The sequence below is a fragment of the Aulonocara stuartgranti genome, assembly GCF_965226115.1.
Source record: "Aulonocara stuartgranti genome assembly, chromosome: 2".
NCBI classification, from domain to species: domain Eukaryota; kingdom Metazoa; phylum Chordata; class Actinopteri; order Cichliformes; family Cichlidae; genus Aulonocara; species Aulonocara stuartgranti.
The window spans coordinates 15,986,668-16,130,846 of NC_138940.1; the positions used below are offsets into that span (position 1 = coordinate 15,986,668).

Below are 144,179 nucleotides of genomic sequence, written 5' to 3' on the forward strand. Positions count from 1 at the left end.
GACAGATGAATATTAAAAAGCCACTTTTCTTTTTTATCCTCTTAAGCCCTTGGTTCATTTCCCCTGCCTCTGCTTCATTAAAATGAAGTGGTTAATGAAGTTTTTGTGGCCTTGTGCCACTTGAGAGCAGGTGGTTAGGGGGTGCTGAGCAACTTCACACTGGGTCAAGGACACAGGCCCCATGATTTAAATTGGAACCAGGAGGCGAAATGCCATAAGGTGCCAGGAAACCAAGCCATCGCTTGGCAATGTAATGTAAATCAATAATAGCATTGGTGTAAGAAACAGGGGGAATCGTGAAAACACACTCAGCTATATTATTCCAATAGCCAAAAAACAGATTTTCCACAACTGTTCTTCCACTACACTTATCTTTGTGTATATATTAAAAAATGGAAGGTGCTGGAAACAGCATGGAACTGTGAAATGAGCAATATATATATATATATATATATATATATATATATATATATATATATCTGCACAAAGGAGCTGTGATGCAAACACTATGAAGAGAAAGGCTTACATAACTCAAGCTACAGGGTGCCTTTCTGTTTTCCCAAAGAAAATTACTGTTTAACATGATGGAGAATGGCTGTACTTACTCTTGTTTACTTATTGCATTCTAACCAGCAAAATCAAAATCAGCATGTAGGGCATCAGCCAAAAGGTTTTTAGTCATTGTCATAGTCACCCTAAGAAAACACTATGGTTAAAGACCACAGCGTGACCAAAATGATTGAAACCGTGCACAGTGAACTTGTGATCTACTTTCCTTTAAAAATTGTTGCTTCAAAGAGGCAGATTTACAGCTACTTGCAATCAGTTGTCATCTTAAAAGTGGATTTGGTGCATAACGATGGTAATAAAAAAAGCTATTAGACGGAGTCAGTCTGCCAACTTGATCCCTTTGAATTGCAACCTGATAGCAGTCATATGCAATCTGTTTGCAAACACATGCAATAACCACAGGAATGTCAACCAGCTGATCAAGAAGAATTCAAGTTTAAAGCATTTTAGCATTGGCTTCATTTGTAGTCGGTACTCATCATCTCATCTGTATTAGCTAGTGCTGACTAGTCTACAGTTGTTGGGAGGTTTTTTTTTGCCAGGCATGCCCTTGGACAATATACAGTGTAATTGGAGTGCAGCTTACTTATATTTCAGCACACTAGCATACATACATGCTTTCACTCCTCATTCCACACAATAAAATAGCAAATATAAAAGTAAAATACACATAAAATACAGTAAAATACAGTTCTACTAAAAGGAATAAAGGGAAATTCAATTTGTCGGTAGATAACGGCAGTCATAGTGTGAGAAATATTGAATATCATACCAAGTTATGCTAGTGTTTTGTAGTATGAAGTAATGCTACATTTGACAGCATTGTGGGAACATTGTAGTGAATATTACACAGGAATTGTTGGGTGTGTGTGTGTGTCTTGGTCAAATAGTCCTTACACAGCCTGGAGGTGTGTTTGGGGTCATTGTCCTGTTGAAAAATAAATGATGGGCCAACTAACCGAGCAAACTGGATGAGATTACATGTCGCTGCAGGATGCTGTGGTAGCCATGCTGATTCAGTGTGCCTTCAATTTTGAATAAATCCCACCAGCAAAGCTCCCCCACACCATCACACCTTCTCCTCCATGCTTCATGGTGGGAGCCATCCATGCAGAAACCGTCCGTTCACCTTTTCTTCATCACACAAAGACACGGCGGCTGGAACCAAAGATCTCATAGTTGGACTCATCAGACCAAAGCACAGATTTCCACTGGTCTAATGTCCATCCCTAGTGTTTCTTGGCGCAAACAAATCTCTTCTGTTTGTTGTTTTCCTTAGTCGTGGTTTCTTAGCAGCTATTTGACCATAAAGGCCTGATTCACGCAGTCTCCTCTGAACAGTTGATGTAGAGATGTGTCTGCAACTTGAACTCTGTGTTGCATTAATCTGGGCTCTAACCCGAGGTGCTGTTAACTTGTGATTTCTGAGGCTGGTGACTCGGATGAATTTATCTTCAGCAGCAGAGGTGACTCTTGGTATTCCTTTCCTGGGGTGGTCCTCATGTGAGACAGTTTTGTCGTAGCTCTTGACAGGGCTGGACTGGGACAAAAAATCGGCCCGGGCATTTTGACTAGAGACCGGCCCACCAAAAATGTGACGTCATTCAGGGGTAAAACCGCAAAGGATTCTGGGAACTTGTGGAAAGAGGTATTAGCGCATGCAGGCTTTCAATTGAACTCAGTTACACAGCGATAAAAAGAAACACAAAAAATGGCAAGAAGCTGTTGTATTATTAACTGCAATAGCCGGTGTTGTGCCAAAAACTGATTTCCGGTATTTGCCAAAAACTGATTGCTCGTATTTAAATTGCTATAAGTAACTCGTTGGGCTATAATATGTGAAACATATGTCAAATGCATCCCTCATGGATGACATAAAGTCATCTCTCCATCTTCATCTCTCTCTGCTGCTCTTCTGTCTCCTCTGTCACAGACTTCTCCACTTTTGATGATAAATCAGCCTGGTGCAACATGTAAGGATTGGCACAATTTGTTAAGATTTTGAGGAGTTTGAGAAACTAACCTTAAGCATAAAATAAAATTTACTATCAGTAACTTCATAGCACCCGCCCAGCAGTATATAAACTCCGTCATGCTAGCTAGTACGCAGTACCAGTTATTCTAAGCGACTGTAAAAAGTCAACACAACGAAAACAAACTACAACTAAACTTGGTTTATATCTGACACAGATAGACAGCAGGTCATAACTTCTTACCTGAAGTTCAGTTCCTCTGCCACTATGACCGGCGGCCGCCTCGGGTCTCTCCTCCTCTTGCCTCCCCTTTCCCTTATCCACCTGCTGGCCTCCACCACTTGCTGATGTTGCTAAATCTGTGGAAGCTATGCCATAGCTACCGCCAAACAATTCAGTTATTTTTACACATTTGGCAGCGTCTGCCTGAAGGGCTTGTTTCTTTTTGGCCCTAAATTTTTCTGCACCTCCTTTCCTTTTTTTGTTCTCCATTTTCTTTAGTTCATCTATAAGATTGCTAAACAAGGGGGAAGGTGCATCCGACCTCCTCGGCTGTAATTGGTCCAGCCCAGAGTCGATCATGACCAATTGGCCAATCCAACACCTTTCATTATTTATAGCCTTCCAAAAAAAATTTTTTAAAAAATGATCGGCCCATAAAAACAAAAAATCACCAGCGGCCCACCCGATGACCATTCCAGCTATGGCTCTTGATGGTTTTTGAGACTGCACTTGAGAACACATTCAACGTTTTAGTGATTTTCTGGACTGACTGACCTTCAGTTCTTAAAGTAATGATGGGTTTTGGTTTCTCTTTACTTAGCTGAATAGTTTTTGCCTTAATATGAATTCTAAACAAATAGGGCTCCTGCTGTGTACCAACCTGACTTCTTTCACATTTTGCCCCATTAAGAAGGCAAGAATATCCACAAATGAACCCTGACAAGGCACACCTGTCAAGGGAAAACCACTGACGACATCATGAGGCTCACTGAGAGAAAGCCAAGGGTTTGCAGCACTGTCAACAAAGCCAAGGGTGTTTACTTTGCGGAATCTAAATTATAAAATATATTTAGATTTCTTATTCAATTTTTTCTTTGCTACATAATCATCTTCCATTTAGCTTCATATATTTGATGTCTTGAGTATGTATCTACAATGTTTAACAATGAAAAGATGTGTCCAAACATTTGACTGATTTTCTGTGTGTGTGTGTGTGTGTGTGTGTGTGTGTGTGTGTGTGTGTGTATGATTATATCCTACATCAATTGTTTCTGCAAGTTAAGATACAATCAAATGAATCAAACAAATGTTTGCAATAAATTTAATTTATACCTGGAAAATTACTGAAACGTTGAAAACTCTGTCTTATTTTGCACCTGATATGTGTGTGATAGTCACTGATATTTATGTTTATTTGTTTGGAATGCGCAGGGGAAATGTTATCAGAAGAGTGCACAATCATCATGGCTGGATGACTCAAAGCTGTAAGTGCATTGTCAAAAAATTTGGCTCTGTTCCTGTAACTCCTTATTCAGTGCTTCTGCTTAACCCAACACCTTTCTGCTCTGCAGTAAATCTGGGATTTTAATATTTTAGAGACCAGGGAGAATCTTTTTTTTTATTATTTCAGGTTTCACAACCCCCAGTTCTGAAGAAAAACATCTGTTTTCACACTGTCTCAGGTCTTATTTTATCTAACACAAAAAACCCCAGAATGATCTAATATATTAAAGTAAAAGTAAAAGCTACCTTCTATAAACAATGGTATTAATAAAAACTTAGAAGAGAAACATAAAAGCTCATTGCAAACGAATATGGTTGCAAATGCAATATCTTATATTCACATTTTTGTGTTTTAACTACAAGTCATACCTTAACAACATATTCATACAGCACTTTGTTCTATGCACAAGTACTTTAATTACCTCATATCTTGAATAGAATTGAAGATGATGGTGCATACGGTTGTATGCAGCAGCACAGTGCTCAGTGCACCTTTTTGTGTTCTTTATGCCTTTTCTTTGCATCTTCATGCAACACGTTCATCGATTTCACTTGTCAGGAACTGACAGACATTGGCCTGAACCTGGACTTTACTTGGGAGTGGACTGAAACTATCCCACCTGAGAGACTATGGGCCTTCCATGGGTTATTGTCGGAAACAGTAGGCAATTCAGACGGTGCAGGGAGAGGAAGCAAAAGCGGGAATGCAGAGCTGGGTATCGCGTCCAAGTGCGAAAACATCCATCTTCTTCAACAATTCCAGATCCCCCACAAACAACACAGAGGAGCTAAAATCTGGGATTTACTACAACCAGGAGTGTTATCTAGTGATTGTAACTGAATCCTGGCTCCAGCCAAACATCCCTGATCCTCAGTGGAGTTACCAAGCCGGACATTTCACCGTCAGGACTGCAATAAAGACTCTGGATGCTGGACCATGTGTACAGTAACATCAGAGGGCTTTCTCACCAACAACAACCCCCACCAGGTGTGGAGAGGCAGAACCCTTCAAGCCCCAATAGCAGCGTTTAACTCACAGAGGAGCTCAACACCTTCTTTGCTCGGTTTGAGGCCGCCCCTCCCCCCATACCACCTGTGCCCAGCTGGCAGGCTCGGTAGGCTGTTACCCTCTGTCTAAGGCTTCCTGGATCATTCCCATTCCCTACAAAACTGGTATAGGCAGCCTCAACAGACATGAGGGCTATAGGTCTGTAGTCCTGAAGTTTTCCAAGTGGCTAGTGTCTCAGCACATCAGAGAATTTCTACCAAAACTCTCTTGAGCCCCACCAGTTTGTTATAGAGCAAATTGGTCCACGTAGGATGCCATCACCATCACCCTTTGCAGAGTGCAGGAAGAGCGACCTGAGAATGCTCTTTGTTTACTACAGCTCAGCATTCAACATCATAACCCCACACATCTTCACCAACAAACTAGATCACCTACAGATCCCCAGTGACACCTGCTCCTAATCAAAGACTTCCTAACCAACCGGCCTCAATCAGTTCGACTCATCCTCAACTCCCCCCCTACAGTCACTCAGCACCGGATCTCCGTAGGGATGTAATTCTCTGTACACCTATGACTCCACAATAACCCACCTAACCAACATCATCGTCAAGTATGCTGATGACACCACTATGGTTGGGCTCATCTCTGATGAAGATAAGAAAGCATACAGGGTGGAGGTAGAGAACTTGTACCTTAAAACAAAAGAATTCATAATGGACTTCAGGAGGCACAGACAGGTCCACTCCTCTCTCATTATAAATGGACAACTGTTGAAATTTGTCTCCACCTTCAGGTTTCTGGGCACCCACATCTCCACTGATCTCACCTGGACCCACAACACAAACACCCTGGTAAAGATGGCGGCTGCACTTCCTCCATGTCCAGAGGAAGAAAAACCTGGACCGGAAGGTGCTGCTGGCTTTCTACCATTCCTCAGTGGAGAGGGTGCTCTCATACTGCCTGGGTGTTTGGTAAGCAGGGTCCACTATTGAGAACAGGAAGGCTGCACAGAGGGTAATTAACACTGCCCAAAAAAATCATTCACTGCCCTCTGCCACCCCTGGAGGCCATCACCAGGAAATCCCTTGTACCCCTCCCGCCACCTGTTTGACCTGCTGCCCTCTGGTTAGCACCTCAGGTCAATCAGATCCCACACCTCCAACAAAGGTGAAACAATATCCCCCCACACTCCACCCCTACCCACTCTCTTCACTAACCTGAGCCATGGTCTCAGTACTGACATATGGACTCTATACTCAGAACAAGTCCTTTGGCGCTGCTTCCAAACACTTGGTTCGCCAATATGTGCCTTTCTCTTGTTTTGTATATATTCCTCTAGTTTGTATATATTTCTGTTGATTGTATATATTTCTCCTGTTTTTTCATTCCTGCTGTCTTACTATTTCTATTTTATTCCTGCATAGTTGGTGTGGGGCACCCATAATTTCAATGTATATGTACAGGGTGGGCCATTTATATGGATACACCGTAATAAAATGGGAATGGTTGGTGATATTAAAGTCCTGTTTGTGGCACATTAGTATATGTGAGGGGGCAAACTCCTCAAGATGGGTTGTGACCATGGTGGCCATTTAGAAGTCAGCCAACTTGGATACAACTTTTGTTTTTTCAAAAGGAAGAGGGCCATGTGACACATCAAACTTATTGGTAATGTCACAAGAAACACAATAGTGTGCTTGGTTTCAACGTAACTTTATTCTTTCATGAGTTTCTCTTTGTTCACAGCCATTGACATGTTCGAAGAGGTTAACACGTGAGGAGCGGATCGAAATTGTGTTGATATCTGGTGAACGCAGTAACCGGGTCATTGCAGCAGATTTCAATGCAAGACACCCTACGAGACCACCCATCTCCCATGCTACAGTTAGCAAACTGCTTGCTAAGTTTAGTGAAACTGGTTCAGTGTTGGATTTGCCAAATTGTGGATGCAAGAAAACTGTCACTAATGAAGAAACATCAGTGGCTGTCCTAGCTTCATTCAGCAAGAGCCCACAGCGTAGCACTCGCCGCATGTCACTGGAGAATGGCATTAGTCAAACATCCCCATATGGAAAAGAAATAGTAAAAACTTATATGTGATTACTCATGAAAGTGGCCACTTTCATGAGTAAATCATATAAGGCTTACATGTCAAAGGAGCTTGCAAAGAAAAGCGTCTGGACTTCTTTAAGTTACTTGAAGATGTTTCACCTCTCATCCGAGAAGCTTCTTCAGTTCTGAGGTCAAATGGTGGAGAGTCCCAGATATAAACCTAGTGGGAGGTTTATATCTGGGACTCTCCACCATTTGAAATTCAAACTCTGAACCTGCAGCTATTTTCCACTGAAAATCATCTAAATGACATCAGTGGTAACTACAGATAACAGAGAGATGGTCTACCAGATAGCAGAGATTCTGAAGCTATCATAGGCTCTATAACAGATCAGGAAACTGGGCATGCACTGGAGTTTTCTGGCGCAATGGATCTGAAACAGATTTAAACCAGATCAGGCTCTAAATCAGATACAGTCATTTCCCAGGTCATCCCATCTGGATCATAGTCTGTGCTGGATCTATCTATCTGATGTCTTCTAAGATGACTCTTTCACTGTCTCTTAACCTGGAAAGCTAATCTGGCAGTCATTTGCTCTTTGGTTGATTGCTTCACTTCTTTGTTATGTGTTGAACAAGCTGTGCTGTGCTTATTTAAAAACACTGTTAGAATAAAAATACAACAAAAACCTGTAGTTTCAGCTGTTCAAAGCAAACAGACATACATAGAAATGTGTGTCTTGGATGTGGTAATATTCTGGAGCCATATCTAATTAACACTTGAAGAAAAATTCAGCCGCTGGTAATCCAACAGTTGGCAGTGCAGACGATCACATGACCAGAATGAATTATGATCTCAAAGACTCGGTTTCCTCTGGTGTTTGTATATGGTATGAAGCTCATTCTGCCTGACATCAACACTGTTTTTGAAGTGTCAAGTATAGTGTGGATGTTTGTGGGATGATATTGTGGGCAGTGTCCACGTGACAGTAGATAAGTAGCTGAGGGATTAACAGATTAATATGGATAATATGACTAAGGGACAATATTTACTGTGTGCTGGAACATCCATCTCAAACACTGCTGGGTTATCTCTTTATATTTAGTGAGTAAACAGTTAAAAGCCTGTGTCTCTCTCCTCTAACACACACTCACTGAAATGACTGTGTTCATATTGTGTTAGCCTGGGCTTTACATTAATGGTCCTACATTACATTGACCCACACAAACCATATTTCTTCTTTAACATTCCATCCATTCCATTCGCTTCTGCTTATCCTTTTCAGGGTCGTGGGGGGCGCTGGAGCCTATCCCAGCTGTCATAGGGCACCCTGGACAGGTCGCCAGTCTGTCGCAGGGCTAACACATAGGGACAGACAACCATTCACACTCACTCGCACATTCACACCTAGTGGCAATTTGGATTATCCAATTAACCTATCCCCACAAGCTGCATGTTTTTGGATGGTGGGAGGAAGCCGGAGTACCCGGAGAGAACCCACGCAAACACGGGGAGAACATGCAAACTCCACACAGAAAGACCCCAGCCTGATGGTGGAATTGAACTCAGGACCTTCTTGCTGTGAGGCAACAGTGCTAACCACCGTGCCACCGTGCTGCCCTATAACATCTTTAACATTTAGAGGCTCTTAATTTATTTAAAGTCTTACATACTTTCTAAACTTTAGCTTAGAGAAACCTGATAGGAGCAGTTCACAGACTTCTGTGAAGTGGATTTTGAGGATCTTCCAGGAAAAAATGGGATAAACTGCCAAAATTAAAGTTTGCAAAGTCTGTAGAGACCTAACACATGTCCTTTGGCAAAGGCTTTTTTCAATATTGTGATACCTCCAGATGACACATAGTGTATACTTATAAAGCAACTGTATAAACTTCTTTACTGTAGTTCAGTACTTGTAGAATGTGCACAAGTAAATTAAGTACAACATAATGTTTGGTGAATGTAGTGATTGATCCATTAGCTTCAGCACTTAACAAATTAAGGGTTACAGAGGAAGTGGCGCACGTCCAGATTTGAGTTTAGTGTCGTGTTTTACTCAAAAGTTATACCAACTCTTCCCTGAAGCAAAAACTAAGTGCACTATTATTTCTCAATGCAAAATAGCAGGGTAACTAGCACTCAAATCAAATCAAATTCAGCTAATTGATCATCTGCAAGTGTAATCACCTTTATAAAATCAAACGTTTTGGGTAGTTTGCTGCTCTTTAGCATTCAGGTTTCTGTTTTACACAATGCCACAATCCCTCCAGCGGTGGATGCCTCAGCAAATTCACCCCAAGGTCAGATTGTGCAATATTCTAAGTAACAAAACGGGAAAAAAACTAAAACTAAGAGCTACATCTCAGACTTTATGGGTCTCAGGTAGCTTGTTATATGTTAAAGTTCATGATTGCAAAATAATGAACAAGTGTGGCTTGCCAGAAGAAACCTGAGTTTGTCTTCAAAGAATATAGCAGAACATCTCAGTTTTACAAAGCTGCAAACCACAAGACTTCTGATACAATGTACTTTGGACAGACGATGCCAACTTATACCAAAAGTTGAATCAAAAACAATAATTTCCACCCATTGGTGCTTAAGGTAGTTCTACAAGCTACTGAGTCATTGGACATGCTTAGGTTTTCACAGGACTGCATACTGGCATGTCAAAACATTGTGTTTCCCATAAATGTAAGTAATATGCTAATAAACTATTGTGAGATCTGCTGAGCTTTCACACACAAGAATTGGAGCAAAAACCTGATATCTTTACTTGTTCAGGTAAATTAAATCAACGGAACAAGTAAAACTGTATTATATCAACGTGGTTTTGTTGTTGTTTGTTCATTTGTTTTCTAATATTGAAGTTCTTTATTTTAAAAAAAATCTGGTAAACATCAGCTAGAGTATTGGGCCAACAAGGAACATTAGCTGGCTTAATGGCAGCAGAAAAAAAGCACTGGTGCATAGGCTCATCTGACCAACATTCTTGAAATACACTGACAAAAGCCATTGACAATATAAAGACATAACTAGATGTACCCTCTGGTTCTGAAGAGCATACTCAACATATTAGTGCTTTAAACTTATATACTTTTAAAGGCCTTCCAGGAGCTCTTTAAGCTTTGAGTTTATTTAGTAGATTTTTCCCTTTCTAAGTGTTAGAATTATCCACCTTTCCTACTACCTTGTCAAGACAGTAGCCTTTAAGCATACCCTGCAGAATCCTGCACGCACTATTTCACAGTGACAGATCTGTTTCATAATGCCAAGATGGCGGCAGTGAAAGTGCTCTCCACAAGGCTTCAGGACTTCACAAATGAGTGGGTGATGTCATGGTAGCTATGTCCATGTTTCACGCTTTGTAGTTGTTTTGTTTTATTTTTAATTTCTGGATCAGTCTTGTTGACAATGGTACAGGCACATGCCAGTCTATAGCTCATTCTAACTGAACTAATAACCATGTAACCATTCACAGCTCACTTTCTATGGTATCATTGTTATACTATTTGTCAGTTGTTTGAAAGAAAATCTGTGATCCGTCATCAGAGTGCCATAACGGAGAAACATAAGAGGAGAGAAAGGCAGATGTGATCCACTCCTTCGACTTGTCTCAGATGTCAGAGTCTTCTGAATTCAATAAGTACAGCTTAGCAGCTGTTCTCATTCTAGGGTAACAAAAATACCTCTTGTAAAGCTCTCCTTGACGTGCATTCGTACCTCTTCGTTGATAAAACAGCGAAGCTATGCTGCGACAAAATTTAATCTGAGCTGAAGACAGGGGTGTGTGGTGACTGGTTTTGTTATTCACCAAGAAAAAAAAAACGAAAAAAAACATTAACACAGTAACATGAGCCTTCTTTGGTCTATGGCAGAACGAGACAGATATTACCAGTTTCTGTGACACAGAGACAAAGGGTGGAGTATAAAGAGACCCAGGGAGATAAAACAATCAGGATAAACCAAAGGACTGAGCCAAAGAGCTGACAGCAGGCTCTTGTCCACAGAATATCCCAAAACAGCCCGGGGAAACTGCTAACTTTGCATCTGCACTGTGTGTGTGTGTGTGTGTGTGTGTGTGTGTGTGTGTGTGTGTGTGCGTGTGTGTGTGTGTGTGTGCGCACATTTTTGTATCTGTACTCCTGTTTGAGCATTGTGACAGTTCCCTGTTACATTTGGGATCTTGTTTAACAATGTGATTACTGTCTGTGTATGTATCACACACACACACACACACACACACACACACACACACACTCTGTACTTTTGATAGAAACTAATGCTAACACCGGCCCTCTCTCTCAGCACATCCTTTTAAATCGTAACCACCACTAATTCACTGGTGTCATGATATCCCAGTATTGATCATAATCAAGATATGTGAAAATTACTTTTTAAAAAATCACATCTGTGTAAAATTTGCATACGATAATACTGTAAATAATCCAGGGCCAGCACAGTTAAGGCTGCAGGTTTCCCTCTCTCCTTTACTGCATTCTTGGGTTATCTACACAGCAGCTTTTTCATTTTAAACAACAACCACAACAGGTCAGACTGAGTGAATTATAACTGAGAGACTTCAGGAAATGATTCTTCATTTAATCAGCGTTTTGTTGTCTTCTCCTGCTGTTGCTCCTTCCCTCTTCTCTTCTCTGTGAGCCGAGGCTAGCTCCTCAGTGAGCTCCACTCCTGTGTCCTGAGCTTTGGCTCACAGGTGTTTCTTTATTTCCATCACTTGATTCTGCTACTATATGTATCGGTGACATTTATTCATATTGCATCCATCCGTCTATCTGGGACTGGGTTGTGGGGGCACCAGCCTAATCAGAGAAACCCACACCTATCTTTTTCGAGCCACCTCCTCCAGCACATCCAGGGGAACACCTAGGCACTCCAAAACCATCTGAGAAACATAATTCCTCCGGAGCCTACCCTGAGGCCTCCTGCTGGTTGGAGATCGCTGGAAAACTTTGCCCAGAAGGCATACTAATCAGATGCTCGAACCACCTCTGCTAAACAGAAGTCTAAATCATGCCTGAGAGCAGATGTGTGGAGGGGAGTAGGGAGGGGAGCACGGTTGTTCTTGGGTATGTTTTGTGAGTGAGGACAGACGGGAGGTAGTTCATTTTAGTAATTTATATATATATTTGTTTATATTTAAACCACTTACGGTACTATTACTATTCTGTTTATTATGTCAATAAAAAGTAGTTGTATTGAAATATAACTAACTAACTAACTAACTAACTAACTAACTTTCTAACTGGGAGGAGTATTATCTTTGATGCAAGCAGGAAATAATAAAGCCATCAGTGACTTTATGTGCACACTATGTGTGGCTGTGCAAAGAACAACAAACATTTGTTGTCCTGTGTTGTACCAAACACAGTGTCCAATTATAGGAGTGAAAGAACATGTCAACCAGTGTGGCTCATGGATTGTTCTTTTTATTTCTCACTTTTTACTATTTTTAGACAACAGTGGAGCTGAAGGGAAACAAAAACATTATTTGTTTTTAAATATTACTAACAATAAAACCCATGGAGAAACAAACAGCGTTTAAAGAGCAATGGTCTTTGGTCTTTTTGGTCTTTTCAGTGCTTTTCTCTGCCCTGCGTCATTATGTTATTGAAGTTGTTATAGAATTCTGGAAAATCAAATCAAATCAATCGAAGTCCGTTTTTCTATACTCTCCTACATGTAGTGTTAAAATTGTCTTTAGGTAGAATAGTGAATAATTAAAAAGGTGGGCTTGTATAGGAAAGGAGTGACAGAGGACCTCATCCCAAAGGTGAAGAAGGCTGAAAAAATCAAATATTACAAAAAAAAAGTAGCATGAGAATCAAAGTCAATACTTTCCATTGTCTTTAACGCTCCTGTTCACTTCACTGGAAAGAAGCTTTTTCTATTCTGGCTTTGTTATTCACCACAGGGCCAGGCTAAAGGACCAGGAACAGCATAAACAAACTATTTCTGTATTTATTGTGCTATCATCTTTTCTCTCATCTTTGGGTACAGTGAAATCCACTTCTTGAACAGTTGTTCTTGTGGTGTATCCAGTGATGGTACACAGCTAAAACATGTGGACGGAGGAAAGCAAAGATCTGTGCAGGCTTTGCATCGGTTCAACACGCAACCATGCCACTCACTGAAGACCATGGGCTAGTGAAGCTGAAATGAGGGAAGATGGTGGAAGAGAAAGAAACTGAGTTCAGAAGGTGAAAGCAGTTGATGAAATGCCAACTGATACAGCAATTAAGACAAACGGCTGTAAACAGCCACGGCGAGACAGATCGTGACACCACTTGCACAACTGATCAAAACTAATCTGTCTCACCTTCTGACAATCACATTACATTAATCACACATTCAGCCAATCAGAACAGATAATGGCACGTCTCCATCATCTAAACTATACTGAAATGACCAAGATGGCCCTGCTGTGTGTTGACTCAAGAGTCTGTCTGAGTACCTGTATCCTTTAGGAAGACTTTAGGAAGACTTAATAAATATTAACTAACTAATATGACTAATATTTATTTTATTTTTGCTATCTGCTTATATATTTGGGTTATTTTCATATAAAGCCAATAGTTCTATAAAAAGGACAATGTTTATCTCAGTGTTGAAAGCTATCAGGATAAAAATAGCATCAAACTAACAAAAAGCATCCAAAAAGAGCTATTTATGGGTTTTTTAAAAGGTTTTTAATGAACAAAAGGGACATTTTGACCAGAAGCTTGCATGAAATTGTTGTAAAATTAAGTTAAAGCAAGAAAAAGCTGCTTAGATATGTAAAAATATCAACTAAATATTGGATTTTCAATAACCTGAGACTAAAAGATGTTGAGTTGAAGTTCTGTGTTTCATACTGCCGCAGTCAACCTGTGGATTTACAGCTAGGTCCTTAAGTACTTTGCCTCTAGTATTTTTTCTGTACACCACCAACATGGATTTTAATCAAATAATCAAGATGTGATTAAAGTACAGACTTACAGTTTAAAACTTTCTAAATTCAGAAAAAGTATTACATTAACCATAGGAATTGCCATAACCATAGCTATTTTTATACATTTTTAAGAGGCTCAAAATTAACTGGACGATAGACTGACAGGTCGTTGCGTATCTGGCAAAACCTGTTCACTCATTATTGCATGACAGGTTAAGCAGATAAAAAATCTGCAGTTGATCCCATGTGCTGACATTTAGATTCCACGTGTTGGCATTACTAAGTTACCAAGAATCTTAGTAATTTTATCTCTGTGAATCCTCAACCATGAAACAATTGCTAGAAACTTTGTTAAACTGGAGTGTTTATTGAACCTTCTGGAAAACATTTAAAATAAAAAAAACATATTATGAATTTGCATACATGAGTTTTTAATTTTCATAATATTTGCCACATGAAGACTTTTTGTACGATCTATTGCTTAAAAATGAATTTATTTAGAGGTTTAGGAGAAAAAAAGGTCTTAACAACTCACAAAAATGAGGCAAAATTTAAATTGCTTTCATACATTAATATCACACATAATAATAATAATAATAATAATAATAATAATAATAATAATAATAATAAACATAAATCATTTTACTAAAATTATATGAGACTAAGCTGTATAAACTAGAAGCTAATAAAACACTGCTTAGTGCTTTGTAGTGTAGAACGATTTATACAGTTTTGTAATAAATCAGAGTAATATGTGAGAAAATTAACACAAAGCCCATTTCAAACATTGGATACCAAACATGCTGGATTCATCAGTTTGTTAAGTCGACACAAGCTCTCAGGTTATTATTTAGGAGGGTTCATGCTACCGTATGTGACACAGTGAATGAGGTCGGATTTTCTGAGAGTTTTATATAACTTGCTAGTTATCTTTTAATAGGTTCTTTAATAATGCCACATCCTACATGTTGATGATGAGAAGCCATCAATACAAAATGGAAATTAACTGAACAGATTAACTCTCATTATAGCTGGCAGATGCTCCAAGTATGTAATAAAGAGAAATAAAATTGTTTCTCTTAATGTTTTGTCAAAGCTATTACTCTCTAATAGATGTCAAACTGTAGACCAAACTGAATAAAAACAAACAAACTATTAGACAAACTAAACATTTGCATTAAATTAGTTGGGTGGTTTTCAGCAGAAACCTGTGATGAAAGGAAACCTCAACTGTCTCCTTTTGAGCCATTTGAGGTGGTTCGGGCATATAGGATGCCTTCTGGGCAGATCCTGAGAGAGGTGTTCCGGGCATGTCCCACCGGGAGGAGGCCCTGGGGCAGACCCACAACACGTTGGAGAGATTACATCTCTTAGCTGGCCTGGGAACACCTCGGGGTTCCCCTGGATAAGCTGGAGGAGGTAGCTGTGGAGTGGGAGGTCTGTGCTTCTCTGTTTAGGCTGCTGCCCCCTCTACCCAGCCCTGGATAAGCAGAAAAACATGGATGGATGGATGACACTGGAGATATAACAACTGTTAATGTACCAGGTCATCAATCTCATGTTGTGTTGAAATAACAATGTCATGTTAATAAGCTCTGAACAAGTAACAATACCATGACTTTTCATAGGAAAGCGACGAGTGCGGTATTTGTATACCTGTGCTGTCAGATTTACAGTAGAATAGAATAGAATAGAATTCAACTTTATTGTCATTGCACATGCACAGGTACAGGGCAACGAAATGCAGTTTGCATCCATCCAGAAGTGCTTTAGTATGTAGATATATTACAATATCTATTAGCAATAATATAGATATGTAAGTATATTACAGAAATGGGTCTATTATGGTATGTTATAATGTACACGGTATGAAGTATGTTGTGAATATTCTATAACTATAAGTATGTACAGGCTGTAGTGAGTACAAGCTATGTACAGGATATGAACAGGATATAAATATGAAAAACTATACAGAATATGAAATAAAAAACTTTACAGAAATCTGAGATATACAGCTATACAGAAATGGGAACTATGCAAGTTGTAAACAGTTGTAGGGTTAAAAATTATCGTATGTACAGAATGATTATTTTCAGAGAACTATACAGTAGTGCAGTTAAGATAAGTGAGATATGTGGATAATTTCTACAGAGACTATATAAAGTGCTAGTGGTTGTGAGTGGTGGTTCAGTCCATGTTATTATTGTGTGTTTGAGGGTACAGTTGTCCAAAGATTACATATCTGTATATACTTTATGTTAAAGTAAAAGGGAAGTTTTCCTTAAACCTTTCATTGTCTTTCATTACGAGTGGTTGAAAAACATATTCTTCATGGATCTTTGTGTAAAGTCATGATGGGTTAGATGAAAATCAATTTCACGCTTTGTCCTCTAAAAACGTTGCTTGTTGGGACAAATCACGCCACTGAAATGTAGTTCCCTCATTGATTCTAAAACAACAATGTGCCCCGAGTGCACATGAAATCAAAGAGATGATAATGACTACATTGTTAAGATTAAAGTCCAGTGGTTGCACTCCTACTGTTCAATTATACCCCTCTAAAAAACATCCTGAGAGTCCCTGCTGCTTCTGTCCACATGAAAACACACTGTCCTTTCTACAGTATAAGCTCTGTTCTTGAATCAAAAAATAGCATTTATTTCACTTAACTGTGATACAGAAATTAACTGGTGGTATGAAATAAGTCATCAAAAACCTAGTTCTATAAACTTTTTTTGACTTTGGACTATGTGAGGAAACCAAAGTAACCAATGAGAACATTCAAGCTCCACACAGAAAGGCCCCAACAAAGCAGGAGAACCTTTTCCTTGTGCACCACTATGCCACAATAACAACTCCACTGTCTTTTCTTGCAACCCAATTTAGATGAAGAGGTACGATCACAATATTCTGGTATTCAAAATACAAAACATTTCCTTATTTAAACCAACTGATTACCATCAAGGTTGTCTTCTCATCAGGCACTTCCAGTGCTGCTACAATTTCCCCACCAGGAAGTTACATTATGGCCACTGAAGCAGTGAGACGTACCATCTTCATTAAAAAAAATTTTTTTAAAAGTATTGTCACTGTCATCTTTGATCTAGCTCTGTATCCATATTATTTCAAAACACTGAGTATGTAACATTAATAGCAGTAACATAATTTAAAAATATCCAGGATCATGCATTTAGTTGCATATTTTCTTTAATTTTTTTTATGGCTTTATTTTTGATAGGGACAGTGAAGACTGACAGGAAAGTGGAGGAAAGTGAGAGTAGAAGACATGCGGCAAAGGGCCAAACTTTAACCCTGGCCGGCCGGCCGCTCGCAGCCGTGCAGCACATCTGCTCATTCCAGTGAGCTTAACCAGCATCCCTATTTTCCTTAATTTTTGTGGGTTTATTACAGTGTCACCCTTCAGTTTAGAAAATAACAAGCAGATGGTGACGATTAGAAAAACAGCAAAAATAATGAGGATAGCTTCTAACGTAAATAATTGATAAAAATTTATCTTTAAATTAAAACAATCACTTTATGAACTTTGTGCTGTCTATGTCAGCCAACTAACACAAATGTGAGCTAATAACATATAAAATCAGTAATAACTTTTCCTGCACTTATTTTATTTTCTATCATCGGCACACTCACACAACACTACCTGTTGGCTGGTTCTCGTGCTGGATTTAAAAGTATCACTCTCTGTCAGGCAGTTCTAAGTATACGTGCAGGAAATAAATTTTAAATATCGATTGCTTCCATGTACTCTCAAATTTATTACAGGTGTGAGCTTGACTCCAAGTATTGACTCTTTCCCAGCAGCAACCTTCTGAAATTACTGCAGGGCCAGCGTTCAGTCTAGCTGGAACAATAGTGCAAATATCAGACAGTATGGCAGACTATGCAGTAGAACTGACATGGTGGAAAAATAAAATCACAATTAGATTCACCAACACTGGATGTGCATGCAAAAAAAAGGTTACATCAATGCAATATTGATCTAAAGTAATTCTAAAGGCATCTTGGACTTACTGTAGGCTATACATCATTTATAGTCATCATTTTATAAAGCTTTATTTTTGAAACATCCATGCTTAATAACAGCATGCAAAATGCAGAGTGACAGGAATGATGGAAGAGCCTGATGTGGCCCTTAAGAGTCAGAGGTTATTTGTCCATAACTCAACAGAACATTTTTAAATGGCACCTGCTATATTACTTCCTGGAAATCATTACTCGTGTGTCTCTCAAAGGAGATACAGACTGTATAATCAAAAAGTGAAAAAATTAAATACATAAAAATATAAGAAAAGGAATGCCACTGTTACAAAGAGTGTAATCATTCTGAAACTGGTTTTGTGTCTGTTCTGATATAAATTCTGACCACCATCTTATCCAAAACCAAGCTTCAATAGATGTTGAGCTGTGTCATATAAGTTGGCAATTTAGTACATGAGAGGAAACAACATGAGAGAACTGCCATGACAAAATAAATGCCAAGCTGTGTGGTGATATATTCAGTTGAACTGAGCATTTGTTAAACTAATTTCTCACTTTTTCTAAGATCACACTGTAAGTTGAGTTATACAGCATGTTTGTAAAACTTGAGTTAATAATAGCTGAGAGCTTAGAAACAGCAACATTTATTATTGAAATTTTGAAATGCTGATTTACCATGCACCATGGTTTCATTTGCTATTTAGTCATGTAGAGCTCATAAATCTGGCTAAAGTGTTCTACTCTGGTGAAGACTGTAATATTTATCCAAGTAAAAAGTAAACTGGAAATATATAAGAAGAGTGGCAAAAAAATTCAGTATTCAATTCAATTCAATTCAATTTTATTTATATAGCACCAAAATTACAACATAAGTCGCCTCAAGGCGCTTCATAGAGATACAGAGAAAAACCCAACAATCATATGACCCCCTATGAGCAAGCACTTTGGCAACAGTGGGAAGGAAAAACTCCCTTTTAACAGGAAGAAACCTCTGGCAGAACCAGGCTCAGGGAGGGGCGGCCATCTGCTGCCACCGGTTGGGGTGAGAGAACGAAGACAGGATAAAAGACATGTATCTTTAGTGGTCAGGGACACTAGCAAAATAGCCCTTTATGGGAGAAAAATAAAGTTATCTCTTAATGGCCCAGGCTTCAGTAGTATCCAGAAATCAATGACGAGTTGGCAGCCAACCACCTTTATGGTCTTTTGGCACCACCAAAAAGAAAAAACCTTCTCCAGTTCTACCAAAAGTAACTGAAAACAAGTCAGAGTTTTACTCTGATTATCTTGTTTTCGTGACCAATTAAAGTCAGAATTATAATAGAAATTAAAATTTGAACCTAACAGTAAAATTTAGGTTGGAGGACATTAGCACCACATAAGGGCTTGTTGGTCTAGTAGAATGGTCTTGCTATAGTGTTAGAAATACTGGGTTCCATTCCCAGACAAGTCTGCGTGGTGCCTGTGTGCTATGGTGTTGGCTTTTGTGCAGACATTTCCACATTTTTTACAGAGCCTCTTTAACCCCTGCTGAATTGTGACCGTGACTGTGCTACATTACTTTCCTTTCAGAGGATCACATTTTGTTTTCATTATAAGAACACTGTCTCAAATGTAAACCTCAAACCTGCGTTACAGCAGCTGCTGTGATGGATCTTCATGAGGGAAAAGCTTTTTGTAAGTGCTGTGCAAAACCTCTACAAAGGGGTTATGATTTATGACATCAAAAAGTATTACAGTACAAAAATTTCAAACATGAGGCAGTTTGTCGACACATGCAGTGTTTTAACCTAGTTTAACCCTCATAATTAGTTTTTCTGGTTCAAATCTATGAACTTAAATTCTTCAGTGTTACTCTAACCAGGCAAGGGCTCCTTTTTATGAAATATTGAAAAAATAATAAATAAAAATATTGAAAGTGGAACTTTGTGGGCCTAAATAATGTTTGCTCCTTTAAGGCTGTTATAAACAACACATACCAAAGGAGCTTGCTCCAAACAGGCACATGAGATTACTTCTCTTCTATCTTTCAGAATAGAAACACTGCGGAATAAACTAATGAATCACATTTTACTATATTTTATAAAACGTATTTATTTTTGTTTGAAAATAATCCATTTGTCAAATTATGATTAAAATGCTTCAACAGCAACACCTGCAAGTCAGAAAACACGACAAAGTGGTGAAGGAGAGGAGACAAGGATTGCTGTGCTGCTGGACCTACAGAAAGGCCACCACAGTGATATGTGGCAACCTGACATTCTGCTGCACTCATTCAAAAGGGACTGGATTCAGGTGTGGTTAACAGGTTGCTGTCTAAAATTTAGATTGTTGTGATTTGTTTTGTTGTCTTTCTTTTCTTTTTTATATACCTCTTTTAGGACAGGACCCCTGGAGTCTAGACACTGGTGGTTGTGAAGAAAGGGAGAGTGGCAGAAAACACGGACTTAAACCATGCAAAGCAGAAGCTGATTGGCTCAAAACTTGTGGGTAAGAAGATGATTGGACTAGACCAATGATGTCAAGTATCGAGAATGACAGCGTGGGAAAGTGGTAGACATGTAAACTGAAAAGCAGCCTAAGACCCAGAAAAGTAGGTATGATTACAGATCTTCCTTATTGAACTTATGTCTAAGCTTCATTTCAGATGGTTGTGTTGTACCATTGCCGTTTGTCAGTGAGCATGCATAGTCCCATTTTCAAATCACTTCTGATGCTTATAATTCAGTATTGTGCTTTTTCTCCCTCGGATGACAAAGGCATAACCTGCCCTCCCCTGAGGAGAAACAATCCTTTCTGTCTTCTGTGTCTCTGGTTCGCATAGAAGTATTTATGTACTGCTAATGTTCTACAAATCAGTTTACTGAAGCACACCAACAGGTTACATAAATGGAAGAAACGATATTAACTGATATTATATTTGACTCATGATTAGCATCTACTAATAGCCAGTCCTATACCTGAGTGTCGTAGGGCACAGCTTCAATTAGAGTCATCGGTGATTAAAAATGTAGATGTCAGCGACTGAATGTTTGACCATGTACCTTGCCATTATTCAGTATATTCTTTGACAGTGTTCTAATGAGATGACCTCCACAATAATATGGCAAAGACCAGGCATAAGCTACCATGTTTGCAGAGTCTCAGAAGCTAAATTGGTTTTGGAATAATGCTATGTTAAACAGATTATGATTTTAATTTTAGATTTTTTTTCTTTATAAGCTATGGTTTTTAAAAATGTATTGTCACTGCAACCCCCCCCCCCCGGCTTCTGCTCCGTGACCCCTCATCTGGGACTCTCCTCAGCTCTTTCTGGGATAGTGGTGCGGCTGCCCTGGTCTCTTGTGCTCTGAGGGCCTCTGGATGTCTGGAATTTTGATCTCCTCCATGCCTGCTTCATGCCCTGGAGGACGGGGCTGTGGCTCCCTGTAGCAGATCATTACATGAAGGAACCTTTTAAATACAAGCGCACTCATGCTCATAGGTGTACACACGGGTGCTCACACACACAAATGACACCCTTTTTGGCTCCTACCTCAAAGCACACTGTGCGCTGTCGATCTTACGTGCTGCACAATAATGTTTAATATTTAGTATTTACTGTCATATTCCCATAGATCATCATTGTCGTGCTGACCTAGTAGGTGTGGCTGTTATTCCTCTTTTCCTCCTCCTGCCCTCTACCTGTTCGGTGCTGCTGCTTACCCATGGCCGCTGATTAGACCTTGGGTGCAATCAACAACTAAGCACGGCCTGGTGTGCGCCGCCCTGCCAGGTGAGCCACATTAGAGCAATCAAGGGTGGGCGTGCCTAGTAGACCTTAAAATGCATGCAGCAGTCATTTGACCCGTGTGCAACATACTGAGAGGACGGCAAACAAAGCACTTTTCCACTGTGAGGAAGACTTTGAACAAGACGGGCTATCGGTAAGCTCTTGAGCTCACATTTGCTGCACATATATTTGGAACTATGGAAGCTCAGTTGTGCAAATGTTTACGCTTAGGGAAATAGTTGCTGCATTTAAGTTTAATTATATTGACAAAAATGAATGTTTAAGTTTGGATAAATTGTTTGTGCAGTTAGTGTTCCCACATATTTATGTTAATTAATATTAAAAATAGTTACCCCAAATCCTTGGGTGGATCGTAAAACTAGTGAATAAATGTTTGGTTTTGATTTAAAGAAAATAATTCTTTGTAAAGAAAATCCTTAGTTAAAGTCTATTAAAATGTTTGTGAACTCTAAAATGTATACTTTAAAATACAATTGTTTATAAAAAAGTGTTAAATGCAAAGAAGACACATTGTGTATATTTTATTTAAGAACCACAGTTAAATTAACACAGTTAACCACATGGTAAATGGCTTTACTGAAGTGTATTTTGTTATTTCATCTGTCTTCTGTGTAATTTATCTGAATGGTTAATGAAATGTTCTTTATTTTTGTGTTGAAAGGTTTTTTACCTGCTGCTACCTACCAGCTATCAAACTAGTGGGTCTAAATAAAGTTGAGTGAAATTCAAAGTCTGGTCTTTTTCAAGTGTGGACACCTCACAGTCAGAGGAACACTTGACAGTAAAAAACCGGCCTGGCCAGTAGAGAAACCGGCCTTGACCAGTGAAGACTCCACAAAAGCTCACCACAAAGACGGAGAAGACTCCACCTGGGGGCCTGGAGGAAATTGCACACCGTTTGCCTGTCCAATCAACAACCGAGAAAACAGAATGGCTGAGTCCAAGTCACTCGAAGAGCTGAAAATAGAGCGAACCACTGCAAAGAGACTGTTTTCCAGACTCACCAACCATATAATAAGGACCCACATGGATATGTCTGTAGAGGAGCTGCAGGATTCCTTCAAGAGACTCACAGTAGAGGGCTCCAAAGTGATTGACGCGAACGAGGAGCTTGAGGCCGCCTACATCACGCAGTGTGAAGCAGAGGGCACACCGGAGCTGATGGGCCAACAGAGCGCAGACGTCGAAAAAACGGAGAAAGAATGTGAGCAGAAGTTGAAGAAGGTGAAGCACCTGATCAGAGAGACACTGTGGACATCATATGGTGAAAAAGAACTGACCCTTGCTCTAAAATCAGCAGAAATGGCGTGTGAGAACGTCACATCCACTCAGCCTGATACACCCCTGGAGGCATATGATTTTATGCTCCGCCATCTAGAAGAACTGGTGAAGAAAGCTAAGCAGGCACACCAGACATGGAACCGCTGGGCTCCACCTGCTGAGAGGCGAGATTGTGATCGTCGACTGATGGAGCTCCAAACCTGCCTTCCAAAGCTGGTGTCAGGGAAGGCAGTCCTGATCAAAGCAGAGAGGATTAAAAGAGATGCCGACCAAGCAGTTGTCACAGTCCGCAACGCAGCCTCGGTCGCAGCCATAAAATTGAAAGCCACAGCTTTACCAAAGTTCACCGGCAGCCAGCGTGAGTTCTACAGATGGCGGAAGGAATGGGAGGCTCTGCAAAAGCAAGGTGAACCAACCGGGTCCGTGGAAGTAAAGAAATTCCAACTTCTTGATAGCCTCGATGATAAAGTGGCCAAAGATCTGCGCCTGTCCACATACACCTCAGCCGATGAGATCTTCAGAGTCCTCGAGAACCGCTATGGAAATCAAGCCACCATCGCCATTGAAATCATTGAGGAGCTTCAAGCTATCCCTCCTGTCCGTAGCAACCAGCCTAGAAGAATTATAGAGCTTATCCACGCAGTTGAAAAGGCCCTCTATGATTTGAGTGAGCTGGATGAAGCAAATGCCATAAAGAACCTCTTGGTAATAAAGTCTATTGAAAGCAAGCTGCCTGAGTCCCTAAAGAAAGACTGGCTTACCCACGCTGCTGATCCAAAGAATGCTGTGACTCATCAGAACCGGTTTGACAAGCTGCTCGCATACCTCCAATCTCAAGAGTCCATCTACGAGCAGTTAGACCAGCTGAGAGACATCGACCCTGCCAAGGAGAGAATAAAGTTCCCAGTAAAGTACGCCCGTACCAAGTCAGTTAAATCCAGTACTGATCCAGCAGGCTGCATCATCTGTGGGGACCCAAAGCACAAGAGAAAGCTCTACATCTGCAGACGGTTTCGAACCAACACAAAGTTACAGGAGAAAGAGGATGCAGTGCAGCAACTTGGAGCCTGCAAGAGATGCCTCGAGATCCACGATGAACCCTGCAGAAAGACTACTTACCTGTGTGGAAAACCAGAGTGCAAAGACCAGCATCATTACCTTCTTTGTCCCTTGCCACGACCCTTATCACAAAGGCCCAAGTCTGGTCCGGCGAGAGCTGAGGGGAGGAGGTATACAGAGGTTCAAGAAGAGTTCATCTCTAAACTATCGCCAGAGCTAGCGCAGGAGTGTCGGAAAGCTTTCTGCAACGTCTCATCACGAGCCTTCAACTCCATGGCAGCAGAGAGAGGTCTACTGGAGGAGACTGGTCTAAAAGAGTACCCTGTGATCCTGATGCTCCTTGACGTCATCGCCAATGATGGGCAGAGAATTGGGACACTAATTGATCTAGCATCTGACACAAACTACATAACCCATAAAGCCGCAAGTAAGCTCAACCTTCGCAGTGAAGACGTCATGCTTGTCATCCAGGGTATCGGAGGTATGAAGGTGTCTGTGGCAACCAAGCGCTACCTTCTCAAGATCCGTGTCAACACCTCAAAAGGAACTTTAAAGCCTCACCAGTTAGTCTGCTATGGTCTTGACAAGATTGCTGAAGTGGAAAGACATGTTCCACCTCAGAAGCTACAAAAGATCTTCCCTGACATCCCTCTCCAAGACCTCATCAGACCCAGAGAGATCCAGCTTCTAATCAGCCATAAAGAAGGCCAGCTGGTGCCCCAAAAGATCCGTTCCATCGGTGACCTGGTTCTCTGGGACGGTCCACTTGGCAAGACAATTGGGGGCGCGCATCCAGACCTCTTTGAGGAAGTCACTTTGATGGCCCACACCTCCAAAACTCACTTCGCAAGATCAATGAGAGCTGCTGCACTCAAGTACCAAGAGTTCACTAAAGACCTAGCTTCCTGTCAGCACCCTGATCACCCTGAGACTCTATCCACCACAGCTACCAGCAGCAGAGACTTTCTGAAGTGGTGGAGGTGGGAAAGCATCGGAGCCGCTTGCCAGCCGAGATGTGGAGGGTGTCGTTGTGGGAGCTGCCAGCCAGGGGGTAAAGAAATGACGCTTGCAGAAGAGAGGGAGATGGAGATCGTGAGGAATGGCCTGACTTACTCAACTGGAGATGCCCACAACAGTGAACCGCATTGGCATGCTAAATACCCATGGGTAGAAGATCCAGCAACCTTGCCAAATAACAGGAAAGCAGTAGAAGCAATATTCATCAGAACCGAGATGAAGCTATCTAAAGAACCTGAATGGAAGAAGGCCTATGCTGCACAAGTTCATGAGATGGTAAACCGCAGAGCTGCAGTGAAGCTGTCCAAAGAAGTCCTGCAGAGTTGGACTGGGCCAGTATGGTATATAAGCCACCTCATCGCGCCAAATCCACACTCTGTCTCTACCCCAGTGAGGTTGGTGTGGAACAGCAGCCAGAAGTACAGAGGCCTCAGCCTGAATGACATCCTCATCAAAGGTCCTGATGTCCTGAACCCGATAAGAGCTGTCCTGCTGAGGTTCCGAGCTGGTGTCTACGCCGCCCTTGGTGACGTCCGCAAGATGTACAACTCCGTCTGGCTGGAAGATCGAGAAGTCCACTTGCACAGATTCTTGTGGCGTGACACAGAAGATGCAGACATAGCAGACTATGCCATAACAAGAGTCAACATTGGAGACAAACCTGCTGGTTGCATAGCCCAAGTCGCCATGAGAGAAACTGCAAACCTACCTTCATTCAGTCACTTCACAGAAGAGAAATGTGTGCTGGAAGAAGATGTTTATGTCGATGACATCCTGACATCACACAATGACCTCGACCATCTGAGACTCCTAACAACCAACATCGAGCACATCCTGAGAGCTGGAGGATTCTACATGAAGCCTTGGGTCTACTCCAGTCAAAGTGGGAGGGAGGAGTCAAAGAAAGAGTTGCCCCGATCAGAGCCAAAGACTATGATCCTGCCAAACCAGCTGATGGAAGATGACAACAAAGCCCTTGGCCTTGGCTACACCATCAATGATGACAAGCTTCATGTCATGGTCGCAGTGAACTTCTCAAAGAAAAGGAGGAAAATGCGCCTTGGTCAAGACCTGCTCAGAGAAGAAGTCAGAGCGCAAACACCTGATCCACTCACCAGGCGAGAACTGCTAAGCCAAGTCTCCGGTGCAATCCAGCGTGAGAGCTACGGTTTCCAGACCTTCTTCGCAAACCGCGTTGGTGAAATCCAGAGTAGCACTGATGTCCAGGATTGGTGGTGGATTCCTGGGTCAGCAAACATTGCAGACATTCTCACCAGAGGGGCCAGTCCAGATGCCCTAACCGAGGACTCCGAGTGGCAGTCGGGTCCAAAGTTTCTCCAACTTCCTGAAGATGAGTGGCTGAAGAAATCCGCCGGAGAAGTCGCTGCCCAAGCTCGAGAAAAGGTCACAAAGCTACAGAAAAAGACTTTTGTTGCGGTCCTTACCGGAGTCCACATCAAGGCAGCTCAGGACTCAGCACACGTAGAGTCGAGAAGGCCACTGGCAGGAGTAGCATCCCAACAGCTAATCGATGAAAGGCGATTCAGCAACCTGAGAAGGCTGATTGGGACCGTGGCGTGGGTCTGGAGGGTTGCCAAAAAGTTCATGAGATCAAAGACCAGAGACCAAGAAAAGTGGGAGGTAGTACCATCTTCGGGTGTCCTCACAGTCAGCGAAAGACGAGATGCTTTTCGAGACCTTTGCCTAGCAGCACAAGAGGGCGTCACCTTCCCAAGCACCACAACAGACAGACTAGTCGTTTACAGAGACCAAACAAGTGGACTTCTAGTTTGTGGTGGCAGAATCCAAACCTTCAAAAAAGACCGCAAAGCCGTTCCCCTTCTACCATTCCAAGCCTGGCTATCCACCCTCCTTGCCAGAGAAGCACACAGCGAGGGACATGGCGGAGTGGCAGAAACCTTACTGCGGATGAGAATGAAGGCTTGGGTTGTCAGAGGAAGAATTATTGCCCAAAAGGTCGTTGACCAGTGCATCATCTGCAAGAAGGCAAAGGCAAGAACCTGCAAGCAAGTAATGGGGGACTTACCTGAAGAGAGGTCAAATCCTGCTGCACCATTCGAATTTACATCTGTTGACCTGTTTGGACCCTATCATGTGAGGGATGATGTCAAGAGAAGAGTGACCATGAAAGTTTGGGGAGTTGTGTTTTGCTGTATGGCAAGCCGAGCCATTCATGTCGAACTAGCGAGCACACTATCAACAGAGAGCTTCCTGCTTGCCTACCAGAGGTTCACTTCTGTCCGAGGCCATCCCCGGAAAATCTGGTCAGATCCTGGCACAAACTTTGTCGGCGCCAAACCTGTCTTGGAAGAAATGTATGCTTACCTGAGACGACAAAACAAGGAGTCGCTTGAAGAATACTCTGCCAAAAATGAGACCATCTGGGCATGGAAGATTCTTCCCGCTGACTCACCTCACCGAAATGGGGCCGCCGAAGCTGCTGTCAGAGTTACCAAGAGAGCCCTCCATACTCTCGGCAATACAGAGGCTCTTACCTTTAGTGAGTTTCTGACAGCACTCCAGCTAGCCGCCAACCTTGCAAATGAGAGACCCATTGATGCCAGATTTCAGAGCCGAGAAGATCGCATTGACTACATCACGCCGAATAATCTGTTGCTTGGTCGAGCCACACAAAGTGGGGACTTCAAAACTGTTGACTTCACAAATTATCCTTTCAAAAGGCTGAAGGAAATACAAACCATAGTCAACAACTTCTGGAGGTCCTGGAGCCAACTCGCTGGACCAAACCTGTTCATCCGCAGTAAATGGCATACTGCAGAGAGAAACATTGCTGTTGGAGACATAGTTTGGCTCTGCGACCAAAATGCCCTTAGAGGGCAGTTCAGACTCGCAAAAGTCATCAGCGTGAATCCTGATTCTAAAGGGATCGTTCGAGATGTGCATGTGAGGGTCACTCCAAGTTCCAGCATTGCGATCAAGAGTCCAAAACCCGCTACCACAAGTCCTGAGCTGGGCACCACCTTACATCGGGACATCCGGCGTCTTGTGGTCCTTTTACCGGTGGAAGATCAAGCGAGGGACCAGCCCACCTGAGTGCGATCTTTCCAGACAGTGCTGAGCAAAGATCGAGTGGGAGGTGTCGTGCTGACCTAGTAGGTGTGGCTGTTATTCCTCTTTTCCTCCTCCTGCCCTCTACCTGTTCGGTGCTGCTGCTTACCCATGGCCGCTGATTAGACCTTGGGTGCAATCAACAACTAAGCACGGCCTGGTGTGCGCCGCCCTGCCAGGTGAGCCACATTAGAGCAATCAAGGGTGGGCGTGCCTAGTAGACCTTGCAGCAGTCATTTGACCCGTGTGCAACATACTGAGAGGACGGCAAACAAAGCACTTTTCCACTGTGAGGAAGACTTTGAACAAGACGGGCTATCGGTAAGCTCTTGAGCTCACATTTGCTGCACATATATTTGGAACTATGGAAGCTCAGTTGTGCAAATGTTTACGCTTAGGGAAATAGTTGCTGCATTTAAGTTTAATTATATTGACAAAAATGAATGTTTAAGTTTGGATAAATTGTTTGTGCAGTTAGTGTTCCCACATATTTATGTTAATTAATATTAAAAATAGTTACCCCAAATCCTTGGGTGGATCGTAAAACTAGTGAATAAATGTTTGGTTTTGATTTAAAGAAAATAATTCTTTGTAAAGAAAATCCTTAGTTAAAGTCTATTAAAATGTTTGTGAACTCTAAAATGTATACTTTAAAATACAATTGTTTATAAAAAAGTGTTAAATGCAAAGAAGACACATTGTGTATATTTTATTTAAGAACCACAGTTAAATTAACACAGTTAACCACATGGTAAATGGCTTTACTGAAGTGTATTTTGTTATTTCATCTGTCTTCTGTGTAATTTATCTGAATGGTTAATGAAATGTTCTTTATTTTTGTGTTGAAAGGTTTTTTACCTGCTGCTACCTACCAGCTATCAAACTAGTTGGTCTAAATAAAGTTGAGTGAAATTCAAAGTCTGGTCTTTTTCAAGTGTGGACACCTCACAGTCAGAGGAACACTTGACAATCATGATGTTGTTTATTATATTGCTCTCTTTTCTTCTGCTTGTTTTCTCTTTTTTCTTTCTCAACAGGTGATCCAGGTGATTGATATATGTATTTTTTGTCTGCTTATTTTGTTGGTTTTTGTTTTTTGCCCTTTATACCCGTCCCTCTTCCCCGCTGTTTTTCTTTCTCCCGTTTCTTTTCCCCATTCAAGTCTGTCCCACATTTAGCAAGTGAAAATAAAATAAAATAAACAATAAAAGGTAAATCAAATAGACCATTACGGCAAGACTGGGATGGTCCATTTGGTGAAGTAAATCCGTAAAAAAAAAAAAAAAAAGTATTGTTATCTTTTACCAACATCTGCAGTGAATATTTGCCCCACACGTGCCTCAGTTTTGCTAAGGTTGGTAAGGTAAAGTGCCAAAACATGAGTAGACAGTCATGTTTTGGCGCTTTACCTTACCAACCCTGAAAACATTCATGCATTAGGACCGGTAATATTTGTGCTCCTCTACAGCCAAACAGTAGAATTTAAGCAACAATGTACAAATAATAGAGCCCCAGGCAGTGCGAAAGAAAATATGTAAGAGTAGTCTTACATATCATTCTTGATCTTGTACTCAATGAGCCAGCTTGGGAAAACATTTGTGGTCTAAACTGGTAAGTGTCATGAACTGGCTGTGTGGAGGCAGATGAGAACACAAACGCAAAACTCACGGAGACAGGAGCTGAACTCATAATCACTGCTTTATTGCAGGCCTTACAAAGAAACAGAACTAAACTGGCAAAACTAAACTAAGAACCGAGGGAACACAAAAAGGCACACAGGTTCAGGGAGGAGACATTGACGACGCAAGACTGAACTGAGGGAGATGCAGTGTTGGGTAAGTTACTTTAAAATAGTAACGTAGTTACATTACTAGTTACTTCTCTCAAAAGTAACTCAGTTACTTCAAGTTACCCGTTACTTTCAAAGTAACTAGTTACTAGGGAAAGTAACTTTGGTTTTACTCTTTTCTCTTGTTAATGTGTTGCTTCCATAACTTTGTCAGTCTTCTAGCTTGCTTACTTGCCACAAGTGCGCTGTGCCACCTACCAATAGAAAGGAAAAGATAATGTGCATATTTCCATGAGAGAAATCCCACGCCTGGACCGTCATTGACTGCTGCCATGATTCTAGCCTACGTCACAGCGTCATGTGCGCGTTTTACATCCAACACAAAAACTGCAGTCGTGGTGCTTTCAATTGTACTCAGAACTCGGAAATTCTGCCTTCTGAATAGGAAGATGTAGGTAACACCAGACTGCAGATGAGCTGCATACAGGGCTGGACTGGGACAGAAAATTGGCCCGGGCATTTTTACTAGAGACCGGCCCACCATTATAGGAAAAATCATAAAGCCTTTGAATGAAAATAAACACTGTTGTGACAGTGATGTACACTGTTTTGATGGTATATATGTATCAATCTATCAATCGTTTGTTGTAAGATTCAGATAATTATTTTTTAAAAGCTAGACATTTTAAATGAGAATAAGAAAGAAAAGTATTTCTTTGTGCCCCCCTCTCCCTGTTAATGCCCTACATGCCCCCCTGGCAACACTTTGCTAGACCCGCCCCTGCACAGTTACCAGCTGTCAGCTACATAAAAAAGGATCCAGGTGTTATTTGTCTCTCAGAAACAGTTCATAGCTTCCCTTCAACTCATTCATGTCACCTAAAAGGTAAACCTGTTTCTCCATCACCTGTTCAGCTCTGGTGATCCAGTAAGGACATCTCCTGGTTTCATCTTCATGTTTCCCTCTCACCAGATAACCAAACCATATCATGACCAGCAGCTTTTTTGCAGCTGTGGCTCCAGCAAACATCAGCTGATACTAGAAATTAATATTAAATAAATTCTAACAATAGCTGATCAAGCTTAAACGTGCTGCTGTTGTTTAGCGCAACATCCGCTGGTTTCCTCTTTCGGCGCAAAGTGAGCGATAAACAAACAAGAGAAAAAAGCCGATCAGCTGATCATTGATCAGTTTTCATGATTGAAGTAGAAACGGGAGAGGGAGGGGGAGAGAATGAAAGAAGAAGAGGCAGCTGTGCAGCAAAGACACAGAATAACTCCAGCTTTGTGTCTTTTTCATTGTAGCTGAATTACGGGGCAAACTGTTCCTTTTCACCTCAATAATAAACGCGTAATATTTTCTCTGAATACCAGACGGGACAGTTGGCAACTCTAATAACTTGTGAAAATAAAGTTCAACATCATTAACTTCATAGCACCCACCCAGCTGTATAGAAACTCTGTCACGCTAGCTAGCACGCAGTACGGAAAAAGTCAGAATAACGAAAATAAACTCCACCTAAACTTGGTTTATATCTGACCCAGATAGACTGCAGGTCATAACTTCTTACCTGAAGTTCAGTTCACACTTGGACCAGCGGCCGCCTCGGGTCTCTTTTCCTTCTGCGTCCCTTTTCCTTCATCCACCTGCTGCCGTCCACCACTTGCTAATGTTACTGAATCTGTGGAAGCTCCGCGATAGCCACCACACGAAGTAACGAGTAACGAGCCTATCTAAATCCCAGTAACGACTAACGCGTTCCTGATTTTGGCATAATAACTAGTTACCACAATAATAACGTAGTTACTGTAACGCGTTACTTAATAACGCGTTAGTCCCAACACTGGGGAGACGTGGACATAAATACACAGAAGGAAGTGGGAGCACACGGGGAACACAGCTGACAGCAAACAGAACAAGACTCATATTGACGGGAGACTGTCAAAGTAAAACAGGAAGTACACAGAGGTGCAGACAGGAGAGCGAAAGCACGGGGAGAGCACAGACATAACGGGCTGGGGAAAACATGGAATAAAACACAAGTAGGGGAGACGAGGGCTCACCGATACACAGAGGGGCACACGGGGTAAAGTGACATGGGGAAATCAAATGAGGAACATTTTAACAGAACCCCCTAGGAACGAAGGCATAAATAAAGAACAAAATACAAAACACGAAAACTACGAATGCTGGGCCAACATGGCCCAAGTGTACACATCTTCAGTCAGTATTGAATATCAGCATTTCCATGTTCATTTGTGGACATGAACTTTGCCTGAACTTCAAGCTGTAATATAAAAACACTTCAAGTATGTCTTTTATCCTGTCTTCCTTCTCTCACCCCAACCAGTCGCAGCAGATGGCCGCCCCTCCCTGAGCCTAGTTCAGCTGGAGGTTTCTTCCTGTTAAAAGGGAGTTTTTCCTTCCCACTGTCGCCAAAGTGCTTGCTCATAGTGGGTCATATGATTGTTGGGTTTTTCTCTATGAAGCACCTTGAGGCGACTTTGGTTGTGATTTGGCGCTATATAAATAAAATTGAATTGAATTCATGTACCATTTTATTAAATCTACTATAGTAGTCAAAAGGCACAGGAAGTCTCAAGATGAAACTCATCTACAAACAACATGTGACAGAAGCTATCTGACATGTGAAGATCAGCTGAAACAAGCAAGCTGCATTATAAATACCGAAAGAAAGAAAATAGAGCTTTTGTAGATTTTCTTGAACTCCTCTTTGTATCCTGTCCCAAGGCACACTGACATGAGAGAGGTTCATCTGGCGAGAAGGAGTGGCTTCATGTCTCCCTTTAGGTTTCAGTTGACAGGGCTTTCAACAGACTGCTGGGATTACATAGTGACAGTAGAAGGAGACAGCAGTAATTCAAGTGGAATCAAGAATATCCTGTAAACGTGTGCGCTCACTGTCAACAATCAGTCTGCCAATACAGATTTGTTGTGTGTGTTCAATGATGGACATTAAAATGAGAAAACCAGCTCTGAATTGTTGCTATCTGAATTAGCTGTGTTGTCCAGCTTTGTATCCCTACCCCCATCCTACCTCTAAAACACAGAAACGCAGATACATATACACATTTCCCTTTCTCCTCCTCACACTTCTCTCTTCTCTAATTTACAGGGACTGTGAGCAGCATACAAATACAGCTCCTGACAAAGCATCTTGTTTTCTTGTTTCCGCTTCTTTTGCCCTGTCAGGTTCTTCTCGTGCTGTTTCCTCTTTTCATTCCTCTGCTTTAATCTGCATTGTCGCAGTGATGACTTGTGCCGTGTTGCATCAATCTTTGCTGCTCTCCCTCTTTCCTGCTCCTCTGTCTCCTCTCCTCAAACTGCTAGTGCCACCCTGTGGTGAGGAAAAGATGAGAGAGTTCAGGATCAAATCAAAGGTGTTTTGGGATTGACTTTTACATTAATACAGAGAAAAATTAAAAGCAAATTGTCAAGTCACACAGTTTAGATACATTTTTTTCTGGTTTGTCAAAAAACACTTGTCTATGTTCTCTGTCTAAAAAAAGAGAAAGAAATCTTAAGCAGTCTAGCCCTTTAAATCGTTCCACTGATGGCCGGCTTGGTCATGTTGGTGCTTTCAGGAAATGTCTGCTCAGGTGATCAGACACTGAATTCACATTATATGAGAGACGCTAAAGATGGGAATTAGCATGTAATTCTAGCTAGTGAAATGTTACTTCAGCATGTGACATAACAGGTTTCACTGAATTAGCAAAAAAGAAAAAAAAACTGTGCTGAATCTGTTGTCTGCAGTTTGCTGTAAGACAGATTCCTTTCTTTGACTTTAATAAATACCTACAGCGTCCTATGCACCTTTGAACAAAATAAAGAGAATAAAGAGTAGGTCCAGTGCTCCTTGTCAGGAACAAAAACTGTACTGGTTCTCTTAAATCCTGGACTGCTCTACCTTGGCACAGATCTTCCAGTGGAGGCTGAGAATTGTGATCTCTGAAACTGTAACACACTCTCTGGCCCCCCCCTTCTTTAAAAAGCAGAACCACTGCCTTGAACAGCTACCTCAGTGACCTCACCCCCGTTTATGGCCAAGACACCTCTCATGCCCAGACCCTTCTTCCTCTATTGAAGGCACATCAATTGAATTACAAAATCCTCAAAACATTTTTTCCCACTACCTGACTAAACCTCGGTCAGAAGCACTGGTTTTTATAATATCAATATTTTTGAAATCAAGTAACACGCTTCAGCTCCATCCGTCTTATTTAAATTGCTAAATATTACTAAAATGCCATCTGCTGTATTTTCACTTTGTAGTGTAGTGTACAGTTATCATAGTATCCTTACCTGGTATAAAAGGCCTATGGTATTCTAATGAGATTCAAGTTTTGATGTCACAGACTGTGTGGCAGCTGTATTGAGTTTAATTAAAACAGCACTGCTAGCAGGCAGTTAATTTACATTCAAGAAGACAGGAAACATGTCAGTCACAAAAGGTCAGGACTTCAATATTAGCTTTTTTTTTTTTCAAAGAGCAAAAGTGATTTCAATCTAGCCTTCCGATTCCTTCTGTTGATGACACTTGGTCATTTTAGTGCTTCCAGTCCATGTCTTCTCCGTTGACAGGACACTATTCCACGAAAGATCACTTGGGAATTGACAAGCAGTTCAAGCTAGTTTTAAATCAATTTAAATTCTCTTTTCCATTTGTTACGGCTCTTGCAAGGCCTCCTCCTGAAGGTGCCTGTGTGGGCGTGTCCTTCAATCTCTTCTGTCTGAGGTACCGCCTTTTTCTTTGACACAGCTGACTCACATCAGTAATTAAAGGGATTTAAGCCCAGGGACAGGTGAGCTGTTTAATCAAATTATTCAGTGAGCCTGAATTCTCTTTGGATGGCATCTTGGAAGACATGACTCCTATCAGGGGTTTCATCATAGGAAAAAGGTGATGACTCTGAAGAACTTTGTATTGATCTATGGTGACCCTTTGCTCTTAAGGGACAAGTGGAACTAAAATATCTCAGCAAAATGCAACCACAGTACAACAGAGACAGATCTCCTTGGTGTAAGGGTTAAGGTTTTTTCCTTTAATTTATCATCCATCCATTTTGGCTTATACTGCTCCTTGAAGCAAACCATAGTGACCAGGGTTTCCTTCCTGTGTTATGTATGTAGGCATATTATGACAGGTCCATTCATAATTAATACAGTTACAACTCACTTCATTGTCTGAGTTTCCAAGTTTCTGCTTTATTACACATGTCATTTGGGTTAATTGGTCAAGGCTTGATAAATATTAGTTTAACAAATGATTTTTCTTCACCTGACAATTAACTCAACTTTGCCAGTGGCAAGCTCATTAATATTGAACATATGATGTTTTAAAAAAAATAGTTATTTTTGCTAGCTTAGTAATGGATTGTGAGGCAGTCCTCCTTTATCCTTTTTCAACAGCAATATCTTTTACAATAACTAATTAAGAGCAAAATTATTTACATACCAGTAACTAACTGCTTCTATGCACCATCTTTGTGTACCCTTTCCCGCCCAGGCTTCTAGACTTCTGATTGGCCAACATTTCTACCCAGTTAGGATTACATCGCCACCTGTTGCTTTGGCATGTTCTTGACAGCGTTTGACTTTGTTTTTTGCGATTACGTGTGGACGAGATTCTTTTTAACAAAACGGAAAATCTGTTTACAAACATACCCGCGTACGTGTGGTCACAGCCTAATTGCCAGTTTTAGGTCAAACTCTGCTTACACTGTTTCACAACTCTCCCTCCCATACAGTTTCTAATGGCAGACATCAGGTTAGCAAAAGTCCAAGGCATCACAAAGGGGCTTCACTAACCAATGGGTGATGCCACTGTGGCTGCATCCATCTTTTATACTTCGTATGGAGGTGATAAAAGTTGTTCCCTTTGAATTTAATATTTTTGCTTCCTCCTCTCTACCTCTATGTCGCGAGTAAAAGCCACCAAGTAACCGCTAAGGGCCTCTATACTACTCTTACAAACTTTCAGGCCCAAAGCTCTTACAGGAATAAGCCCAGAATAAACGGAACAAGAGGGTCAATATCAGTCAGATAGGTTAAAATTTATTATTTTAAAGGAAAACAAAGGGCTTGCAAAAGGCCTCAAACATCAAAATGGAAAAGGTCACTAACGACCACAATATAGTCTTATTGGTCCAACCTGTCAGCAATGCAACTATCACCTGAGGGCTTGCTCTCCCTCGGCGGTCCCAGATGCTCGTTGCTTTAAGAGAAACAAATCCACCCCAAATAAATACAAGCCCAACAGAACACATATCGCATGCACTAAGTGTTCAAGTTCAAGCAATAATTGGTGGCACTAAAAATCACTCTTAAAACGTATTCACCGCAAATCCACACGGAGCACCTCTAAAAGACCTAATTCCCGTAACGTAAGTGCCCAGCTCAGGGATTGCACATTGTCTGACTAATATTGCACCAGCCCATTGGAAATAAAAACAAACCCAGCATAAAAAAAAAAAACAAACAGTTTTAACTACTCTAAAACCAACTTGGGAGAAAATCGCAACAAAAAAGAGAAAAAACAGTGACAAATTCACGTGTGCAGCCTGTCCTGTAGGAGGCAATACAATATAAATTAGATTGTAGTGCATAAATATACTTTTTTATAATGTCAAATATATTATGTTAACATACCTCTAGCAGACAACTGTGTTTGCTGCACGCATGGCTTGTCTTCTAAAAAACACTACTAGAAACATAAAATACAATAACCATCAAATACATTTCAACAAATTTACAAAAGCACTAAAAAAAAAACAGCCTGTACCTCAAACCTCTGCTGTAGAGGTTTAAAACAACCGTTTGTGTAGAAGACAAAACTTCTCAGGCGCTTCACCTACTCACACAACCATTGTTCACAGCCAAATGAGAGAAGAAGAGCACCTGCTGCTACTTCCTCTTTTATACCCTCCCTTGGGTCCCTTGGGTCCCCTGGGTCCTAAAGCCTTCCCTATTACATCTATTTTTATGCACACTGCCAGATTTTGGGGAGCCTGTTAACATTCTGACAATCCTTTAATCTCTATAATGTAACAGAAATCCATAACTTTGATCTTCCCTCTAGCCCTATTCTCTTATTAAGAGATTTTGAACTGACCTGAATACAGAAAATAATTAAATTTAAAGAGTACAAAACGAAAGGCAGACTTCACCATTTCTGAGTAGTCAGTGGCTTGAAAGACTAAAAAAACAAAAACAAACTGGACACGCTGAACACATTGGACATTATGATGGAGTATCACAAAGGATATCATGTAGTTTGACCACAAACTGCAACACAAATATTTTCTGATTACTCAAACAGGGATCCGCACCAGCTGTTGAATTAAAGGATTATGGGAGCATAAACAGACAGTCCAGAACATGCTGTTGTGAATCACGTACACAAAAAAGCACAAAGATGCTCTCTGTACTTTTATACCGGTTTGAGATCAAAACTTCATGGTGTGAAGTTCCCTGTAAAGTTGGCTGAATGTGGTAATTCTACTAATAATGACCTATTTTGAATTTTACAACAATCATTCTATATAGAGCAGAAAAGGGAAAGGATAACGTTCTCCTGAATATGTATGTGAAACATCTTTCTTATCATTAGGGAGCGGTTTTAATATGAGTCGAGAGAGGAGACCTTAAAACTACTTTTAAATTTGGTGTTGAAAAATTGGCTACTTCACTGTAATGACTGCTTAAACAAGAGGACAAGATAAACAAAAAAGCTTTCTATGATTATGGGCTAAACAAAGAGGGAGGGAGAAAGCAAATATAGTGTATAATGGATGGTCGGATGTCTGTGAGCTCTTTGGATGAAGCATTTAAAAAGAAGAAATTCAGTGCGTGCTCTCTCTTCATGTGAGACAGAGTAAATAAGATAAATCCCTCAGCTGCTCTTTTCTGGATAAAAGCAGAATATTAAAAACTAAAACATGCAGCTAAAAGTGTCTGATGGCATTATGAGGAAACTTGGTGGTGGAATGAGGAAGTACAGGGAAGCATTCAACGGAAGAGGGTGGCAAACAGGAGCACTGGGAGACAGTGATAGTTTTAACATTCAGTTCAACTCAGTTCAGTTTTATTTATACACATAAATAAATTCACAGCAACAGTTGCCTCAAGGCACTTTATATAGTAAAGTAGACCCTACAATAATACATACACAGAGAAACCCAGTAATCATATGACACCCCTATGAGCAAGCACTTTGGCAAAAGCGTGAAGGAAAAACTCCCGCAGAACCAGGTTCGGGGAGGGGCGGCCATTTGTCATGAAGGCTTGAGGTGAGGGGAGGAAGACGGGACAAAAGACATGCTGTGGAAGAGAGACAGGGATTAATAACAAGTGTAATTCAATGCAGCGAGGTCTATAAACATATAGTGACGAGAAAGGTGACTGAAGAAGAACTACTCAATGCATCATCCATTCAGGGCGACCTGATGCAGCCCTATATGTTTTAGCAAAAAGGAAAGTTTTAAGCCTAATCTTAAAAGTAGCGATAGCGTCTGTCTCCCGAATCCAAACTGGAAGCTGGTTCCACAGAAGAGGGGCCTGAAAACTGAAGGCTCTCCCTCCCATTCTACTTTCAAATACTCTAGGAACAATAAGTAGGCCTGCAGTGCAAGAGCGAAGTGCTCTAATAGGGTGATATGGTACTACAAGGTCATTAAGACAAGATGGGGCCTGATTATTTAAGACCTTGTATGCGAGGAGCAGGTTTTTGAATTCAATTCTGGATTTAACAGGAAGCCAATGAAGGGAAGCCAAAACAGGAGAAATATGCTCTCTCTTTCTAGTCCCTGTCAGGACTCTTGCTGCAGCATTTTGGATTAGCTGAAGGCTTTTCAGCGAGTTTTTAGGACTTCCTGATAATAATGAATTACAGTAGTCCAGCCTGGAAGTAATAAATGCATGAACTAGTTTTTCAGCGTCACTCTGAGACAGGATATTTTTATTTTTAGAGATGTTGCGCAAATGGAAGAAAGCTTACATATTTGTTTAATATGTGCATTGAAGGACATCCTATTCAAGGTTCCTCACAGCGTTACTGGAGGCCAAGGTAATGCCATCCAGAGTAAGAATATAGTTAGTTACCATATTTCTAAGATTTTGAGGGCCGAGTACAATAACCTCAGTTTCACCTGAATTTAGAAGCAGAAAGTTAGAACTACCTGTGTTACTTGGCTTCATGGATAGATAGTGCTGGGTGTCATCTGCATAGCAGTGAAAATGTAAACTATGTCTTCTGATGATGCTGCCTAAGGGAAGCATGTATAATGTAAACAGAATTGGTCCTAGCACTGAACCCTGTGGAACTCCATAATTAACCTCAGTGTGTGAAGAGGACTCTCCATTTACATGGACAACTTGGAGTCTATTAGATAGATATGATACAAACCACTGCAGTGCAGTACCTGTAATACCTACAGCATGTTCTAATTGCTCTAATGGAATAGTATGGTTGACAGTATCGAACGCTGCACTGAGGTCTAGCAGGACAAGCACATGAGTCCACTGTCAGAGGCCATAAGAAGATCATTTGTAACCTTCACTAAAGCTGTTTCTGTGCTGTGATGAGCTCTGAAACCTGACTGAAACTCTTCAAATAAGCCATTCCTCTGCAGATGATCTGTTAGCTGTTTGACAACTACTCTTTCAAGGATTTTTCAAGATCAAACTTTGATTTAGTTTTAATAATAGACTTTTGACTAAAACGTCATTTTGTTTTAGTCAAAATTTAGGCATCTAAATTCCCTTAGCTTTAGTCAACAAAATATCATAGGATCATAGTGGATTAAATCTAAAGGTGATTCAGTTGACTAAAACATGAAGTATAAAAGGTAATACATTTTTCAAAGTTTTTTCATATTTGAAACAAAAAATCTTTATTTATCTGGTCTTTCTTTTTTAGGCATTAACATCTCAAAAAACAAAAATAACATAACACTGACTTGCTTTCATTATGTAAGATACACATTGTTCATAAAGTGCACGTGGCATTCTTCATAAACCTAAATACCGTGAAAGCTGTTGTGCCATTAGTCCAAGCAAACCCAGAAATAAAAAACAAATGGACTATCAATAAATAACTATTTATTGTTGATTATTTAAAAAGCTGAAACTCTCAAAAATATTCAAATAAGAAGTGTCTGGTTAATGCCATCAGACCTGCTCTTGCTACATAATTGGTGAAGCTTTTATGTAGTATAAAAATTTAAAAACTGTATTCTCTGTAATTCACTGTTCACTATTTCAAATGAAAGACTTAATGCCATTTTTAAACTAATATCAAGAAAAACTTTTGAGTAGTAGATGGAGCTGAAAACACTCCAACCAAAAGCCCTGTTCCTGTGTCACAAGTGATGGGCTGTAAATGCTCTTCCTTATACTTTCTGAGTTGCTGTGTCACGCTGCTTGTAGAGGCCCTCTGTTTGGGCTATCTGGTTCCTCTAGTTCTTTTGTATTGTTCTCTCCAATATCTTCAGACTGATCTTCCTGTTGTAAGTGTGACTGACTCGACTGGACACACATTCTTCTGTCTGTTTCTGCAGTTCTTGATTACTGTCATCAGACACATCAGCAAGTGTTTCACACGCTTCGGGGTTGACGAATAAGGCAGCTGCTACAAGTGGTGAGAACTTTTCATCAAATACAAATAAATAACTAATCAAGTGACTTCAGCTCTGGAAACTCACTAGGGAGCAAGCTCTCCCATTCCATGTTGTTTGAGATTTGGGAGGTTAAGTGTTTTACTTTGAAGTGTCGTGCAATTATGCAAAATGTGTTTGACCAGCCTGTAGGCCAGTTGATTTTAACAGCAAGGCTATATTGTGTTGCACCAGAGGACTTCTGAAAGAGCTTCACCGCTGACCTATCTCTGTCATAGACTCTATCAAGACCTGCCTTCTGTATCATGTGGATGATGAGCTGTAAGGTGCCCAACATATATGGTGTCCATTCAATATATATGTCAATATGATGGTACCCCAAAAAATGAACCCAGATAAATAACCGTGAGTAAGAAAATCTTAATTTTAGAAATAAATTTATACCTTTTAAAATTTTTGAATTGCTGCTTGAGTCATTTTCTGGATTGTATTGCTTTTATTTTATCTTGTTTATATCCTGTTTTACATTGATGCTTTTGAACTGATGTTTTGAATCATTCCTGTAATGTTACAAATTTTTCCCTGTTGTGAGATTAATAGTTCATTAACAATATATTTTTTCTTTTTTTTTAAACTATCACCTTATCTTAGAGGATTAGGAGGAAGGACACAGTCCCTAACTTCATTCTTATCTATGCAATCACTATGTGTCATGTAAAAAAAAAAATTTTCATAGCTCATTGCAGGTCATCAGTTTCAGGGTCACTTTCCATCCTGGGGGAGTCTTTTGAACACCACCTCAGAGTTGGTTTATTCTCCTTCTGGTTTGGTGTGTTTAAAAGTTGCCACCAAAGTACTTTCATTATCTGTTGTTGTGATGATCTTCTCATTTGCTTTCCTCCAGTATTACATACATATATCTGCAGATGGTTGATTGACTGTGCACTGTGGGGGTTGAGCTACTTGTTCAAGTACCAACAATATATGTTCTGGTTTTGTGTTTAAACACTATTAACACTGACATGGTCCACATGTCAGTGTTAATAGATACTCTCCAGGCTGAAGCTAATATCTTTCTGATTTTTTCTCGTTCGCCATCAGAATGTTTGTCTATCAGCTTATTTTAGTTTTCAGCTTCCTGTCTACCGTCCCCATTATAAGACCAAAGTCCTCATCTTCAACAGTAGTGATTGGCTATCCTGTACACTCAATCCATTTTACTAGAGCCTCCCCCTTGGTCTGTAGTTCACTAGGTCACTTTTATATTTTCCTGTTATGTTATCTATGTATATGTTATCTGTATGCAACACTGGCACTGACATTGATTTCACTGATATTCTCCTGGTTCAACAAAAATGAAACTGCAATAAATGTTAGAGACATTTTTTGGAAATTTAGAAAACAAATTCAGCAGTGGGTCTAATAATAATTCTCCCTCATCAGTAACCTGTTATCTTATTAAATGTTTTGGTGTGCTTGGGAAAATAAAGGCTTTACCCTGAGATATCTTGGGGTTACTTTACACCTAATATTGCATAACATAGTGCTGATTACATCTTGTGAACATCTGCTCTGAAAGTCAATGGTGCAAATTGGGTTGTACACCCGACCCAACAAGGACAAATTAAACACAGAGGGGACAGTGTCAGATTCCAGCTTGTCCAGTGCACTGGAAACAAAAAGTGTCTCTTCCACACAGCTATAATGTTGGGGTTTGAAGAGCACTTTATAAATGAGGACTAACAGGTGGATTCTCCCATTTCAGTGCAGCGAGCCTACAGTGAAGAACTATACTGCTTAAGAGGAAGAGTAAAAGTGGACAGTAGATGCTCAGTGGTGGAGAGTACCTCTCTGCCGCAATGCATATAGTGTTTCATGTTCACCTTGATAAACAGGGGTTGATAGAGGAGTGTCAGAAATCCTTCCTGAATTTCCTCCATATTTATAAAAGAGAGCTGTATTCTTCCCTTGATAAATTGAGAGCCTGTAGAGTGTCTACAGGCTTGTCTCAGCTTCCAGTGGTCATAGCTTTCAAGGTTTTTTTTTTTTTTAATTCCAAGCTCCTGCAGTGCAAATAGTGTAGTTTGTTACAGAGCTAGTCCCTCCTTGTCTGTATGTGTTTCTTCATTTTGATATTAGCAGGTTTTTTGTCACAGACCCTCCTGCTGGGAATTTAAGTGGAAGCAAAATGTTAATGGTGAGAGAAATTTTGTGTCAGCCTGCTATTTAAAAAAAAAAGCAGGGATTGTAATGTAATCATTAGCATTAACATTTAGAGTGGAAACAAAGCAGACCCCTGTCACTTCAGGTGACATTCTCAAACTTTTGATGGCTCACTCACTTTCTAACAATCATTACTACTCAGCAGCAGTAATCACTGAATATTGTTTACTTTCTTCCCGAGTTGTTTTTGACAACAGGTTCAATACGGGGACACACGTGTCCAGTGTTCTCAATCTATTTACATACATGCAGGTGTCCCTGCAGTGGATTTTAACAGCAAATTGATTTAGCCTGTCTTTTTCAATCACAGTAATCTAAACTCTCTCTGCGCAAAGAAAACAATTAAAACAAATGAGATCACAATTAAGACAATTACAACTAACGATTACCAGTAATGATTGCTAACGGAGAGCGTCAGAGTGGAGTTAGTACTACAGCAGATGTAGGCGATGAGGATGAAGGGAATGAAATACCACTGGAAGACAGGAAGCCATTAGAATGTATGAAGTATAATAATGTCACCGCAGTTTATCTTATCTGTACTGCATCAGGTGGCATAATTCACCATTAAAAAAACTATACCTGTGACACTGTACAGCTGAGAGTATAACACTGGGGTGGTTTGGCAATTAGCTGATATAATTTCTTCTTTCTGAATAGCCAAAACCATAAATCCCAAGTTTTAACTGAATTCATTACATTCTTTGCCTATTGTGTGTTACAGCCACACAGCAACAGATGCATGCAATGCATTAAAACCTGCAAGTTATATTACATGAAAACATCATATTACAGTTTAGGAAATGTACTTTAAGCTAAATCATTCATCATTGTACAGGCATAAGAGGCATAACAATATGAAAAGTCACAGGTGACGTGAATAATGGATTATCTGGCACCCACTAACAGGTGCCACCTATCTTGGCACCTGTTAGTGGGTGAGATATATTATGGAGCAACATTCTGTCCTCAAAGTTGATATTAGAAACAGGAAAAAGGTCAGAACATCTCCCAAACGTGTGAACCAACGACAGGGTCATTGTCAGCCGAGGCTCACTGATGCGTGTAGGCTGGTGTGGAGGCTGCCCCGTGTGGTTCGATCCAATAGACGAGCTACTGTAGCTCAAACTGCCCCCAAATTGAATGATGGATCTGAAAGAAAGATGTTAGAATACACTGCAATATGTTGCATATGGGACAGCATAGTCACAGATTAGTCAGGGTGCCCATGCTGACCCCTGTCCACTGATGAAAGCACCAACACTGGGCATGTGAGCATTAGAACTAGACCACAGTGAAATGGAAGAAGCTGTCCCTGTCAAATGAATCATGTTTTCTTTTACATCACATGGATGAACAGGTATGTGTACATCACTTACTTGGGGAACTTCAATCTCCATATTAAACACATATGTAGGACTGCTTTCTTCCATTTGCACAATAGAGTTAGTATAATTAGTTAATGCATTTATTAATTCTAGGCTGGACTACTGTAATTTGTGATTATCACAAAGTCCTCAAGACTCCCTGAAAAGCCTTCAATTGATGCACTATTTCTTCTTCAGTCACCTTTCTCACTCACTATGTGTTTATACACCTCTCTGCATTTAACCATTACTTATTATTAATCTCTGACTCTCATCCTCAGTGTGTCTTACTCCCTGTACCTCAACTGGTCGTAGCAGATGGCTGCCCTTCCCTGAGCCTGGTTCTGGTGGCGGTTTCTTCCTTTTAAAAGGGAGTTTTTCCTTCCCGCTGTCGCCAAACAGCTTGCTCATGGGGATCATCTGATTGTTGGGATTTTTGTAGAGTCTAACAATATCCAATATATGCTTTGGTGCCATCAAAATTCCAAATTCCCCAGATCTCAATCCAATTGAGCATCTGTGGGAAGAATGTATGTTTGTCTGTGTTCAGATACTCTTTCTTATCCTGCACAGAAGTGTTGAGAGCTACAACTATTCAAAAGCTTCCATATAATTTGATATAGTAGGTGGACACCACTCCATTAATCAAGCACTACATTAAATTGAAGACTTATGCAGTAGCTGCAGTAATGTGGTCTTTGTACAGAAGTGTGATTACACATTCTTAGTCAAATACCTACACAAACATACAAAATCAGGGTACCACAAAACAAACACAAGAGGTTGAGGGTTTCACAGATGACAGTTATTCACAAAGCAAAATCTGCTTTGTGTTAGAAAGCATTCACCTCATGACATCAACATGATGGCCGGTAACCTTTCATAGAAGATGTTTTCAAGTTTTGAAGGAATGGGTTTGTAAATATAGTTTGTTTGACTCTCTACCACAGTGCCTCTGAGACAGAATACTGAATCTGTTCAAACAGAAAATCTTGGTGTGTAACATAAAACTACATTTTTGCAGTTTGAGGATGTGTCTGAGTCAGGGACCGTTGTTTTAGAGATAAAGGTAACAGAATTTTTTCTAGTTATTGAGGTTACAAATAGGATCAAATAGATCAAGTAGAGAATGTTTTGGTTGCGAACTGTAATGTACAACACAAACTAACTGTCATGATCCTGGGTCCTTTTGACCCAGCGTTTTGTGTTTTCTCTTCGCGATTTTGGTTCTGTTCTTCCTCTGGTTAGTGTTTACTCTGTTCTGCCCGTGTGTTCCTGTATCTAGTCTGCGTTTCTTAGTTTGTGTCCTTTCATGTGTAAGTTCCTGTTTTATTGTGAAGGTCGGTGTCTTATGTGAGTGTTTTCTGTTTGCCTCCCTAGTCTCGTCATGTTAATTACTCCCAGCTGTGTTCCCACCTGTATGTAATCCCCCTGTGTTCTCTGAGTGTATTTAAGTTGTGTCTTCTGTCATAGTAGTTGCTGGTTCGTCTGTGATGTTTCCACTCGGTCTCCCTGTATGTATTTCCCCGGACCTCCCTGCACCGTCATTCCTGGTTTGTGTTGTTAGTTTACCCAGTTTAGGTTTCGGTTTCATGTTCACACCCCGTTGCTGTTTGTACCCACTGCTGTAAATAAACACTCACCTGCACCAGAGCTGCCGCCTTTTGGGTCCTTACTACAAATCCACACGGCTTGCCCCGCAGACCGTGACAGAACGAACCAGCCCCCATGGACCCAGCGGCAGTCAATCCATCCGAGGAGCTCCAGGATGACATCGGCTACAATGTGGAGATCCTCCTCGGGCTGTGGCTGGAGAATCCTCCGTACGAGCTTCACCGCGCCGTGGAAGGTCGGCTACAACGTCTCTTTTCCGGCCTGCCATGGCTACTGAATTCACTTCCTCCGACCATACAAGCTTTTCTCCGGCACACACCTCACCTTCTCTCAGCCACTCCTGCCTCGCTGCCCGACTCGCCGGATGTGATCTTGCCCGGCCCGTCGGAGCCATCTGCGGGGAGGAAACGCCGATCGCGCCGCAAGCGCGCCACCCCACAGCCGGACGTTCGGGCTTCTAAATCGCCGGCTGTGGTGAGTGAGGACTCTTTTTTTTCATTTTCAGACTGCATGACTGTTCATTCAGGGGCTGCGTTTTGTGTGGCGGATGTCAACGCGAGCTGCTTATTGCCTGTGCAGCTACCGGCAGCTCAGTTAGCTCCCCTGCAGCCATTTTCAGCTCAGTCTCCTGTGCCTCCTTCAGCTCAGTCTCCTGTGCCTCCTTCAGCTCAGTCTCCTGTGCCTCCTTCAGCTCAGTCTCCTGTGCCCCCTTCAGCTCAGTCTCCTGTGCCCCCTTCAGCTCAGTCTCCAGTGCCCCCTTCAGTTCAGTCTCCAGTGCCCCCTTCAGTTCAGTCTCCAGTGCCGCCTGTAGCGCAGGCCCCAGTAGCTCCAGTGCCGCCTGTAGCGCAGGCCCCAGTAGCTCCAGTGCCGCCTGTAGCGCAGGCCCCAGTAGCTCCAGTGCCCCCGCTACCCGTAGCTCTGGCTCCAGCAGTACCGGTTCCACTCATTCACTCCATGCAGGGAGAAAATTTAAGGTCCAGTCAGGGAGTTTCTCGCGCTTTAGCTGCTTCAGGCACCGTTCTGCACTCCAGGGCTTCCCCAGAGGCTAGGTCTCAGTCCCCAGCTGATTCTGGACCCCTGAAGATTAAGCAGCCCTCAGAGAACAACTCCGTGTCAGTGCTGTCTGAGCAGGGCCAGTGCTCAGCACAGCACCCATTGCCTTCATGTCTGCCAGAGGACTCCATGTCTGCAGGCTTTGTGATGGCTTCTGCTGGAGGGTCCAAGGGGCCCGTCCAGCCTTCGTCTCGTGTCTCTGCTGGAGGGTCCGAGGGACCGCTCCGGCCTTTGTTTCCTGTTTCCGCTGGAGAGTCCGAGGGACCGCTCCGGCCGTTGTCTCCAGTCTCCGCTGGGGGGCCCGAGGAGCCCGTTCAGCCACCTGTCTCAGCTGGAGGGCCCGAGGAGCCCGTCCAGCCACCTGCTGCAGCTTCATCATCATCCTCGCCGGCTGCAGCATCATCATCAGCCTCGTCTGGTCCAGCCTCAGAGCCATCAGCCTCGTCTGGTCCAGCCTCAGAGCCTTCAGCCTCGTCTGGTCCAGCCTCATCCGAGCCTTCATCCTCGCCTGGTCCAGCCTCATCCGAGCCTTCATCCTTGCCTGGTCCAGCCTCATCCGAGTCTTCATCCTTGCCTGGTCCAGCCTCATCCGAGTCTGCAGCCTTGCCTGGTCCGGATCACCATCGCCTGAGTGGCCGCCGTTGCCTTCCGCACGGCCGGCCCCCGGACCGCCATCGCCTGAGTGGCCGCCGTTGCCTTCCGCACGGCCGGCCCCCGAACTGTGTCCACGTCGCCTGAGTGGCCGCCGTTGCCGTCTGCACGGCCGGCCCCCGAACTGTGTCCACGTCGCCTGAGTGGCCGCCGTTGCCGTCCGCACGGCCGGCAACTGTGTCCACGTCGCCTGAGTGGCCGCCGTTGCCGTCCGCACGGCCGGCAACTGTGTCCACGTCGCCACCGTTGCCGTCCGCACGGCCGGCCCCCCGAACTGTGTCCACGTCGCCGCCGTTGCCGTCCGCACGGTCGGCCCCCTGAACTGTTTTGGACTCCTGTGCTGTCGGCCCCCTGAACTCTTCTGTTTTGGACTCTGTTTTTTCCTGTGTTCTGGTGTGCTTCGTTTCTTTTGGTTTTGGGCTCGTTTTTTGTTTTTCTCTTTTGGCCTTCTGGGCCCTGTTTCAGGAAGCCGGTTTAGAAAACTCAGAGTGAAAAACGATACGCAGGGTTGAGTAATCCCGAACTGTCCAACTCGGAATATTCGGTTTCAGAAAGGCTGATAACAATTAGTTCAGTCAACGCGGAGTTGCTTTAACCCCAAGTGAAGCGCGCGGACGAGGATACATAAAGCCCTGATAAGCGGAGCACAGATTAAGCGAGTCACCATGGAGACGGAGGGAAAGAAGGCGTGATCAATGTATTTCACAGCGCTTGAGGCCGAAATTCTGATGGCAGCATATGCCGATAACACGCAAATTCCGCGGAAAAAAGTAACACAGCCACAGCTGCGAAAGACAGGGAGCATGCATGGCAAAACATAGCCGACAGAGTCAATGCGTGAGTGTTAATATAAACATTGATCTAGGGATTTCCACCCATTTAACACGTTATTTTATCATATGTTATTTTATTTGTTATTTTATACATTTTATTTTGTGATGTGATGTGAGCGCAGGTGCAACCCAACAGGCCCCAAACGTTCCTGGCAGCAAGTAAAAATGAAATATAAAAATATAGTCCAAACAGGTAAGGTGTAATTGTATTATGAGCCATAGTGCTTGGTCTGTTTGTCCGATGTAAATCAATTGCAGTTAGAGGCTACATTAATTTTCTTTCTGTAAGCACTTATTGAAATTATCTGAGCACATTACAAGTACATATTTGCTTACTCTGTATGCTCAAATGTGGCCCGTTATAGCCAACAGAAAAAAAGCGGAGGCCCGAAAAACAGGTGGGGGTCCTCCACCACCACCACTCACAGAGGCTGAGCAGTTGGCCCTCAGCCAAAACAGTGGGCGCCCTGTGGCCGAAGGCATCTCTGCGGGGACATCCTCTGAGTCAATAACCCCGCAAGACACAAGTGCCTACATAGGGGGTAAATTCAAAATAATACATGATGTGCATACATCCTTTCTTCACAGTCACCTTTGCAGTGCGACACATTCATTTGATAAACTCTTTACCATAATGGATTATTTTGTAGTGAAGTTATTTTCCTACTGATTTTGCCTTCCCTCAGCCTTGGTTGTCTTTGAGAGCATAATGACAATGAAGTGTAAGGTGCTTGGTATGTTTGTTAATTGCCATTTGGTCCCTTGTAAGTTATAAGTGACCTGTATAAACCTCATATTCTATCAGTTGATGGTGGTGGTGTACTGCATCTGGTGCAGCCTCCTGTTGAGCCAGACCAACATGCAGTTGTGAGTAATACTCCACAGATTATATGAGTGTACAGTAGAACAGCAATGTTGTTTATTTCTTTACTACAGGAAAATAATGAAGAAACATTGACAGCTGTTACAGAGGAAGCAACAGAGACACTTTATGAGGTGTACATCTTTTAATACTTTGTGTACAGGAAACACAGGCGACCAATAAAGCCAGTTGAACAAAAAATCTGTTTATTCTTCTTTCAACATGTTGAGGTGATGGGTCAAAAGAAATGATTGTGACATATGGTGTCTCTGACTGCGCTTCCATCTTGTATGTCCGTGGGAGGGTCAGGATGTTCATGGTTTGGATCACTGCTGATGTTTGGTTCAGAAGGACAGTGTTCTCCTCTAATTGTGGCAATGTTGTGAAGAATCACACATGCCACAATAATGTCACATGCCCTTTCTGGGGTGACCCTGAGTCTTTGCAGGCACTGGAACCGGGCCTTAAGCATTCCGATAGTCATTTCAATTCTGGCTCTTGTCCTGCAATTAGCCAGATTATATCGCTGCTGTGGGCCCGGTTCAGGGTCAGGGTAAGGGGTAAGCAAATAGGGTAAACATGGATACCCCCTATCACCAAGCAAGTAGCCAGTGAACTCTCCTAAGACAGAAGGATACACTTCAGTTCAAATGTCCCTGAAGCAATTGGTCTTTATATATTTTAAAGTATTCTCAACTCACCATGTCCAAATTTTGTGCTCAGTGTACATTCACGGAATATTTGTGAGTCATGGACAGAGCCTGGCCACTTGGCTTCCACATTTGTGATAATGTTGGCAGCATCATATATGATCTTCACAGTGCAGAGAACACAAATTAGCATCCATTACTATGATAAAATAATTTGTTAGTTTGAAATGCTACAGGGAACTATGTACCTGTACATTAATGCTGTGGAAAGACTTCCTGTTCACATAGTCTCCTTCATTTACTAAAGGAGCAATGACTGGAATGTGAGTGCCATCTATACACGCCTGGGAATCCTGAAAATAAATGTAAAATTTAAGTAGTAGTCCAAGTATCACCACATCATAAATTAAGTTTTGGTCATCCTGATACCTGCAATTTTGTGGCATCCCTCTTTGATAAATCTTGTGGGTCTATGACCGGGGAACACCACAGACGAGTACAGGAGACGTTTCAGTGCAACTGTAACATTCCTGACTGCCCGACAGACGGTAGCCTTGGAAACGTGCTCAGCGTCACCAATATTATACAGAAAGCTCCCGTTTGCAAAAAAACGAAGTGCAATACAAATAATATGTACAGAACTGAGAGCATGTCCGCGATGTGTCACATGCGTAATATATGGCCTGAGGATGTTATTCAAATAACTTATAGATTGTGCTGAGAAACGGTAACGTTCGCACAGAAAATCATCAGGAAATGATCAAATGTCCAAACGCGCTCTAATCACTCTCTCCCGGCGGAGAGCTCTGCGGAGAATTTGGGCTTCACGATCTACTGGCTCTTCAAGGAAGGAGCACGCCATGTCCGACACTTCCTACTGTCAGGTTTCCGACAAAGGGGCGGAGACAGTCAGGGTTAGTTGTAGTAAACCTGCTAGGGGGCAGGTTAGCTTCACGGCGTGTGTCGTCATAGTGACTCACTCAGGCTTCAGCTGAACTCGCTTTGTGAAACCGAAAACCCAGAGTTTTCGTTAACTCAGGGTATACTTACTCAGTTTTTCCACTAAACCGGCTTCCTGAAACAGGGCCCTGGTGCTCCGGTTTTGTTTTGCTTCGTGCCCTCCTTCCTGGGCCCCCGCCGCCCGCCCTGGTCGGGTTGTTTTCTGTTTTTTCTGGCTGTTTTGTTTCTTGTTGGGCTGTCTGGGGCCAGCCTTTGAGGGGGGGGGGGGGGGGGGGTACTGTCATGATCCTGGTCCTTTTGACCCAGCGTTTTGTGTTTTCTCTTCGCGATTTTGGTTCTGTTCTTCCTCTGGTTAGTGTTTACTCTGTTCTGCCCGTGTGTTCCTGTATCTAGTCTGCGTTTCTTAGTTTGTGTCCTTTCATGTGTAAGTTCCTGTTTTATTGTGAAGGTCGGTGTCTTATGTGAGTGTTTTCAGTTTGCCTCCCTAGTCTCGTCATGTTAATTACTCCCAGTTGTGTTCCCACCTGTATGTAATCCCCCTGTGTTCTCTGAGTGTATTTAAGTTGTGTCTTCTGTCATAGTAGTTGCTGGTTCGTCTGTGTTGTTTCCCCTCGGTCTCCCTGTATGTATTTCCCCGGACCTCCCTGCACCGTCATTCCTGGTTTGTGTTGTTAGTTTACCCAGTTTCGGTTTCATGTTCACACCCCGTTGCTGTTTGTACCCACTGCTGTAAATAAACACTCACCTGCACCAGAGCTGCCGCCTTTTGGGTCCTTACTACAAATCCACACGGCTTGCCCCGCAGACCGTGACACTAACTTGAAGAAGCACTGTGTCAGGATAAAAGAGAATTTTTGATCTTCCTGAACAGTACTTTTTTCATAATAGGAACAGAAAAGTAGGCAGCAATCCATTTGGACCCCACAAAGTAGTAATCACACACACAAATCTCTCTTTGTCAAACACATACACACAATGAAGGACTTTTTTTTTTTGCCCCCTCCCTTTGTTTTCGTAAAGTCTGCTAAAGCTTTCCAAGCATCGCTGTTTCTTTGAAACTACTTCAAGGCTTTCAACATAATCAGGGTCTTGCTTTCTCTGAGGAAGCCTTAAATGTGCGCGTAGAAATCTGAACCCTACCTACAACCTACATCTTGTTAAGTGTTTGCTCCACTGAACAGTTTATCGTGTGCATTTGGGGTATGCTATGACTTTTTTTGGTTAAGATTATTTTGGCTTTTTTGTTTCTTGTCTCTTACAATTTACTTTGTTTTTAACCAATCAAAGGCACACCTCCACAAATGGCACTTCCATCCACCCACACATTTACTCTTCTCTTCATTTAAACATTTTCTTTTATTCTTTTTTCATTGTTTCTAATTTTTTTTAAAAGTATTCTTTTGACTTAAAAGCAACTTTGATGTCGCAATTACTATTATTATGTGGCTTTTACTCAAGCTAGTGAGTGCCTGTTAAGGCACTATTCTGACTGACTAGACATTAATATTAATGATTAACAATATTACATTATTAATAGCTAGACTGTTTATTCAGTCTAATAAAATAATGCCAAATAAGCAACTCTTAAAATACAAGTCTGACATTTTTGTTTCTCTTTTAATTGAGGTACATTTTACCCCTTCACTTTGTTATTCTTAAGTATTTCTGTGTTGACATGTTAAATTTCTTACATTTCAAAATTCTCACTAGTGGGTTGCTACAGTCTTCATTACTTAGTCTCTAACTAAATATTACTTTAGTTTTACACTCTCTGCAAACTACTTGCCAAGCGGCAGTGAAACCAAACAATGTCTGTGCTTGCTTTCAAAGTAAAAGTTGCCCCTTTTGAAATGTGTTGTTTGAGGCAAAAAGACAACTTTTATTTTGAAGGTTAACATTATCTGTTTTTGGTTTGCATGACAGTTTTTCAAATTCCACAACAGTTCAGAGAGTAAATGGCAAGTGTTTCCAGTCAAGTCGGTGTACAAGCGGCTACAGAAATTTTCTAGCAAAGCAATCACAAGGTTTTTGGTGCAGCATTCTGTGGGCAGCCGATTTTACCTAGTGACTGCCTGCAACCTCGAGCAACCACTCAGTTGGGAAATGCACATTTTTTCTTAGCAGCCACTGACTGCCAGATCGTCAGTGCCCAGTATCTTAGGGCCATGTGACTAAGGCCTAAGCTTGCTGAATGCTAATGTCTAAAGTAATGAAAATGAGTAAACAGTTGTGCTGAGTGTAAATGACTATTTTAACTATAAGGAGAATTTGTCTGTGGGTGGGTTTGTGTGTGTACTGTTATATTTGCATGTGTAATACTCTGTGTAATGAGTCCCATTACTTCGTTTAAGTGGAGGCTGTTTAGAGACAACTGTCGGTAATGATGTGTGGTTTACACTGGACAGAAGAATTTAAAACTAAAGTAACAAGTATTGGATATTAATCTTCCATCCACTGGTGTGACTTTGTGTTGTTTCTTGTTTTGTTTGTTTGTTTTTGTGTAGTGGGGTGTCAGCATCAATCAAAGAGATGCAGTAAAAAAATGTCAGTAAACTGAAACTCTTTGCATTTGTTGTGGATCCACAATGGATAATATTATTCAGCCACTTCTTTCCTCAGCCATTATCGCTATTACCACTGCACTTTACGCCACCATTACAGTCATTGGAATTGTTACATAGTGGGCTACGATGAGAATTTTATAGTTCACTTTCTGTCTGATTGCCATTAGAGTGTCAAGGCTAATTTCGGAAGGCCCTCCCATCATTAATCAAACAGGTATTTGTCTGCTTTTAGTATCTAAGTGTAATACTAATGACTACAAAGAAAAAAAAAATTGAAAACCCAACATGGTTGTCAGGAAAATGCTGTGATGCCGTTTGGTAGGGGGATCATGGACAGGTCTGGGCTGAGCATTTAAAGACAATCAACATATGTTGATGCATTATGTTGCCATTTGGCAAGGAATAATTCCACCATCAGTAGGTGTTCTCTTTAATTTTGACAGTGCATTTTTCCCAGTTTTATTTCACTTTCCTATCCTTCAAACTTTAAATTATGCAGATAAATGTCTTCAGCACACGATCCAAGTCAATGTTTCCCCTTAAAGGGTCACAGTCTGTCATGCAAAATTTAAGTGTCTAGCTCAATATAGTATCATAGAATTGAGTTTATATAGTACTCCACTTCAGGCACACCTTCCTTAACGTGTTGTTGTGTGTTACGATGTTTCACTCAATTTAGATTTCACAGGTGAATAGTAAATGTTGTTTATTGGGATTGCATGCAGAAAGACACTCGAAAAAAAAAACTGATACAAGATACTATGCTAAACTACTTCCCAACCACGATCGTAACCTTCCCTCTCTTGTACAAAAATGTGCTTGAGTGAAAAGCTGCTGTAATCCTCAGGCATTAGCACACTTTTCATTCAAACTGAGTACAACTAATTCCCCATGTAAAGGACTAGAGATAAATGTGTGCCTGTAATTCATATTCAGGGCATGTACAAAGATTATGAGTCACGCTATCATTTAAAATAGCTGAGGGGGCATACAGATCCGCACATCACTCGTCAGCCTCTGCAACCACACACACACACACACACACACACACACACGCTATCACAGAGGAGAGATAACACTGTTTAACAAGTGTAGTATTGGGGAGTGAGGCATGCTTTAACTTTCATTATTCCAGGAAAAAGCTTGTCACATTAAATGGCAGCATAATGGGAGACATGGAGAGAGGGGAGTGGCAGGCAAACAAGAGCAGCGACTGAATTAAACTGTAACTGAAAAAAATGAGAAGTTGGGTTTAACGGAAGGCGTGATGTGAAGGGGTGAGGGGAAGTGAAGGATGAAGAAAGGAAGACAGTAGTATAGAAGACATGAGGGATCAATTTTCCAGTTTTCCAACACTTAATACTATACACTGTCAGATACACTGAAAACTGCAGTAACAGTACCACAGCTTTCAGTAAGCAGTAAAATGTTGTTTCCTGTGTAAGTTCAGTTTTCTGACTGCACAAGATGAACTTCCAGAAATTGTCAATGTGGAATTAGAATGTTTGGAAATTTTACATGACTGGCAGTTCATCTCAAGCTCTGGCAACTCAGCTCCTAGGTCTGGAACTAGGTCTGGCTTTGACAAATGTGCTACTAATAGAGTGTATGTGCTTGTCTTGTCTTGTAACAGATCTATCTTAGGTAAGTCTGTGAAGATTTATAACCTTATTTGCGACTAACAACGGCCCACATTTTCTGTCTAAAAACACGAAAATGTATATCATCAGGGTTTGTATAGGTTTTTTAGTATATCATTAATGCATTTGTGTACACAGCATTAACAGTTGTCTCTTTGTGTATAAATGTTACTGTGTATATCTATAAGATAATGTGATGTGATCCAGAATTGTAATGATTAAAATTCCCTCAGATTAGTGTTGTGATTTACTGTTGTAGACATTTTGCAGACATTTTTTTCTGCGCTTGTTTCTAATTGTTCTGAAATGTGCTATAGTTGTTCCCATTCCGGTTCAAGCCAACTTTTCAAAAAATTAGCTTTCATCTGAAATTGCAGATAACATGCCAATGGATTTTAAGAGAACTAGATACAATTGAGTTGTTCTTCTCTCTTTTTAGCCATGGAACTAAACAAATGGTCATGAGCATATGGCCATAAATCTAGCTTCACATCCGTCTAGCCCATCTAGCAGAACTCCAGATTTAGAAGTCAGTTGGAGGCGCATTGACTTGTTCTCAAGTGTTCCAAATCTCAAAGAAGTGAAATTGCAAAATCAAAGGAACAGTTGTTGGGCCTTGAGACTTGGGGCTCAGCCAGGCACAGAAACAAAAGAGCAAAATCATAGAACCACTGCCATGCACATCCATCACACTCAAGGACAAGCGCATGTTTTTGGTACTAAGCTTGGTGGTAGCCTAAATAAATGCAGAAAACATATCCCATGTATCTGTTACAGTAACTCTTAAAACTTCCATAAGGGATGAAGACTCAGCTGTTTTGAGTTTGAAAACTGGAGTAATCACATTAATTAGGAAACTCAGTCCTAATTAACGTGTCTAATTAGAGTCTCAGTCATAGTATCATACAACATTATGACAGTATGACAATTTTCTCTTGGTGGTTAATTTCATAATTAGAGATGCTATAACCTATCTATTACTACACACATTTTTATTTTGTTTGGGGCGGGGGGGCAGCAGTGAGGAGAGTGAGAAATGTGCGGCAATAACTGCAGACCTACCTTTGGGAATAAAGAGAATTCTAAATTAATTTGAATGTGAACCAATAAAGGTAATCAGCTGGTTTGCAGAGCTCTAACATAAATCTTGGTGTTGATAAGTAGTTGTAGTTCCTAATTAAATCTCACTTAATTATCTCCTCCTAAGACAGTCTTGTTTTCTGTTAATTTCCTATTTCTTTTTTTTTTCTCACTGGCTCTTCTCAACTTCTTTTGAGTTTTCTCTTTTTTATCTTTTAGTGTAGCTTTTCCCTTTTACTCCATCTTAACTGTCTTCTCATGCCTCTATTTTATGAGTGCATTTATATATCTTCTTCATGTGTCTGCATCACTGAAAGAGTCCATTAGGTGAAAACAATTTGGCAATGACAGCAATTTGATTAATTAGCCAACACTGTGAGGAGTGAGGAGAAACCACACAGTGAAACCATCACCTGAAGAGGATTCAGACGATTGCAGTAAAGGTTGTATAGTTGAAATGATGATGGCGTTGTTAATGCATTCATGTGGGCCGCCTGCCTTGTTGTTTCCACCTACTATGTACCTGCTCTGCTGAGCATGTTTTCCTTTGCACAGACTTCAACATAATATCATCACTTCGAGCTGATGTCACTGAGTGCAGCTGTTCTCCCCCCACTCCTCAGTAGCTGGCCGTGACTTTACATCAACTCCTGACAACTTAAGTTCCGCCCTTTGTCTTGCCAGAAATTTAAATTTAAATTGACTTAGCTCAGTGCCTCCAAAGCACACTGAGAGGCCTCCGGAGATTTGTTTCTCTCTGCTGTCCAAGTTATTTATTGTGACAGAGATGTTGCTGTTCGTCTGACTTCTAGGAGGACATTGTAAATTAATGACTGGTGTTGTAAGTGTGCCACACCAAATGAAGAAGTACATACAGTATATATATACAGATTATATATATATATATATATATATATATATATATATATATATATATATGTATATATATATATATATATATATATATGTATATAGGGGTGCAACGATACACAAAATTCTCGGTTCGATATTTTTTCGATACAAAAAAAAGTTCATGCTTTTTTAATTTGTCATTTATTAAAATTATAAATATATATATTAACTCAAAAGTACAGTTTTTACATTTAATGTTGCTGAAACAACAAAGTAATAAAAAAAAATCTATCTGATCGAGAAATCACTCATCTTTGGAAAAGAGAGTTTATTACATAGAAATGGCTCTTTCCAAAATAAAAGCTATACTATACGCTTCTTCTGGGGTATATTCTCAGCAGCATATTAAACATATCAGGGCCCCATGAGGAGAATCATGTGCTAACGGCTGTCTAAATGACTCAGGTAAAGTTTGTAGCATGCGTGCTTGTTGTTTTTTGTCTGCTTCCACTTGTCTTTGCACTAGGATGATGTCGGCGTAAATGTGCAGTCACTTTCGTTGTGTTCCCACTAGTGCTGTCAGCGTTAATCTCGTTGAAATGACGTTAACGCCACAACACGGCAAATCTCCGTTAACGAGCTACCGCGGATCGCCCCGTGCGTGGTGCTGGACGGTTCAATATTGATACGGGTATCGTTGCACCCCTAATACATACATATATATATATATATAGTGGCTTGCAAAAGTATTTGGCCCCCATAAACTTTCCCACATTTTGTCACATTACAGCCACAAACATGAATCAATTTTATATATTGGAATTCCACGTGAAAGACCAATACAAAGTGGTGTACACTTGAGAAGTGGAACGAAAATCATACATGATTCCAAACATTTTTTACAAATAAATAACTGCAAATGGAAGGAGTATGGCACAACTGTAAACCTACCAAGACAAGGCCGTCCACCTAAACTCACATGCCGAACAAGGAGAGCACTGCTCAGAAATGTAGCAAAGAGGCCCATGGTGACTCTGGATGAGCTGCAGAGATCTACAGCTCAGGTGGGGGAATCTGTGCATAGGACAACTATGAGTCGCACACTGCACAAAGTTGGCCTTTATGGAAGAGTGGCAAGAAGAAAGCCATTGTTAACAGAAAACCATAAGAAGTCCCGTTTGCAGTTTGCCACAAGCCATGTGGGGGACACAGCAAACATGTGTCCAAAATGAAACCTTTTGGACAAAATGCAAAAAGCTATGTGTGGCGGAAAACTAACACTGCACATCACTCTGAACACACCATCCCCAGTGTCGAAAAAGTGCAAATATGGTTGTCTAATGTATCTAGAATGAATTACTATTGAAATCGGTGTCAAAATTAATAATTCTTGTATTAGAATCTATCGCTCATATGAAAATTACTATTATTCTTGTTTTGTGGATAATGAGATTAAAATATCAAATTGGTTTATTATTTTCTACATATTGTTAATTTGCGATTTATTATATCCGTAATTTGAGGGTTGAGGGTTGAGTTCAAGAATGATAGTTTTAAAATTGTAAATATTCAAAAAAGTGATTGTTGTCTGTGCCATATTTCAAACAGTCATTCATCAAAAGCAAGATCAAAGTAGCAATAATAGGGTATTATTGGATGTGATATGAGACAGGTGATTCTTTTTGATATCCAAGACCTGAAGTGTAGTGGTTCCCTGTCAAGTAAGAAGTCAGGATAATTGCAGATGAGAAATGCTGAACCAACATTTCTCATCTGCAATTAACTATCTAGACATCCAGATCTGAACCCGAGCTGTGTTTTGTTTTTGGACTTCTGTACTAACCACAGTTTGGCCATAACGAACACCATGTTCGAACATAAGAGTGTCCATAAGTGCACGTGGCACCAGGACACTCTAGGCTGCAGGTCGATGATCGATTTTGTATTCGTATCACCAGACCTGCGGCCATATGTTCTGGACACCGGGGTAAAGAAAGGGGCTGAGCTATCGACTGAGCACCACCTGGTGGTGAATTGGATCAGATGGCAGGGGAGGATGCTGGACAGACCTGGCGTGCTCAAACGTATAGTGAGGGTGTGCTGGGAACATCTAGCAGAGGCCCCAGTCCACAAGATCTTCAATGCACACCTTCAGCAGAGCTTCAACAGCATTCCGAGGGAGACTGGGGACATTGAGTCAGAATGGACCATGTTCAGCATCTCCATTGCACTGAGCTGCGGCTGCAAGGTGGTTGGTGCCTGTCCTGGTGGTAACCCCTGAACCAAATGGTGGACACCAGAGGTGAGGGGAACCACCAAGCTGAAGGAGGAGTCCTGTTGGGCTTGGTTAGTCTGTGGGACTTTGGAGGCAGCTGATAGGTACCAACAGGCCAAGCGGAACGCGGCGCAGGCAGTGGCTGAAACTCGGGGGTGTTAGGAGTTCGGAGAGGCCATGGAAAAAGACTTTTGGACTGCCTCAAAGAGATTCTGGCAAATCGTCAGGTGACTCAGGAGGGGAAAGCAGCGTTCTACCTGCACTGTGTATAGTGCGAGTGGAGCACTGCTGACTTCAACTGAGAAAATTGTCGGGCGATGGAAGGAATACTTTGAGGACCTCCTTAATCCCACTGGCACGTCTTCCGTGGAGGAAGCAGGGTCTGGGACGAAGGGGATGACCCGACAATCTCCGGGGGCGAGGTCACTGAGGCAGTTAAACAACTCCTTGGTGGCAGAGCTCTCTTAGTTATGCTGCAATAGGTGTAGGTTCCTGAAGGCTCTGGATGTTGTAGGGCTGTCTTTGTTGACACGCCGTGGAGATCAGGAGTAGTATCTCTGGATTGGCTTTGAGTGCTCAGACAGAGTAGAAAAGCGCTATATAAGAACCAGTCCATTTACCATTTACCATTGGCAGACCGGGCTGGTGGATCCCATCTGTAAGAAAGGGGACCGGAGGGTGAGTTCCACCTATAGGGGGATTGCACTCCTCAGACTCCCTGGAAAAGTCTACGCCAGGGTGCTGGAAAGGAGAGGCCGTCTGTTAGTCGACCCTCGGATACAGGACGAACAATGCGGTTTTTGTCCACATCTTGGAACACTGGACCAGCTCTTCATCCTCTCAAGGATACTTGAGGGTGCATGGGAGTTTCCCCAACTAGTCTACATGTGTTTTGTGGAGTTGGAGTAAGCATTTGACCGTGTTCCTCAGGGTGTCCTGTCAGGGATGCTCCAGGAGTATGGGGTGTCTGGCCAATTGCTACGGGCCATTCGATCCCTACACAACCGTTGCAAGCGCTTGTTCTGCATAGCCGGCAATGCGGCTAAGGGCTCCGCTAGGGCTATCTCTATTTTTAAGATTAGGTTTCAAACTTTCCTTTTTGATAAAGCATCTAATTAAGGCTGCATCAGGTGACCCTGAATCCTCCATTAGGTTCAAGGTTCAAGGTTCTTTATTATTTGTGTGTTATACAAGTATAACACACAGTGAAATGTAGCCTGACACGCTCCTCGACATGTGCAAAAAATATATATATATAAGCAGGTGAATTCTGTACATTAATATGAATAGACATCTGACTATTTTACAGGATAGACAATATAAACATATTTAAAATTAAAGGAATTGAAATGTACATTGTGCCTTGGTTTAGTATCTGGAAGAGTCCTGTCTCAGTCAATTATAGATGATGTGAGAGGGCGGGTGTGTGTGTTTAGGGCACGGATGGCTTGGGGATAGAAGCTCCTCTTGAGTCGCTCTCTGTCCTTGCCCGGAAGATGCGGAACCTTCTACCAGATTGCAGAAGTTGGAACAGTTTGTTGCCAGGATGGAACGGGTCCTTCAGTATCTGCGCTGCTCTAGTCCGGCATCTCCTGGTGTAGGTGTCCTGAAGCGGGGGGAGAGCAATCCTGCAGCAGCGTTCTGCTGTACGGATCACTCTCTGGAGAGCTTTTTGGTCCTTCACACAGTTGTTCCCGAACCACGATGTCATGTTCTGTGTGAGGATGCTCTCCACAGCGCCTGTATAGAAAATCCTGAGGATCTTTGAAGAGACCCTGAACTTCCTCAGTTGTCGTAGGTGATACAGGCGCTGCCTAGCCTTTTTGGTCTGGACCTGAATGTGGGCAGCCCATGTCAGGTCTGAGGAGATGTGGACACCAAGATACTTGAAGGACTGCACCCTCTCCACTGGAGCTCCATTGATGATAATGGGCTTGTAGTCTCTGTGCTGACCCCTTCTGAAGTCCACCACCAGCTCCTTGGTCTTGCTGACGTTCAGCTGGAGGTGGTTGTCCTGGCACTACGATGCCAGATTCTTCACTTCATCCATGTAGGCCGCCTCATCGTTGTTGGAGATGGCACCCAACACCACTGTGTCGTCAGCAAACTTCACAATGGTGTTGGAGCCATGGGTGGCCACACAGTCTGAAGTGTAGAGGGAGTAGAGCAGTGGCGAGAGGACACATCCCTGAGGTGCTCCTGTGTTGATGGTGATGCTGTTGGAGAAGCACCTGCCCACCCTCACCACCTGAGTTCTGCCAGTGAGGAAGTCCAACACCCATGCACACAGACGGCTGTTAAGTCCCAGATCCCTCAGCTTTGTGAACAGTCTGCAGGGCACTATTGTGTTCAACGCTGAACTGTAATCAACAAACAGCATTCGCACATAGTTACCCTGTTTCTTGTCCACGTGGCTGAGAGTGGTGTGTAGGACGTGGGCGATGGCATCCTCTGTGGATCTGTTGGATCTGTAGGCGAACTGCAGCGGATCTGTGGTGTCTGGGATGGAGGAGGAGATGATGTTCTTCAGCAGCCTCTCAAACACCTTCATTACTACCGAGGTCAGTGCAACTGGCCGGTAATCGTTCAGGGATGAGGGTTTGCTGTTCTTGGGCACAGGGATGATGGTGGATCTTTTGAAGCATGTGGGGACCACAGACTTCGCCAGGGACTCGTTGAAGATGTAAGTGAACACACCTGCTAGCTGGTCAGCACAGCAGCGCAGCAGACGGCCAGTGATGCCGTCTGGCCCCGCCGCTTTCCTTGTGTTCACTCTCCTCAGTGCCGCTCGGACGTCATGCTCCGCGATGCTGGTCACCGGTCTCTCGCTGATGACGTCACTGTCCTCGGTAGTCAGGCGGTAGATAGCATTAGCCGCCTGGCTAACCTCGAAACGGGCGTAGAACCGATTCAGCTCGTTGGTGAATGCAGAGTCGGCGTTGATCGGCGCAGTGTCCCTGGCTTTGTAGTCCGTAATGGTGCGTAGTCCGTGCCACATACTCCGTGTGTCGCCCTGGTTGAAGCGGGACTCCACACGTTCCCGGTACCAGCGTTTGGCATCTCTCACCGCGCGCTGCACGCCGTATGAAGCCGCTTTGTAGGCGCTCATATCGCCAGTGGCGAGACCCGCGTTGTAGGAGGCGTTCCTGGCGTTTAGTTAGTTATTAGTTATGCTCCAATAGGTGTAGGCTGCTGGGGGATTCCCATGATACATTGAGTATTTCTTCTTCAGTCACTTTTCTTACTTACTATGTAATGTCTCTGCATACTTGTTATAAATTTCAGAACAAAAGATATGATGTGGAAGAGAGCCAGTCCCCCTCCCCTCCCCTCAAGCCAGATGGTGGCCCCTCCCTGAGCCTGGTTCTGCCAGAAGTTTCTTCCTGTTAAAAGGGAGTTTTTCCTTCACACTGTCACCAAAATGCTTGTTCATAGGGGGTCATATGATTGATTGGTTTCTCTGCGTATTTATTATTGTAGAGTCTACCATACCAATATAAAGCACCTTGAGGCGACTATTGTTGTGATTTGGCACTGTATAAATAAAACTGAATTAATTAGAATTGAATAGTTGGTTCAACAGAGCTTTGACTCTTGGTCAGCCTGGCTACAGTGCTGAAAAGAAAACCGGGTGTTTTTTCTCAATCATTGGCAGATGGTATGTCCTAGCTTTATGTTTTTTTTTCCTTTTTTAATAAAGGAAAAAGCTATTTTTCCAGGCTGAAGAGCTTCTAAATTAGCGCAATGTCGTTTCATCCCCATCTTACAAGTTATCTGCTAGAACTGCCTAGAGAATCATTTTGACTCTTTGGTATTTTAAAAATCATGTCAATTCAATCAAATAAAACCCCATAATCTCATATTTTATTACTTTTCCTAAAATGCAAAAACAGCAGCCCTAGTGACAAAAAAATCAACAACTCATCTGATGTCGACATCAACAAAAAGTGAACTGATGATGCTAATGTTTCAACCCGCATCGGCCTTTTTTGAAAATCTCAACTCATTGTTAAGTTTTAAGTGATACTATCCATATACATTAAAATATCATTTGTATAAAAAAATATAGATACAATAGTAGAAACTTGCCAGCTGGCCAGAGTTACCACGGGGTATGAATGATTGATAAATAAGCTAGTGATTCATTACAACTGTTGTATATAATTTTATAGCTTTCATTTAATTATTTATATATATATGCAAATTGGCAGTTAATGTAAATGATATCCCTGACATTTTCCAGTGTGATGAATTTACATATCTCTCAAACGTGAACTTTTCTAGCTCAACACACAATACCAAAATATTTTTGTTAAATTGGAACCTCCTGGTTAGAAAACCTGGTTTGGACAGGGACAGGCTTAGGGCATCGGGGGGTTCCCCGGAGGCATATTCCTTGGGGGGCTCAACCCGGGGTAGCGGTCATGTCCGGTTAGGGGCTCTGTTGGCTCTCAGGTGACTGTTTCCTCGCGGCTGCGTGCAGCGGGACTAGGGGAGGGTCTGTGCTGACGGACGTGGGTTACTGACCTGGTAGCCTGGCTGCCCCTGGGTGGGTCCGGGATGGGCGTGAGGTTCTGGGGGCGCTCCGTCTCTGGGCTGGGGCCCAGGCCTCGGGGGCTTGGGTCCTGGTTGGTGTGTTGCCGGGGTTGTGGGCGGGTGGGTGCATGGGGGCCCAGCCCTGGAGCAGGGTGCCGCCGGTGCATCGAGCCACCTGGGGGACTCTTCAACTGGTGGGGAAGATTGTCACATCTTGCAGGAGCTTTCCTCTCCTCAGGGGCTCTCTCTACAGGAGGGGGAGATACAGGAGAGGTGGAGGAAGATCTCAGCCTGGGTGTTTATTGTCTTATGTAGTCTGGAAGAAGAGTGGATGGTGGGGTGGGTGCAGTTTTCTCTGTGGTGGGGTTGGGTGGACTGTCCTGGGCTCTGTGGGGCCGGGAGGCGCTGCTGCGCTGGGCCCCGGTCTGGATGGGCCTGGGCCCCCTTTCCCTGGTGGGTCGCGGAGTATGGGGGTATCTACTGGGGTCAGCGGGGGGAGCTGGCCCCAGGGAGGGGTCACTTGCCCCTCCCTTCCTTCCCTCCCCATCTCCAGCTGCCTCCCTCTTCCCGCTCCATCACAACCACCCACACATGCAGGACCTTGGAGTAGGGGTATGTCACCAGGGTGCAGAGGAGGCCACCCCCGTCCCCTTCTGGCTGCCCCTGCCTCAATTTTATCCCACAACTTAGACATTCACATTACTCACACTCTCATTACACATACAGTGGGGCAAAAAAGTATTTAGTCAGCCACCGATTGTGCAAGTTCCCCCACCTAAAATGATGACAGAGGTCAGTAATTTGCACCAGAGGTACACTGCAACTGTGAGAGACAGAATGTGAAAAAAAAAATCTATGAATCCACATGGTAGGATTTGTAAAGAATTTATTCGTAAATCAGGGTGGAAAATAAGTATTTGGTCAATAACAAAAATACAACTCAATACTTTGTAACATAACCTTTGTTGGCAATAACAGAGGTCAAACGTTTACTATAGGTCTTTACCAGGTTTGCACACACAGTAGCTGGTATTTTGGCCCATTCCTCCATGCAGATCTTCTCGAGAGCAGTGATGTTTTGGGGCTGTCGCCGAGCAACACGGACTTTCAACTCCCGCCACAGATTTTCTATGGGGTTGAGGTCTGGAGACTGGCTAGGCCACTCCAGGACTTTCAAATGCTTCTTACGGAGCCACTCCTTTGTTGCCCGGGCGGTGTGTTTTGGATCATTGTCATGTTGGAAGACCCAGCCTCGTTTCATCTTCAAAGTTCTCACTGATGGAAGGAGGTTTTGGCTCAAAATCTCACGATACATGGCCCCATTCATTCTGTCCTTAACACGGATCAGTCGTCCTGTCCCCTTGGCAGAAAAACAGCCCCATAGCATGATGTTTCCACCCCCATGCTTCACAGTAGGTATGGTGTTCTTGGGATGCAACTCAGTATTCTTCTTCCTCCAAACACGACGAGTTGAGTTTATACCAAAAAGTTCTACTTTGGTTTCATCTGACCACATGACATTCTCCCAATCCTCTGCTGTATCATCCATGTGCTCTCTGGCAAACTTCAGACGGGCCTGGACATGCACTGGCTTCAGCAGCGGAACACGTCTGGCACTGCGGGATTTGATTCCCTGCCATTGTAGTGTGTTACTGATGGTGACCTTTGTTACTTTGGTCCCAGCTCTCTGCAGGTCATTCACCAGGTCCCCCTGTGTGGTTCTGGGATCTTTGCTCACCGTTCTCATGTTCATTTTGACCCCACAGGATGAGATCTTGCGTGGAGCCCCAGATCGAGGGAGATTATCAGTGGTCTTGTATGTCTTCCATTTTCTGATGATTGCTCCCACAGTTGATTTTTTCACACCAAGCTGCTTGCCTATTGTAGATTCACTCTTCCCAGTCTGGTGCAGGTCTACAATACTTTTCCTGGTGTCCTTCGAAAGCTCTTTGGTCTTGGCCATGGCAGAGTTTGGAGTCTGACTGTTTGAGGCTGTGGACAGGTGTCTTTTATACAGATGATGAGTTCAAACAGGTGCCATTCATACAGGTAACGAGTGGGGGACAGAAAAGCGTCTTACAGAAGACGTTACAGGTCTGTGAGAGCCAGAAATTTTCCTTGTTTGAGGTGACCAAATACTTATTTTCCACCCTGATTTACGAATAAATTCTTTACAAATCCTACCATGTGAATTCATGGATTTTTTTTTCACATTCTGTCTCTCACAGTTGAAGTGTACCTCTGGTGCAAATTACTGACCTCTGTCATCATTTTAAGTGGGGGAACTTGCACAATCGGTGGCTGACTAAATACTTTTTTGCCCCACTGTACATATAGGATCTTGGGGGTGGGCACGATACACGGAATCCAAAGTACCATCAGGGTGTACACCCCACCCCTGGCGTCGTTGCCCACCTCTCAAAGTTAAATACACGTAGACATTGAGGGCCAGCAGGAGGGACCATGCGCTTACCTGCTGCTCTCTGGCAGGTAGCTCCATGCCCTCCTGGGTTTTAAATGCACCTTAGAACACACATGCATCAACACTACAATGAGCGGGTGGAGGGAGGTTTGGAGTCTTCTCTCACCCCCATTCTCTGCGACCTGCTGGAGCGGGGGGGCTAGGAGGAGGAGTTGGCCGTCCGACTGCGGTCTGGAGTGTGGGGCCTCCCTGCTGCTGCGGAGTCGGGCCGGTCTGCCTACCCCCACCGCAGGGAAAAGGGTAACACCACCTGGGTCTGGGTGCAGTTCCCCCCCCTCCAGGGGCAAGGGTACCTAGACCCGGGGCTTAGAGTACGCTTGGGGAGTGTGATCGTGTGTGCAGCGTCTCTTTATGTCTGTCTCCATGTTGGTTGAGTGTGGAGTAAGTGTATATGAGAGCATGAGGGTGGGAATGGATGTTTGTATATGTGTGTGCCTGTATTTCTGTGTCTATATGTCAGGTTGGGTGTCAGGCGCCACCTCTCTGGGGACATCTTAGGCCCTCCAAGGTATGGAGGCCTATCTGCCCCTACCACCACTTCCCCTGCCAGTGGCGGACTCCCTCAGACGTCGGTGCGTTGGTGGTTCTTTGTGTCCGGGGATGGGCGTCCAGGTACACACCGGCTCACTCCTTGGCGGCCGCTTATCGGGGCCTGGAGCCTGGGGCTTGCTCGGGCCACTTCGGAGGTGGGGTGCCCCCGGCCTCTCGGCCTGGGGCTCGGTCACTCAGGCACGGCTGGCTGCCGGCGGAGCTCACGGGCGCGTCACTGCAACTCCCCCTGGCTTCTGCTCCGCGGCTGCTGAGTGAGCCCTCATCTGGGACTGTCCCAGAAAGAGCTGAGGAGAGTCCCATCTTTCTTTGCCTTTAGACAACAATTCTGATGGCAAAAGAGCCAAACGGGACAGGCAAAAAAAAAAAAAGAAAAAAAAAAAAAAAAAGAAAACCTGGTTTGGTAATTGCTACAAACTTAGCTTGAACACAAAACAACTAATCAATGGTCATTCAAGAAAAATGTGTCCATTTTTTGTTTTCCTAAAGCCATGTATGGGAACATCCCTCATTTTAATCAAAGAAAGAAGACAGTTTTGCTGTTTTCCCCTGTGTGCACTTCTGTAGTCTGCAATGGTTTGAGGCAAAGTTATTTGAGTTTGTGTGTCCCTAATCATTCAATGCAATGTGTGTACGTGACTGTGTGTGTGTGTGTGTGTGTGTGTGTGTGTGTGTGTGTGTGTGTGTGTGTGTGTAAAACTGCAAAAGCTCTGTTGACTTGGTGTACTGAATGTGGGTTTTGATGATTAGAGACACAAAACAGTTTTGTTGTCTCTGTGGCGCAGGTATTTTGCCTGCTAGATGTAGCTCTAATATGCCCAATGGGTAGCAAAGGCTTATCATTGTAAATACTGGCCTTTCACAGAAACACACTCTCACACACACACAGACACATTCACATGTGTATACTATATATGCAACCAGAAAACATGACTTTATCAGATAGGCGTCCCACAACAGCTTTGGAAGTTCACACACATGCTGGTATTGCGATGAAATTTAGAGTAAGTTCTGAAAGTACCTGAGGTCAAATAGATGTACAATTAAGCTGATGGGATGTCAGAAGCTGCATTTGTCAAACTAAAGAAGCACGCGCTCATCTTATCATCAGTATGCATTTAACAGTGAGAGGACAGCACTGCGAGGAAACCGCCACCAGCTCTGAAGAACGCTTTTTGACAGGGGACTGTCACCAGGCACCATGGCAGACATGACTTATTTTACTTATTTTAATATTGAAGAATATCTACTTCTTTTCTACTTCTATAAGAAGTTGGAAATATTTTGCATTTATATTTTAAAGGAGTGTCTGCTTTTTCAAATGTATAAAAGTGAAAATCTTTGCACTTGGTGTTGGGTCGGCGCTTCCACGGGCCCCGCTGATTTAGAGACTTATTCCCGTTAACGAAGCAAGACGAACAGCTCAACCGGTTTTTCACATGCTAGCACAGGAAGCATCTCAGAGCAGCCCTTCTGCCCTCAGTCTCAGACCACTTCGAAGAAAGAGCTTCCCCTGCAGCCTTTTATACTGTGACACAGTTTACACAAACACCTATTGTAAAAAAAAAACCCTATGATGCATCATAAACCCTAAGGCATCGAGTGTGTATGTGTATTCATGTGCGAGCATGTGTGTGTGTGTGTGTGTGTGTGTGTGTGTGTGTGTGTGTGTGTGTGTGTGTGTGTGTGTGTGTGTATGCATGTGCACTCAGATTAGTGTCAAGCCATGTTTTGGCCATTTTTCACTCACAGCAAATGGGAAAATATAAAGACTTTTTCATTGTAACAGGGAACCAGTACTCATTATTTTAATAGCTTTATGGAAATAAGTGTGTGTCAGCCTTGAAAGTGGATAGTGGAAAATATGCTCCAAAAGAATGAGAGACTATCATGGTTCTAGGTGTTTGACAGTTTTTACTTTGTTTGGGACTTTTGGTTCACTTGGATTTGAGTTTAAGGTTTGTATTAGTTAATCATAAATTCAGTATTTCATTAGCGTTCTTGTTGTATGTGTTTGTTCCCCTTTGTGTCTAGACTAACTGTCTTGTGTCCATGTCCTGTAATCAGTGTCCCCATGTTTGTTTACCTTCGGGCTCCCTTGTGTCCCCATGTGTGTGTTAATTCCTGTTTTATTTTTATAGTCCCCTGTCTCATGTGAATGTTCTTGAGTTTGACTTCCTTTGTCTCGTTAGTTATGATTCACTTGAGCTGTGCTTCCATGTGTCTCCACTCACTTTAATTCCCCTTATGGGTATACAATGTCTGCATCTTTCTCTGTTGTTCATCGCAACCGCCCTCATGGTGTGTGTAATCTCCTTCTGTCTGGCCATTCCTGCAATGTTTAGTTTTGTATTTGCCAAAAAACTAACACCATTTCATAAAAAGAACAAACCAAGAATCAAACATGGAGGTTGTAGTGTGATGGTCTGGGGCCCCTTTGCTCCTTCAGGACCTAGATGACTTGATTGAAATGATGGAACCATGAATTCTGCTCTTTACCAAAAGTCTACAAGGAGAATGTCCAGCCAACAGTTCCTTCCCTGAAGCTCAAGCACACTTGAGTTATGCAGCAGGGTAATGATCTGAAACACACCAGCAAGTCCACTTCTGAATGGCTAAAAGAAAAAAGCAAAACAAAATGAAGGTTTGGGAGTGGCCTGGTCAAGGTGTAGACTCAAATCAGACAGGTATTGTTTGGTATGACCTTAATCCGACTGTTAATGCTGGAAAACATGGCTAAATTCTGCAACAATTCTGCAGAGAAGAGTGGGCCAAAATTCCTCCACAGGGATATGAAAGACTCATTACCCATTATCACAAACGCTTGACTGCAGTTCTTGCTGCCAAGGGTGGCACAACCAGTTATTACGTTTAGGAGGCAATTACTTTTTCACATAGTACATTGCAACATCAGTTTTATTGTTATTAACAAATAGCACATTATGTGATATCCTTCCAATGCTATCAATCTGGATTTAGCTGTGTTTTGTAATCTTGTGCTAAGCCCACGTAAGCAATTTCTTTTTAACCCTTGTATGGTGTTCGGGTCTGTGAGACCCGTTTTCAGTTTTTCTCAAAAGAAAAATTAAACAATTAATTATTTTTTCAACCTGAAATTCATTGGCTTTGGCTTATTTTCTGTGAAGAACATGAATCCGAACTAATTTTCAATGACCTCATACTGTACCTCCCCCCACGCATTTACATTACATACAAGGTGTTCGGGTCCACTGGACCCAGGCCTAATAAAAGTGTTGAAAGTGCAGGTCCTGTGTTCCCACACTCTGTCTTCCTCCTTTCTGGTGCTGCTGATGGTGTTTTCTTCCCCTCCTGCTCCCGCACAAAGTTGCAACATTGTTGAAAATTCAACTATCAACACCGTCTGCTCTTACATTCCCACACATTTTACCCTCTTTCTTGAGGGATCCAAATTTTCTCATCCCCTGTCCCACCTGCAAATTAGGGGCATAATACTATAAATAAGACTTTGCCAGTGTGGTTCTTTATCACAACTGATCAAGATGGCAAAAGATTATCTGCTGCGAGGGCCATCCAATTGATTTTGGAAGAGAGAGTGGCTTCGGATGATGATGTTGACAAAGAGGTTTCAGAATATTTCACATTTCTGAAAATTTAGAGTCTGACAGTGACTTTGAAGAAGAGGATGAGGTTGAGCACCATTTAGTAACAAAACGAAGACGAGCACCCCATCTGCAGCCAGCTCCAGGACCAGAACAAGCCCACCAGACAGCAAGTGAAGAAATATGGATGTCAATAACTGGTGAAATTGAATGGTCTTCTTGCCCAAGAAATGAGCCACCCTGCAGAGCTGTTACTGTGATAAGCCAGGGCCAACACGGCTGACAGTTACTCATGTGCAGGACATCAAGTCTTCATTTGAGCTTTTCATCCCAGATTACATCCAGAAAATTATTCTGGATTGCAGTAATCTAGAAGGAAGGTGTGTTTTTGGAGAGAGGTGGAAGGAGATGGACCAAATTGATCTGCAGGCCTACTTTGGGGTTCTTATCCTTGCAGGAGTTTTCAGGTCCAAAGGGGAATCCACAGAATCCTGTGGGATGCAGAAACCGGCAAGAACCTTTCCGTGCATCAATGTCTCTGGAAAACTTCCACAAAATTTCCAGGATTATCCGTTTTGATAGCCGAGACGACAGACCAGCTCGACGGCAGAGAGACAAGCTAGCTGCCATCAGGACAGTGTGGGATAAGTGTGTGCACCACCTACCCCTGTTTTACAACCCTGGGCCTAATGTCACCATTGATGAGCAGCTGATCCCATTTAGTTGTGAAACATATTGCTTCACGTGTAAATGTGTTGTCTTTCCACTCACTCCACTTGATTATAACTGATTTATGTTTTTATAACATTTTATAAAAAAAAAAAAAAAAAAAACGAGAAGCACATTAATTCATAAATGTGATCTAACAAAGGTAAAGGGAAAAAATTAACCATGTTTGCTGTTCATATGGCTTGTAATTGGGATGAAGTAAACATCTGTTGAGTAATTTAACATAAAATTGTTTGATAGTGTTAATTTGGAAAGCCAAAACTCTAGCGGGTCCACCAGACCCATGAACACTGGCTGAGTAACAAAAATATGAACACCACACAAGGGTTAAGGCAGACGTTTAATGTCTTTTTAATTACTTTGTGATGAATAACCTGGCTTCAAGAAGGGAAAAAAACAACATTCTGCGGTAATAATGGTTTAGATTTTGACATCCATGTGCTTTTCCCCAACAGCCACTAAATAGCCAGATATCTTAGTTCACTTATTTTGTCCTCTTCTTTGAGTGAAATGCAGAGTTAAAGTTGGTTAAGATGATTAGGAAAGTAAAAAAAATTGGCCGGCTAATTTGCAGCAGTCAAGGTGAGAAAAGTTGTGAAATGAGAGAAAGTTTACTCTACAGAGACACACAAAGAACAGAAGGGCAGGAAGGAAACCAAAGATGCCACTAAAGAAGCAAAATCTAAAGCAGACAGAGAGAAAGTTCAAAAACAACAACACAGAAAAAAGCAGACAGGGGAGCAGGCAGTGACAAAGATGAAAACAACAACCAGAAAACAAGACAAGGCACTTTGACATCTGCCAGCTGTCCTCACTTCCACCTCCCAAAACTCAACTTGAGCTGAGAAACATGTAGTTAAATGCTAAGGTCTCAGCTGGATAGGTAACCTTGATGCGCAATATATTTATCACCAAGGCCTATGTAAGTCAGCATCACATCAGGGATCAAAGTAGTATAAATTAATGGCTGCCAACTTTGTGATGTAGAGGTTATGTGGCCTTAGTTTCACTGACTTTCTATAGCTACTTGTTGCAATGTAGCAACAAGTGGCTGTAGAAAACCATTTACTTAGACTCATTGAAAATGAATTCAACATTGGCTAGTAATGGTTCTTCTTTTAGAATGAGACCCTGTATTAGGAAGTAGCTGTGAAGTGGTTATACATTTTTATAATTTTCAACAAATGGCTTGCTCTCAGCCCACCTTTTGACACGTCTTAAGGGTAAAAAAAAAATAAGCATCATTCTTCACATGGATTCTTTGGATCAATAAACTGCATTTTCATGCTTTTCCATTAATAACTTATTTTATTTTTACAGGAGCCAACTTGAGAGTAATCACGGCTCATCAGAGGTTTCACCTGAAAAGTAGACAATATCTGGTAAACAACAGAGGATTAGAAATCTTGTTGCTCTGAATAAGGTCACAGGAATGCCACCCAAATTCAAGGAGTCCCCGATTGATGTCACTGCCAACATGACTCTGAAAAAGTTTTGCAGAGAAATCACTGGCTGTATTCTTCCATTGCATCAACCTCCTGTCTCCGTGAAGCTGGTTTATGAACTATTCAGCTGAGACTAAAATACTTCTTGCATTTTTGTCCTCCCAGCACCTGCAAGTACAACTGAATGAGATGTGATGTTTTAGAAAAATATATTCTATTCTTTTTATGTAACTTGTTTGTCTTCTATCATCAAGCTTCTTATTTTTATAAAACTTGAACTTTCTTGGAGGTTAAAATTACATCTGGTGATACTACATCACATACAGCATAAGTCTTCTGTTACATATAAGTTATATATATATATATATATATAAACTTCCCTCCATCCTTATCATTATCCTGGGGCTTGAATCTGCCCTTTCATCTCGGAACAATTGTTCTGTTTTGACAGACTGGAAAGAGCTGAAGGCTCAGACCTCCAGCTTAAATTAGTTTCCTCTGACATCCAAGATGAGGGGAGGAAGACAGAGAGAGAGCATCTTAGCAAGGAGACTGTTGAAACTAAGGGAGAAAGATCACGGCTTCAGATTGGTGCTCTCTGAGATCTACTTTTGTGAAATAAGAAAAATGAGTGAAGAGGATGGTATGCATGTGGGACAAAGTAAGGAAGGATAGGCATATATATTGATTGAAAGAGCAAGATGAAAGAAAGGAAATGAAGAAGAAAAGAGGATAAGTCTAACTACTGATGTGTACACCTAAATAGCAAATGTGGAGAAGGAGACAGAGGATAGTGGGATAACTTTGCTCTGAATGACCTTGCTCAACATGAACATTGTGCTCATGGGGAAGGATCCTAAGAAAAAAGGTTTTAAATGATTGCTGTACCTGAAAATAGGTTATGTTTTGCTCACTATCTTCAGTGTTGCAACTTCTCCCAAAGATAGGAGATTTCTACCTGTGATGACCTCAAGACCGTTTTGCAGTGAGGCAACAGCACTAACCCCTCAGCCACCACCTCTATAATGATTATAAAGGCCAAAAACAAATCAAAACTCCATCAGGGAGACACCAGAGATGATTGGCAATAGAAGCTGCAGGACTAAAGGATTTCCTTGAAAACTCAGAAACCCCAAAAAAATGATTTAAAAAGAGTTATTGAAAAAACTTCTATTGAAGGTTTTTTGTGTGAGGTAAGTTTTAAATGAACTGGTTCTTATACAGCGCTTTTTTACTCTAACTGAGCACTCAACGTGCTTTATGCAACCTGCATCATTCACCCACTCAGTGGGTGCTTTTTTATGCTTAAGTGTTTTCTAACATTCACACTCCAATGGATGTATTTTACCCAATGATATTTGGCATGATATCTGGCAAACCACCAACCTTCCAATAAGTAGATATCCTGCTCTACTACTTGAGCTACAGACACTCAGGACATTTTTGAGAGTTCTCCTTCTGGATCAATCCAAGATTTTCTCACCAGTGATGGAACTGGATTTTTGTACTGTACATGGCTACAGAATGTCCTTTTATCACCTATCCGATCTCTGTTTAAGATATTATTTCCACCTAACAGAAAGTTGGCAGTTTGAAAACAAACTTTCTACAAATCTTGTAGGTTAGGTACCTCACCAGCCTAGACCTCTAAAGATGTGTTTACTATAAGCAGCTTTAGCTTTATATGAATTTAAACTTTCATTTAGCACACAGGTATGACCAAAATTCCAGAAAAGTCTCATAAAATCAGGACAGCGGCCATCATGAGAAAAGTTTATAACATAGCTTAAATGGGAAAGCTGGTTTACATTAATTTTAATAGGTGATGTGTGTATTGTTTTGTGCTTGTAGAGCTGTCTGACTAGAAAACCAGGAAAGTATGAACACAATAAAATCTGTGAGAGAAAGTCCAATCTTGCAGGATCAATGCAACTTTTCTCTTTGTTCTTTTCAGTTTTTTATGTGATATTGTGGCGGACCACCAGGTGGCTCCACTCACACCCAAGTTGAACGGAAGTGTTGGGGTGGAGATTTTGGCGCTCAATATATGTGAAGTTCTGAGAGTCAGTTAATAAAGTTGGAGTGAGACACAGAGACCTCTCCTGTCGTTATTACATACCTCCACAATATCGGTTTTTATATTCACAAAAGCGTTATTGTATTCGCAAACACAGGGATCATGGATATGTTGCTTTAACCATGAGAAATGCATAGGGGTCATTAAAAAACTTTAGTGTATGTTGTCTGTTGGTGTTAGACCTACAATAAAATAACAACCTGCAGGGTGTACTCTCCCTCTCAACCTATGAAAACTGGGATAGGCTCCAGCCCCCTGTGACTGTGGTTGTGCTGAATTGGGTTGGATGGATGGATGGAATTCAATCAGCAATAGGCTAAGGCATATGCAGACTAAGCACCTGATTAGGGCCCTCACGAGCCCGGGGATTCCTCAAGAGCACTTGAAAGTTCCACAAGGCAGGCTAACAGATAAGCTTTAGACTTGTTGTGCTACATCAGTAACAGCCACAGAGACCAAAGCAAAATATTTTGCTACATTTTAACAGTCTGACAACCTAATTCTACTGACTTAATTATTTCTGTCGCTTGTGTCACAGAAGGGTCATGTTCATCGACACTGTAATACTGTAAGTAGATCCAGATAAGTATGCTCCAGGAAATGATGTATTCCTCTGGGGAGGAAAGGGAAAAAAAATAAAGATCCCAGCTGCCATAGGACAAGAGGCAGGGTAGACCCTGGACAGGTCGCCAATCTATCACAGACAGACAATCATTTACACCTACGGGCAATTTAGAATCACAAATGAAGCTAACCCCACTTTTTTTCCTTTGGACTGTGGGGGAAAGTCGGAGAGCCCACTGACAGTTTATTAATATTTATCACTCCTTTTTCTGAAACACAGTGAGCAAGTAAGTGAGAAAGTAAACTCAGCTTTGATAATCGTATTAATAAGGTAACCACTACTATTTTCTGTCACTTAAACAATATATCAAATGTTAGAAAATTCTTATCTCAAACTGTCTCTGAGAAACTGGTCCACACGATCATATGAAGCGGATTAGAAAATGGCAAGGCTGTATTTGCATGATTATACAGTCTATTACAACTTCACCTCAAGAATCCCTACATGTGCTTGGAGATTTGGCCATATTACTCCAGTGCTGAAGCCATTCATTCATTGGATCCTAGTTCAATACAGAATCACCTTTAATTGGTAAAACCTCAAAATCCCATCCTTTCGTGAACCTCGGGACCAAAAATGGTCCCGCCCCAAAAGTGCTCTAAAAATGTTATATATCAATATTTTTTTCTACTTTAAATTAGTCAATCTTTTAAAACTACTTCTGCTTAAAATATCCATGTCAAGTTTTAATTATATTTTCATTGTTTTAACCCTTTAAATCCCAGTTTTATTACATGAGCGCCCTGTTTTTTTAGCCCCAAAAAACAAAAAAACTAAATATTTTCCAAAAAAAACATTTGAAGTAATATTTGTTTGTTATTATAATTAGGCCTTTAGATGGACTAAAGATTGGCACCAACAGTCATTTCGATCGCCTTTTATTTTTTTTTCCAGGAGCGCATTTCATAAAATGCACACTATCGACCACGCCCAAAAAGTGCTATAAAAAATTTATATATTAATATTTTATTCCACTTTAAATTAGCCAATCTTTTAGACCTACTTCTCCTTGAAATATTCATGTCAAGTTTTAATTACATTTCGCGGATTTTAACCCTTTATATCCCGGTTTCGTCACATGAGCGCACTGCTTTTTTTGCCCCAAAAACATAAAACATAAAACATAAAATATTTTCCAAAAAAAACATTTGAAGTAATATTTTATTGTTATTATAATTAGGCCTTTAGATGGACAAAAGATTGGCACGAACATTAATTTCGATCCGGTTTTAATTTTTTTTCCAGAAGCCAAAAATGTCCCCAGGCGGCGCTGCTGCTCCTGCTCCCCCGGGGAGGAGTGCCTCTGCCGCGGGTGTGTTTCGCGCAGCGCCGGAGCATATGGTTCGGTTCCCGTGTCTGCAGCACACACTTCCGCTACCACGTGAAAACAAATACGTCATTTCCTGTTGATTAAAAAAAAAAAAAAAAAATCAAACGAACCTAAGGGTAGAAAATGGTCCGGAACGAGCAGCGGGCCAAGCTGCTGCTGTACGCGGGAAATTAGTCTGCCTTTTCCGGGTATCTGTCTCGAGCAGGCCGCTGGAGAACATGTGTATGTTCCAGCAGGCGTCACATGTGGAGCAAGGGCGCCACCCGGTGGACAAATAAAAAAATTACAACTCTAAGGCCTGTAGTCCAAAACAAAACCTAAGCTGGAAACCTGACGATCGATTTGACCGTAATTTTTCTGGCGTGAAAAATAGCGTTTATAATGGGTTTCAATGGGGCACAAATCGCCCACGAGGTTCGATAGTGGATGTATGCCTTTTATTCAGCCATTTGAGCTCATTTAAAAAACTCAGACTGAAATTTTAAAATAAAATGGGAAAAAAATACATGTTTGAAAATTGGGCTATACTCCATTAAACACAGTGGAAATGGCGTGGAATTAAAAAACGGAAAGGCCACGAAATGGTCCCAGGTTCTACAGAGGGTTAAAATGATTTTATTAGTTCATAAAGCTTTCAGTGGTTTGACGGCTACATACATCTTTGACTTGCTTAGTGTCTAATCAAGCAAGACCTCTCGGGACCTAAGTATACCAAAAGTGTTTTCAGTTACTGCGGCAGGACTTGGTGAGAATGGGACAATCTGGTTGTTACATCCTGGGAGGCTGTGGGAGTGTGTGGGCGTGGTGTTGTCTTCTCTCTCTCCTCCTCCTTCGTTCTGGCCCCTCCCCTTGTCTCTTTCTGCCCCTGCCCTCTCCTTTAGGTCACACCTGCTGCTCATCTGCTCTCGTTACAACCAATTACCCTCAGGGGTGATAGAAGCTGGAGAAGAGCAGTGTGGAAGAGGAAGGGAGAGGTTTCTGGTGGTTTTCCTCTGTGCTGGTCAGAGTGTGCTACTGACTTAGGTGTGGAACAGCCTGCTGCGTGTGACCAGCCTTCTGGTGTGTGAGTAGTGCTTAACTGAGCAGTGATTGCCCATGAGTGACAGCGGCCTTCCTTAGTTTGTGTGGCCTGCCTGGATATTGTTTGTTAGCAGCGTTGCTGTCTCTTTCTGTTGAAGCCTTATTGTTGTTTTCTTTGTTGAAGTGGTCATTACCACTTTGGGTTGACCTCCCTGATTTCTTATTAAAGCAGTGGTGCTGTCTCCTTTTGTTGTTGCCATTTATAGTTATTGAGGTGTTTGCCTACAATAAAGATCTATTTTATATTAAATACCTCTGCCTGGCGTTCTTTTCATTCCACCTGGATCTAACTGTTACTGTCCCCCACCCTCATCGCCTAGCATTTAAGAGGGGACGTAACACTGGTTGTTCAGTGATCCTACTTCCGGGCCTAAAGTAGTCTGTGTTTAATATGGCTTTTGTCTTGTTAACATGTTTAATGTTATGTATTTTCTTATATTTGATCTCAAAAAGCTCCTAAAACAGTCAGTGATCATTTATTTAAGCTCAGTTTTTAAAACCTTAGGATGTAACTACAGCCCAGCCCATGCAGCAGTATATGAATGACTAACCTCGTATTGTGGATGGATTATCTCAGTTGTTCTCCTGGCTGAAGTTTGGTCCTTTTACAGCATCTTGCCATGCGATTACATTTGTTCCTGACCACCAAGAACACTCACGCTAAATTTGAGTGGGAAAAAAAGTTAGCTTGTTTATATCATGCTAACATAGCTGTGTCACTAGCGGTCACGTAGCACATCATTATATACCAGCTAGCTCAACTTCAGTAACCCTACAAACGTCACTGCTGTTTAGTTTTCTGTCTTCATTTATGCTGGAAGTGATAACAGAGCTGTACGTTTTAATTTGTTTCCAAAACCCCGCAGTCAGGACATGCTATATTGTATTTAGATAGAAGCTAGCGAGCTAACTCCCAACTCCGTTAAATGTCATAAATTCCGTTTTCATGGATGCCTGGATGTTAAACTCAATTGTTACACCTGGTAGAGCAGAACTCTGATAATTTTATTAAAGATGAAAGACTTTAGACAGTTTTTCAACTCTCAGTAATGCCATAGTGATCGTTTGATATATGGACCTGCAGCGGAGTTCAGGTCCAGACACGGCTAGTGACGTCAGACTGAACAATCGGATAAGCACTATGACTGCTAAGGGGAAAGAGCTGACTGATATGATAGAAGGAAGGTAGACAATAAGTACATTGTATGAGTAGAGGAGGATGAGCAGGAGGCCAAATGGAAGGAAAGTAAGGATGAAAGAATGGAAATGGTGAACACACAATTCAAAAACAGGAAGGACTATAGGGTGATGTAAAGGAATGGAGGTACATGCAAAAGGTGCAATCTGAAAGAGATAGGAAACTAGAAGGTAATGTCTGGGGAGAGTCAGGTAGGTTTCGCTTGCTGTTTTGCCCTTAATAACTAAAATAATTATTAAAAAAATAATTCATCAAATAAGAAGTGACAAATAACTTTAAGTCATAATGTCTTGGAGCAATGCTATTCACCACCATGCTCCAAGAATCACCCATTATCATAAATTTCCCCTGACGCTTAATGTTCTGTTATCAAAATATAAATAACTAAATAAATAAATACACTTTTGGGTTTCATACAAACGGTAATTGGTTTCATCTAGTACAACATACAATGTTTAAAAGTAATCATCCATACATTTTGTTCCACGTTTTCAGTTCAGGGTCGCAGGAGCATACCTCAGCTATCTTAGGGCAAGAGGCAGAGTACACCACGGTAAACTGTCCAGAGATACAAAGAGCCATTCATGCTCACACTGATTGGTGATTATCATTTTCAAGCTACTTTCAGCTTCAGCTTCTGTTATGGGATGGCTTATTTTAGAATTATGTGCAGTACCTGGATTAGAGGATTAATACAGAGAAGTATTCTTGAGAAGTAGTGGTACACAGAGGGTTGTGAACAGCTCTGAAAATGAAAAAGAAAGTACCTAAAGCTGCTGCCAGTGAGAAATTCAAGTCACACAGCACTTTATTTTACATAGGTTTTAGTACTGAAACTACTTGTCAAGGCTAAAATATGCACTTCCAGCCCATCAGTTTTTTTTGCCATAACACAGTACATAACAGACTGCCAAAGGACACCTTGTGTATACATGTGACATGCCAGCAGCTTTGACAAAACAGCATTATCTTGGGAATGAGAACAGCACCAGAGCTTCTGATTATTGGATGACTCGCATTACCTCCTGAGCCAGAGCCACAGCCACCCCAGAGCAATGCCAGCATGAATATGGGATAAAAGCTCCAATTAGTGTCCCTGGAGAAGTTAGTGCAGCTAATGGAATCTCAGTCGCTGCAACTTGATCTTAAAAATGCAAAACTAGCTTTCCAGGTCAGATATCCGCCTTGGGAAAACAGAACAGCTCACAAATGTTTAGCCTCATGGAAAACATTGGCCCTCATCTGCAGTGGACATGGCGTGAGGAAAGGTAAGTGATGCAACAACTTCCAATAACCGTTGGGGGCTTAAAAAATTCTCAGAAATGTACAACATCAGCTAAAAGTGGTTGAGATACCTCATCTATCCATCTATTATTATGACTATGATGAGTTTGTGATATGGACTACTTTGGGTTTCATATGTTAGACTGGTTTTGATTGTTGTGACTTGATGGACGGATTTTTTTTATATATATTACATTATTATTATTATTATTATTATAAGCCCAAAAGATTCCCTCCTGCTACTTGTCTCCTGGTGCAATTTATTACCTCTTTACCTACTGCCTGACAATACTTGAGGCCCACACATTTAAAGCGTTAGAATTACTGTCACAGGTAGAACTCTGCTGGGTGCACTTGCTCCACCCGAAGGCCATCTGCTGATCAGCACCTTCACCAGACCCATGACTGCCCACCCACAAAGCCATTATGGGTTTTTCCAGTGAGTAACAACCCCATTGGGGAATACTGACACAGGCCCCTACACAGCAAGCAACACCCTGACCCATTGTTCAGATGTCTTTTTTATTCTCTCTTTTCTTTCCTCAGAGAAGGTGTTATAAAGCCAATTTTCTCCTTTCCCAGGTCCCTCACAGATCATAAAAGCCAAACACAACTCAATCCCATTGTGCCACTTTACAACAGCTACAGTAAAAAAGAAATGGAAAGACCACATAACTACCATTTATCAGACCCACTGATAAGAAAGTACAGTTGTTAGCAAATGCTCTAAGGAGTCCAGCAGAGGGGAAATTAGGTTCTACTGTATCGAGCACATACAATGAAAGGCAGACACTGGAAAACAAGGCTCCCTAGAGAAACTGACTCCTGACCAGTGTGAGACGATCAAAATGTACCTTAACCTCGAGATAAATTTGTATATGGGGCTGAAAGCTTACGCAACAAGTTTCAAGAACTTCTCAGTGGGAGACAGCAGGGGAAGATACTGGCAGCCTGTCAGAATTTGAGCAGCGTATTATGACAGGCCCAAACCGCAAGTGCCTGTCAATCAATGTCACTTCCCTTGTTAGTAAGTCATTATTTCATGATAGCACTGACGTTATTCTATAATATCATAATCACCGAAGTGAAATATTGCAAACATACTCTGCAGTGGCCTCTTTTGTTAGCAGAAATTATTTCCAATAATCTCCAATAAATTTAGGAAGGACTAATGCTCCTTTTAGAGGTCACCACAGCAGATCATCTGCCTACAGCTAACCCTTTTTCCAGCATCTTCTTCTGTCACACTGACCTTCTTCATGCCCTCCTTCACTGTATCCATCAATTTATTTTCTTTCTCTTTTTCTCCTGCTTGTCGTGTCGTGTTCCTTGCCTCTCTAACTTTGCCTAAAAAACCAAATAACCTGAGCTGTGCCTCTGATGTACTAATTTCTAATCGTATCAATCCTGGTCACTCCTGATGGAAATCTTAATATATTTAACTCTGCCTCCACTTGATTTTTTATTATTGCTACTGTCTCCAAAATATACATTGCAGCGCGGCTTGCTATTATCTCATAAACCTTCCCTTTAACTCTTGTGCCATCTTTTTTTGTCACAAATCACAGCTGACACTTGTCTCGAAACACTCTAGCATGCCTATAATCTCTTCTTCACCTCTCTTCTCAGCCTAGCTTCAGTCCGTCTGCATATCACCCTCATTCTTCTCTATTGCTCAGGGTTCTTCTCACTCTCTAAGATTCCTTTAAACAAAAGTCTACTTCCCTGTGTCCTACACATGTACTTTCGTGTACTTCCTTATTCCACTTTGAAGTGTCCTTGTTCTTTGTCCTCTGTCCAGATGCTGCACCAAACACCTCATTGGCAGTTTGCCTTGGTACTACAGCTGTAGTGCTGTTTTTTAGTCATTTTATAATTCTTCCCTACCACCCAGAGCCTGTCTCAACTTCTCCCTCAGTAAAAGAATTCTTCCTTTTTCAATTTCTACCATTTAATCCTTGCCTTTGACTTCACTCACTTCCTCATCTTAATCTTCAAAGTCATCCTACAGACTACCATCCAATGCTGCCTAGCTACATTTTCCACTACCACCCATGCCTTGCATGCCTCTCTTAACCCCAACAACACTATTCATATACTTCCTTCAAGATTACACCCACTCCCTTTCTCATCCTATCTAAACCATCTAAACTGTGGTAGAACATTTAGAATCCACCTCCAATGCTCCTGGCCTTGATTCGTTTCTACCTGGTCCCTACCTTGCCCTTATCAGCCAACCAGCTAATACAAAAAACAGAAAAACAAGGCGAGGTGAAACAAGGGAAAAACTAAACTGAAACCTAAACTGGGAAAAATTACGACTAACTATGAAAACAATGACGAGAGACAAGAACATAAAACTGAACAGGAACATGCAACAACACAACTCTGAAATACAGTGGTCCCTCACTATAATGCAGTTCAAAGTGGCTCAAATGTCTGTGTCTCAATCTCGCGTCTCATAATGACGTGAAGAAATAGTTTTAAAAATTATTGAATATGAAAACAATAAGAGAGTGTTACAGACATCGCCCTAAAGAATGTAGCCTCATGGGCAGTGTAGTCCGTGCTGCAGAGAGAATGGACCGCCATACCCGTGATGTGTCTGTGAGCGCGAGGAGGGAGAAAAAGGAGAGTGGAAAAGTAGGCGTTGTCATTGAGCAGAAACGGGAGCTGGAAGCATGTAAATATAATAATAACCACTGCAGCCAAGAAGAGTGCCTGACGAGCCCAGTTGTAAGTAAGCTATTAAGACTCGACTGTACACTGTGTTCTTGTTTTCCTCCGAAACAATAAGTTCTGTTGGAGCAGTCTTTCAACGCCTCTCTCTGTCTCTCGCTAGCAAAGTTGACCCAGACAACAAAGTAAAGCTAGTTTTCGGCTTCCAACACAGAACCTGACGTATTAGCCAGAGGTCCCTTTACTGGCTCGGAGCCACGGACCTGTTTTATATACGCGCAGAATAGTTTTCTATACGAGATCGCTGCAAAAAGTGCAGCCTTACTAATGTCCACCCTACTGTTCCTCATTTTATATTAAGATTGAAAAATCTAGTCGGTATTGGTAGGGTGAGTAACCTTCAGTAATAGTAATAAATCACATTCATGTAGTTGTAAAAAGCTTGATAATATATTAAGTAATCCAAAGTATTCAGAATACGTTACTCTCATTGAGTAACGTAACGGAATACGTTACCAAATACATTTTGGGGCATGTATTCTGTAATGTGTAGTGGAATACATTTTAAAAGTAACCTTCCCAACACTGACCAAAAAGTTGGAAAAGTGTGAAAATGTTCATGCTTGTTTGAGAAAAGTGTATAAAGTGTGTAGTGAGGGGTTTTACAGCCTTAAAACATCTATAATAATTGTAAAAAAAAATAAATGAGCGACCACTGTAATCCAAACATGAACCTGAACAGTGAAAAGCAAAAACTCTGTGACTTGACATACATGCATACAGACAACCCGACAAAGAACAGGAGACAGAGGACTTAAATACATAGGAGGGAACAGACTGATTACAGACTTACTCTTTTTGGCATTCAGTGCAGTCTTTTCCCATCTACAGCAAATTATTTTCTTTGGCTTGGCTTTGGTGTGGGACCAAAATTTCAAACAATTTCAAGCCATTATTAGTGACTGAGGCTTGGGATTTGTGAATTGAGCTTTTTACTTGGGATTCTTTTACCAAATAGTTTGTTCTTTTAGAAGGACATCAAGTCCAGATCGTTTTTCAAAATGGAAAACCTGGATCAGACTGATTGCTCTTAAGTTTGGCATGCAGTTGAAACCAGCCTCAAATATGTTGTGTATGTTTCTGTTCTGTGTCCTGTTCTGTTTGTATATGTGCTTTTATTCTGCTGCTGTTACAACCAAATTTCCCCTTGTGGGACAATTAAAGGATTATTCTATGCTTCTATTGTAAATAACCAATAGAGGAACTGCAGTTTTTTAAATGCAATGTTCTAATTCAGCTGGCAAATATTGGTGCTTGTCCAGTCTCTTACAAAACACTAAGCATATATTTCCTGTGACTGGTCATCGACATCCAGCAGGGCCAGATTTATTTGACTAATGAACACAGTATATTATCGAATCATTTTTGTGGTTCGTGTTTTCGTTGTTTTTTTTTCAATATTCATATTTGAAAAGTCCAAAAATAGCTGCTCACTTCTTCATAATTGGTCACCATAGTAGATAGATTTCTTTATTAGCAGCCTAGGCTCCACAGTTTTCAAGATATGTTCAAATGTTGTGTGATGGTAGATACCACTGATAATGTCTGATAAGAGGAGATGAGCAGATGTGAACACTGCTCTAGAATCCATTACCACAACCAGTAACACTGAAACCAGTCAGCTGATGTAGGTTATTATGACTGTATTCCTGGAGGCGCTTGGTTATAAGATCTAGGATACATGTAGAGGAACCCATGCAGAAGAAATTCAGGGAAGCCTGGATAATATTAGTCGGTTAACTTTTTTTTTTATGCTATTGTTCACGTGCTATTGTAAGGTAACCTTGAGGGTCTGAAAGGTCCCTATAAATAAAATGTATTATTATTATTATTATTATTATTATTATTATTAACTGAGAAGCAGAGGAGTTTCGTGAGTCGTTGATGGTACAATAAAATGTTCTGGAGTTTCTAGACCCTCAGTTACAGACAACGGCTCACAGCTGTAGCTACCAGGACTTCTTGAATCATGTTTGGCATCATTCTTGGGTGTGGTCCAGTTAATTTCAGTTAATTCATGATTTAACATATGATAAATATGCAGTTGATCTCAGTAAATCACATGATAACATGGGGCTAGGTTTCACAATGGGTTCACCTGAAATCTTGGCTGATTGTGACCCACATCCGTTTTCACACCTTGACTCGTGTGATTAGGTAGAGGATCAATAGGGGGTCCATGACCCTCTTGGGGACACTCCACCAATTGCTCATAGAACTGAAGAAGCTTCTTGGATGAGAGGTGAAATGTTTTACATTAAACTTAAAGAAGTCCAGACGCTTTTCTTTCAAAGCCCCTTAGACTACGTGGATGACTGAGAACCTTCACAGACATAAATATGAAAAAGCAAATGACAAATCAGGAAGGGGCAAATACTTTCTGATCAGACTATACATGTACCTATTCTACAACGTACTTGGTTCACTTATTATATCCTGCAAATCTTTCTTATATGTCCCATAAATCATGCACTTCCTTCTCACATGTGGCTGCAATAGCAGGTTAATTAGCATTTGTGAAAGCAGTCCATCTGGTCTGTCAGAGAGTATCATCACCAAAGGATGTAATAGAGGAATGGTGTCCCTAAGCATACCATATGTTCTCGTTTCCCAGTGTGAACAACCAGGGAACCAGTCACTAAAAACACTTACTGTTTATTAAAATCTGCATTTATAGATATTTAGAGTCTATTAACAGCGGTTTTTCATGCCAAACCGGTAGAAAACAAACCCATCTGTTGGTCTATTGCCATCAATAACCACCTGAGAAAAGAGTGGAGAGTGTTTGTTGGTTTCATAACCCTCCAGAGTATCTCTGGTCAGTCACACTTTATGGTTCCTAGTATCACAGGCTCCAGAGAAAAGTAAATGGGCAATAGTCGACAGCCTCTTTTTTTAGGAGTGTAAAGGTTGATTATTTTATGTTAGGTTGCTTTTCCTTTCCTTTCCTTTTATTATGGATTAAGGGCTTAAAATCTATACAGAACAACTCTAACATAAACATTAGAGATTAGCGACTGCTGTTTCCAGGATGAGTGATACACCTGCTGCTGTCAGACCTGCAGTTATCAGGCTGTGATGTTCTCCTTCATAGTGGACAGAAATTATTTTTTTGGAGTGGCACAATTAATTTGTGTGGCATCTTATTGAATGCAGAACAGCTGACTGTTATGTAAATAGTTTGAAATGGTTATTTAAAAAAGGAAAAAGTCAAATGGCTGCAAATAACTTTCTTATTTGCCAGTTTGTGCATAGGATTTTAAAATTGACAATTTATATTTGCATTTAAAGTTATTAAAGTTATGAAATATGATTCAATAAACATGTTTGTGGTTGTTACAGTAGAAAATATAACTTTTTCTACTCGGATTTTATGTTTTCTGTCTGACTTTAGATCAATTGTGTTAATACAGTATGTCAAAATGAAAACATAACTGTAAATTCAGGCGCATGAGGTTGTGCTGAAAAGAATGATACGAAACAAGGCAAAGTAAATAGTTTTTAAAGGTGAAATGTAGAGGAAACATCAAAAGTAGTAAAAAATGGCCAATTATACCCTGGACCCCAGAGGGTTAAACTTTTTTTTAAAAGTAACGCAATAGTTACTTTTCAAGTAATTAATTACTTTTAGAATCTTGTAACTCAGTTCCTAACTCAGTTACTTTTGGAAGAAGTAACTAGTAACTATAATTAATTACTTTTTCAAAGTAACTTGCCCAATACTGGTCATTTGCAAACATCATAGTCCACAGAGACTCTTGCACCACCTCATTTGTCAACCTATTCATCACTAATGGGCTCAGAAGCAAGGGCTCAGAACTGGTCTGTGATGTAATCCAGTCCCTATTTTACTCATCTGCCACTCCTACTGAACACCTCACCACTATCTCACTGTCCCTATACATGTCCTGCACCACCCTCACATACTTGTCTGCCACTCCCGACTTCCTCATGCAGTACCAATGTTCCTTCCCTATACTTCTCCATCAGCACTCCCACAGCAAACATTGTAGTGCTGTTTCTCGGCCATAAGCCATACTGCTGCTCACTGATTGTTGCCTCTCTTTTCAGTCTGTGTTAAATATCTCTTTTCTATGGCTTGATGGTATGGTTCATCTTTATCCCTCTGTCATTACTACAGCTCTGTTAATCATTTTGTTCTTTAAAATTGGTAGAATTACACTTCTCCATTCCTCAGGCATTCTCTCAGTCTCTAAGACTTTGTTAAAAAGTGTGGTTAGAAAGTCCACTGCACTCTCAGGCATGTCAATACCTCCAATGGTATGTCATCTGGACCAAGCACCCTTCCACGAACCTTCCTCCATTTGTCCTCCTCCCTCTTATTTTCTTCATTCATTAGCTCCTCAGAGCACTGTTTCCACCACCTTAGCACACTCTCTTCAGTCATTAGTACATTGGTGTCAGTATCCTTAATTACCTGTATCCTTAATTAAAATTTTCCTTTACCAGCTCTCTCTTTGCTGTGAGCCTTGTGTCATGACTTCTGTCCATTTTCTCCATATCCCTGCCTATCCCATTTTTCTTTTATTAGTCTCTTCCTTTGAATGCTTTCCTGTACTTCCTCATTCCACCTTATCCCCTTACCTCTGTACAGAGCACCCCCCAGACACCTTCTTGGCAGTTTTCCTCATCGCTTCAGCTATAAACAGCACCACATTAACATGCAGCTGCAAAATCAGATATCATATTTACAATAGGGTTTATTACACCAGGGCTAGAAGTGCCAGAAGTGGCAGGTAAATTATACCTTTCATATTTTCATTACTTCCTTCTTTCTCTATCTCGGATTAGGAACATACAGCATTGTGCACACTAATGAGAGATAATGTAATGGATGGGGTAAACCCTCTATTTGGCAAGGTTTCAGTATATGGGGAGGCTTGAACCAAGGTTAGTCTCAGTTGAGCCTTTTAAAATTATGGTGAACTACTGATGTTTGGTGTTTTGGCTCTACAGTAGGGCCCAAGGACAGCCCACCTCTTTGCTGATGATGTAGAGGTGACATAAGAGAGCATTTATGAAACTGAAATTAGAACTTCCAAAGTGGATTATCTTGCCTGCTGTAATGTTTTATTTACCATACCAAAAAAAAATAAAAAATCCATGTATCTATTGTTTTGTACTATTTGTCTGCATCTCATGAACAAGTTTCTGCATGAAAACAAACAGGGATAGCTCAGTAGGTAGAGTGTTTGTCCCATGATCGGAAGATCGGGGGTTCCACTGAACGGCTACCCTGAGGTACCCCTGAGCAAGGTACCGTCCCTACACACTGCTCCCCGGGCGCTGCATTGGTGGCTGCCCACTGGTTGAATGGGTTAAATGCAGATCCACGTAATTTCCCTACGTAGACTAACACATACACATTATTTATTATTATTACATGGTCTCTTCCCCTCTACAATAATGGAGAGAAACCCCAACAATCAAATGACTCCCTTTAAGAAGCACTTGGGGAAAGTAGGAAGAAAAAAATTCCCTTTAAACAGCAAGAAACCTCCAGTGGAACCAGGCTCATCTCCTGAGACAGGTTTAGGGCTGAGGGGAGGAAGGCAAGACAAAAGTCACACTGTGGAAGAGACCAAGAGATTAATAATAACTAATGAGGAGCCTGAAACCTGAAGGCTCTGCTTCCCATTCTACTTTTAAATATGGAACTTGCAGGAACTACAAGCAAGCAAGCAGTCTGAGAGCAAAGTGCTCTATTGGGTGATATGGTACTATGAGGTCTTTAAGATGAGATGGCGCTTGATTATTCTTGTATGTGAGGAGGAGGATTTTAAGTTTGATTCTGAATTTAACAGGGAGCTAGTGAAGAGAAGCAAATGTAGGAGAATGCTCTATTTTTCTAGCCCCTGTCAATACTGTCGCATCTAGCATTTTAATCAACAAAACGGGTACCTAGCACATGCAAAAATAAAGTTTACAAAGCTTGGATTTTGGGGGTTGTTAAACCATAAAAGTTATCTAAAATATATTGAATTTTGTACATAAGAAATTAAATAAATAATTTAATTTTTTTCTGACAAGAACAAAGCTTAGAAGCATTTTTCGATGTGATGTCCCAACTCATTAGTTCATGCCTTCCAAATTCAAAGCACATTTTCAAGTCATTCATGTAATCTTATATCTGTTTGCTGAAAGTTTAAAAAAATATGCAAACTCTCATAGCATAAATTACTAAAGATGGCTAGTTAGAACAATTTATTCATTGTAAGCAAACAGTACTAAGAAAAGCTTGATTGAGTGAGCAATACTAAATGTTTATCCACCGATATTAACATTTTAAGTCCAACTACAGAAAAAAAATAGTGGTACCTTACTATTTTTAATTTTGCTTAATTTTTCTTGCTTAAATTGAATGCAGCTAAATCACAGTATGGATTATCATCCTTGAAGAAATTCCTAGTACAACAACATTTATATAAACACTGTATGTAAGTACGATTTAAAAGTAAGAATTTAAAAAACTTCTTGTGCTGGAGTGAAGATCAATCAAAACTTTAAAAAAAAAGAATTAATAAAAGTATACTTGCCAAAATATTGCACATTGTTCTGCTGAACAACTAAGAAGTATATTGCCACTATTACCACTAATTTAAGAAAAATTTATAACTTACTAATAACCTTACAATGAAACAAAGTATCAGATTTAATTATTGTGTTACTAAGGTTTTTTTTGTTTGTCTGTGAAGGTTCTCAGTCATCCAGGTCATCGTAGTCAAAGGAGCTTTTTTTTGTTTGTTTGGGGGTTTTTTTTGTTTTTGTTTGTTTTTTCTTTCTTTTCTTTTTTTTCCTTTTTCTTTTTTTCTAAAAAAAAGTAAATAAAACAGTCCAGGTGTTGCGATGTGAATTATGGGAACATTTGTCCATTGAGGTGCACCTCTACAACAGCTCGTGAGGAGAGAATTGTTCGTTTGACTCTTATAAATGCTAGATCTCTAATAAACAATACTTTTCTGTTAAATTAATCCTTCACTTTATGTTTCTGACAGAGACTTTGTGTTGGTGATTTCACCCCATTCTCAGAACTTTTTCCCCTTGACTGTATGTTTTCCAGTTCCCCTCGAACTACAGGCAGAGGTCTGGGCCTAACAACTGTATTAAAATCCAGTTGTGTTACTAAGTTTAAGTTTTCCATAACTTTGTATTTCAAATTAATATGATATAATTAAAATAATATGTATTTATTGTACAGCCACAACTGCAGTCTGAGGCTCAAACAACATATTTGTTTTGCATTCAAACACAGAAGCTTAGTATGTTGTTATGTTTTAAGGATGTTTTGCTTCCCATTGAAAATTACAACATCTTTAACATTGTCTCAACTTACCTTTACTACACTGGCAGTGATGTGAGTTGGAAATGCAATGACCTTGAACCTGGAAGTGAACCTGCAAATCTTCACCGACCACACCATCTGTGACGGAGTCCTCATCTCTCCTGGTGTCCTGCAAGGAAACAATAATTTTCTTTAGAATAATTGAAATATTTGCTCTTCTTAAAACATTTTTTTCTGCATTTGCTACAGAACAGACTTTAAGATAGACAATTAAGCTGCATTATTACACTGTTACCAAAAAATACTGTAAATGTGATATAAACAATTATCCCATCCATCCACCAACCACCTTGGGGCCGCAGCTCCTAGCAGCAGTCTCAGCTATGGCAGTGCAGAACATTGTCCATTCTGACTCATGGTTCCCAGCCTCCTTTGTTTGTTTACGTTTTGACAGAGATGGAAGCGGAAGCCCTCCCGCACTGAAGCCTTCCACACCTGCAGCTAATCGGACCTGACCGGCTGGCAGTAATTATCTGCCATCTCGGGGCTGTCTATTTAACAGTGTGGTCGGGTATCAGCCAGCGCTGGAGCATTAAGCAAAGATTGGTAGTACAGCCATGGAAGTATTTTGGATAGACGTGTTTTCTCGGGATTGCCTAGTCATCTCTCTGTGTGCTTGTGTCACTAGAGATCAGGATGGAGAGGAGTTCACGGGAGCTGTACTACTGACCACAGATAACATTTTGGAGTCGCTGTATATTCACTTCACCTTTTATTGTGTACAGAACTGTTGTTGTTTTACTTCACTGTAAATAAACCCACTATTCTTCCTGAAGGAGCTCTGTTCAAGTATTGTATCATCTGGGATAAGACCAAACCATGAACAATGTGTCATAAACAACAAATTATTATTTTAATCTAAAAGGGTGAGCTATTTTACACATGTAGATTAAAACAGCGGTCCCCAAGCCCCGGGCCTCAGACCGCGGGAGTTGAGGCTCAGGTGTGAAATGTATGGTTTTCAGGGTTTTTAAACGGTTTTCAGCGTTCTTTTGTTATCATTTTTATCGTTAGCTCGGTTTTCCTGGGTCTTTTCACCTGTGTTATGAATAAATCTTACTAGTTTTATTTTGTTGTATTTATCCAGGACACCTTAAAGGCCGGTTTGTGAAAATAATGTCGGGCATAAACCGGTCCGTGGTGCAAAAAAGGTTGGGGACTGCTGGATTAAAACACAGTGAAGGAGTTAGCTCAAATTAGGTAGGCATCTTTCAGAGGCCCTGGTCTATGAGATCTTCGATTCCTACCTTCAACAGTACTTTGACAGCATTCTGAGGGAGGCTGGGGACACTGCGTCTGAGTGTTCTGCAAGTCAATTGCCAAAGCTGCTGCATAGAGCTGTGGGGGCAAGTTGATTGGTCCCTATCTTGGCAGTGACCCCAAAACCAGATGCCTATCATCTGGTTTTGGGGAAGTGATGGTAGCTGTCAAGGTGAAGAAGGAATCCTATCATGCTTGTTTGACTTATGGGGCTCTGGAGACAGCTGACGGGTACCAACAGGCTAAATGGACAGCAGTCCTAGCAGTAGCTGAAGCAAACATTTGGGTGTGGATAGAATTCAGTGAGGCCATGGATCAAGAGTTTTGGAGGACCTTGAGACAATACTGTCAAACTGTCTGGTGATTCAGGTTTCATAATGCGGAAAATACTGGACCCAAAGAGGAGACTGTCAATAAACATCTTAAACATGCCAAATATTTACTCCAAACGGTGAACTGTGAAAAACTAGTAAGTTGGAGGTGCCAACAGTGTCTTCCCTGCCACAGAAGAGATAGGAAGCGATAAGAAGTCCAGAAGAGGAATATTGTTTACAGAGAGGAGTTTGATAAAGTGTGTCAGTGTTGCAGCAGAATGGAGTCATAGAGAGGGTCTGTGGGTGGGTGGTGGCAAACTAGAAGTAAGAGCAACATGCACAGAGTGGGCAGGCTGGTGCAGATGAGTCTTTCCTTTGACAGGCTCCAGTGAACGGGGATGAAGTGGGAAAGCTTTGCTGGAGGATTCCACAGCCAGAAGGTGATTGTGTTTCAAAGGCAGCAAAGTTTCCAAGAGAGGTGGAAGCAGGCAACTAGTGTGTAAAAACAGGCAGCAAAAGTAGCTTAACATTCATAATGGTGATGATGATTTGGCAAAGAACTCCTGCGACCTTGATATACCCATCGCTGGATTACTAAATGTGAAGCACATGCAGGAAGGAAGGAACTGTGGGGAAACTCCTCTCAAGGATGGATCCAGCAAGAGGAGCCAGCCCAGCAACTCTACCTGACGCCTACAAAAAAAAGGTTAGAGGAACAAAGAAAAACAGGCAACACTTAACACCTAACCAGCCACACTACAACATCAGTAAGGGGAACCAGCATGCTGCTCACACTGTATACAGGTGGGGACAGAGTGCTGCTGCCTACAGCTGAGGAAATAATTCCACCATGTGGTAGAAGTAATACTTCAAGGAACTACTCAACCCCAATGACACACCTTCTACAGTGAAAACAGAGTCTGGCAATTAATTGCCCACTGTGACTGATGTCAGTGAAGTAGTGAAAAAGCCACTCTCCACTGGCCAGGCCCTTGGGGTGTATGAGATTCTCATTGAGTTCCATAAGACTGGTTGCTGTAGTGTTGTCTTCTCAAAGAAAATATATGTCTTAAAAATGTAAAGGCATCCTAAATTCAGACAAAACTCAGATCTCTGTATATTGTTCCCTAAAGATCTTACATTAAATCTGGATGTCTAAAGTAACGGGATGGCATTTCTTTGGTCCCCAGTGAGGAACCTGGGAGTTATTTGTTGTTTTCATACATTAAAGGACATATCTTGATCAAAAATATGCGGGAATGCTGTTTTCATCTGTACAATATCACTGAAATTAGAAACATTCTGTCTCAGAGTTCATGCATTCATTTCTTCTGAGCTGGACTGTTCCATGATATTCTGCTACTCAGATGTTCTCAGAGGTGTAGAACAGCCACTGATTTAAACAAGTACTGCACCCCACTTAGACACAGTTGATAAAACAGAAAGGACTTTAATACACTATTAAAATAACTTTCTGTATAATGTGAGTTGTGAATGGCAGAATCCTTAACCCCCAGCTGTTGCAGGTAAAGTCCTTGACACTGATCAATAATTCAGACCTGTGAAAACGCTGTATATTATTGACATTTTGTGCTACGGGGCAGCAGAACTCTTTCTTTCAGTCTTCTAACTTTCCAGTAGAAAGGGTGTCTTGTTGTTACAGATCATTTCTGGAAAGCTCTGACTCAGTGTCCTCTATTTTGGTCTAATTGAATGATGTGTCAGCATAAATGAATTCAACTCTGTGGTGTGCAAATAGGCAGACAGGTTTGTGTGTAGGTCTGTGTGTGTGTTGGGGGGGGGGGGGGGGGTGCATTTGGGGGCGATTTTGGAAAAGTGGTAGCTACACTAAAAGGTGATTATTGCTGATTGGCATCAAACACCTGCATGCTCACATCATCAGCAGCTTAATTTGTGATTGTTGAACTTTCCCATGAGTCATTCTGGTTGTAAAAACTTTAAAAGTGGCACAAATGTCACCTTTGAAAAGAATGAATTATAGAGAAAAGATATTATTGTCTGAAACATATTACAAGTATATATATATAAGTATAATCTGTTTGATGCCTGAATGATTATCAAAATCAACACAACACTCAGAAATAAATTCTACTTTCTTTTGGTCTTAAAGTCTTTCAACTGAGCAACACTGGATAAGAGAAGTGGAACAATAAAACTAGAGCACAATACATCATAAAAATTTACCAACTTTTCAAAGAATGGAAAACAAAGACTTACTGTTAACATGCTCATATCTTATACTGGATTACGTCCAGTAACTCTTTTTGAATTAGGTGAATGAAATTAGTTTTTGAGAAACAGGATTACTGTGTGTTAGGTCTTCCACTACTGTGACGAGCAAATGCATTGTCTTTATTTCAATGCCAGTTTTTTTGCAACTTGTAACTGAAGGCCCTGCCTCCCATTGTCTTTAAACTATGTACATGTAAAACTGTAGCTGAGGCCTCTCAAGTGCTAGTGTTTATAGCAGTGACTATAAATGAATATTATGTCCTTGCATCATGTTTAAAAGTACTTGTAAAGTACTTGTAACTGAACCTTGCCAATTTTAACAATACATAAAATACATAAACGGCACATTGTTTCACTGCACCATCTTGTGGAATATTCATATTACAGGAAAGTACAGCCAGGCCCTGTTTTAATATTGGGGGGTACTGTCTCTCTTTAACACAATGTGTAGATGTTTTGGACAATGTCATAGAACTTGTTTCTTCATAATTGTGATAGCATTGGTCAATTTGGGGAACTTTGAATCTCTTTTTTTAATTAACAACATTTTACACTAATGTATGTTTAGTACTGCAGAGTGTACTTTGGGTAAATTGATTCCCTTTCCCATGATTGTTTTAGAAAAGTCTTCATATAGCATGAGGTTGTAAAGCTGCTTGCTAACAGATGGTCTTTATACTCTACTTTAGTAGATTCTGCTTCTTGTAAAAAGGATGTAGACATAATATATGGGTACAGACACAGTTGGAAATGCTGTCTAAGTAGTGGGGAAAGGGAACGAATGGGTGGGTGTGAAACTGCACACATTGTGCTGGCATCATGCAGCATACGCTGTGCTGCTAAGCACTGCCCTGACTGTTTACTTAATAGAGTATACAGTGGGGCAAAAAAGTATTTAGTCAGCCACCGATTGTGCAAGTTCCCCCACTTAAAATGATGACAGAGGTCAGTAATTTGCACCAGAGGTACACTTCAACTGTGAGAGACAGAATGTGAAAAAAAATCCATGAATTCACATGGTAGGATTTGTAAAGAATTTATTCGTAAATTAGGGTGGAAAATAAGTATTTGGTCACCTCAAACATGGAAAATCTCTGGCTCTCACAGACCTGTAACGTCTTCTGTAAGAAGCTTTTCTGTCCCCCACTCGTTACCTGTATGAATGGCACCTGTTTGAACTCATCATCTGTATAAAAGACACCTGTCCGCAGCCTCAAACAGTCAGACTCCAAACACCGCCATGGCCAAGACCAAAGAGCTTTCGAAGGACACCAGGAAAAGTATTGTAGACCTGCACCAGACTGGGAGGAGTGAATCTACAATAGGCAAGCAGCTTGGTGTGAAAAAATCAACTGTGGGAGCAATCATCAGAAAATGGAAGACATACAAGACCACTGATAATCTCCCTCGATCTGGGGCTCCACGCAAGATCTCATCCCGTGGGGTCAAAATGATCATGAGAACGGTGAGCAAAGATCCCAGAACCACACGGGGGGACCTGGTGAATGACCTGCAGAGAGCTGGGACCAAAGTAACAAAGGTCACCATCAGTAACACACTACAACGGCAGGGAATCAAATCCCGCAGTGCCAGACGTGTTCCGCTGCTGAACGCCAGTGCATGTCCAGGCCCGTCTGAAGTTTGCCAGAGAGCACATGGATGATACAGCAGAGGATTGGGAGAATGTCATGTGGTCAGATGAAACCAAAGTAGAACTTTTTGGTATAAACTCAACTTGTTGTGTTTGGAGGAAGAAGAATACTGAGTTGCAATCCAAGAACACCATACCTACTGTGAAGCATGGGGGTGGAAACATCATGCTATGGGGCTGTTTTTCTGCCAAGGGGACAGGACGACTGATCCGTGTTAAGGACAGAATGAATGGGGCCATGTATCGTGGGATTTTGAGCCAAAACCTCCTTCCATCAGTGAGAACTTTGAAGATGAAACGAGGCTGGGTCTTCCAACATGACAATGATCCAAAACACACCGCCCGGGCAACAAAGGAGTGGCTCCGTAAGAAGCATTTGAAAGTCCTGGAGTGGCCTAGCCAGTCTCCAGACCTCAACCCCATAGAAAATCTGTGGCGGGAGTTGAAAGTCCGTGTTGCTCGGCGACAGCCCCAAAACATCACTGCTCTCGAGAAGATCTGCATGGAGGAATGGGCCAAAATACCAGCTACTGTGTGTGCAAACCTGGTAAAGACCTATAGTAAACGTTTGACCTCTGTTATTGCCAACAAAGGTTATGTTACAAAGTATTGAGTTGTATTTTTGTTACTGACCAAATACTTATTTTCCACCCTGATTTACGAATAAATTCTTTACAAATCCTACCATGTGGATTCATGGATTTTTTTTTTTTTCACATTCTGTCTCTCACAGTTGAAGTGTACCTCTGGTGCAAATTACTGACCTCTGTCATGATTTTAAATGGGGGAACTTGCACAATCGGTGGCTGACTAAATACTTTTTTGCCCCACTGTAGATACTGCAATGGCTAGGAGCCAGGCTGGACATGATATATGACAAGGAGGAAACTGCAGCAGGAAGAGTGAGATAGAGCATGTTACAACACACACACACACACACACACACAGTCATACAGTACACGCCATCTATATTCAAATGCCACTCCATATTAAAGTTGCAGACTACTGTGGCATCTAAGTGCTGGTGACCAGATAGCTATGTTGTATATAAAGTGGTTTGCTCCAGAGAGGAAGATGTATTGTATGTGGTCAACATGAGAAACAAGTAAGAAGAAAGTAGCAAAGACACAAAGAGGGAGAGAGAAGAGAGACTGGGAGAGGGCGCGAATGCAGGTTAGACTGCAATGCTGCAAAATGTATTGGAGATGGTTTTATAGCTTTACTTCATGTTTAGACAATTTAACAAACCTCTACTGCCACTCTGTGGTCTGAAAAGGTAGTAAAGTGTGAGAAATAAATAAAGCAAACTGAGTGAAAAAATTGTCTTCTCCTCCAACCCTTTGCCCAGTATATGGCAATAATGTACCTTTAGACTAGAAGAGAAGAAATCTTTGCTCACCTACACTTATGGATCAAATGATCCAAAAGGTTGGCATTGATACGTAATTCAGAAAAGAATATGTATAGGAAGGTTTCGGAGAAGCAATAGCATCTTCACATCAATCAGGTGACCAATCAGGTGTCCATTGGTGACCATGGATAGGATAAAATATGTCCTGTTACGCAACCTTGAGCGGAGCATTTTCAGTTGCACCTGACTGTGAAACTGGATGCTCTTTGGCTAATGATTCTTCAAGCCTGAGTCAATGCCCTGGGTAGTCTCTCCTCCTGACTCTGAGTTTGATATCATTTAAGATAAATGGACTTAATGTGCTTTTCAGTGTGACCTGAATCTAGTGACTGAGCCCTGAAACTGAAGAAACAAATCACGTCATTTTGGCATTCCACTTTTTCTGTAAAGCATTTCCATTTGCAAGTTTGATATAGGCAAAAAGCAGATGTTAACCAAAACCTGAGCATATGCCTAACCATGGATAAGTCACAGTTAACCTGACATTTGCTGCCAACGATGTCTTTCTAAGGAAATTAGATTTTTAATCTCAATGAGATTTTTACATATATATATATATATATATATATATATATATATGTATATATATGTAAAAAGCTAGAAAAGCTGCAACCACCAAGTACCTGCAGAGGGTCAGGCAAGTCCTGAGGAGTCAGCTGAATGGTAAGAACAAGATCCGGGCCATCAACACGTACGCCCTGCCCGTGATCAGGTACCCTGCTGGGGTAATAGGCTGGCCAAAGGAGGAGATAGAAGCCACTGACATAAAGACAAGAAAGCTCCTTACCATGCATGGAGGGTTTCACCCCAAATCCAGCACCCTGAGGCTGTACGCTAAGCGGAAGGAAGGGGGCCGGGGACTGGTGAGTGTCAGCACCACAGTCCAGGATGAGACAACGAACATCCAAGAATACATTGGGAAGATGGCCCCAACTGACCGAGTGCTCAGTGAATACCTCAGGCAGCAGAAACCCAAGAAAGAGGAGGGAGACGAGGAACCATCATGGAAGGACAGGCCCCTGCACGGTATGTACCACCGGCAGATAGAGGAGGTGGCTGATATCCAGAAATCCTACCAGTGGCTGGACAAAGCTGGACTGAAAGACAGCACAGAAGCACTAATCATGGCAGCACAAGAACAAGCTCTGAGCACAAGATCCATAGAGGCTGGGGTCTATCACACCAGGCAAGACCCCAGGTGCAGGCTGTGTAAAGATGCCCCAGAGACAATCCAGCACATAACAGCAGGGTGCAAGATGCTAGCAGGCAAGGCATACATGGAACGCCATAACCAAGTGGCCGGCATAGTGTACAGGAACATCTGTGCCGAGTATAACCTGGAAGTCCCGAGGTCAAAATGGGAGATGCCCCCAAGGGTGGTGGAGAATGACCGAGCTAAGATCCTGTGGGACTTCCAGATACAGACGGACAAAATGGTGGTGGCTAACCAACCGGACATAGTGGTGGTAGACAAACAGAAGAAGACGGCCGTAGTGATCGATGTAGGGGTTCCGAATGACAGCAATATCAGGAAGAAGGAACACGAGAAGCTGGAGAAATACCAAGGGCTCAGAGAAGAGCTCGAGAGGATGTGGAGGGTGAAGGTAACGGTGGTCCCCGTGGTAATTGGAGCACTAGGTGCGGTGACTCCCAAGCTAGGCGAGTGGCTCCAGCAGATCCCGGGAACAACATCGGAGATCTCTGTCCAGAAGAGCGCAGTCCTGGGAACAGCTAAGATACTGCGCAGGACCCTCAAGCTCCCAGGCCTCTGGTAGAGGACCCGAGCTTGAAGGATAAACCGCCCGCAGGGGCGTGCTGGGTGTTTATATATATATATATATATATATATATATATATATATATATATATATATATAAAGGACTGCTAATAATAATAATAATTTTAAAAAAGTATAACCTAGTGGATGTTAAGAGGTTGACTATACCTGAGACATCCACCTCAATCACCCATCTAGGCTAAGCCTAAGCTAGATACTGTAGGTTCCTAATCAGCTTTAATATGTTAAGAAGGTAAAAATAAGGAAGGTGTCATGAAACTGTTAAGAATAAGTCACAGCAGTGTGAACAGTTCTCTCCTTATGATCAAAAAATCCCACTTGGTGTATGTGATTTTTGACACCACAATGAAACAGTGCATGTCCTCATTATTTGTAGAAAACATGTAGCAGAAAGATGACATAATGCCAGGGCTGCAGTGAAAAGGACTAACAGGAGAGTGACTCGAAAAGTGCACTGAAATCTGGAAAATGTCACCCAGGCGAAAACATCAATGTGATTTTCTTGTGAGATCTACTCTGTTAAGGAAATATGTGAAGACTCATGTCATTTTTTATTTTTTTGCACGATTTTGTGTTTTTTCTAAAGAGTTTCAATGTACCTCAGCAATAACAATGAACCTGATCGTGACACTTTGATCTAAAATGTGCATATGTTCAAAAAAAGTTTTTATAGTGTACTCACTCAAAAAGTGAGACAGTTTAAATTGTGTAACAGAATTAAACAAATCAAGAAAATCTGCTGACTGTGACATCAAATAAAACACTAACACAAAGCTCACAGGCACGATAATATGATTTTAGAGTGCTGGAGCAGCACTTTGTTTCAGTGACAGTAAAAATATAAATGAAGATATGCCTGAGGCATACATGTGCAGGGTTTCCCTAGGAAATTGGTTTGCTGCTTCCTTCAGACTCTATTGGCTAAAATATTGTGATTCTCTTACATCAGCCAGATATTCGAGTTGCACTGCAGAAAGTTGTTCTTCTCAACTGAGCCTGCAATGTGATCAATCAAACAATCTCCAGCTTCACCTGCTGAGTTGAATCTGATCCTGGTGCTTCTTGTGTCATAACATCCTCTGATATTGTGTATTTCAGGTTAGGAAATTCAGCAGGAAACCTCAGTATAACAATAGCAGCTATGTGTGTAGTGCACTAAAACCCTTAATGAACCATTGATCTACAGTATAATTACAAGATTCTACTGTAATTAGAATTTGCCGAATGAGTCTGCAATGATGTTAGAGAAAAAAAAACGATTATGCCAAAGGAGATTGCAAAATATTTTTATTTTTGGGCACTGCTAGTACAATTTTGTTATCCTATTTTACTTGAGAGCCATTAAATTCCAATAACTGATATTAGGGCATGTATAAAAGTAATATCTTTTATTTTGTCAGTCATCACTAATTACATCCATTATTGGATTTTTCAACAATATAAAATTAGAGTATGTTATATGTTAATCACAGGCTTTGTGCAATCCATAATGGCTTTTTGCAAATTATAGAGTGTAGAGTTGATGGGCTGTGGTTAGAAATGGTAACCACAATAGTTAATAACAAGTGAGTACAAAACTATCACAATAAAAATAATAAAAACAAAAATCTCCATTACTCTTAAGTAACAAAACAATAACCATGCCTGCATAAGTAGCATAACCTTTTTATGTAGTGTACACCCTGGACAAGTTGACAGCCTTTATCAATCCAGAATATGACAAATGAAGGGAAAAAGCATAGCAAGGGTCCAACATAAACTTGGGTGGACTCATCACTGAAATAGCTAAGCTGGATAAACATTAAACAATAAATCATAATGATCTTAATGAGAGGACACAAAGTGTTTTGTCTTACAGTTTTTCCAAAGGTCCCTTCCAAATAAATTAAATACAACTGAGCTATGACTTGATCAAAATTTCACAGGGCTCTCTCAAAAAACAAATATTTTCTGTCGCAAAACATAATTTCTAATAAAAACACTAAAGATAAAACAGTCTGAAAGCCATAAAATTAATTTTCCACAATAGTACGCAGTGTGCCCTTAAAAAAATAAGAAGTAGAACATACGAAGAACTGAAAACTATCTACACCAGATGAACAGTATCCTTAAGTAATTCCCTTAAGATAAGAAAAGACCTGATATAGGACTTCACTTCCATCTACTGTTGAAAATCATTGGTTTTGGTTCAAATCATCCTCAGTATATATGCAGAAAATCATAAAAAGAGGTACATTGCGTTTTACTGTGTCTACAACATGACAGAACATGACAGTAGAAGTATACCTGGATACTGAAACACACAATGGTACAGTATTGGTCATAGATTGGAGTCCCCAAAACATAAACTTCGGTATTATTGTAGAAGTGCGAGACCATATTGACAGAGAAGAGAACAAAAGACAGGTTATTGAAATGTCCTTTAAGAAGCTCTGGGATCTATTTCTGAAGACTAGCTTAAAAACATGCAAGAAACCCTGCCTGAGAGAGGCTACATTGTTGAAAGTGTCTCTTCATTGTCAGCTTTCCCTCCACTTTGGCTAAAGCCCCAGTTCCAGTTCCAGAACAGTTCACCTTGCCCGTGATAGGGTTACCAGTAACACTGTGAGGAACCTTGGTGTGATTTTTGACCAGGACATGTCCTTCAACACACATATTAAACAAATACGTAAGACTGCTTTCTTCCGTTTGAGCAACATCTCTAAAATTAGGAGGAAACCGGAGGAGTTGTGCTTACTTCTTATGCCACCAGCTTGTCCTCGGTCACGGTTTCCTTCCACATATAGCTTTGCAAAAATTGCATAAAAAGCGCTTGCAGGAACAAAAACATAATATTCCAGAAACACGCTTTGCCGATCCGATCAGCTGTTTGTAACACTTCCCACAGTGAAACAGACAGACGTTTCACTGTGGGAAAACAACAGTTCAAAAAAGCGCCCCTCCGACAGCCAAACCCATCTGTTCTCTGATTGGATTGTTACATTTGTGATTGACATGACATTGACCAATCAGATGAAAGGAAGAAAAATAGGGTCAAAATTCGTACTTGTAACTTGCAGGGGTTTTTTTGGCTAAGTCCACACACAAATCTTTTTTACGCACACACAAATTTTTTTTACACATACAAATCCTGATTTACAAGTACAAAACCGATTTACAAGTACAAAATATTTATGACCACATTTTGAGCCCATAGTCCCGGATCAAAATGCGGTACAATCGTCGTCGTCGTCGTTTTTTTTTTGTTTTTTTTTAATCGTTGTCATTTGGAAATGAGATCGCACATAAGTATGAATCGAGATCGCGATTTTCTAACGATTAATCGTGCAGCCCTACAATCATGTGTGAAAAAGATTTTTTCTTCTTATCTCAGAAGCTGTAAAAGTGTCAGGATTGTCCAGATTAATGCTAGTCAAGTCAAATGGTCATTGATACAATCAAATGTTTAAGTAAATAAATAAATAATAATAATAAAAACAAGTTATTTTTTTATTTAATCTGGCATTTTTACAAATTTGTGAAAATTATAAAGTGGAGTGAAATGTATCCTAACAGAAAAGGTAACATTCAGACAAACAGGTAAATAAAACACAGATCTCATGGCCATCATTAAACAGAGTATCAGCCGAGTTATTAGTAGGCAGAGCTAGCTAACAAAAAAGATTGTATGCCATATTATGGTCCAAGTAAAAATTTACTTAACTATAACTTTGGATGTACATTTTGGAAGGTTAATGAAATCAGGCTGGTTGAAACCCTCTGCCTAGAATATATCCGAAGTATCAGAATATTTGAATAATTGATGCAGCTTCATGTAGACTGAAGCACGTTTTAAATTAACTGCTGTACACATGGGTTTACATATTCTCTGTAATGGCTATAGGTATCTAATAACTAAACAGCAACTAAATATAAACTTCGAGTGAGGTAGTGGTGTTTTCTGTTCCTCGTTTACTTCTACCTCAAAGTAGATGTGGGACCTGGTTTAGATCGGGTTTATTTTTTAGAGTTTTCTGTTTCACAAAGAACACTTACTTATAATGTGTCACTTAACAGGGTAACATACATTGTGATCCTATCCTGCTTGCTAGTAGGTTTTTAGCATAGTGGGTGCACATGTACAAAGGACAGAGGAGTGGTGTAGCCTGGGCTAAGGCAGACCTTATTGTGCAGATGACTGTCTAAATCCATAACATAGTCAGCAGGGGTCAAAGGACACATGGCTTCTCAGGAAGTTAAGGGAACACTTGATCATGGCTTATTTTTTCCCTAGTTTAGCTTTTTAGATTCAGAATGGTTTATGCTTCCTACCTGGACAGACTAATCCATGAAATTTACAGTGTTGTGTTACAGTGTGATGATAGAGAGAACCCTTTATTTTTCTGACAAGCTTTCTTCTGCTGCCAGCCATTTGTTTTTACCCTTCAATTCTTCATTCTCAATCGTACCCTACTGTCAGTGGAATATCACTTAAACTGGAATTTAGTGAGAAGTTCTAAGTTTCTTAGAAGTTACCTTAGTGAATCTAAGGTAACTTCTAAGAAACTTTTCTCACTCAAAAACAAAGATGTACACATCAGGGCATCAGGGAGAAAGCTTTGCTCTTCAAAAGGAAAATTACTGTCCACAGTCTGCAGTTTGCTAAAGATCACAATGACAACCAGGATGAAAACAAATTACAGCTTTGTTGCTTTATATGAGAAGCATTATAGGGCAGCAAAATGCTGCTTTCTAGGGTAACAATCTTATACAATCTGTGGAACACGGTGGTGGTGATAGAATTGCAGCACAGATAGGTCAAAATATGAACAAAGGATACAATCACACAAGGTGTAGCAGACACACAAGGAGGATCATCTGTCTTGCTCTTTTGATCTGTCTCTTACTTATTCTGTTTTATCCTCATCCTTGTACCTTTCATTTATTTTTTCTTTGCTCATTTTCCCATCTCTTCCTCCATTTTATTTGCACTGCAGGGCAGTCCAGTTACAAATCTTAACAGTATTAGATGTGAATGTATTTAATTCAATTCAATTTTATTTGTATAGTGCCCTACAATAAAACAGAAATAAACTCAACAATCTGACAGTACCCTATGACCAAGCACTTGGTGACAATGGGAAGAAACCTGCAGCAGAACCAGGGTCACCTGATCCAGCCCTAATTAAATGATTCATCAAAATGAACATTGTCTGTGAAGGTTCCCAGTCATCCAGGTCATCGTAGTCAAAGGAGCTTGCAAAGAAAAGCGTCTGAACTTCTTTGAGTTACTTGAAGACGTTTCACCTCTCATCCGAGAAGCTTCTTCAGTTCTAAGGTCAAATGGTGGAGAGTCCCAGATATAAACCTAGTGGGAGTAACCCCCCAAAATGAACATTGTTAAGCTTAATCTTAAACACAGAGAGGGTGTCATCTCCCAAATCCAAACTGAGAGCTGGTTCCAGAAGAAGAGCTTCAGATTTGAAGGCTCTGACCCCAGTTCTATATCTTATGACAAAAAGTAAACTAGCAGTCTATGGTTTACTTTTACCAGCAGTCAAAGACTACGAAGTCTTTAAGATAAGATGGGGCCTGATTATTCAAGATCTTGTATGTGAAGAGAAGGATTTTAAATTTGATTCTGGGTTTAACAGGGAGCCAATGAACAGAAGTTAATATGGAAGAATTATGCACTCTAGTGCCTGTCAGTACTTACGCTGCTGCAATGTGATTCAACTGAAGGCTTTTCAATATTTTTTTAGGGTAGCCTGATAATAATGAATTAGAATTGTCCAGCCTAGAAATTATGAATGCATGAACTAGTTTTTCAGCATCATTCTGAGACAGGATGCTTCTAATTTTAGAGATATTGTGCAAATGTAAGAAAGCAGTCCCATATATTTCATTAACATATCATATCCTGGTCAAATACAGCTAACCTCAGTTTTATCTGAATTTAGAACCAGGAAATTAAAGGTCATCCAGGTCTTAATGTCTATAAGAAATTCCTGAATGTATGAAGAAAGTATTAAGTGACATTTTCTTTACTTTTTAAATGTTATGACATATATAATTAAAAGAATGCTAAAAAAAAATCGAGCAAAACCTGGGATACCTAACATGAGGGCTTTTGACAGTAGAAGCAAGCTTCAGTTTCAGAGATATTCTTGATACACCACTTGAGACACATGATGGCACTGCTGCACTACTGCTAAAACACTAAAGCACACTGCAGCAAGAGTGAGCAAGATGTAATACCCCACCACCCGTCACCCAGGTTGTCCATCATCTCCTGAATCCTAAACCCTGCCCCCACTCTCCTTTTCATTCTCCGTATCCTTCCATTATCATATTCTCTCTGTTTCACACTGTCACCTCTCACCTTGGCCCTTTTGCCCTCTATCCTTTAAGCCACCATAGAGTCATGCATAGATATGATCGCAACAGTGACACATGAATAACAAACAGTGTTTTCTCATGGGAACTAAGGAAGGTAGAAGGGATAGATGGACTTTTCATCACTTTTGATCACATCCAGACAGTGATTCAGGATGAATTCTCATCAGGACATGAGTAAAAAAGGGGGTAAAAGTTCAAGGGGAAAAGTAGGAAGGAGAGGTCTTAAGGAATGGAGCACTTGAATGTCAATTCTTGGACAGAAAAGTGTCATTCGAGATGGAATGCTTGGGTGAGGGTGTTGAGGCTGTATAGGAGGAGTGGCTGTTGCACTTTGCAGAATGTCACAGCTCCAGTAAGTATTAATCTTTCATTGCTCTCTTTTCCTAATGTTTGAAGCTTTCATCTTTGTCCCTACGTTTTCCATGGCACGCTCTCTCTTCTTTTCGTTTGACAGACTGCAGTTTGACAGCTTTAGCTACAGATAATATTCTGCCTCAGACTGCACATAGAATTTGCTCGCCAGGATAAACCACATTACAACACATTGCAGGCTCAAGATCATTAATTTTCAGGCTACTTTTAGGAAAGTAACACAGATGGCATAATAAAATGTCAAATACATTTAGTGGAGATTTGTGCTAACCAATATCATCTAAGAGTGTGAAGAAGTTTGTTCGGCTTATGGTAAATAAAAGTACACCTCTGAGCAGAGATGGGCAGTAACGCGTTACTTACTTTTTTCAGGTAACGAGTAAAGTAAGGGATTACTATTGCAAAAACGGTAATTAGATTACCGTTACTTTCCCGTAGGAACGCTGCGTTACTGCATTACTAAAACCGTGATTTTTTTGCCAGAATGTCTCATGACAGTGACGTAAGCAAGTGCGACGTTCGTGACAACAGCTGTGTGCAGATCAACAATGGATCATATATCGAATGCAGGAGAGAGTATGAGCATGCAGCATTTAAAGCGTGGAACTACTGACCTTATTTTCAGTTTAATTCCATAAAAAGTGACAAAAACATTAGCGTCCGTTGTGCGTGGGAAGAAAACTTCTCTTTACAGTGAAAAAAACCCCTAAACTTCCAAGCAAGCCCGCGGATTCTTCAACTGACCGCCGCGGCACACCTGCACCAGGGCAAACCTCCGCCTATGCTACTCCTGCTTTACAGGTGAAAATAGAGCAACAGGACCGCTAGTCTTTGATGTTATTTATTTTCTGCTGTGTTTTACTTGCATCTATTTGAAAGAGTGAGTGTAAACACAAAAAATAAATATTTTATGTGCTGGAATGTGCAGAAAATAAGTTTAAATGTTAAGCAAATTTCTTCCAGTCAGAGAATGTTGCATATAATAAAATTTTTGCTTGATGCATAAAATTAAAAGATTAAAACTAATAAAACAAGTTTTAAAAAGGGACTTTTCCATTTGATTACATTTTGTATGATGGATTATGCAGAAAAAGTAGAATTGGGCTGAAAGATCTATCGCTTCATCACCTATTCAGGTTGTAAGTTGTGTTTTTAAAATGTAACTAAGTAATTAATTACTTTTGAAAATCAGTTATCAGTAAAGTAACGAGATTACTTTTTGGGGAAGTAATCAGTAATTAGCTACTGATTACTTTTTTCAAGTAACTTGACCAACACTGATCAGCACCATAAATCAAAAGGGAGGCAGGGATGAACTGAGCCTCCACCAGCCTGGGGACTGAAGCAGGGACCAGCTGGGCCCCAGCCACCCTCACCAGAGGAACTGTAACAGGTGCAGGAGAGGGCTGGACCCGAGCCGCCCTGGGCCCAGGAACGGGAAGAGGAGAGAGAAGCTCAGGAGCAGTCACAGATGCAGGAGTGTTAACACTGGCCATGTCTGAATAAACTGGCTGTGGAGCCACACAGTCTAGGGGTGAAACAACACTAAAAACAGTCTCAAAATTCACAGGCTGAGGAGTGATACAGTCCAGGGGGGAAACAAAGCCAGGCGCCGCCTGAAGATAGAAAAACTGCTCGGAGACTCTCGTCTCAGGACAGTTTCCCAGAGGAGAGCATGTTTATCACGTGGCCATCCAGAAATTCGTGGAGTCTGAGAAGAGCTAGCTGCGCCTGCTGCAACTCAGCATTGTAAGCATTGTAAGCTAAAGACCTCACAATAATACAGAAAAACCTGCTTGTTCATAGAGGTCATCCAACTGTGGAGGAAGAAGAGAAGGAAAAACTCCCTTTTAACAGGAAGAAAGGCTGGGCGGGGAGGGGACAGAGACACGCTGGGGCAGAGAGCCAGACATTAATAATAAGCAGTGTAGGGGTAGGGACAGGCTTGGGGCGTCAGGGGATTCCCCAGGAGCATCTTGCTTGGAGAGCTCAACCCGGTAGTGATGGGTCGTTCGCGAACGAAATGGCTCTTAGAGCCAGATCTTTGACGTGAACGACGCGAGCCGGTTCCTTATCGCGAGCCGTCACGTGGGTTTTTTTTTTTTCTTTCTCTCAGCCTCTCTCTCGCACTTTTTTTCCACTTCACTCCGCATGCGAGCCTTGTGCTTTACGCTGGGCAGAGGGGGGAGGGGCGGTAGTTACACTCAGTAGTAGGGGTGGGTTTTTATAATCGATTTATCTAATAAAATCGATTCTGGCTTGGATAACATAAAATCGATTCATTAAAATCCTGAATCGATTTTTTAATATTAATTTATTTTTCCTGAAATGCCAGAATCTCTGGCGAAATCTCACAAAATTTCAACAACCACCAAACAGCTAAGACAGTAAATGAGAGCAGGAACACGGATTCTGCACATAGACTTAAACACACAGCGCAACCCGCGGATCAGAATCAGTTAGATGTCGCCTTTCTCACGGTCGGGGCTGAAAGTCGACAGCTCGCTGATTCTGATCTGTCGGCGGGTCCACGCTTTGTGTTCACGCCCTTTATGCGCCGATTCTAAAGCTGTTAGTTTTATCTCTCTCCAACCAATATTGACAGAACCAGCAGCAAAAGAAGATCCAAACTACCCTTCACATGGTAAATGGCCTGCATTTGTATAGCGCTTTTCTAGTCCTTAAGTAGGCAGCACGGTGGCACAGTGGTTAGCACTGTTGCCGCATAGCAAGAAGGTCCTGAGTTCAATTCCACCATCATGCCAGGGTCTTTCTGTGTGGAGTTTGCGTGTTCTCCCCGTGTTTGCGTGGGTTCTCTCCGGGTACTCTGGCTTCCTCCCACCGTCCAAAGATATGCAGCTTGTGGGGATAGGTTAATTGGATAATCCTAATTGCCACTAGGTGTGAATGTGAGTCCGAATGGTTGTTTGTCCCTGTGTGTTGGCCCTGCGACAGACTGGCGACCTGTCCAGGGTGTACCCCGCCTCTCGCCCTATGACAGCTGGGATAGGCTCCAGCGCCCCCCGCGACCCTGAAAAGGAGAAGCGGAAGCGAATGGATGGATGGTTAGTCCTTAAGCGCTTTACACATTCAGTCATCCACCCATTCACACACTGGCGATGGCAAGCTACATTGTAGCCACAGCTGCCCTAGGGCGCACTGACAGAGGCGAGGCTGCCGGACACAGGCGCCACCGGGCCCTCTCTCTCTCTGTACTTCAAGAACAGTTTCACGTCTAAAAATCAATTTTCTGCATTATTCGCTTGCTTGTTAAGCACAAGTCTACCGTTGTTTACAGCGCTGTCGGCCGCTGTTTTTTTTCCCTTTTACATTCTTCCGAAAAGAAAACCTCATTTCTGCTGTTTAATACTGAACAAATTTAAACTTTTTAAAATTATTCAAAAGGCAAAATGCTTAACCGTGTCTCTAATAAAACCGCTGTAACGTCAGACGTAATGTTCATATGTTGATTAATGATTTTCTTTCGTTTTTGATGTACTGCAGAATATTTTTTTATAAAATCCCAGGCCAGGAAAATCACCTTTATGTTTTTCTGTGTTTTATCTTCAGCTACTTTGACACAAAGGCATCTGATGTGACGCTTACACCTGTGATAAAGTCTTGCGTGTGTCAGCTTCCTTTTTATTGATACAAAAATATGTAAATGTACTGATCTGATTTATAATATTTCTGACTGTCAAAATTTCCCAGATTTAAATCGAATCGAATTAAATCGAATCGTTGATCGAATCGATTCGGGACCTTGTGAATCGGAATTGAATCAATTCTAGAAATCAGTGACGATACCCAGCCCTACTCAGTAGCACAGGAACAGAGCCAGAGGAAGAGAGAGAGAAAGAGAGCCAGGGATAACAACGTGACATTAGAAAGGTATAGTAATCATCCACAACTATTTTCGGTTGCAGATGATAAAGGATTCAGAAAGTTTATTCATGCGGGCCCATATGACAGAGAATATGCATCTTCTTTTTGTTTTCATATTTTAATTTATATTTAATTGTGTTGTGGTTTGCAGTGTTTTGTGTTGTTTCACTTTAAATTTGGAAAAGGAAAAAGCTGAAAATTTAAATAGTTAAAAGTTGAAATGTGAATAGTTGATTTTTGTATTATATGATTTATTTATTACATTTTATGTGGAGTGAATAAATAAAAGTATATTTACGGTGGCCCCTACAGACAAAGCACATACAAACTTCAAATCATGTACGAACTCTGAAGCACGTACAAACTCCAAAACACATAAAAACACATACTAACTCCAAAACACGTAAAAACACGTACAAACTCAGAAGCACATAAAAACTCAAAACACGTAAAAAAGACAACAGAAGTGCTCCAGGATGCTAGGCGCAGTGTTGAGCCTTTGTTACCTACACAAGCCAGCAAGTACCAATGACCGGATTTGGTGTGTGGTAGTAACAGGTAAATGAACTTTTTTTAAAATTATTTGAATATATATGAGTGCGTGTGTATAAATACACAAACAATACACACATGCTTTCAATTGTGTAATTTAAGTGATCTAGTAGCTCTGCTTTGGAAGTTCAGTTAAAACTAGAAATGTGTTTTGGAGTTTGTACGCGTTTTGTCTCTAGGGGCCACCGCATATATTTATATATAAACATATATAAATAAAACCACTTTTTTTTACATTAGTAATTCCTTTTGTGCATAATTTTATATTATTGTTAATAATAAATTTATTAAAGCAACAAAACAACCCGAAGAGCCGGTTCGGAGCTGAAAGAGCCGGCTCTTTTTAGTGAGCCGAACCGAAAGAGCCGGATCTCTAAAAAGAGACGGAAATCCAATCACTACAACCCGGGGTAGCGGTCATGGCCTATTAAGGGCTCTGTTGGCTCTTAGGTGATGGTTTCCTCGTGGCTGCGTGCAGCGGGGCTAGGGGAGGGACTGTGCTGACGGACGTGGGTTACTGACCTGGTAGCCTGGCTGCCCCTGGGTGCTCCGTCTCTGGGCTGGGTCCCTGGCTGGGCCTTGGGGGCTTGGGACCTGGTTGGTGTGTCGCCGGGGTTGTGGGCGGGTGGGTGTATGGGGGCCCAGCCCTGGCACAGGGTGCCGCCAGTGCATCGAGCCACCTGGGGGACTCTTCAACTGGTGGGGGAGGCTGTTACATCTTGCAGGAGGGGGAGATATAGGAGAGGTGGAGGAAGATCTCAGCCTGGGCGTCTATTGTCTTGTGTAGTCTAGAAGATGAGTGGATGATGGGGTGGGTGGAGTTTTCTCTGTGGTGGGGTCGGGTGGGCTGTCCTGGGCTCTTTGGGGCTGGGCGGCTCTGCTGAACTGGGCTCCAGTCCGGATGGGCCTGGGCCCCCTTTCCCTGGTGGGTTGCAGAGTATGGGGGTGCCTACTGGGGTCAGCTGGCTCCAGGGAGGGGTCACTTGCCCCTCCCTTCCTTCCCTTCCCATCTCCAGCTGCCTCCCTCTTCCCGCTCCACCACAATCACCCACACATGGAGGGCCTTGGGGTAAAGGTGTGTCACCAGGGTGCAGGGGAGGCATCCCCTTCCTCTGTCCCTTTCTGGCTGCCTGTGCCTCAATTTTATATATCCGACAACTTAGACATTCACATTACTCACACTCTCATAACACATTCATATAGGACCTTGGGGGTGGGCACGCTACACGGAATCCAAAAGACCATCAGGGTGTACAACCTCACACCTGGCGTCGTTGCCCACCTCTCAATTTTAAATACACGTATACATTGAGGGCTATCAGGAGGGGCTATGCGCTTACCTGCTGCTCTCTGGCAGGTAGCTCCATGCCCTCCTGGGTTTTAAATGCACCTTAGAACACACATGCATCAACACTACATATGAGCGGGCGGGGGGAGGTTTGGAGTCTTCACACACACCCCCGTTTGTATATGTGCGTGCCTGAATGTCTGTGTCTATATGTCAGGTTGGGTGTCAGATGCCACCTCTCTGGGGACATCTAAGGCCCTCCAAGGTTTGGAGGCCTATCTCCCCCCACCACCACTTCCCCTGCCAGTGGCGGACTCCCTCAGACATTGGTGCATTAGTGGTTCTTTGTGTCCGGGGATGGGCGTCCAGGTACACACCGGCTCACTCCTGGTGGCTGCTTGTCGGGCCTGGAGCCTGGGGTTCGCTCGGGGCACTTTGGGGGTTGGGTGCCCCCAGTCTCTCGGCCTGGGGCTCGGTCACCCTGGCACAGCTGGCTGCCGGCGAAGCTCATGGGCACGTCACTGCAATCCTCCCTGACTTCTGCCCCGCGTTTGCTGAGTGACCCCTCATCTGGGGCTCTCCTCAGCTCTTTCTGGGATAGTGGCGCGACTGCCCCTCTGTTGGTCTTCATTGGTCTCTTGTGCTCTGAGGGCCTCTAGATGTCTGGAGTCTTGATCTCCTCCATGCCTGCTTCATGCCCTGGAGGACGGGGCTGTGGCACCCCACACCCTCTAGCAGATCATTACATGAAGGAACCTTTTAAATACAAGCGCGCTCATGCTACAGTGAGGAGGGAGGAGGTAGATTGTCTGGCTGAGTGGTGCGACACAAACAACCTGCTGCTTAACACCGAGAAGACCAAGGAGCTCATCATGGACTACAGGAGGAATGCTGACCCACATCCACCCATCTACATTAAGGGGACGGCTGTGGAGCATGTGAGTAGCTTCAAGTTCCTGGGAGTCCACATCTCCGAGGATCTCATCTGGACGACGAACTGCTCCAAGCTGGTCAAGGAGGCTCACCAGCGCCTCTTCTTCTTGAGGACTCTGAGGAAGAATCACCTGTCCTCAGACATCCTGGTGAGCATCCTGACCAACTGTATAACAGTCTGGTACGGGAACTGCTCTGCCTCGGACCGGAAGGCGTTACAGAGGGTCGTGAAAACTGCCCAGCGCATCGCCGGAGCACCACTTCCTGCCATAAAGGACATCTACAGGAAGCGGTGTCTGAAAAGGGCTGGGAAAATCATCAAAGACCCCAGTCACCCATCACATGGACTCTTCACCCTCCTGCCCTCTGGGAGGCGCTACAGGAGCCTCCGGACTAAGACCACCTGGTACCGGAACAGCTTTTTCCCCACAGCTGTCAGACTCCTGAACTCTGCCTTCTGACATCTGACCCACGTTAACACATGGACTGGACATACACACACCCACAACCACCTACACACACAGACAATGGACAACTGTACCCTCAAACACACAATAATAACATGGACTGAACCACCACTCACAACCACTAGCACTTAATAAAGGCTCTTAACTGCACTACTGTATAGTTCTGTGTAAATAATCATACGATAATTTTTAATTCTACAACTGTTTACAACTTGCATAGTTCCCATTTCTGTATAGCTGTATATCTCATATTTCTGTATAGTTCTTTATTTCATATTCTGTACAGATTTTTTCTTATTTATATCCTGTTCATAGCCTGTACATAGCTTGTACTCACTACAGCCTGTACATACTTATAGTTATAGCATATTCATAACATACTTCATACCGTGTACATATTACATACCATAATAGACCCATTTCTGTAATATACTTACATATCTATATTATTGCTAATATATATTTTGTAATATATCTATATCATGGCTAAAGCACTTCTGGATGGATGCAAACTGCATTTCGTTGCCCTGTACCTGTGATATGTGCAATGACAATAAAGTTGAATTCTATTCTATTCTATGCTCACAGGTGTACACATGGGTGCTCACACACACAAACTACACCCTTTTTGGCTGCTACCTCAAAGCACACTGTGCGCTGTCAATCTTACGTGCTGCACAATAATGTTTAATATTTAGTATTTACTGTTATATTCCCATAGATCATCGTGATGTTGTTTATTAAATTGCTCTTTTTTTTTCTTCTGCTTGATTCCCCTTTTTTCTTTCTCAACAGGTGATCCAGGTAATTGATACATGTATTTTTTGTCTGCTTATTTTGTTGTTGTGTTGTTTTGGGGTTGTTGTTTTTTTTATACCCGTCCCTCTTCCCCGCTGTTTTTCTTTCTCCCCTTTCTTTTCCCCAGTCAAGTCTGTCCCGTATTTAGCAAGTGAAAAAAAATAATATAAACAATAAAAGGTGTATCAAATAGACCATTACGGCAAGGCTGGGATGGTCCATTTGGTAAAGTAAATCCGTTGGGCATCTTTCTTCACCTTTAGACAATAATTCTGATGGCAAAAGAGCCGAACAGGACAGGAAAAAAATAAAATATATAAATTAATAATAACAATAATAATAATAATGATAAGCAGTGAATAAATGCAGAGAGGTGTATACAGTCACAGTGACAAGCTTTGATTTAAAGTGACAACACAAAGAAGCAAAAAGAAAAAGGCTGAACGTAAAGCTGCAGCAGGTACTGTAAGTGTTTTAGCATCCTGCACCCTCTCAGTGGCTTCTTATCACCTGCTTTTCATTATGCCTGTTCTGTTGCTTAGAACTGCTAAATAACGGCTTATTGTCACTGTCCTAATGAAATGAGGGCTCATAAAACATAATGAAATCAGGCTTTATGGGCGAGCAGAGCTGAGCTGTGGAACCACAACAAGGGAGCAGGAGAGATATGAACTGTGTTCCATAAGAGATGAATGTAGAGCATGCAAAAGGGGAGGTGAAACACGACACGGGGAGGAGGAGGAGCAGGGTGAAGGCATGGGTGAATGGTGGCTCTGTGAGGCCGATGAGCTGCTGGATTGTGCATTGTTCAGCCTCCCAGCAACCAGCGCAACCACTGCTCAGTCATTCAGCACGAGCGCAGATCCACCTTTATAATCAGAGGTCAGAAGTCAGCCATGCCCTGATGCTGCTGCAGCACATCACTATCACTTTTTCAGCGTTCCTCCCGCTCTGATGTTTTTATATACTCAAAATAAATGAAAACAATGCGTTATAATGGGAGTATGTGTGTTATAATGGGAGTATATGGGTTATAATGGGAGTATGTGTGTTATAATGGGAGTATATGGGTTATAATGGGAGTACATGGTTTATAATGGGAGCATATGGGTTTTAATGGGGAACCAGGAGAACCCTCAGACTTTGCGGTTAAAGAAACATCTGATAGCAGGTGTAAAACCCTAATTTAATGTCTTCCCTCCACCTGTTCTGACCGAAGCCGTCTCCAGCCGGCCTGGACAGCATGTTTCTGCACATCGAAGAGGTGATTGACGTATCGAGCCGTCTCCTGTGCCTGCCGGACCAGAAGCAGCTTCAGCCTGGAAAACCTGACTTCCTGCAGAGTCTCTGTAAGTGACCTGAAACCAGACCTTTACTTTGACGTGTCACCCTCACAGTTTCAGTCTTTCTGTCGTTCTAAACAGGAAGTCAAACAGGAAGTGGTTGTTGTTTGTTCTATTTGTTTAAAGCGCATTTATAAATTCATAAATTTACAGATGAAGTAGTGTGATTAAGCTCAGGTGAGCTCCTGAATCACACAGGTATCACTTCCTTGTTCCTGGGAAGCTCCAGACTCTTCTTCACAGACCAGCTCAGCATGTAAAGTCTACCTTAAAAAATCTCATCTGTCATGAGATGGTCAGAATAAATGATCGACTTTCAATCATCGATTTTTCTCTGATCCTCACAGTGTCAACTGTGTCAAACAAGTCCACCAACATTTGGGTTGATGTCTCGCAGCAAGTTACTTTCACGTTTGCTGGCGTTGAACTCTGAACTGTGTTATCAAACAAGTGGGTTTATTTACAACACCGCTGATTTCTACATACAGTGAATCAGGAAGAAGAGGGGTCCAGGGCTGGGAAAAAGGGGAGCGTATGCTCAGTCCAAATCCAGAGTCCACACTGTGCTCAATCTCACTCACACTCAACTGGGAAGGGTCTAGAGAAGACAGGTTCAGGTCCAGGAAGGTCTATATAAGGGAGATGGAGACAGACGTCAGAGCAACACTCGGGAAGATCAGCAAGAGACTAAGCCGGGCTACACTAACACTACCAAGGGACACCAAGGGCCTGAAGTATGCTCAGTGTTATTCAGCCATGATGAGCCACAGTGCATGGGTGTGAAGATCAGATGACCACTGGAAGTCAGGCACCACACCCCAGGACAGCCAATGGTGGATCATGACAGTTACACCTCGACCAGATGCTGTTGGATGGAAGCACAGCAGTGGAGTGGGGCGAGTGGGAGGTCTAATCAGGCACAGTGATACTTCCACAGTTCACAATAATCATTCTGTACGTCATCCTGGTGCTCCTCCTATAAGACAAATGTCTTCTGATTGGCTGCACCTCACAAACAGCAGGTGGGTATCTCCTCTGAACCTTTGGTTCCTACTGACACTGACCTCATTACTACATGTTCCAAAGCAGTGCGTGATGACCTGTAAGAGCACAGTTGGTTTATGTAACGCAGCAGTGTGAGAAATTTGATGCCCTGGAAAGATTCTTCTATGTTTTGGAAAACCGCATCTTGGAGCTACTGGAGAACATGAAAATGTACCTGCAGCACCTGCAGGTAAACTCATGCACACACTTTGTCCTGTCTGTTCACTGCAAAGCTTTACTGGACTTTAGTGACTAAACATTAAAACTGAATAAACTCATTTGTAAAACATGACTTTGTGTCTGTGATTTTGCCTGCACAGGTCAGCAGCAGTCACTCTTTACGGCTTTAATAAAGGTTTCAGGCTGTGACTCAAGGTCAGCCTCTGCAGCAGCATATCATTACAGACATGCAGTCACAAGTTTGAGTCTCTGTCAGGAGGTCACACATGTGTTTGTGTGTGGTTGGTCTGTGGGGCTTCCTGTCTGCTGCACGGAGGACTTTGACTTGGACTGGACGGAGAAAAGGCACCGATCTGTTACAAGGAGATCACTACGCCACTCTGATTAACTCTGAGAGCAGTGCTGTGGTCTTTACAGGTGCAGGAAGTGCTGCATCCTGTCAGCTCGTGTCCAGTTACGAGGACAGAAACAGCACTAGTTAAACTCTCGCTGTATCACCTGTGTGTGGCAGGAGATTTAAAGATTACATCACAGACTTCTGTCTTTGCAAACAGCTTCTGATTAGCGGACGGCCTGCATCCTCCATCCCGCTTCCAATCTCCTCTTCACACGCTCAGAACATTATCATAGGTCAGAAACAGGCTGCCACGTCTCTGAGCGCATGTAGAGGTGGACATGCATATTTTGCCCCCCGTGAAAGGATGATTCAGTGGACGACGGTCTGCTGATGTCGGTCTGTTCTTTATTCCTTCTTCCAGAAGAAGAGGATGAGGTGATCCACCAGTTGCCCTGTGCTCTCTGGGACCTCTGGATGGGCCCGAGGAATCTGATCAGAAAGAGACTCGACAAGCTTCTCAGCTACAAAGTGATCGAAGGAAAACCCAACCTGAGCTACAAGGAGCAGGCTGTGGCCAATGCGTACAGGTGGGAGCTGGTTTCTGATGGTTGGAGCTGTGACTGGTGTGACCTCCTTTACTCCCCCTCTCCTCCTGACAGGATGTTGAACACGCTGCTCCTGAAAGAGCTCCCTCATTTTAATGGGCTGGCTCTGCAGATCAGGAGCATGTTCGGGTCGTTCAGCTGTCTGCACAGAGATCTCGCCGCAGACATGGAGCAGCTGTTTCACTGCTTCGCTCAGCAGGTGACGTCCTTACAGATAGGCTAATGAACAAAAACATGTTGGCTATCTGTGCTCATCTTCCACATGTCTCCCTGCAGCTTACTCACAGCAGCCTCTCTCCTGGTGCATTCTGGGAGTGGGCAGAGTCTTCAGTGCTGGAAGGAGCAAGAAGGCTGAGAGAATTTATGTGATTTACAGAATCACCTCAGGGCGCTTTATACTGTAAGCTACAGACCACTATGGGCAAGTACTTGGCGACAGTGGAAAGGAAAAACTCCCTTTGAACAGCGAGAAACCTCGAGGTTCAGGGAGGGGCAGCAAACTCTGTGACATGTTGGAGGTGAGGAAGACAGGACAAAAATACGCTGTGGGAGAGAGTCAGAGATTATCAACTAATGATGTGATGCAGAGAGGTCTATTAATATATTTAGCTTTAGCAAAAAGGAAAGTTTGAAGCCTAATCTTAAAAGTACAGGGTGGGCCATTTATATGGATACACCGTAATAACATGGGAATGGTTGGTGATATTAAAGTCCTGTTTGTGGCACATTAGTATATGTGAGGGGGCAAACTCCTCAAGATGGGTGGTGACCATGGTGGCCATTTAGAAGTCAGCCAACTTGGATACAACTTTTGTTTTTTCAATAGGAAGAGGGCCATGTGACACATCAAACCTATTGGTAAAGTCACAAGAAAATCAATGGTGTGCTTGGTTTCAACGTAACTTTATTCTTTCATGAGTTATTTACAAGTTTCTGACCACTTATTCAATGTGCTGCGCATTGTGTTGGATTGTCAATGCAACCCTCTTCTCCCACTCTTCACACACTGATAGCAACACCGCAGGAGAAATGCCAGCACAGGCATCCAGTATCTGTAGTTTCAGGTGCTGCACATCTCGTATCCTCACACCATAGACAATTGCCTTCAGATGACCCCAAAGATAAAAGTCTAAGGGGGTCAGATCGGGAGACCTTGGGGGCCATTTAACTGGCCCACGACGACCAATCCACTTTCCAGGAAACTGTTCATCTAGGAATGCTCGGACCTAGCACCCATAATGTGGTGGTGCACCATCTTGCTGGAAAAACTCAGGGAACGTGCCAGCTTCAGTGTATACAGAAGGAAACACATCATCATGTAGCAATTTCAAATATCCAGTGGCCTTGAGGTTTCCATTGATGAAGAATGGACCCACTATCGTTGTACCCCATATACCACACCAAACCATCACTTTTGTTGTTCCAACAGTCTTGGAGGGATCCATCCAATGTGGGTTAGTAAATGGTAAATGGACTGGTTCTTATATAGCGCTTTTCTACTCTGTCCGAGCACTCAAAGCGCTTTATACATCTAATTCATTCACCCAATCACATCCATTCACACAAGCACTTCTAAGCTTAAGTGCTAAGTATCTAACATTCATACACATTCACACTCCGATGGATGCATCGGAGAGCAACATAGGGTTAGTATCTTGCCCAAGGATATTTGGCATGCAGACTGGAGCAGCCTGGGATCAAACCACCGACCTTCTGGTTAGTGGCTGATCCGCTCTGCCACCTGAGCTACAGCCACCCCGTTAGTGTCAGACCAATAGCGGTGGTTTCACGAAACTTAGCAAGCAGTTTGCTAACTGTAGCATGGGAGATGGGTGGTCTCGTAGGGTGTCTTGCATTGAAATCTGCTGCAATGACACCAGATATCAACACAATTTCTATCCGCTCCTCACGTGTTAACCTCTTCGAACATGTCAATGGCTGTGAACAAAGAGAAACTTGTAAATAACTCATGAAAGAATAAAGTTACGTTGAAACCAAGCACACCATTGTTTTTCTTGTGACATTACCAATAAGTTTGATGTGTCACATGGCCCTCTTCCTATTGAAAAAAACAAAAGTTGTATCCAAGATGGCCGACTTCTAAATGGCCACCATGGTCACCACCCATCTTGAGGAGTTTGCCCCCTCACATATACTAATGTGCCACAAACAGGACTTTAATATCACCAACCATTCCCATTTTATTACGGTGTATCCATATAAATGGCCCACCCTGTAGAGATAGTGTCTGTCTCCTGAATCCAAACTGGAAGCCTCAGGCCCCGCAGAAGAGGGGCCTTAAAACTGAAGGCTCTGCCTCCCATTCTACTTTTAAATACTCTAGGAATAACAAGTAAGTCTGCAGTGTGAGAGCAAAGTGATCTAATTGGGTGATATGCAGAGATGGGCAGTAACGCGTTACTTGTAACGCGTTACTGTAATCTGATTACTTTTTTCAAGTAACGAGTAAAGTAAGGGATTACTATTGCAAAAACGGTAATTAGATTACCGTTACTTTCCCGTAGGAACGCTGCGTTACTGCGTTACTAAAACCGTGATTTCTTGCGAGAATGTCTCACGACAGTGACGTAAGCGAGTGCGCCGTTCGTGACAACAGCTGTGTGCAGATCAACAATGGATCACATATCGACTGTGGGAGAGAGTATGAGCGTGCAGCGTTTAAAGCGTGGAAGTACTGACCTTACTTTGAGTTTGATTCCATAAAAAGTGACAAAAACATTAGCGTCCATCGTGCGTGGGAAGAAAACTTCTTTTTACAGCGAAAAAAACCCCTAAACTTCCAAACAAGCACCGAGTGCGCTACAACGTAATTGGAAATTCACAGAGAAACTCGCGGATTCTTCAACTGACCGCGGCACACCTGCACCAGGGTAAACCTCCGCCTACGGCAGTCCTGCTTTCCAGGTGAAAATAGAGCAACAGGACCGCTGAGTCTTGGACTTTATTTATTTTCTGCTGTGTTTTACTTGCATCTATTTGAAAGAGTGAGTGTAAACATAAAAAATATTTTATTTTATGTGCTGGAATGTGCAGAAAATAGGTTTAAATGTTGAACAAATTTCTTCCAGTCAGAGAATGTTGCATATAATAAAATTTTTGCTTGATGCATAAAGTTAAAAGATTAAAACTAATAAAACAAGTTTTAAAAAGGGACCTTTCAATTTGATTACATTTTGTATGATGGATTATGTAGAAAAAGTAGAATTGGGCTGAAAGATCTATCGCTTTATCACCTATTCAGGTTGTAAATCGTGTTTTTAAAAAGTACACAGCAAAATCTCCAGTGTTAAATTAACACTAGAGAGTGTCTATATGGGTCCACACCTCTGAGTGTTAAATACAACACTGTTGAGTGTTAAATTAACACTTTTGACAGTGTTATATGTTTAAAAGTAACCTAGTCAGTTTTGAAGATTAACAATGGCTAACACTGAGCAGTGCTGATTTTCTAACACTGGAAAATAACTCAAAATGTTAGAAATATTCCAGACGACTCACAAAGCGGTACCGGTCCATGGCCCAGGGGTTGGGAACCGCTGTTGTAAGGCATAAAACTGAAGACCCCAAACAAAAGACTGTAAATTAACAGCATCGTGAGGACAACTCTGCTAACCTCAGACATCTTGAGGTGACTAAGGTCAGAATAATAAATATAACAGTGATTATATTATCCAGCAAACATCTTTCTCTGAATATCAAACAACACAGATGCCGATGATGTCACATCGACTTTCCCAGTCTGAACTTCAATTTCCTGAGATTGTAGGTGTTCGGGTCCCATTATATACTCTGCAGCTGCAGAACCAGAAGTGGCCCTTTCTGAGTCATTGTTTTCATTTCTGAACACCTTCCAGGTAAATTTGACCATGTGTGAGTAATTCAGCAGCCCGGGCCCTAGTTAGCAGCTGTTTCATTGTGTTCTGCCTGCTCTGAGATTTGACATCTGCTCGTGTGTTTCAGTCTCTTAGCCTGTCCTCTCAGCGCCGTCTGAAGCAGCTAACGGATAAGCATGTCATCTTCCATCATCTTCCAGGTGATAATCTTCCAGGCGACAGCCATGGAAACAGAAGGAGGTGGCTGGTCAAAGCAGGAGGTGAGACTAAGGTTTTATGAAGTCTACACTGAAACACTGAGAGGAAGAACAATGGTGCCATCTGCTGGCGAAACACTGTTATTGAAACAGAAACAGACGTGCAGCCAATGGGATCGCTCTGTGAGGGAGTAACGGGCTGGTCTGACACTGAACAAATGAATGTTAAACTATTTAAATGTTATGTCTTCACGCAGGGAAGCGAGGCTATGACGCTGCCTTGAAACTCATTCGCTATCACAAGCCAACAGAAGACCCGCCCACTTCACCACACCTGACCCTGACAGAAGGTGTGACCGCAGGCAAAAGACAGTCCTACAGCCCAGCAGGCCACACCCCACTGCCCATGAGCTGCTTCTAGGTAACTGAATTCCTCTCGATTAGACTGTCCAGGAGAAGGAGACTGCGTGCTGTCCACCAGAGCAGGACTGCAGGTGTTCACTAACGATTATCCAGCTGCTATCAGAATACGTTTTCTTAAATCCCTGAGGACATTATGTGCTGACAGTCGCTCCAAGACAATAAGAACAGAGTGAACCTATTAAATAATACAACATTTACAAAGTTCGCTCTGATATGGAATCGCACAGAGATGTCCACGAACAGAAATGACTTCCTGTGTCGTTCAGTGGTGCATTATGGGTAATCTCAGTCTCTGACTAAGGCTGTGTCCCAATTCAGGGTCTGCACGCTTGAAGTACACATTTTAAGTGCGATTACATCACCGCCACACGACGACGGCTGTCCCAGTTCAAAGTGTGCTTCAAATGCATACTCCAAATGCGCCGTCGATTTCCCCAAATATCAAGCGTGGTCCGGTGCACGCTTCATGGTCCTATATATCCCACAATTCATAGCGCGGCGGTGGGTGTGGATAATTTTGCCGCAAAATACGGCAGAAGGGAGTGGCCGAAGAGTGAACTGTCAAAAGTAAGTACTGGATATGACGTCACTTATTTATGTGCGAATGTTTAATAACGAAGAACATTAAAACATTACTGTTGGCCACATGTCGGCACAGTTATGTAACATTAGTGATGTTTGTACTTTCAGCGTTATATAAATGTGTGTGTATATATAAAAAAAAAAACACCCAGCACGCCCCTGCGGGCGGTTTATCCTTCAAGCTCGGGTCCTCTACCAGAGGCCTGGGAGCTTGAGGGTCCTGCGCAGTATCTTAGCTGTTCCCAGGACTGCGCTCTTCTGGACACACACACATATATATATATATATATATATATATATATATATATATATATATATATATATATATATATATATATATAGATATAGATATATATATATATATATTAATCTGACAATACTATAATATTGGTCATATTATATTTACATTACCACAGTGAGATGACTTTAGTCTCATGAACAACATTAGCTAATTGTTATTTACTAACTAATCTTAAATGACTGTTCAGCACAGAAACGAAGCCCAACAATCATGTTTGACAGTCTCGTGGTTTCAGCCTCAGATACTCAGCTAATCAGAGTGATGTCATGACAAAAATGAATGACCAGCAAAACATTTTTTCTCCTCCATTTCTGTCACACAATGCTGTATGTAACGTTTCTCGCGGTTAGTATCATGGTTGCTAGGCAACCTGAACAGCGCAACGAAGGCTAGACCGTCCCATTTCACAAGCCTCTCACTTCCGCACTTCTCATACTTATAGTACGCACCGTACGTAGTACGTGTAGTGCGCGTACTTCAAGCATGCAGACCCTGAATTGGGACACAGCCTAAGTGTGCTCCTGTGACTGGCCAGCACGTCGTGGCGTGGGTGGGAGGTGTTGTCCTTATCCTGCACAACATCCACCTCTCCACCTTAACAGAGTTCAGCTCTGTCCGTTACTGGCCATCCCAGCATGCAACAGCACAGAGGATGGCCCTGGCCACAACAGTACGACTGAATTTGTTGTTGTGCACACTAACTGTGACGTTGTCACATCCTCGTAACCGTTGATACACTGCTTGATGGAGCACCGGCGGTCTTCTCCTGAACAGTAATGTGAAATGGAGCGGCTCTGCCTGAGCAGGTGATTTAAAGGCCGGCAGGATGTACTCTCAGCTTGTTGGTGATGCTGGATACTGTTTAAGCTGTCAGTGTTTACAGTGTTTAGACCACCCTGTAACAGCCGTCATGTGGATCTGACTCGGTCACGTGCAGCAGCAGCAGGCCTGTGTCTGCCCGTCCTCACACACTGTCCTTCAGTACCTCAGAGGGACAGTCCACACCAGCCTCTCAAACCTAGTTTTTATACCATCATCAGCTGACTGTTTCTTAAACGGTAGAAGAAGACGTGTTGTATCCTACCCTCGTCTCATACATGACGACATGTGTGCTTGGAGTACTTCTTCTTGTCTTCGTGTTGATGCGCTGAACTTCTCTGAGCTTAATTCAGTGCAAAATAAGAGCTGAGCTGCAGTCTGTACAGCAGAAGCAGTCTCTGCCTTCAACTCCTCAGCATCTCTGGTGTGTGCTGTAGAGGCGAGCACTCCTCGTCCTCGTGCTGAAGCTGTGTCGTCTGCAGATGCTGTCGTGGTCATTGATGTTACAGTCACAGCGCCGTTGCTGTTGAGCACAGTTTATTAGAAAGAGCCGGGTTAGGTGGTAATAACGACCCCACGCTGGTGTTTTTAGACGAGTTGGGATGTGTGTGTGTGTGTGTGAGCTGAGGACAGACTGATGTGTGTAATGCTGCTGTATCAGCCTCTGCAGCAGTAACAGCCTGCAGCTGGAAACATCTGCATCTCGCAGCGTCGTTCAGACCTTTATCTACGTCACCGTCAGGGAAGACGCTCTCGCTGAGCTCTGTCACTTCCTGCCTTTGTTTCCTGTATGTGGTCTGCAGTTATGAAAGGAGCGACTGAGTGGAGCTGAATCACAGATTAACTCTGGATCAGCTGAAGTTCAGAGCTGCCCAGGAAAACTCAGTAACGATGATGATGTGTGATCCTCCTGAGCTACAGCCAGGAGGTGCATGTATGTGATGGAGGAAGGATGTGTGGATACAAGTGACGGTGTGGAGGGAGAGACCTTTAATGCTGCCTTTTTTTTCATGTTTTCAGGTTGTGGGCACTTACAACTTCAGATCCAAACACAAAGTTTGCTTCTGGGCCAGAGAACCCGTTCATGTCCTGGAGCCTCACAACAAACGAAGGAGCCCCGAGTGGAGCCTGATCAAGGTCAGAGGAGGTCAGAGAGGCTACATGCCCTCCCACAACCTGGCAATCATGCCCGTGGGAGCGGGGCTGCCCTCGGGCACTGGCTTCTTCCTTTAGGGGGTGGAAACTGCAGCTGGTGCAGATGAGAGGACTGATGGAAGAGCCTCCCGGGATCGGTTGCTTACAGTCTCAGTGTTAATCCTTCCACTGTAACCTGTTTACGACTGGAAGTGTAAAGTTTCTTCTTGTGACGTTTCCTTCCTACTGGTCTGCAGTGATCTGTGCACAAACATGAATGCATAATATTCCAAGAACACTTTTCAAAGATGGCGCCTGTAACGTCATGAAGCTCTGAATGTGTAGATAATGTTTGATTAGCGGTTTTAAGATGAAGGACGATTTTCATGGCTGCTGTATGATGAAGTGCTCATTTCCCGTGATCCTCAGAGGCATGCTGCATGTTCTCATTACAGGGTCTGAGTGCTATCAAGTTAACTGTAACGTGTGTGTGTGTGTGTGTGTGTGTGTGTGTGTGTGTGTGTGTGTGTGTGTGTGTGTGTGTGTGTCCCCTCACCTGGAGCAGAGCTGACAGGTACATGGCGCTCTCATCATCTCATGTGTAATGTGATGTAAATGTGAAAGGTCTCCGGGGCCGAGGAAGAACAAGACTCAGCAGGAGGAGGAGGAGGAGAAACTGGGAGAGGGGTGAAGGAGAACGCCAGTTTCCCGCTCTGCCTATGTGCTGATTTAAATTTCGTTGCACTTTGATTCCCGAATTTTATGTAGGAAGAGTGAAATGGGTCAGTCAGAACAGAATAAGGTCCTCTTGCAGTCACATTCACCCGACGATGCTTGTTGCTATGGATACAGCTCAGGCAGTGCAGGTCACGTCTGTGGAGTTTGCTCGGCTGCAGCATCATTTCTTGATTCCAGCACTTTAAACATTTTTGGCTCAGAATCATTTGAAAGCATCTCTGAGCGCATGCTGATTGGCTCTCAGGACATAAAATGAACCTGAGCTCCAGTAGTTTTGCAGATGACAGCAGTTTTAACCTTTGAGCACCACATACTCTGTCCTGGCCTCCTTCTGTGAGGTTGAGCAGCCTCAGCTGCTGTGAGCATGGAGCAGAGGGAGGGAGGCCGGGAGTCTGAGCTCCTCAGCTGTTCAGTTCAGCAGTCACTCAGCAGCATGATACAGTAGGAGAAAATATAATAAGATATAATAAAAATAATAATAATAATAAAAAAAAAGAAAAATAGTAAGGAGCAAAATATTAGAGAGACATGGTAAAAGAGAAAAGATGACTAAATATATATGTATCTATAAATATAAATATATGTACACTAGTGATTAAATAAGAAAATCTTGAAAACAAATATGACGGGAGGGCAGATGGGATATTGCACAGGAATGAGCAGCAGAACTTCCCATCAGGAGAAGGAGGAGGAGGAGGATGCTTCTCTCCTAAAATACCATATGTCCTCAGGGTTAGTCAGATGGACTCAGAAATCTCAGCCTGATAACATTTACCTGATTTCCCCTCCTTGAAGGCCAGTTTAGGATGAGAGGAGCGGTTCATTCCTTAAATGCAGCCTCAGTTATTTTGGGAAGTTTTAATCCAAATAGACATGCAGATGAAGCTGCAGTGTTTCTTCTTGTGGATGAAGTAGATATTTGAACCCATACACACACGGAAACCACAGAGTGAACATTTCTGGCTTTTTCTGTCTGATCAGAAAACAGGTCAACATCTTCCTCGCATGCTGTTTGCATTTTCACCACCAGAGGGTGGCAGAGACTCAGAGCATGTTTGCATGATCAGATTAAGTGTGTGTGTGTGTGTGTGTGTGTGTGTGTGTGTGTGTGTGTTTGGTAATCGCAGCCACAGTTTGTACTTCCTGTTTTGTTTCTGTGTGGTTTCATGAAACTGCTGCTCAGCCGGTCCTGCTGAGTCATTCTGATGATTTCCTCAATGCTGCAGGGCTGCGTGACCTCAGCCGAGCATGAAGCGCTGCCAGAGTTGTGATGTTGAACTCAGTCTTCACACAGCAGGTGGGAGATCTGAGCAGCAGCGGCAGCAGAGAACTGAGTGTGGCTTCAATAAAACTAAACTCAAACCTTTTTTGTGGCATTGCATCATTTCATAATCAGATGTTAGTCGTGAGAAGAAGCACCTGAATATTTGTGATGATTTACGAAGCTGTGAGGCCCACACCAACTCAGCCTCTTTTACAGTTAAACATCTGGAGACACGGCTGTTCTTCTTCATGCATCATCATCATCATCAGTGTGCACATGTTTTCACCTTCTACTGAATAACAAGCTAAAACATGAAGCTGCAGCTCCTCTGGCGTCCAGCAGAGGCAGCAGTGAGTCAGTCCCCATACACTCCAGTGTTAAAATAAACACATTTACCTGAAACAGAAACACTGAATTCAGAGAGAAATATAACAGCTGTTCAGGGGAGGATGTGTCTGTAACTCACCTGTTTAAATTATATTAAGGCTAAAAGTTTGCATTATTAGGGGTGTGGTCTCTCTGACTGACAGAAGGATGATGACACAGGTGGCTGTAGCTGCTAGTTGTCAGCTACAGCCACCTGTGGTCTCTCTGGACCTCTGGACCTTGTTTGTGCTGTTGGAGCCTTTTGGAGCATTTTAATGTCATCATGTGACCAGTAGCATGGCTGCTGTGAGGTCACTATACTAACAGACTGTGCAGGAAGGATGAGCTCCAGATTTGGTGCAGGGGACAATTCTAGGATTTTGATTGGATGTTACTGATTAGGTGGTGCAGCTGATACCTTAACACACCCTCGCGGTCACTTCAGTCTCCAAAAAACATGACTCCCTGCACTGGGACAGAAGCGGCCTTCCTGATGAGCTTATCCAACTGAAAGGCTGTCGGCCATGTTGTCTGTTGTGTTCCAACAGACAACATGGCCGACGCCACCTTCAGAAGCACCTCTTGCACTCCAAAGATCTCTGTCTCCTCAGCAGGTTGAGTCTGCTCTCAGCCTTCCTGTAAAGACCATCGGTGAACACTTATACTTCAGGTATGCCACATAGAGATGAAAGCTGTAATTTATATGTAGCGCCTCTACTCAGGACCAGTACACTCTCACTTCAAATAGAGACCCTAGACATCTTACTAGGTTCAGGAGGAGGTTTTGTTTTGGGGACTCACAAAAGGAGTTGGCTTGGAAGGGAATAACTGGGACCTTTATTGCCTCAGTACCATTTATATACATATACAACACAATAACCCAAATTGCACACTAATAGTGCATTTTAAAGGTGAATACATGTAAAACAAAACAAAATAAAGACATTCAAATGGAAGATTTATGCTGAACAGTATCAGAGCTCTTGGGAATGAATGAAACAGATTAAAGTGTTCCTGTTGTGAAGTTTGAATTGTCCAGTCTGAATTGTCCTTTAAAGTCGTTGAAAACCCAAACAGGTGTACTGTAGGGGAATTGTCAGTGTGCAAACCCTATTATCCGGGTAGGAAAAGTAGTGCATAGGGCTTATCTGTAATCCAGGGTTGCTTGAATCAGTTTCTCAGGCAAATCCCACAATCCGATCGCATGGCTGGCCACACCATTTCACGATCATCCAGGATCTCATTTGGGCTGTTCTCGCCGTCAGTGGTTCCCCAGAATCCTTCTAGTAGTTCAAAAAAACCAATCTACACAAACAGTGCAGAACAATCAATTTCTTTTCCCATTTTGTGTTCTTAACATGAGCTCATTAACTTCTTTTCCAAATGTATTAATCACAAATGGCATTCCCTTTAGCTTTACCAAGTTACAAGAGTTACAGTAACTTGTTTGTACCAGTATCAACAATTTTATCAAAATTACATCACAACAAAGAACATCAGCAGCTTAAACTGTAATGTAAACAGTCATAGCAATGAAAGCGACATTCATCCTTAAGGCTTACAAGCAAATGTAACTTAATTCAGTGCAAATACTATTAAACTTGAAATATGCTCATATCTATTAAGACATAACCATTCTAATATAAACAGAGCTATTGCTTCTACTTGAATACCTCCCCGATCGGAATATGGCTTCAGCGGGGTGGGGTGGCTAACAGCTATTAGCAGCTAGCATCGCATCTAGCATCGGCATCGTTTAGCTCAAAGCATTCAACACTTATAACACACTGTAAAGAACAACAGGAGAAGTGAAACAACACGCCAGATTCTCATAGCTCCCGATTGGTTTTTGTTCAAAGGTTTCTGAGCTGAATCGGCTAGTGAAATACATTATCTAACTTAACAGGTAGCTAACGAAAGCACGTGACTCACCGGGATTTTCAGACACAAATAACGTGACAGACGTTATTCCCTTTGTGGTCAGAGTTCGGGGCCTAATAAAAGAGTACCTTATTAGCATTTATACGTAAAACAATCTGGTCTCATTAACCGGGTTGCAGTATTGCATACCAAGATACTTTTTCCATGCGCTCCGACACGTACTTGACCGCCATCAGAGGGAAGATCTCACAGGAAGAGAGAGGTAATACTTCCTGCGCACTAGACGCAAGGTCGTCAGAACACAAGACTGCATCACAGCGCCCCCTTGTGACAATAACAGGCTATAGCCTTAGATTACAAAAAGGGATTTTGCAGCCCTGTATTTCACATGGGTTACACCCTCCCCCTTTGACCCAGCATGAGCCCCTTCATGCGTCACGCTGTGGTCTACAGATGAACTCTCATAGTCACCTATTGTATAAAGTGCTTGGTTAAAGCTCTCTATGAGGCTCTGCGCAAAGGAAATTAAGGGATTTCCCAACTCAGGATAATGGAAGCGCCTTGGTGGTCGACGTGTCCTTTCTGACTTACGAACATGGTCATTTTTTTCTCCACTGTCAACAGTTTCGTTATGCTCCAGAGCTACCTCAGGGGTTTGTGGGTTCAGATCAATGGTTTCCATAGCTATAGGAGCCTCTACATCAATGGACGGTACATCAATGCTGTCTTCGGCCACAGCTGATTTTTGATTAGTCATAGTTGGTAAAGTTACATCGTCTTCAGTAGGGTGTTGCTCAGCCACAACATCTGGCTCCTCTCCTTCAGCTACTTCAGGAGGTACCCCTACAGGCTCTGCAGGCAGCAAAGGGGAGCTGCCTCTGCAAGGCCCATCCTGAGGCTGAGGGTTTACACAGTCTGCTGGCATAGCTGGTATACAACTACCCTCCGGTACTGTTTTTCCTGTTTGCTGTCGTCTCTTCGGGATTTCAAACACCTGAACCAACTTTCCAGGAATGACAGAAGACTGCCTAGGATAGACAGGTGAGTCGTCTTCAGATTCTGATTGCTCCTCCAGTAACAGAGGCTGACTGCGCCTCGTTCTTGGCCTGCAACTCTTTGGCTTGACCTGGTCAACTTCCTCAGCTTCAGATAAGTCACCACAAGGGAGTAAGAGATCCCTGTGAAGAGTTCGAATAGGACCATCTCCATTCATAGGCTGTACAACATACACAGGTAGGTCTACCATCTTTTCCACCACTCTGTACATGGTTGACTCCCACTTATCTGCAAGTTTGTGTTTATTCCGAAGTCGCAGGTTCCGCACTAGCACTTGATCACCTTTCTCCAAAGTTGACTCCCTGACAGTTTTGTCAAAACGGCATTTATTCCGTTCAGCAACCTTCTGAGAGTTTTTGGCAACGATCTGATAGCTCTCTTGAAGGCGAGCCTTCAGAGCTCTCACATATTGAGAGTGAGATGTAGGAGAGCCATCTTTAACTGGCAGGCAGAATGCAATATCCACGGGAAGCCTCGGCTGGCGACCAAACATTAACTCGTATGGGCTAAACCCAGTGGTCTTGTTCTTGGTGCAATTATAGGCGTGAGTTAGTGGTTTCACATAATCACGCCAATGAGTTTTCTCTTTGTCTCGTAGAGTTCCTAACATGCGAAGAAGAGTTCGGTTGAACCGTTCAACTGGGTTTCCCCGTGGATGATAAGGACTGGTGCGCACCTTCGTGATACCAGCTAGGGCACAGAGCTCTTTAATGAGTTGGGACTCAAAATCCCTGCCCTGATCACTAAGCAGGCGCTCAGGAAAACCATAATGCACCAGAAACTGCTCCCAAAGACACTTCGCAACTGTTGTAGCCTTTTGGTCTTTTGTTGGCATAGCAACAGCGTATTTGGTGAAATGATCAGTTATGACCAGAATGTCTTTGGTGTTGTGACTGTCAGGCTCCAAGGATAAATAGTCCATGCATACGAGTTCCATGGGACGGGTTGTTTGGATACTCACAAGAGGTGCTGCTCTTTCAGGAAGGGTCTTTCTTCTAACACAACGTCCGCAAGACTTAATCTTTCTCTCTACATCAGTTGCCATTTTAGGCCAATAAAATCTTGACCTAACCAAGTCGAGGGTTCTTTCCAAACCCATATGCCCCATGTCGTCATGAAGGCAAGTGAGAATGGTGGACCTTAAAGACTCAGGGACGACAAGCTGAAAGGTGACATTTTCACCTGATTTGCGGGTTCTGTAGAGGAGACCATTTTTCAGTTCCAAACGTTTCCACTCTTTGAGCATTAGTTTAAGCTCTAAGGATGCAGAGTTAGGATTGGAATTTGCTTCACCTCCATTTTCTAACATGTTGACCACATACCGAATAATTGGGTCAGACCTCTGATGCTGTTGGAGTTCTACCTCACTATAGGTAGGTATGACAGAACAACCTAATGTTCTATCATCTGCGTAGATGTCTGGCACCGCATCGGTATGTAGAGCAAGGGACTCTACCAAAGTGATAGAAGGTAGGCTATTGTCAGATTCACCTAAGAGATGACGGTGGCACAAGACACTGAATGTGTCAGCTGTCACATCTTGTCTGTTGGGAGATGAAGAGAGATGATGGGAAGCGAATTGTTTCATTCGCTCTTTTTCTTCAAGAGAAGCATAGTCATCATCCACAGTATCATGTGGCCGCCTAGAGAGGCCATCTGCATCTTGATTGCTCTTACCAGCACGATACTTAATATTAAAGTCGAAGGTGGAGAGAGCGGCCAACCAGCGGTAGCTGGCAGCATCGAGCTTGGCTGACTTCAAAACATAGGTCAATGGGTTGTTGTCCGTTAAAACCGTGAATGTGTTCCCGTAGAGATAATCTTGGAACTTCTCTACAATGGACCACTTTAATGCAAGAAATTCCAGTTTATGAGCTGGATACCGCTTTTCACTGGGTGAAAGTCCTCTACTTGCGTAGGCAATAACCCTCACTTCACCATCCTGTTCTTGATACAAGGCTGCCCCTAACCCAGAGGTGCTCGCATCAGTATGGAGGACGTATGGTAATTTTGGGTTAGCATATCCAAGCACTGGAGCTGATGTCAGTTTCTCTATGATTACCTCAAAAGCTTCCTGACAAGCAGGTGTCCAACGGCTGGAAAGAGGCTCTTTAGGGTTCAAGTATCCGCTAGGACCGGGTGTCACCTTTCTGCCCTTCCTGTATGGTGGGTAGCCTTTGGTAAGATCATTCAGGGGTTTGACAATTTTTGAATAGTCCTTCACAAACCGTCGATAGTACCCTGCAAAGCCTAGGAAAGACTTGAGGTCACTGAGCGTCTGGGGTCTTGGCCAGGTTTTGAGAGCTCTGACCTTCTCAGGATCGGTCTCTACACCTTTGGTAGACACGATGTGTCCTAGGTATCGCACAGAACTTTGGAAGAAGGAGCATTTTTTGGGAGAAAGTTTCAACCCATATTCTCTCAGTTGCTGAAGGACACGTAGAAGCCTGGTTTCATGTTCCTCCAAAGTGCTGGAGAACACGATGATGTCATCTATGAACACCAGAACTTCTTTCAGATTGAGGCTGCCCATACACCGTTCCATTAAGCGCTGGAAGGTGCTGGGAGCGTTGGTGATCCCCTGGGGCATACGGTTAAACTCGTAAAATCCCAAGGGGCACACAAAAGCTGTCTTGGGCTCATCACATTCCTCCATCTCAATCTGGTAATAACCAGACTTGAGATCCATTACTGAAAACCATTTGGATCCAGCAAGGGCTGAGAAAGCCTCTTCAAGGTTTGGAAGTGCGTACGCATCTCGTATTGTTAACGCATTGAGCTTACGATAATCAATACAAAGACGGACCTCTCCATTCTTCTTTTTAACCACCACAATCGGTGAAGCATAAGGGGACTCTGATTCACGGATTACTCCTGCATCAAGGAGCACTTGCAAGTGCTTCCTCACAGCTTCATAATCATTTGGGTGGATTGGCCTGGACTTTTGCTTAAAGGGTGCTTCGTCCTTTAAGTTTATGTGATGTTTGACTTTAGATACATGTCCAAGATCCAAATCATGCTGGGCAAAAACATCAGCATAGGCACTTAGACGCTGGGTAACCCTCTCTTTCCACTCCTGCGGGAGGGGAGAATTGCCAAAGTCAAATGTCAAATCTGGGTGAGCAGGTTCATCAACTGGCTGTGCAGTAACATTACAACATTTCACAGTGTCATCATTTTTGGTTGAAATGGGTGATTCGTCATATATCTTTGCAGGACTATGGAGCTCTGCAATGACACATCTAGAAGGCAGTGTTACGTCATGCTCAGTTTCATTTCTCACCCATATAGGTAACCTATGAGGATGCTTCTTGGGCAAAGTGACAAGACAGCACTCCACAAAAATTCCCCCTGGTAAGGTGGATGTCGTTGGCTGTTCAACAATGGCACATTCACCAGCACTGCTGGATCTGACACAGCCTTCAAGGAGGACCCTCCCTTGAGCTGGTACTACGTGTTGCACCTTGCCCTTAAGAGTTACAAAGCCATCGTTTCCGGCTAGGTTTATCTCTCTCCTGACCTTGAGTGTACGGAGGATCTGCCTGTAGCCATAGACCAACGACAAATCATTGGGATCTTTACCTTGACAATATTCGTCGTACAGAACATCAAGTGCATTTGTCCCAATCAGCACAGGCAAGTCACAGTTAGAGCGCAAGTCAGGTACTACTAAAGCAAGGTGTTACGCCCCTAGTCTAGGCGGGTAGGGACGCACATAAGGTTGGAGGAGAGAGAGACAAATCCCCGTCCTGGTTCCCAAGCCAAACATCCAAACCAGTTGTGAGTAAAAAAAGTGATTTTATTTAAGGACAAGAAGCATAGCTCCAGGGTGAGCCCAGGCCAAAATAATAAACAAAACCAACTAAGTCCCACTAGAAAAGACTAACTAAACCCTAAGAAAGAAAAAAGAACAAACAAATGACAGAGCTATCCCTCGCTCCCTGACCAAGAAAACAGGAGAAAACGATTCCAAAAGAAAAGGCAGCTCACCCCTTCCGCTTCAGCCCACGAGTGCCTAAGCTCTCAGCTAATGCACTAGGAGCGGCTTTTACAATTCACACTCCCACAAATACACAAGATAAACACAGGCTGGGAAAACCAGGGTCAGGACTGCGACGGCTGTCAGGCTACTCGCTCGTTCCACACTCTCTCTCTCTCTCTCTCTCTCCCTGGAGCTGTCAGAGCGGCTTTTTGAATGTGGTCACCTGTTCCATGGTCCAATCAGCTGCTCACTACTCTTCATTAGGGGAGGGACCTGTAAAGAGTCTTAAACACAGTAAAGAGACACAGAACAAACAGCCCACACAGTGTTCTTATGGCCACAGCCGTAACACCCCCCTTCCCAAAATCAAAGACATCTCCTTTGTAGATGTTTTGGACAGTCATGTTTAAGGGAAAACACGGGATAGGGCATCCGCTAACACATTCTCTGTGCCCTTTTTATGACGGATTTCCAAATTGAAGTCCTGCACCAGGAGGGACCACCTCATCAGCCTTTGGTTCGAGTTCCGCATCCGCATTAGGAATACCAAGGGATTGTGGTCGGTATAAACAATCACAGGCGAGGGACTGCCACCGACATACACCTCGAAATGCTGCAATGCAAACAGCAGAGAGAGGGCCTCTTTCTCAATCGTGCTGTACCCTCGCTGATGGACATTGAATTTCTTTGAGAAATAGCCGATTGGGTGATCCACACCATGATGGTCTTCCTGCAGCAATACGGCACCTGCCCCGTTTGCAGTGGCGTCCACTTCCAACTTAAAAGGGCGTGCAAAATCAGGGGCGGCCAGCACTGGCGCACTGCACAGGAGAGTCTTAACAGCCCGGAACGCACTCTGACACGCAGAGGTCCACACACCGCAGACACCCAACCGCATCCGCGCACTCCAGAGCCGCAAAACTCGCGCACGACGTTTCCCCCCCACCACAAACGCAAAAAGGAAACGAACCAATCACACGAACGAAAAGGGACGAGCCCCCATTTATGTTACGCCCCTAGTCTAGGCGGGTAGGGACGCACATAAGGTTGGAGGAGAGAGAGACAAATCCCCGCCCTGGTTCCCAAGCCAAACATCCAAACCAGTTGTGAGTAAAAAAAGTGATTTTATTTAAGGACAAGAAGCATAGCTCCAGGGTGAGCCCAGGCCAAAATAATAAACAAAACCAACTAAGTCCCACCAGAAAAGACTAACTAAACCCTAAGAAAGAAAAAAGAACAAACAAATGACAGAGCTATCCCTCGCTCCCTGACCAAGAAAACAGGAGAAAACGATTCCAAAAGAAAAGGCAGCTCACCCCTTCCGCTTCAGCCCACGAGTGCCTAAGCTCTCAGCTAATGCACTAGGAGCGGCTTTTAAAATTCACACTCCCACAAATACACAAGATAAACACAGGCTGGGAAAACCAGGGTCAGGACTGCGACGGCTGTCAGGCTACTCGCTCGTTCCACACTCTCTCTCTCTCCCTGGAGCTGTCAGAGCGGCTTTTTGAATGTGATCACCTGTTCCATGGTCCAATCAGCTGCTCACTACTCTTCATTAGGGGAGGGACCTGTAAAGAGTCTTAAACACAGTAAAGAGACACAGAACAAACAGCCCACACAGTGTTCTTATGGCCACAGCCATAACACAAGGCTAGAAACCTCAGGCTCAGTTTCAATAAAGCTTTTTGGAAACTTAAGGCTGATGGGTATGTATCCCAAGTAAGGAACATTTTGGCCACTAGCAGCCTCAACATCCAGGCCACTGATAGGCTGAATGGGATGTTCTGAAAGATTGGTGTTGTAAAATGAAGCAGACACTGTGGTCACTTGAGACCCAGTGTCAAGGAGACAACTGCAATTGACTCCCGACACGGTAACATTTGCTGTACATTTCTGTCCTACAAGTCCCTTGGGTAACCTAATCTGGGGTCGTGCTGCACGAGAGAGAGAAGATACTTTGCTCTGAGGTTCCGGTTTGGGACGTTCATGATTACTTTCAGTTCCTGGTAGTCCCTCCCCAGAAACTGATTTTAGTTTAAAGCTGACATATTCTGTTCCTCCCAGACTTGTAGTTTTTGGTTGAACTCCTTACGTTTCATTTCAACTAGTTCAGGGTTTGGTTCATTGCTGCAAGAGGGAGCAATATGACCATCCTCGCCGCACCTGAAGCAGTACCATGGGCGTGGCTTCTTAGTGGGCTTAGTCTCACTTGGGTCAGATTTCTCTTTAGGAAGAATCTTGAACTTAGGTTTGGTTTTCTTATTTGGCTTGTCAGAGTTCTGGCTTGAACTGTCAATAGCTGATGCTTTCAGTGAAGCCACTTGGGCTTGTAGCTTTGCAAGTTTCCTTTCTAACTTATGTGCATCAAAAGGCACTAGCCTATCATTAACAGCTGATACGTCTGTATCATCAGTGACATACTCTCCTACTTCAAGGGAGTTCAAATGTGCCTTAGGTTTAGAATCCCTAAGTGCTGTTTCATTCGGCTGGACTTTGCCACTTGCCGGTCCTCCTCAGTACGTAGCATGAGGAGCAACTCTGGAAATGAAGGTGGCTTGTCCTTCTTCTGCTCAAGCTGCAAGGTTGTGATCAAGCTGTTGTTCCAGCAACCTCTACAAAACTGTTTAAGCAGTTGGCGATCTGAATCATTTGTAGTGATGCCACCTCTTTTAATGACTTTACTCAGGGTTATCCGCAACCGCTGTAAATAGGCAGAAGGCTTTTCACCTGAGTTCTGGTTTGTGCTCAGGAATTTGGCAAAAAGCTCATCCCCATCATCAACAGTACCATATGCTGAGTCAAGAAGGCTGAGATAGTCATGGGGAGAAGCGTTAGGACCAAGGTGCTTTACTATGTTAGCAGCTGGTGGAAGAAGGCTCTCAACTATTTTCCTTACCATATGTTTGTCAGATATGGTACAATCTATGAGGTGGAATTCAACATTGTTGCGCCACGTATCATAATCAGCTTCGAAAGTAGAGCAAGGGGTTTTCCCCGAGAAGGGCCTGAGCTTTGCATGACCTTGAGAAGGCATTTCATTGTTCTTAATGACATGCTCAACTACTACTCTCTGTACTTCAGGTGTAGTGAGCTGTTCAGGTGGTAAGTAGATAGTTTTTCTGTGCGAGGGAGTCACTTCTACACTTGGAGAGGATGAGTGAGAGTCATGCTCAGGCAAGTGGGTTAAATCACTGCCCAGTTTAAGAGGACTTTGATGCTCTATGATGGCTGGTTCATCTTGGTCTGTGTCACTAGTGAGCTGCAGATTCTGATTAGGCACTGTTACATTTGGCCCAACTGCGGGATCACTCTCAGTGGACTTCTTCATTCTGGCCAGCTCATCTAGTAAAACCTTCTCAAAATCTGCACCACTCAGTTTAGCAAGCCCTTTCAGTTCAGTTAGGTAAGAATGGGTTAAACATGAACCCCTGTCTGCAGCATACAGCGCAGACAGAAGCTGGATATGATGGACAACACTTGGGTTACGGCTTTGTCTTTTGCAAGGCAAGCTATCCTTAAGGAACTGGACTGGTTCACCTGATTGGAACTCCACAATGGCTGTGTTTTTAAACTGTGCCTCTGTGCTAGTTACTTTGATTACTCTTCCAATAGAACCAAACTGCCCTAAGTAATCAATAACCTCATTGTCAACCTCATCGCCTGTTAACCCTCCTACTAGGACAGAGTTAGGTACTTTGACACCTTCACTTTGGATTACATCCATGTTGTCTTATTGCTCCAACCCAGAATGTCATGGACAATTGTAATGATTTGACCCAAAAGGCATGAAAGCACCAGTTGCTCAACTTCCAAAATAAAAGGAATTAAACCTCCTGGCTGGCTCGCCACGTTTTGTGTAGTGCCTCTACTCAGGACCAGTACACTCTCACTTCAAATAGAGACCCTAGACATCTTACTAGGTTCAGGAGGAGGTTTTGTTTTGGGGACTCACAAAAGGAGTTGGCTTGGAAGGGAATAACTGGGACCTTTATTGCCTCAGTACCATTTATATACATATACAACACAATAACCCAAATTGCACACTAATAGTGCATTTTAAAGGTGAATACATGTAAAACAAAACAAAATAAAGACATTCAAATGGAAGATTTATGCTGAACAGTATCAGAGCTCTTGGGAATGAATGAAACAGATTAAAGTGTTCCTGTTGTGAAGTTTGAATTGTCCAGTCTGAATTGTCCTTTAAAGTCGTTGAAAACCCAAACAGGTGTACTGTAGGGGAATTGTCAGTGTGCAAACCCTATTATCCGGGTAGGAAAAGTAGTGCATAGGGCTTATCTGTAATCCAGGGTTGCTTGAATCAGTTTCTCAGGCAAATCCCACAATCCGATCGCATGGCTGGCCACACCATTTCACGATCATCCAGGATCTCATTTGGGCTGTTCTCGCCGTCAGTGGTTCCCCAGAATCCTTCTAGTAGTTCAAAAAAACCAATCTACACAAACAGTGCAGAACAATCAATTTCTTTTCCCATTTTGTGTTCTTAACATGAGCTCATTAACTTCTTTTCCAAATGTATTAATCACAAATGGCATTCCCTTTAGCTTTACCAAGTTACAAGAGTTACAGTAACTTGTTTGTACCAGTATCAACAATTTTATCAAAATTACATCACAACAAAGAACATCAGCAGCTTAAACTGTAATGTAAACAGTCATAGCAATGAAAGCGACATTCATCCTTAAGGCTTACAAGCAAATGTAACTTAATTCAGTGCAAATACTATTAAACTTGAAATATGCTCATATCTATTAAGACATAACCATTCTAATATAAACAGAGCTATTGCTTCTACTTGAATACCTCCCCGATCGGAATATGGCTTCAGCGGGGTGGGGTGGCTAACAGCTATTAGCAGCTAGCATCGCATCTAGCATCGGCATCGTTTAGCTCAAAGCATTCAACACTTATAACACACTGTAAAGAACAACAGGAGAAGTGAAACAACACGCCAGATTCTCATAGCTCCCGATTGGTTTTTGTTCAAAGGTTTCTGAGCTGAATCGGCTAGTGAAATACATTATCTAACTTAACAGGTAGCTAACGAAAGCACGTGACTCACCGGGATTTTCAGACACAAATAACGTGACAGACGTTATTCCCTTTGTGGTCAGAGTTCGGGGCCTAATAAAAGAGTACCTTATTAGCATTTATACGTAAAACAATCTGGTCTCATTAACCGGGTTGCAGTATTGCATACCAAGATACTTTTTCCATGCGCTCCGACACGTACTTGACCGCCATCAGAGGGAAGATCTCACAGGAAGAGAGAGGTAATACTTCCTGCGCACTAGACGCAAGGTCGTCAGAACACAAGACTGCATCACAGCGCCCCCTTGTGACAATAACAGGCTATAGCCTTAGATTACAAAAAGGGATTTTGCAGCCCTGTATTTCACATGGGTTACATATACATCATTTAAAGCGCTTTACTCAGGGGTTGATGGCATTCATGGTCCTGATGTTAATAAAGTTGTGTTTGCGATAATTCAGGATCTAACTATCGCTACAGAAAAGGAGCAAACATAAAGGGAGTAGTTTCTATCACAAACTGTTGGTGTGTGTGTTTGTCTCAGTGTGTGTGACCTGAAGGTCCAGCTGCTGGATCACAGCATGAGAGAAGCTCACTCAGAGATGGAGAGAGGGGGAAGAAAGAGCACAGGGAGGAAGAAGAAAGTTGGATTTAAACATAAGGACCGTGCTGACTGTAACTCTGTGTTGTTGAACAGGTCAGCTGGTCGCAGCTTCACACTGTGCCACTACAGCCACTGAGAGCTCCTCCACCTTCTTACACCGTGCTGTAATGGCTGATTTCCGTTTACGGTGGAGGCAAAGCAAAAGAAAAAACTCCCGTGTTGTAATATTACTTTAGCAGGAGTTTCAGTTAGCTTTGCACTACCTGTACTTTGACTGTTACTTGAATCAGTACTTCAACTAACACAAGTCTGTGTACTGCTAGTTAAGAATGTGTGTACTTGCCTGTGCACCCTGCCTGTTTACAAGTAAAGTATTCATCTCACACCTGTGTGTGTGTGTGTGTGTGTGTGTGTGTGTGTGTGTGTGTGTGTGTGTGTGTGTGTGTGTGTGTGTGTGCCTCTTTCTGTCTCAGTGTTGAGTTTATTGTGTTGTTGTGTATTTTCTGACAGTTGAAGTGAAATCAGCCAGTGAGAGTGAAACAATCATCGTGTGGACGCTCTCCGTCGGGGACTTCCTGCTTTCACGCTGAGTATGAGCTGATGCAGAGCATCGTTTCCAGGTTCAGCAGCTAAAGTAAAGAGTGGTGATATAAAAGGAGTGCAGTGCTTTTCTTTCTTATCTGACACCAAAGAGTTCAGATGAACTGAATAAAAACAGCAGGGGGTCACATGTTTCGCCGACAGGGTGAGCCTTTCCACGCTGCTTTTGATGTGAGACATCAGTGCGGCTCACTGTAACACACTCTGTATACCGATGAACTCTGTGAGTCAGGCGTTCAGCAGAAACGAGGCGGAGAGCTGCTGCAGCGTTCAGCCTGCTTCACCAATATCATCAAAGGAGTTTTACCCGAGCTGATGATGGCTGCTTCGACCAGAGAGCTCCTCCGAAGAGCTGAAATGATGAAGATGAAGAGAGCTGCTTCGCTACATGTCTGACAAATATATATACAGATGCATTTCTTTATGATCTCTGCCTTTATTAAGAAACTCTATCAGAATCATGTTTCTGTCTGTAAGAGCATCACGTAAGCCCAGGTGTGTGTGTGTGTGTGTGTGTGTGTGTGTGTGTGTGTGTGTGTGTGTGTGTGTGTGTGTGTGTGTGTGTGTGGAGACGCATGGAAGGAGGGTACGCTGCAGAGGGTGGATGCTGGCTATATTTAGCTCTGTGTGTGTGAAAGCCTCAGCAGCTAACAGTAAACAGATCAGGAGCTATAAATATCTTTTCCTTCAGCTCAGCTGAGCTTAAAATAGATCCTCAGCTCACTCTACCACCTACAGGACAATGCTGGAGCTGCACACAGCCTCCGTCTGGTGCCGGGGCCCCGTCAAGGTCATCGGAGTGTTCACTTTGTTTTTGGTTTTCACCTTTGCTGCCCAGCATGTTCTGAGCTCTGTTATTTTAGTTTATTTCTCTGCATGATTTTATTCTCAGTCTCAGTTCTGCCTCTTGGAGTTCGGTTTCCTCTGCTCTCTGTGTAACGTCTGCATTACTGTTCCCCTTTTCTGTTACTTCTTATTTTATTTTGGTAGTCTTTTGTGCTTTGCATTTATTTTTACTTCCTTTGTCTGTTTTTCTCAAAGGAGAAGAACAAGAACAGCTCACATTGATCACTAAATCTGTAAAAACCCTGCTGATATAAAGATGAAGGCACACAGAAACAAAAGAAGAAAGGAAAATGGTAATGGGCCTGAAGGAGGGGGGGCATAATCTCCTGACTCTCAGCAGCAGCAGCTACATGAGAGGGACGAGGCAGCAGCTCCACATCTGCAGCACACCAAGAACATAGGCTTCAATTATTCCTCATATCAGTTGCTTCAAACATGCACAATTAAATTAAAACTGCTCAACAATCATACTGATGTTTGATGCATTTAAATCCACAGAAATGCAAGTGTAAGCGTGCACGGCTCCCATCATGAAGAAAGGGATGGAACTGCTCAGTTTATACCTGACAGAGAGAAGCAATCAACTCCCTGATGCTACTGCAGAGACATGGAGCTTCAACCCTGCCTGCTCAGCGCTGCTGCTGTTACCTGATGTGTTAGCATGCCGTCTGTGCAGATGTGTTAGCATGTGGTCTGTGCAAATTGGTTAGCATGCCCTCTGTGCAGATGTGTTAGCATGTAGTCTGTGCAGATTGGTTAGCATGCCCTCTGTGCAGATGTGTTAGCATGTAGTCTGTGCAGATTGGTTAGCATGCCATCTGTGCAGACGTTTCTGGAGTTTTTGTCCTTTAAAATGGAAAAAAAGTCATCTTCATATCTGCGCTTCTCCAGCCGCACACTGCTCCATCATTCCCTCGCGCACACTGACTGAACTAAACTGACTGTAGGAAGAAAAAAATAATCAGGTTTTTTTTCCATTTCCATTCATGCAGATTACTGAAGGGCCTCTGTATCACATTGACCACATAAACGTAAGGCAGTAACGGAATGTGACTACAGTGGTCCCTCGCTATAACACGGTTCACCTTTCACGGCCTTGCTGTTTCGCTGATTTTTTTGTGCAATTTTGCATGCTTTTTTTTTTATTACAGCGCATTGTGTTCTGTGGCTGTAGACCACCGTCAAACAATCTCCTCCATGCCATATCTCCTGTACAGTACAGAATGCGTTCAGCTTATCAAATTTACATACATCTTCGATCACTAGCAGTGTGACTCTGAAGTGCTGTACTGTATGTTTGTATGTTGTAAGTTTTCTCCTCAACAAACACAACAATGTCGACAAAACGTTTCACACCGTCAGAGGCACCTGTGGTAGCACCCAAAAGGCAGAGGAAGATGCTAACCATCGCACAAAAAGTTGGACTTCTGGACATGCTAAAGGAAGATAGAGATTACCGTATTTTTCAGATTATAATATAATACTGGACTTATTTTTCTACGAAGGTTTGAGGGTGTTTAAACAAGAGACAAAAGTGTGAAAATCTTCTTGCCTGTCTAAGAAACGTGTATAAAGTGTGTAGTAAGGGTTTTACAGCCTTAAAACATCTATAAGAATTGTAAAAAATAAAGTTGGCTACTTTGCGGATTTCACCTATCGTGGGTTATTTTTAGAACGTAACTTCCATGATAAACGAGGGACCACTGTATACACATTACATCCAGCACAGTCAAATACACAAGAAGGTACAGGTCTTCATGAGTCCATTTTTTTCTCTTTCGGTTACTTCCTGTTTTACTTTGAAGGTTGTTCTTGTCCTGCATTTTTCTTCCTGCTTTTCTTCCCCACTTTTGTGATTGTCCCGCCCTCACTGATTTCACTGTGTTTTTGTTGCTTCCTGTTTGGGTCCTGGGGCCTGTTCTTCGTACCTCGCTAAGTAAGTTAGCTGGATTAGATTGTTGACGATTTTGCGTGATCCTGGATCGTTCGGTTCCCCGAAGCTCATCCGGGACTTGCTGTCATAGCAACAGAGCCGTAAGCGTAAACCTGCTCGGGAGCAGGTTTACTTTATGTAAACAGGATTAGATCGCGGCCACGCAGGTATGTCCGCTTCATTTATACGAAAGCAACAGCGATATTCCACCACTGTTTCACCATAAATAAATAACATCAATGTAACTAAAGATAATGCAGCACTTGATCCTTTTATTGATGTCACACAGATACATACAGGTCATTTCCTAAAAAAGGGAAATGTACTATTAACATTCTATTACATGTATGTGATTATTACAGATGTAATTCATATTTCAGAGTAGTAATTGTAAATTACTTCGTGTAATCAAGATGAGAGACCACGGCTATAAAAGCGAAGGTGGATTTGGGAAGCCTGTCGCAGCCATGTCCTGTCCGTATACGCGACCAACCCATTGCGGAAGGTGCAAGATTGATAAGGAGAGTCCTCAGAATTCAGCGTATATTGCGGGATAGACAGGATCCTTTAGCTCAGCGCGACAGTGTGCTCATTGAGAGATATCGATATTCCCGTGAGGGTATTATTTACTTAACCAACTTGTTGACGAGGGGGTGCAGGACCACCACCTGTCTTTTTTTCCTCTGCCCTTTTCTTGGTTGCTGTTATGAACAAACTAACAGAGTATTACAGGCCAGTATTACCTTGCCAAGAGACGAAAAGCAATCTAAGAGATAAATATTACCATTCTGTAGAATACTCCTGTATTCCACTTTTACTTGTTCCCATGTTCTTGTGGGTCCTGTTGTGGCTCTAATGTGAAAGGGGATATAATATAACATATTATAATATAATATAATGCCATATGATATTGGACAATATAGTGTCATATGATAGATCTACCCTACCGCCTACTGGTGTTGGCCAGAGGGGCCGATGGCGCAATATGGCAGCCTGGCTACAACCGTAGCTGCCTCCACCAGTGTGTGAATGTGGGAGTGAATGAATAGTGGTATCGTACAGCGCTTTGGGTGCCTTGGAAAGCGCTATATAAACCCAATCCATTATTATTATTATTAAATTACCTACGAGTTTGATTTGTCAGCAACTTTCTGCCAGCCCCTCTCTCCTTGCTTTTGCAGCCTTTGCAGTGTTCTCTTGCGTTTTCATTAAACTCTGAAACTCCTGAAATCCCTCACTCATGAGTTCTTGCTCTGCTGCCGGAAAATACCGAGCGCGCTCCTTCGACATTTTCGCCGACCAATCA

At 42.3% G+C, this 144,179-nt stretch overlaps 2 protein-coding genes and 5 long non-coding RNA genes across 9 annotated transcripts; 2 read left to right on the forward strand and 5 right to left on the reverse strand.

Moving 5' to 3' along the window:
* Positions 1–32,625: 32,625 nt before the first annotated feature.
* LOC309714958 lies at positions 32,626–36,993 on the reverse strand. The gene is made up of 3 exons (XR_014279105.1): positions 36,895–36,993; positions 36,762–36,816; positions 32,626–33,447 (listed from the first exon to the last, which is right to left on the reverse strand). It is a non-coding gene; the product is annotated as an uncharacterized lncRNA (long non-coding RNA).
* Positions 36,994–49,478: 12,485 nt separating this feature from the next.
* Positions 49,479–51,075, reverse strand: LOC309717605. Its single transcript, XR_014279755.1, has 3 exons — positions 50,228–51,075; positions 50,031–50,142; positions 49,479–49,950 (listed from the first exon to the last, which is right to left on the reverse strand). It is a non-coding gene; the product is annotated as an uncharacterized lncRNA (long non-coding RNA).
* Positions 51,076–51,225: 150 nt separating this feature from the next.
* LOC309717662 lies at positions 51,226–102,395 on the reverse strand. Of its 2 annotated transcripts, none has more exons than XR_014279784.1 (3): positions 101,793–102,395; positions 90,360–90,477; positions 51,226–51,769 (listed from the first exon to the last, which is right to left on the reverse strand). It is a non-coding gene; the product is annotated as an uncharacterized lncRNA (long non-coding RNA). The 2 variants fall into 2 exon arrangements; XR_014279785.1 differs by lacking the exon at positions 51,226–51,769 and adding an exon at positions 78,280–78,444.
* LOC309717652 lies at positions 64,790–96,530 on the forward strand. Its single transcript, XR_014279780.1, has 2 exons — positions 64,790–64,895; positions 96,454–96,530. It is a non-coding gene; the product is annotated as an uncharacterized lncRNA (long non-coding RNA).
* A 3,232-nt stretch (positions 102,396–105,627) lies between the features above and the next one.
* On the forward strand, positions 105,628–117,745 carry arhgef37 (Rho guanine nucleotide exchange factor (GEF) 37; the record flags this gene model as incomplete). Its single annotated transcript, XM_082505367.1, is given in 12 exon segments — positions 105,628–105,785; positions 114,948–115,077; positions 115,270–115,327; positions 115,560–115,848; positions 116,204–116,305; positions 116,552–116,624; positions 116,627–116,669; positions 116,807–116,925; positions 117,054–117,219; positions 117,292–117,436; positions 117,514–117,591; positions 117,593–117,745. Coding segments are annotated over 12 exon segments (1,479 nt in total). The 5' UTR covers positions 105,628–105,662.
* Positions 117,746–127,729: 9,984 nt separating this feature from the next.
* On the reverse strand, positions 127,730–130,170 carry LOC309690237 (uncharacterized protein). Of its 2 annotated transcripts, none has more exons than XM_082507160.1 (2): positions 128,986–130,170; positions 127,730–128,909 (listed from the first exon to the last, which is right to left on the reverse strand). In XM_082507160.1, exon 1 carries the CDS (start codon positions 130,061–130,063, stop codon positions 129,146–129,148), a length of 918 nt encoding a protein of 305 aa, XP_082363286.1. In that variant the 5' UTR covers positions 130,064–130,170; the 3' UTR covers positions 127,730–128,909; positions 128,986–129,145. The 2 variants fall into 2 exon arrangements, with proteins under 2 accessions (XP_082363286.1, XP_082363285.1); XM_082507159.1 differs by having other exon boundaries at positions 127,730–128,220; positions 128,848–130,170.
* A 7,632-nt stretch (positions 130,171–137,802) lies between these two features.
* LOC309713592 lies at positions 137,803–139,268 on the reverse strand. Its single transcript, XR_014278613.1, has 2 exons — positions 138,921–139,268; positions 137,803–138,293 (listed from the first exon to the last, which is right to left on the reverse strand). It is a non-coding gene; the product is annotated as an uncharacterized lncRNA (long non-coding RNA).
* Between the last annotated feature and the right edge of the window lie 4,911 nt (positions 139,269–144,179).

Bases quoted from the DNA above. Each gene is read 5' to 3' on its own strand.
- LOC309690237 (XM_082507160.1), bottom strand. From the start codon at position 130,063: ATGTACAGAGTGGTGGAAAAGATGGTAGACCTACCTGTGTATGTTGTA.